This window comes from Pyrus communis, chromosome 14 (assembly GCF_041283825.1).
Source record: "Pyrus communis isolate YQ-2024b chromosome 14, ASM4128382v1, whole genome shotgun sequence".
NCBI lineage: Eukaryota > Viridiplantae > Streptophyta > Magnoliopsida > Rosales > Rosaceae > Pyrus > Pyrus communis.
In genome coordinates, this window is record NC_142578.1 from 6553437 (window position 1) to 6675332 (window position 121896).

The window sequence follows — 121896 nt, forward strand, 5'->3', positions numbered from 1 at the left end:
GCACTTCAAATGATGGCCTATGCCTCCCCAGCTGATTCGATGGATAATACATATGGTATGTCTAAGTCTACATGTCTTGATACTCTTGCTGAATTCTGTGACACAATTGTTCAACTTTACAAAGAGGAGTACCTTTGTGAGCCAAATCAAGAAGATTTGGTTCGGCTCATTCGCAAAGCTGAAGACCATGGCTTTCGAGGCATGATAGGGTCATTCATGCATTGCCATTGGAAGAACTGTCTCACTGGATGGCAAAGAGACTTTAGTGGAAGGTCGAGAAAGTTAACTATTGTGCTAAAGGCAGTTGCCTCGTATGACACATAAATCTGACATGCTTTATTTGGAGTCCCTGGTTCCCAAAATGACATTACAGTTCTTGGGTGTTCACCCTTCTTCAATAACCTGACGGAAGGTAAATCACCTCAACTTGACTACTACATCAACGGCCGTCAGTACAATATGGGGTATTACTTAGCATATGACATCTACCCAAAGTGGGCGATACTTGTCTAAGCAATTCCAAACCCTGTGAATGATGTCGAAAAATGGTTTACCTTACACCAAGAGGCATACCGGAAAGATGTTGAGAGAGCTTTAGGTATTCTACAAGCACGATGGAAAAATCATCAAGGAACAGGCAAAAAGGTGGAGTCGAGAAAATTTGGACTCCATCATGATGTCTTGCATCATATTACACACATGATTGTGGAGCATGAGTGATATAGGTATATTGATGGAGTGTCTGATGACAACCAAGAGGATCCAAATAGGTTAAAAATGGCTCGTGCAAAAATATATGATGGGCCTAATTTGTCTTTGAATCCAATAGCTGGTAATATCTCTTTAAATGAGTACATGAGGCTATAGGATGATACATTCCCGTGCCACAAACAAGTACCGACAACAGAATCTTTTTGCAAATCTTTTGGCCAAAAGAAGCATGGAGTAGGCGTTTAAGTTTTATGTTGTTAAATGTTTTTTAAAATGTTGTTTAAATTTCATGTTGTTAAATATTTTTTTTTATGTTGTTTAATGTTGCTTAATGTGATTTAATGTTATTTAATATTGTTTAATGTTGTTTAATGTTATTTAATGTTGTTTAAAGACTTAGGACATTATAGGGAAAAAAAAAATTTTATTTATTTTTTAAATTTGTAAAAAAAAAATATTTAAATATAACGGCTAGCAGACGTCAACTAGTAGTCGTTGCATTCAAAATCCAACCTGCCCTGGGGCTGGCTGGGTTGGGCCATTCGGTTGGCCTTTTTATTTTTTTTTTGGCCTGGTGGGGCCCACAAGCTCTTTCCCCTAGCCCTCAATTGGTGACAGTTTTCGTGTTATTTTGGGCTATTTTCGGCCCTCTGACCAAATCGATTGGAGATGGCCTTAGCCTATTTGGTATTACCTCCAATCCATCCATTATCTAGGCCAAGATGGGTTCTAAATTTGAAATGAGGATCTTCTTCGGATTCTCTTTGTGAGGATTCTAAAGATTCTCAAATCATGTCTGTTCATCGTACATCGTAAGGTCAGTTTACATGTTCATGTTTAATTTTAAATAAAAATATTTAAAATAATTTCTAACTACACATTATACGATAAACATATATAATTTAATGATTTTTAGAATCCTTAAAAAAAAAATCTAGAGATGATCGTGGTTCCTAAGTTTGGATGGTAAGTTGTACTGGTCCCACTGCATTTCAAAGAAAAGCAGAAGCGTGGTAGACCTGTCCCATTCAAGATTTTTTCCGATCTTTGTTTGTACGTCAAGTCTATTCTTTAGAAGTGGGACATATGATTCTACACACAAAATATCAACACTAATTTTATATAAAAATTGCTATAATTGCAGTATTTCTATATTTAGGTACAACTTGTAATGACTAGTCATAATAATTTAATTTAAATTTGTGTGAAAACCTACTGTCAAACTCAACATCACCAATATGCAGACATAAAACTTTTAAAATATGATAGTACTAAGTATACACCTATTTTTACTTTTTACATACTTTTAAAAATTTTGTCTATTCATATTCTTCAATTTATTCAATTCGACGGTCAAAAATTAAAAAAAATACATAAAATGTAAAAATAAGTGTGAATAGCAACCTCACTTAAATATCATTAAATCGTAATACTAATTCTCTTTTTTCAAAAGGAATTGTTATTAGCACTCTAAAATTATTATTCTACACTTCAAACTTTCTATATTTAAAAAGAAAAATAAACTTATGAAGAGTATATAATGAAATTTGTAAAGTACTAATAACACTTTCCTTTCCAAAAACAACAAAAGAACAAAAACAAATCGAGACCCAAGCAAGTAAAAGGATAAGGTATGGAATTTAAAGGATAGACCAAATCTGGAACCTGCATTTAAGTTTCACCTTCTTACGAAAAACTTACGTACACAACATATCTTGTGTTGCCACGTGTGAATTCCAGCAAAAACAAGATGTACACACGCTAGAAAGAGGATGAGTTAATTTTCCATCTACCCTCTTTGATTCAACTAGATTTAACTCAAAAAGAACACTTCTACAATCCTTGCATTTTAAATGAAGAGGGAGAAGGACTTATATACAACAAGTTTACTGTCGATATAATGTTATGTTTCAATCCACTAATGTCATATTATGTGTAAGTTTTTTTTCATATGACATAATATTATTGGATCGAGACGTTATGATGAATCTGTTTCATGCAAATTGTTATTATAATGAAACACATGTACTTAGTCACTTAACAATATTACAAAAAGAAAATTTCAAGAGCACGTGTCAAATTGTAATCTATCTTTAAAAATAAAAAAAATAAAAAACTAATGAAAAGAATTTGAAAACTGTAAGTTTTAATGATGAGGAAAAAATAAGAGGTAAAGTAAATAGTACCAAAATTGATTCTTTAGTGTAAAAATATAATTTTTTGTTTAAATAAACAGTACTGGAAGTTTTTCTTAAAATTTTCTTAAAAAAAAACCCCCAAACATGAAAGCCATGTATTTTTTTTATTCCCTCAAGAAATTGGTAAGCAAAGAAGCAATTAAAGAAGCTCACAAAAGACTAAAAATCAAAAGAGAGAGAGAGAGTAGGCCCTGCAGCAACTTTCCCAATGAAAGCCAGGCATCAATGATCAAGGGATCCCCTCCCTAGAGATCTTAAGAATCAACGAACACAGATCATTAATAAAAAATCGTGCGATCATAACTTTTTTCTTTTTTATATTTTTTACGCAAAACGATGATATTTTATTTTTAAAAATATAAAAAACATTTAATTAGGACCACATAATTTTTTATCAACGGTTCGTGTTCGTTGATTCCTAAGATCCCCAAGAAGGGATCCAGCGAGGATCCAAATCCAATGATCAATGCTCCATCAAAGTCCTAGATACCTCACTCATGAAAGTAGCAAAACACAACAATTTCAAATTTTGCAACCAGTCAACTGCAAGTACATCTAAAAGCAAAAATACAGCAGGGACTCTCAACTATGTCGTCAGAAAAAGAGCTGTGCGTACACACCACAAGTTTGATAAATAACACAAGCTATTTTAATTCCATTTTCCTCCTTCATACAAGCTATTGGATAAGAATTTTCAGATACAACACAATTTATATAAATCACAGACCTGTCTCGTGTCCAAAGAATCGTTTGTAAAACCCTCACATACGACACTGCTAATTCCGAAAAACAATCTGTGAACCGATGCTACGGACTGAATCTTCACATCTCATCCTAATGTTTTCCTTTTTGGCTATGGAAAAATCAAAATCATGTAAATGCAGGGCCGCAAGAAACTTACAACTCTTTCAAAACTCTACATTGAGTAGGCTGGGTGTTGATCTCCTTCCTGAACAATTTTGAGCTGCCACTCTTTTCTACGTACATTAGCTTAAGTTATGACGCTTGGACCCAAGAAATTGGGTTGACAGATTTGTCTAGTTGCTTCGGTGCAAGGGAGGCTGAGGAACCTCAACTTTAAATGGTTCACACAGTGCAAAGCATACCATGCTGAGGACTACGCTCCAGAGGGTACATGGTTGCACTTTTCACATATTTCTGATGGTCTATTGCGGCCTTTCTTAGACTTAGAAATGATGTAAGCTTTAGTTTGACTTGCTTCTTTACAATTGAACACATACGCAGTGGATCTACATACCCTGCTCCAACTCTCCTATAGTCATAAACAAAAGCATAATTAACACTTTTAAGTGGAACAATATAATCAAATACTTGCAATAGAAAACCGTTGCAATACAATGCAGAACTAAAAATCAGAAATGTACAGGAAAGATAGAGCACCAGGTGACGAATACAAGTTCCCTATATAAACAACCGGATATTGAGGAGAACTTGCATTTTTTTAAGTTCCATCAATGTAATAGAACCTCTTCTCTTACCCTATTTATTAACTTATTTCATGAGTTTTATTGATAGTCAGTAGCAATGAGCCAGCTGACTACAAGCAATAGGACTTATATCCGCTGACTGGGATGGGATTGTTGGGTTGCATCAGAAGTTCCTAACTGTAATAGCGATACATGAGATTCATAAAGATATATGACTCAATCTTGGTTGAACCTTGAACTCAAGGTCGCAATAATAGTTGCACATTTTAAAGAATCAATTTGACTTTTTTCATTAAAAAGTAAATAAAATTTTTAAGTTACCTCAACAATTTCTCTGATGCAATTCTAGCAGCAGTAACTAAATTTCGTTCTGGTACCCATTGGACAACACGGTTTGGATCAGCTCGAAGAGGCGAATGAATTTTGATAAGCTTAACAAGAGAAAAATAAAACGTATTAATAACATAAGAAAAATTACCCACTACACATAAACCGTTTCTCTCAGAAAATAAGCACAAGAGGTAAGTACTTTTCTCAAATAGACAAACAAGAGACGCTACAGTTCTGTACACTTAAAACTTATTTGAATAGGCTAAAACTGTTACCGTCTGGGATCCATAAAAGGAGGTTTCTTCCCCCATAGCACTTTCAAGAAACTTCTACTAATATTGCTTGCTTATGCAGATTACGGAATGACAAAAGGAGAAAATAAAACACTTACACCCAAACACTCCATCATCTGGTAGTATGCCCTACCATGTAGAGGAGTATGGCCTTGTCGAGCTTCTGAGAAATATCTAGTCCTGAAAAAGTATGTTCAAGATCCTTTATCAGGTAAACATTTTAAAATTGTGAAGTAGGGCATGTTGGCAGCAGGAGCAGAAGGGAATTCCTTTTACCATTCTTTATATCCTGGATCTACAGTGAAACCATACATATCGACTGAGTCACATATAGAGAGCCCAAATTCAAGAGCCTTGAGCCCAGTTCCTTTTGCGGCAGAACCAAAGGATGCACCTAGCAGGAGATATACATGATTTTTTATTGGAATTTCCTGCAGATGGTAATCAAAATTTGTACAAACAAAACATCAGTACTCATTGCAGGTAAAGAAAACATATGCAGCAACAAGTACTTGGTTTGAGTGTTAAGACATCATGTTATTGAATAGCAATATACAAACCCGAATCATCTGGTTCATAGCGTCGTGAATTGTTGTTTTGATGATCAATACTTCCTTTCTTGACTCTGCAAGAATTTTATACTTAGTGTTCCAGTAAATATGCCATATTTATTTATAACGATGTGGACCCTTTATCATACCATCTAACTCCACGACTTTATCAAGAGCTTTAGCAGATCCCCTATTAAGAAGCCGAAATGTGCATTTCTTCCCCACATAATCAGTGTAGTTCTGCAGAAGAACAAGGTAAGAAGTTTTCTCAAAGTCAAGTAAACATCACTATCCATACTCCTAAACTAGAGTTTGCTTGACCTGAATTGGTGCACCATTTTCTCTAATAACTGCATCATAACCATCAATCTCCTTCCCAAACCTTGTTTTCAAAAGATCTCCTGAGTTTCCAATCACAGCACATCGGCGAAACATCCGTGGAACATATGGTGGTGTTTCAGGGAGTACCAGTGAAAGTTTTTCCACGCATAATGTTTTATTCTTACAGCGGTTGCTGCAATATAGAAATACAGTTAATCAACTACATGCTCATCCAATAACTATTCATTCTGAAACTAGTATCATGAACAGTACTAACAGGCGATCTCCTTTATTAATCCTACGCCACGCATAATCCTCCCATCCATTTGGTAAAGAATCAATGAACTCCCTGGTCAGTATTGTGGTACTATTCCGCACCTGAGCAATCAAATCACTGAATAACAAATCAACTGTAAAGCATAAAACATAATCAAAACTAACATTGAAAAGGTAGATATAAAAAGGAAGAAATTGATTTCCACATGCAAAGTTGCATGTTTCAATTGATGACATAGCAATGAAAGATCTCAGTTCTTAAGTCTTTTGCAAATCTCTACAAATGATAGAACACTAACCTGTTCCCATGTAGCCACAGCCTCACAAAGATTAAACTCATATGATAATCCTTCAAGCTCACCGGTTTTGGTATCCTTCTGTTTACACATAAAATTCAGACAATAGATAAGCCCACGGGAGCAACTCAAATTAGTCTACAACCAAATCATCTCCCAAAGAGATGCCGAGACATTCCAACTTCTAAAGAGTATTGCTTGAAGAGACCATGAATCAATAGAAAACGGAGTTTACCACCGTTTCTTTTCATTTTAAAGATTATGGTATCTTATCCCTATTCCCAACTCAAATGGCAAATACACGCAATTGTCGATAAAATCTCATTCGCAAATGCAGAACATTTCAACCGGGAAAAAGAACTCACCCATTTAGGAATGGTGTCAGCAGGAAACTGCATTGTGACTTGACAGTAATCTTTGCCGAGCGCGGCTTTCAAACCTAATCCATTTGCAGCCTGCATCACAATCATATTAATATGACATCCCAACCTTACAACATTTCTGACAACACAAACAAAACCCATTTTGTAGTACCTCAATTCAACATAAATTACCATGTTCTACCAAGCACAAGCATGCAAATTTTACAGTATATACACTAAAAAATCCAAAAAAAAAAGAAAAAAAAAAGAAAAATGAATGTCAACTGATATCAGTACATATATAATAGAAGGTCCAGAAGGCTCACCACACACTTCTGGAAACCGGTGCGCAAAGAATGCAGCGCCTCCTCATCTTCTTCCGTAAGTCGATGCGTCTCATCTGCACCACAGAATTGAAACCACACACATAAACATACACAAATTCAACACTTGTAGAGAGAGAAACAGGAGAGAGAAGGAGAAAGATAAGCATACAGAGATCGGAGACGCCGATGATGTAGATGAGAATGGCGACCAATCCGAACAGAACAGAAACCACGAACGCCAACTGCAAAAGCCTCATCGGCTTCACAAGATTCAAACTTTCTGGCGACGCGCAGCTCTGAGTTTCTGATAATTTGAAGATTTGCTTTCGAAACGCTACCTCTGACTCTGAGCGAGCGAGCTCTGGATCTCGAGAAGAACTCGCTTTGCTTTCTTGCTCCTTGTGCTTACAGAGCTCCGACTAACAGGAAACAAGAACAAAGAAGACCCGCGTATTTGCAGTTGTACGTAGCCCAGTTCATTGAGGCCCAGATTTCCAGGACCGACTTTTAACTTAATTGATGTATGGGCCTAAAAGCCCATGACACCTCAAACTAAGCTAAATTGTAAGGAGATTTGAGCCTACGAGAATATTTTGATGATTTGATTCTTCCGTCAGATATTTTCCAATTCGAAACCCTCCAGCTATGATGCATGGGCTGCTCGAGTTTTAGATTAATTTTTTAGCTTCAGTGTTGAAGGGGGAGGATAATAGGTTAGAATTATGCTAGTTCAAAGTTCGAATGCTTTCTGTGGAATGTGTTTGGGCTTGAAATACTGGGTTTGGGACGAAGAGAGATAATTTAGTTGAAAGATTGTGATTCTCGGCCCAATGGCGATTTCTATGGCCCTAGCTTAGAAATATATAATATGATCGAGTCATAGCTGAGATAGGGCATTTAAAGTATTAGATCTAGGCATGGCTCGGTCGAGTCTTGATTGAATCCAAATTGGTAAGAATCAAAACATATTCTGGTAAGATTCGAAGAATCAAAACATGCGAATGATCAGATAAAAAGTGAATCGAATGCATAAGAGGACTAAGTTCAGAGTCCTAGTTCAAGTAAAAAAGGTCGAGGTCTGATAGAGATGAGGTTTCGGCAGGATAGGGTTATGATGAGAAAATGTCAACAATATCTTGATGTGTGATAGTCCTATTGGGATTCTACTTCGGTAGACTTGGTCATCAAGAAATTCATCCCTATAAATCCAAGGTGCTTTATAACAAAAAAATGACCTTTAACTCAACAAACAATTCTCTCTGGATATGTTCCTCAAAAAATCCAATTTGTACGGATTCTTCCCCTAACTAAAGAAGAGATCTTGGTGGAATTGCCGCGTATGAAATTGAGCACTCAAACGCTGTACACGAGACACTTCTCACATGTTCTGAGAAAAACACCAATTATCCTAATTCTACTGTACATTACTTCAAGTTTATTGGTTATCTATCCAAGTCTCAGCCAACGAGGAGACTTGATTCACTTCATTAGGTTCCTAGCCGAGTGAAGTGTTCTATGATTGATTATTCTCAAGTGCACTTCAAAGTTCGGCATTCAAATGGCCGAACAACATTCAAAGACACTCATCTATTTTGAGTGCATGTGTACATACAGCTTGATATCGATTCAGAACATCTATATTTTCACAAACATAGTTGAGGCAGTTGAACCTGGTGCAGGAGATCCTGAACTTTGCAATGATTTAAGCAACCTTGTCTTCAGGTTCTAAAGCCTAAGGCTATGGCACGTTCCTTCCTCGGCTGTGATTGCTTGAGTACAGAAGTCAACAGTGCATTCAACACCACCATCACATCTATTCTACTCGTCGACCGAGCTCGGTCATGAGTTGGCATGCCTGCATTCACCATAATGATGTAGTTAGCTTATTCATTGCTCGATCTGCACACCACACAGCCTCATTAGTTTTTAAAAGTAATATAAGGAAAAACAAATAAGGCTTCGAGCTTTTACTGTACCAAAGTAAAATATACAAAAGAAATCCATCAGGATTTTGTGTACCACAATGAACATCAACATTTTTTTGATACAACAATATATTCATATTAAAATGAGAGAGGAATAAATTAGTATTGAACTCATTATTCCTATAGCTCGTACCTAAGACCTCTCACATACAAATAAATAGGAATATCATTAGACTGTATTATTAAGTAGCACCACGATCACATCTATCAATACCAACTAATGTGGTTTGTTTGTAAGTGAATGAGGTTCATACCAAGCTAAACATAAACAAGTAAAAATTTGGAATATGAGTTGTTGAATTTGAGATGGTACCAACATCACATAATCAAAAGTCCAAAATATTTTATCCGTCTTCAGTCTTCTAGCTAAAAGAAAACCAAAATTTGTTATGTTGAAACAAAACAAAGGGGGGCCTAGTGCCTACATTCTTATGGGAAAATGTAGCTTTGTGTTCAAGGATCTCGTTATGTCATTAATTGCATATTAACCATCAATAATATTTGGTAGGCCGTTTTTAAAACGAAGAAAGAAAAAAATATCATAGAACAATTTTGTTGTTGCATTTACAAGAATGCATGGAAAAAAAATATAGCAAACCAATTGGAATAATCGAAATCCTAATTCCTTGTCCACTTTTCGGGCAAATGCCCAAATTGCCCATGCCCTTTAGATGCAAAGAGAGATATGGACACCACCCTATTAAATCAGTGTCACCTTCTTTCCTCTTCATCCATAGACAAAAGGGACAATGCCATTCAATGGCCAAGGGGTCCTTCGCATGCAGCTTTGCTTTCACGTAGGGCTATATATGTGGGGGCCACGGTCGAGCTCTCGGCCCCACTGGCCTGAACCCTGGGGTCCCCCATGCACCGCCCCAACCATTGTGCTTAGTTTGGTCTTTAACGTCCTTATCTTTGAAAGGCAGAGAGTGGTTGCAGGAAGATTGTTGAGTGAATGCGCCTTTAGGGTTTTAGTCGAGCTAGCTAGTCTTTATTTGTAAGCTTTGGTTTGTTTGTGACAAGCAAACCAGATAACATCGGCAACAATGTTTCTTGTCTTGCTTGCGATCTTTCCCGGAAGTAGTGGTCAATTTGTGTTTGCATTTCTACACACACCATGTTCTAAGTTTTGCCGCATTAATCGTAGGATAATACTTAAGCATATTCTATGCGGAGGTGCACATATCTCCTGTTTGTAAATAACGTATCTTGATCGAATCAAATTAACGATTGGCCATGGAATCGTTTAATACCTAATCTTTATTGAAGATCACTCCTACAAAAAACCATTTGAATTGGAGATCGTTTAATCATCCAAATATATCAAATAAATGGACAGTTTATCATGAATATGTTACTTAATACCTACACCGTCAATTTATTCTATACATTTGGCTGACTAAATGATCTCTGATTAAAATGATTTTTTGTATGGATGATCTTCAAATGAAGATTAAGAAATTGAATGCTTCTGATTATGAAATTTAAAATACTCGTAATGGGGGAATAAATTCATCTCAAGAAAGGAATGCAAGCATTATCCTTAATAGTATTAAAACTGACAAATTTCATAACTAAATATGTTAAAATGAGAAACTTGTTAAAAAAAAATTTCTTTTAAATGAGCAACTTGTGATGTTCATTGCCTCCTAATTATCACGCCTTGATCATCTCCATTAATTGGCAACTTGATTTTTGCCTGCATAATCTAATTATTATTGATGTCCATTATTAATCTGGCTTGATGAGAAATTATATATGTTTAGTATATACATATATAGATAGTTATGTATGCATGTCATTGATTGTATCATTTGTCGAACCAAAATAGATATACACACACACACACACGCGATCCATCGATTCAAAGTGGCATAAATTGCTAGAAGCAGCTTTCTAGTTTGTAAATAATTTAATCATGATTATTGATGTCGATAATTGCCCAGAGAAAGAAGAAAATTATTGAAATCAAATTAAGTGACTTCTACTTCAAGTGACTAGCTAGCTGAGATCATAAGTCAAACTTATTGATGTGTATACATCTATCTGGGCTGGCATGATGGTCTACACCTGACTAATATAGATCACTCTAGAATTTAGAGGTCGTGAAAGTGAGAGTCCAAGTAATCATATATCTATGATTGCACTGCTAGCCAATATGAACACGCGAATTATGTTAATTATTAATTAAGCTCTTGATTGGTACACGAATTATATATCCCTCTTGTTTGGCCTTGTCAATCCTATTTGCGTGTGTGTGTTTGCATGGGATGTGTTATGTATATGTGCATCCACATCACATATCAAATGGTGACGATGGTGATCCGCGGTGATGGTGTTTTATTAGTTTTCTGGGGTATAGAGGGTGTGCATTTGTTGGTCTAGCATCCAACTCCACGGCCTCATACAACCAATTACATTTTTTTTATAAAGCTTGATTAGCAAACAATTTTTTATACAAATATTATAACTAACATTAGATGTCGTCATCTATTTTTATTAAATATGAGTTTCAAATTGAATTTCATATCCCAAAAGATTGATATTTAGTGGAAAGCGAGTAAAGGTTTGTAACCCTAATTTGTATTGAACTCCTATGAATGTGTTATATTTTGGAGTTACCAACTCTGTTTTGGCGTACCGTTTAGTCTGGGGACATAGCAAAAGACATTAAGGCCATCTCCAACCGAGGGCTGGCCAGAAGACTCATTTTAGCCCTTTGGCCCTCCAGGATATTAATATTTTAATGAACAGTACATGACCATATTTGCCTCCATCTCCAACCGAGGGCAAAAGGACCAAACATAATTTATTATTTAAAAACTACAACTTAAATTCAAACCCAATGGCTAAGTGACGTCAGTTAGCCGTTGGATTTGAATTTTTTTCTTTCTATAAATAGGGTGAATATTGGGCTATAATTCACACAACTTTGAATTCAATCTATTTCAATTCAATCTCATTCAATTCAAGTTTGCAATGAATTCCAACTTTGGATCCTCTTCGGATTCCAACTGAGGGCCTTCATCCAATTCCAAATTGGAAGAAAAATGGGCGCAAATGAGACAAGAAGGTGAGGAGTCTGATGAAGAAGTTCAAGTAAAGCACAACAAACAAAACAAAGCAGTAGTCATGGCTGCGGTCATGGTGTGTCAGCCAACTAAGGAACAACTTCAATGAGGTGGCTCTGTTGCTGGTCGCTCTTACAAACCACGAGACAGAGCGATGATGCATGTCAATCTGATGAATAACTACTTCAACCCCAAGTTAGTGTACACAGAAAAGGATTTCAGAAGTCGCTTCCAGATGAGGCGTCATGGTTTCGAGCGTTTACTTCGTGATGTCCAACAGGTCAATCCATACTTTTGACAAAAGCAGGACAGAGCAGGCCGCCCTGGTTTCTCACCTCATTAGAAGGTTACTGTTGCACTTCGAATGATGGCCTATGGCTCCCCATCTGATTCGATGGATGAAACCCATGGTATGTCTGAGTTTACATGCCTTGATACTCTTGAACAATTATGTGACACAATTGTTCAGGTTTACAAAGACGAGTACCTTCGCGAGCTAAATCAAAAAGGTCTGAATCGGCTCATTCGCAAAGCTGAAGACCGTGGGTTTCCGGGCATGATATGGTCATTAGACTGCATACATTGGGATTGGAAGAATTGTCCCACTGGATGGCAAGAAGGCTTTAGCGGAAGGTCGAGAAAGCCAACTGTTGTGTTAGAAACAGTTGCCTCATATGACACATGGATTTGGCATGCTTTCTTTGGAGTCCCTGGATCCCAAAATGACATTATAGTTCTTGGGCGTGCACCTTTCTTTAATCGCTTGGCGGAAGGTAAAGCACCTTAACTTGACTACTAAATCAACGACCATCAATACAATATGGGGCATTACTTGGCAGATGACATCTACCCAAAGTGGACGACACTTGTCCAAGCAATTCCAAACCCTAGGAATGAGGCGGAAAAGTTGTTTACCTTACACCAAGAGGCATACCATAAAGATGTTGAGAGAGCTTTCGGTATTCTACAAGCACGGTGGAAGATCATCAGTGAACTGGCAAGAGGGTGGAGTCGAGAAAATTTGAACTCCATCATGATGTCTTGCATCATATTACACAATATGATAGTGGAGGATAAGCGAGATGGGTATATTGATGTAGAGTCCGATGATGACCAAGAAGATCCAAATAGGTCAAGAAAGGCTCGTGCAAAAATATATGATGGGCTTAATTTACCTTTCAATCCAAGAACTGGTAGTTTCTCTATAAATGAATACATGAGGCTATAGAATGATATGTTCTCGTACCACAAACAACTACCTACAACAGGATCTTGTTGCACATCTTTGGGCCAAAAGAAACATGGAGTAGGCGTTTAAGTTTTATATTGTTAAATATTTTTAAAAATGTTGTTTAAGTTTCATGCTGTTAAATGTTTTTTTTATGTTGTATAATTTTTATGTTGGTTAATGTTATTTAATGTTGTTTCATATTGTTTAATATTGTTTCATGTTACTTAATTTAATTTAATGTTGTATAATGACTTAGGAAGTTATAGGAAAAAAATAGAATTAAAAAAAATGAAACAAATTTTATAAAATAGAAGTTATAGGAAAAAAATAGAATTAAAAAAAATATGAAACAAATTTTGTGAAATAGAAGTTATAGGAAAAAAACTAGAATTAAAAAAAAAGTTATAGGAAAAAAATTTTAAAAAAAATTATGAAACAAATTTTGTGAAATAGAAGTTATAGGAAAAATGGAATTTAGAAAAAAAATAGAAACAAAATTTGTAAACTAGAAGTTATAGGGAAAAAATAGAATTAAAAAAAATGTATGAAACAAATTTTGTAAAATAGAAGTTATAGGAAAAAATTTATAAATAAAAATAAATAAATAAAACTGTAAAAAAAATAAAAAATAACGGCTAGTTGACATCAGCTAGCCATTATATTCAAAATTTTCCATGCTATTTGTGTCGGTTATAACCGACACTATTTCTTTTATTTCTGTCGGTTATAACCGACATTTAAAAAAATAAATCCAGCCAGCCCGCTGCCTGGCTGCATATGGCCAGCCCTTTAGCCCTTTCAGATCTCATGGACCCCACGAGCTCTTTGGCCTAGCCCTTGGTTGGAGATAGTTTTCAGACTATTTTCGGCCCTCTGACGCTCTGAATCCTTCGATTGGAGATGACCTAACCTGTCATCAATGTTGGTGGGATATCTCCTATATTAAAATATTTTTTTTTTACTATTTGACTTTATTTGTTTGATAAATATTTACCACATATTTAAAAGATACACTACGCAATGTCTTTAGTTACATAAAAGTTTATTCCCACATATATACGGAGCTAAGTTTGCCAAGTGCCTTTTTTCATGGGACATAACAGATTTAGAAAGTGTCGACCTATAGCAAGTCAGCTGTGGACCTAATTATATATCTTCATTTTATCTTCTTCTAAAGTAAGCTGGTATAATAAATGACAATTATCTTTTAAGTTTAGACACCTGACTTGTCATGGAAAAGTTGATATAAATTGCTTTTATACGTGTGGCTTTGCTAGCTGGAGAGCTTGGAGATGCTCTCATTGTTCCAATAGAAGGAGATAATGATGATTAATTGCCTAGACTACCCATTTACTCAAATTAGTGAAATTCTCCTGAACTTAGTGGAATATTATGGAATATGGAAGACAGAACTTAGATAAGATTAATTAACATTCTTAAACTTGTTTCGGTTTTCATTATAACCGACAGTTAGATAAGATTCCAGCTGCTAATTAGCAACTATACAAGACACACAAATTGATACAAACAATGTTTAAAAGGAAATGGTAATTATTCTCCTAATTAATTTTTTTTAACATTTCCAAAATACAAAAAAAAAATTAAAATAAGTTTGTACTATAATTTATATAAAAAGGTTTCAATTTTTAATCTTAGATCTACTCATTCGTAAATTTTTAATCTTTAAAATTACCCATTCTTATAGATGTTATGTATAAAATGTACTAATTTTTTAAATGTAAAATGTACCCATTTTTTATTATGTAAAATTCATTCACATTTTCAAATTCATTTTTTAAACTTTTATGGTTACATTCATTTTTGTTGATTTGAGAATGAATTCATGTCAAGTTAATTCGAATAAATTTATTACTGTTATTAAGCCTAACATCTATCTCCTTTTTTGTTTTGTTTTTTTTTTTTTTTTTTGAAAAATATACCCATATTGGGGGTTTGAAGAATCTAATAAAAATTTGATGGTACAATAATTTTTGGTTCATTTTGATGAATTTACCCATGTTTATGTATTTATATATGTATACAACATGTTTTGTGTGTGTATATATGTACATACTTTTTATGGAAAAACATGATTTTCTATTGATTATGAATTTTCTTCTACAGGTTGGAGGTATAATTTATCTTTTAATATTTTCAATTTCACAAATTATGGGTTTTATTTAAAATCTCATTAATACAAACAACTACAAATTTCAATTTTTAAGATAAAAAAAATATAATAATCGACATGGAATTAATATATAGTAATGTTAGAGACTTCGATAAAAAATTAAAACCAATAATGTTTGAGTCATAGAATATTGGTAGCTAGAAACTGCATTCAAAGTCTTCCTTGTTTTATTACGGCCGAAGGGGGGAAACACGCATATATACTTCTTTTGTAGAGATGATTCAGATGAATGAAATATGAAAGGGTTCCATTGATATCTTAGTTCTTAAGGATACTAAGACTCGGATCAATTATCCAGAGTTTGATTTGAGATTTATCATGTGGTGTGGTAGTGTTAATCTTTTCCGAGCTTACTTTTGGAACAGCCATCTTGTTTCAGTTGAGCCAAATGGCAAATGTGCAATGGTTTGCATACCAAACAAAATTAAATTTTGTAGGCCAGCATTCTCCTTTGATTGGTCATGATTTGATATAAGGGTAACCTGCTGAAATAATCAATATATAGCCATGATATATTATTTTTGAGTATGACCTTCTCAATATGTGTATCTATGGATGAAAAAAATGTTATGGATTTACATTTTTATACCATGTGTGTAGATATCACGTCTTTATCTCGTTGTATGTTAACATTTGTTGTATATATCGGTTATCACATCAAATAATAAAGAAAATATCTATGTATATATAGCATGCTTTTCGATTCATGAACACCTGTGAAAGATAAAAAAAAAAAGAAAAAAAAGAAAAAAAAAGAGGAATGAAATTAAAAGCAATAATCAAAGTTGGAGTCATCCATCGGTTGTTTCTTAGGCTCACCGCGCTCCACAACTTCAAGAGATGGGACTGGAAGCCTGGACAACTATTGAACAACATAATTGCCAAACATGGTTTACTTTATTCTCTTTGGAACCTGTCGAATACATAAAACAATACGTGTTTTTTCTGATACCAATGATATTGGGAGAACACCGAACTTGAAACATCAATTGCATGAGGTGAATGTTCTTAACTAGCTAACCGCGTTTGAAGCATATGTGCTTTAGAAGTATATGCAATTCTTAGGGTGAAACCATGCAAGTAGAGTGGATGTGTCCGACTGATTGTCAATGACAACAACATGTGGGTCAACGTAAAAAGTTTGTCGAACACAAAAACCACATGCATTGTCTTCCTCCATGAACCAGCTTAAGCATGTCGACCAATCCCAAGGAAAAGAGAATTTCCAAAACTAATATATGTGTCATTAGTTATGTTTATGGATATGTTCTATTTACAGGGCCATATTTAGTAAATAATTAATTTTAGTTATTTTTGTTTTTTACTGTAACCATTTTTTTTTTTTTAACAAACAATGGGGAGGGGGGTGTTAGTCTCACAATGGGCTAGTAATAATGTGGTTCAAATTCGCCTTTGGCGACAATCGAACCCAAGACATTTCACTTACAAGTGAAGAAGAATATCATTAGACCGTAAAACTAAATACCTTAATTAACCATATCAATTACAAAATAGTATAGGACACTACTACAAAAATAGTTTGCGCGGTGAAATAAGTTTGTTGCGCAAAGTAAAATTTCGTCGCGCATGGTTCGTCTCGCAAAGCTCGTGACGATAGGGTTTGCGCGACGAAAATTAATCTTCGTCGCGCAAAGATAATGTTGCGCAAAGCTTTGCGCGACGAAATATTTTAAATTTAAAAAATTTTAAATTAAAATAAATTAATTTAATATTTTTCATGACGAAATATTTTGTCGCGCAAGGTTTTTGACTTTTTGTTTTATTATTTCTCTTATATTAATTTAATTATATTAATTGTTTATGCAACGAATTATTTGGTAGTGCAAGATTTTTCGAATTTTTACTTTTTAAATTTAATTTAATTGTATGATTTTATTTTTTTTAATTACTTTGATTTAAATTGACATATGAAAAATAGTGATCAAATTATCCAATATATATAATATATTCAAAATGTACACATAAATTAACAAAGTACAATAATAAAATCCTAATACAAGTCTATTGTGGTGGTAGTGGCGGGGGATATGTTTCGATAGCGTCATAATCCTCAACTTTAGCCGTCAAAGTCTAGACGATTCCCTACAAAAAAAATTATATATGGTTAGATAACAAAATAATAACATAAAATTGGCATAATCTCCCCTAAAATTGGTATACCCCAAATTCGACCCCAAACTCCACTTCTCATCCTATACTCAACCCCAAACCCCGCACCAAACTCAAAACTAACTCCAGAAACATATTCTAATGAAAAAAAAATTAAAATTTGGGGAGAATATACCTTTTGTGTAGTATCCCACATCGCCCGTGAGGGCGTGGTCTTTGGGCCTTATATATCCATGCCCAGAGCTTTAACTTCAAGGAGGCCTTTTGGGGCTACGGCCTGCAAAAACAAAACCGTGCGGTAGCTGGGTGGCTGTGACATAGTCCAGGCCTAGAATGCCAAAGCGGACAATATCTGAGAGGTTGGAGTCTGGGATGTGACAATTTGGTATCAGAGCCAGACTCACGGCCGTGGTGTACCGACGAGGACGTCGGGCTCCCTAAGGGGGATGGATTGTAGTATCCCACATCGCCCGTGAGGGCGTGGTCTTTGGGCCTTATATATCCATACCCAGAGCTTTAACTTCAGAGAGGCCTTTTGTGGGCTACGGTCCACAAGAACAAAACCGTGCGGTAGCTGGGTGGCTGCGACATAGTCCAGGCCCAGAATGCCAAAGCGGACAATATCCGAGAGGTTGGAGTCTGGGATGTGACAATTTGGTATCAGAGCCAGACTCACGGCCGTGGTGTACCGACGAGGACGTCGGGCTTCCTAAGGGGGGTGGATTGTAGTATCCCACATCGCCCGTGAGGGCGTGGTCTTTGGGCCTTATATATCCATGCCCAGAGCTTTAACTTCAGGGAGGCCTTTTGGGGCTACGGCCTGCAAAAACAAAACCGTGCGGTAGCTGGGTGGCTGTGACATAGTCCAGGCCTAGAATGCCAAAGCGGACAATATCCGAGAGGTTGGAGTCTGGGATGTGACATTTTGGCAAGATTGAGAGTGAGTGAGAATGAGAGGGAGGAGTGAGTGTGAGAGAATTAGAGGAGATAGTGAGAGAGAGATGAGAGAGTGAGTGAGAGTGTGAGATAGTGAAGAGAGAGAAGAGAGATTAAGTGAGAGGAGTGAGTGTGAGAGAGAGGGCCGGATTTGAGGAGAGGCAAAGAGAGAGGAGAGGTAAGAGTAGAGAAAGACATTGAGAAAATTGTGAAGGAGTTATTTTGGTTTTAAAAATGGTATCACTTTGCGCGACGAAGGATATGAGTTTGTGTGACGAAATATTGGTCGCGCAAAGTCTTAAAAAAATTTTAAAAAAAATTCCCACGTACCATTTTTTTGCCTGCCCAAAATTTTAGAGTTTTGCGTGACGAAGTGTTGGTCGCACAAAGTTTTGCGCGACGAAGTATTGGTCGAGCAAAGTTTTGAGCGACGAAAAATTGGTCACGCAAAGTTTTGCGCGACCACTAAAAAAAATTTCCGCGGCCCATTTTTGGTGCCCGCCCAAATTTTTAGAGTTTTGCATGACGAAGTGTTGGTCACGCAAAGTTTTGTTGACCACTTGAATAAAATTTAAAAAAAAATTCTCGTGTCCCATTTTTGGTGGCCGCCCAAATTTTTAGAGTTTGGTCACGCAAAGTTTTGCGTGACGAAAAATTGGTCACGCAAAGTCTTAAAAAAAATTCCCACGTCCCATTTTTGACTCCCGTCCAAATTTAAGGATTTTGTGCAACGAATTATTGGTTCATCACGCAAAATTTATAAAAATAATTTTTATAAATAATAAAATTTACTGAAAATGTGACTTCCATTACTTGTGAATATAAGTTCATAACTATTAGGTCTTTACTCCCTTCAAATTCAATTTTTTTTTTTAAACCCACAATAATATATTTTTCTAACAAAAACCCAATTCGCACTACAATAATAAATTTAAAGCTACTTAATAAATATATATATACAATTCAATTTTTTAAGTGTTATACGTACAAAATAAATAAATTTAAAGCTACTTAATACACACACACACATACCATTCAACGATCCAATCGTCAAACTTGTTTGTATATATTTTGAGACCGCATACACCAAAAATCGCAAAAAACAAACATTTAAAGATCAAGTAACAGGACAAAACTTTTCGACGGGTATAAACAAAAAAATCACGATTTAAGGGTTATTTTAACTCTGATTTTGATGATTTTTTACAGCTACACTCCTTGACCCTATATGAATACAATGACTGAATTCGATCTTCAATTTAAAATATTTACACTAGTGGATACCACAAAATCTTATGTTATACTTAATGAAAATATAAATAAACTCTTTAAATGTTAGTGAATCTATTGTTTTGATGGGATATGCATTCTACGAAACTAGTTTCAACGATCCAACCGTCAAACTTGTTTGTATATATTTTGAGATCATATACACCAAAAATACCAAAAAACAAACATTCAGAGATCAAGTAATGGGACAAAACTTTTCGACGGTTATAAACGAAAAATCACGATTTAACGGTTATTTTAACTCCGATTTTGATGATTTTTTTTACAGCTACACTCCTTGACACTATATGAATACAATGACTAAATTCGATCTTCAATTTAAAATATTTACACTAGTGGAAACCACAAAATCTTATGTTATACTTAATGAAAATATAAATAAACTCTAAGTGTTAGTGAATTTATTGTTTTGATGGGATACGCATTCTACGAAACTAGTTTCAACGATCCAACTATCAAACTTGTTTGTATATACTTCGAGATCATATACACCAAAAATCACAAAAAACAAACATTCAGAGATCAAGCAACGAGACAAAACTTTTTTACGGTTATAAACGAAAAATCACGATTTAACGGTTATTTTAACTCCAATTTTGATGATTTTTTTACAGCTACACTCCTTGACGCTATATGAATACAATGAACTAATTCGATCGTCAATTTAAAATATATCTTTCTAACAAAAATTTGATCCGAACTATGATAATATATTTTTCTAACAAAAGCTCGATTTGAACTACAATAATAAATTTAAAGCTACTTAATAAATATATATACCATTCAATTTCTTAAGTGTTATGCGTACAAAATAAAAAAAGAAAATAAATTGGTTTAGGCGACGAAATATTTGAATTACGTCGCACAAAGATTTTAAAAAAATAATTTTTTTATTTTTTTAAAGACTTTGCGCGACGATATATTTTTCGTCGAGCAAGATTTTGGGCAACGAAGCTTAGAATTTCGTCGCGCAAAGTCACTTTGTGTGACGATGTGTTTTTTGTCGTGCAAGATTTTGCGTGACGAAGTTTAGAGTTTCATCGCGCAAAGTCACTTTGCACAACGATGTGTGTTTCGTCACGCAAAATTTGATCACACAAGGGTTTTTTTTACTAGTGGGAGGCCAATATTCAAATATTCTCTGCATTAATATTTTACTTACTCCTCTTTTTTTATTTTAAATTTAAGCGAAATTCTATAATGCATCAATATATGAGATGTTTTATTTTAATGGATGACTGAGTTTGCGTGGGTATAAAATTGGTGCATCACATACAACAGTGTATCATATGACTCTAAATTAAGTAAATCTTTTTTAATGTGCTTGAGATCCCCTGAAACTTTTATGTTTATTTATTTTCCTCCAAATCATAACTGTCGTTCCTTTGGTGAAACATTGTTACAATAGTCTGCCATCTTTACCGGGTTTGTTTATTTCTTAGATTCAGTTAATTACTACCAGAACAATTACTTCTTGGCTGGTCTATCTAGTAAAAGCATTTAATTGCAGCCCAGCATATGACTGTCATGTGACTTTATCAATTCAAAGAAATCAATGAATGTGGTCCTCTGCAAAATTTTATGAACGGTCACTCGAATTCTTACAATCACTTCCATACAGTGTGCGGATTTATGAATTTTTCTTTACATGAAAAACATTTGGTTAAAAAACTCAATTGGTTAAGATGTTCACTTCGTGCATTCGACATCTTAAGTTTGATTTTCTTAATTTCACCGTATTGGTCATATAAAAAAAACTTACAATGACAAGTTCAAGCTACCTCGCATGCCTCAACATGGAAATTAGTTAGCCTTTTTTTTTTTCTTTTGGGTAAGTGAGATGTAGGTCACTTATACGCACTGTTTAGCTGCTGCTCTAATTAAGCTCAACGGATGGTTCTGCCTAGAACCGTCGGGTGGATAATTTGGGGGAATTAACCTCAGGTCATCAGAGAAACCGATCAGTCGCACAATAACGCCAAAACAATACCAAAAAGATTCCACAAACAACAACTGCATAACCAGTCATGTCAACTGCAAGCCTACAGCAACAGAATCAAACAACCCTACTTTTAGGGTTTTACTTTCTCAATTCACGCACCACAAAAAAACACGGTTAAAAAAATAACTGAAATAACTAGAATAACTGAAACCATAGGAATTGGTCAAATACATTTAATGGTCAATATAATATTCTTCTTTTACATATTAAAATTCCAATTTTTCACCACCACCATATGGCTACGGGGCCTTGGAATTTGTGCATTGGATAATATAAGGCAAGGGATCTAGAAAAAGATTTGGTCTTTCATTGGTCGGTTGCTATCTGTTGTCCTTTTGTGTTCTTCTGCATCCACTGGTATTGCTTGCTGACCTTTATTCATGTTCAAAGCTCCCACTCCAATGGAACTGTAAAAATGAGAACCTTAAGTTTTTGATTCATTTTCCACGTCTGGTTTTCTTTTTCTCGGTTTTTTGCTGCTTTCTTGTAGTCTCTTCACAAACTGGAAAGACCAATTAAAAAAAGAAGAGAGCTTTGTAAGTTATATAAGTCAACAAGGTGGACAATAACAAAATTATGGTTTTTTTAATATGTTTCGGTGGATTCTATACGAAATGATTTTTGGCAATTGGTCATTCATCAAGAATTCATTGACAAAGATCTAATGCACTGAATAATTCATTGATCAAGATCTTATACATCGGAGTATAGTAAAAGTTTCGTACAATGATTAAAGGCTATAATAAACACAAGTACGTGGTATTACATTGATTTAACTAGTAATAATCTTATCAATTTGTGTATAATTATGTACTTCTTGTTTTTAAGTACGAGAAAGGAAATGAGGGCCAACCATATGCTGGTATGCTTGTGGGGCAGCTTTTTTGCATTATAATTAATTGAAAGAACACAAGTTGCTGTTGCTGAAACCACATGGATTATGAAAGTTTTGTCTTTGATCTTCCACATCCCACAACAAGCTCTCACTGTCCTGAAAACGATATATGTTTTGTCATGAACCTCAAGGTTAGAAAAAAATAGTATTAATTAATAATTCATTAATTAACATTTGTTTAAGTGATTTTCAAAAGAAAAATTGAAATTGGGTCAACAAATTAAGTCAGAAATATATACCTGAGAGAAGGTATTTGGCCTTTGAAGTAGATGTGAAGCGGAATTGTCCAGAAAGTGATAGTTGTTATTCGTGGTGATGGCGGCAGTGGCAGCGGCAGTGGTGGCAGTGATGTTGGTGGATGTATCAGCAAAAGGTGTGGACTGTATTGGGTCGCATTGTTGCGCAGATGGATATGGTGATTCCATGCTACACAATCTCTGCATGGCAAAAAATAAAAACCGAATTGTAATTACATTAGTAATTTTTGGTTCATGAATTAGGTTTTTTGAGAATGAAACTCTCGCGTCTCTATTCCGATTAGATACGAACGGAAGATTTTCATTCCTGTGTTTGAAAACGCTGTGAAGTGGGATTGAACATAACTGATACTTTTTAACTATGTACCTCTGGCTTAACCACTAAAGCACCCATGTCCATTCCAAAGTCAAAGAACATTGGATTCGAAGAAGCAAGTTTCAGTGAGAGGAACTGATCGAAAAAGAAAAAAAAATTAGTTAAATCACATATTCAATTAAGATAATAAATTAACATGTATGTGCGCGGATATCACAGTAAAAACTGTACCTCCACTTGATTTTGTAGGGACTGAACGTAATTGATAATTTCATCCAGCATGACCGCCCTTCCAGTTACCTAATTTATTTATAATAAAAAGATCAATCACATGAATCTAGTCAGAAAAATTACATAATATATACAAATAAGGTAATGACAAATAAGCAAGAGAGAGAGAAGCTGGTTCCACCTTGTCACAGCCAGGGACAAGTTTTTGCAGCATCTTCATCCTCTCACTAATTTTCTCTCTTCTTACCTAAAAAACCAGAGAAAAAAAGAATACACAATTATGAGATATAATAAAATGGTGGGCACGACAACAATTTTGGGAAATAAACTGTTGGGTATGTTTAATGAAATTTCATATTTTGTGTACCCTTTCTGCAAGGCTGTGACTATCTGTAGCCTCACCCCTCCTTGCTCTAACATGAATGTAGCCAGTTGGAGGTTCTTCTCTTACTTTCACCTGGTCTTTTTTATCTGATTTAATCTTCTTTTCCTCAGCTTTCTTGGTACCGCCACCAATCTTCTTTTGCTTCTTTCCCTTATGCTCTTGAGTACCCTAGTGGAGTACATCACCATTAAACCCCCCAAATTTCCATCAATTAATATCTGAAATTCTGTAGAACTCACATGGAAAAAGGAAAATTTACACATACAAGACCAGTTTTATAGCAGGTACCTTGTTTTGTTGTACGCGGTAGATATAAGACCATCTTAGAGACCATGTATTCACTATATATATATATATATATTATATAAATACCTTGGATTGAGCAGATTTGAAGGATGACCCAATTCTGGATTTTCTCTTCTTGTCCATAGGAGTTACTTTCTGAGTGACCTGCTCACCAATTTCAAGCCTATCCACATCCACAACAGTTGAGGACTCTGTGCTCTTGTTTTTGGTCACAGAAGGCTCATTCTCATTGTCACTAAAAGCAACCTTATGAGTGGAGCTGTGATCCATATTGCAGCTGCTTTCAACAGCTCTTGAATTATTATCAGCTTGAATTTCCCGGGTTAACGGCTCAGATGGGGAAAAGAAGTTACTGTAAATGATGATGTCATTGGTAGCCGGAGCGTTGGGCAAGAAAATTGAGTCAAGGCTGCCATTGTATGAAAAGGCTGCCATTGTATAACAATATATATATATATATCTGGAGAGAGAGAGAGCTTTTGAAAAATTGGAAAAATGGTTGAGAGAGTTGTATTAAAGAAAGTGATAGAAGAGGGAGGGGGAGAGAGAGAGAGAGAGAGAGAGAGAGAAGGAGCAAGTCAAGAAAAGTGGGTTGTCTGCGAGAAACCGAGTGGGAAGTGGCTTATATAAAGGTAAGGAGGGGCCGGGAAGTGGAGAGAAGGGAGACATCCAAAAGATGTATAAAATCTTTTGGTAACTCATTCCCATGCAAATTTTTTTCTGTACATTTGACCAGTCTTATCTCATCAATCCCTTTCTATCTTTTTTTTCTCTCTCTACATAAATATACATATAGGTATGGTTGTGTATAAAAGAAAAAAACAAAAACAAACAGAGAAAAATAAATAGCTTATACTATCAACTATGGGGGTATATATATTACTTAATTTTGACTATATAAAACTAAATATGCTTTTTTCTTTTGATACAAGTAATATTGTGAAATAGAAGAATCACATGCAACTTTTAATCATTTCAGCTATAAGTCCTTCACAGTAAAATATGTTTTATAGTGACCATGTAAATTGTATCAAAATTCAAATACTTTCCGAAAATGTATTTAATTAAAAGCATTTTTTACTCTAAAAGGTGTATAAAAAAGTAATACATGCTTCTTACAAAAATAAAAGCTTAAATGTGCTTTTATAATCTATAAACACTTTTAACGTTTAACGTCAAACGTACTAGAAGCACTTCAATATGGTAAAATTGGTCAAGAGTTATACATAACAACATGGCTAAGCTTCTGCAAAACTAATGAGGTGACCATTTTAATTAGCAAAGGACTAAAACATCGTTAATCTACTTTTTTCAATGTTCACTAGCTGGGGCATCTTTTGTACTTGTGAGGATGTGAGACTCTCTATAAGTTCTTACTAAGTTTTTCCTTTCATTGATTTGAGACTCTTTTACCGTCATATTATTTCGGTATTAACTATTTGGTTAAAAATGAAGTAAAATGTCCACGTACATGAACAGAAACAATTGCACTACGCAGACTGAGACTAAACGCAACCGATCGACGGGTACCATCAATGAGAAAATATCACTATCAATACTCAGTAGAAAGTAAGAGAAGTAAATAAGAAAGAGAGGAAACATTGAGCATTTACCCCTAATTTTCTTCTGATTTTTCTGACATTATTTGAGATAAAGAGCTAGCTATGATGTTTTTTTTATCAGTTTGGTGAAGTACGTACTGCCTATGTCTTGAATTTAATTATGATCCAACGTTTTCTCTTGTTGCACCAAAAATATATAGAGGTTGATTGTCTGTCCTTTTATTTTCATACTTTTTTTTATGTTTTTTTTGTTTGTGTGGTCATGATTAAATTACATCAATATTTTATATTAATTTTTTATAGAAATAATAAAACAATTTATAGAAATAATAAAACAAAAAGTAATAGGAATATAAAATGTTGACGTGGCTTAACCGTGATCACACATCACAGAAGGGCATGAGAAAAGTATGAAAATGAGAAGACAGACAATCCACCTCCAAAATATATACCTCCAGCCTCTTAGCCTCTTGTAATTTTACATAACTTCTTTTTTGAGATATGGGGTTCCAATCCTATGGCATTTGAAGTGAATCAATCACTTACAAAAAACAAGGATTTGTGTACAATAGAATTCGCATTGTGTTGGAATACTATTTAAACCATGCAATATTGGTCTATACCTTAATAGAGAAATTAAGGTGATCTATCAATCTAATGGTTCGAACGCATTTGTATTTGCATAAGAGTTTTGCGAAAGATCATTAATAAGTTGAATTAAGATAAATTTTGTCTAAGTGTAATTTTTTTTTTTCATATCAATAAAATTACCTTGTACCATCGAGGTTTTATAAAAATAAATAAAAGTGAATCATGATCATATATGGCTGAACTCATGTCACGGGGTGAGAAATGGTAAGGGACTTTCCATGGACTTTCTAACATATCACAGTTTAACGTCAATTCTCATCCCAACATTATAAAATATTGTGTGGAAAACATGAGATGACAAAAAATACATGGAGAGTCCTACTTTTAACAGAGTTTCTAGAACTTTTTTGTATCATTGACATGTCAATCATCCGGAATTAAACATTTGGATGTGTTAAAAATTAAAGATATGGATGCGTATTACAAATTAGGGATTAATTTAGACGAGTTTCCTTAATAGGAACAAATTAGGTCCACCGACTACGCTATGGGTACCCTATTCTTAGGGCATGTCCTGAAGGTCCCCCATTGTTTAGGCCGTAGACGATACAGCATTAGGTTCCCCCAGTGCTGGGCCATCAACACAAATAATAGAGACTTTCGCTACAGAGTCAGCCGTGCAAGTTACCCTATTTTTGCGTTGCCCGTCGATCAACATTTTCGCATTGTCGCTAGACCGGCATTTTTGCATTGCACATGTATCAACTGTTGAATGTTGATATATTTAAGATCAAGTTGTCCTTGATTGCAAGTTTAAGGGAACTTTAACGTAAAACTTCTAGTATTGTTCACTTTAATGAAAAATCACAGTTTTACATTAAAAAATCAATCATGGTACCAATCATTTTACCCTTTATTTTGTCTTTATAGTCAAAACTCAAAGTTTTCAAATAATTTTCATTAGTTTTCATTTTTTTAAACCTAGACCACGTTATTTAAAACATATAATATATATATATTTTTTTTTTAAAAAAACGGCGTCGTTTTTCTGATTAAATTTATATATATAATAAAACGGGGGACCACTTATCCCCCATCATACCAAGATCTCACCGCGAACAAAAAGAAGGCTGCGTGTGCGTCCCCTTTTGGAAGTAGGCGGCGGCAGGCAACCGCCTCCGCTGCCAGCCAATTGACCACCGCGCATCGTCGCCCTCCACGGCTCCAAGTCGTCGTCAGTCACCACCAGCCACTGTCAATTTTTAAGGTAAATCCCTAGTTTTTCAAATTTTAGTTATTTAAATTCCTAATTTTATTTAATTGATAACTCAATATGAAATTTTGTTAATGATTGATATGAATTTTGTTAAAGATTGAAAAAAAAAATTGATATGAATTTTTGTTGATGACATGATATGAATTAGTTGAAATTTGAACCTTTTACCCTTTTAAATTTTGTTAATTTCTCAACAATTCATGACGCCTTTAAGTTATATATTGTCAAAAGGACAAAAAAAGGGTTTCAGATTGCCTTCTGGCTCTGGCGATGACAAGCGAAGTGCATGAACCAGAGTCCACGCGTAGGTACGTGTACATCTCACGTAAGTCTTAGGGTTCTTTGCTTCTTTTGCCTTGCTCTTTTATTTCAACTTTGGAAGTACCATCTTAAGGGGAAACTCTGTACTGTATGCATGCATGTGTTTGCGTTCATTTCTCTCACTGCATGAAAAGTGAAAAAAGCATCACCGTTTCGACAAAAAAGAAAAGAGAAATGAGCTAAAAAATGAGACTTTTCATACTCTTTGTCAATTCAGAATTCTACATCAATTTTTATTCTAACATTATAGAAAAATAAAAAATAAAAACGGCAGCAGCATCATCATGATTGAATTGGATTCGTGAATTGTAAGGTATCTTTCAGCCAGGAGCTCTCTGTGCCGTGCGTCTGCATGCACCACCATGAAAGCATCATTCATTCAGACGTTTCTAATAATGCCCTATTTTTCTCTCCATTTTTGTACCTATGAAAGTGGTCACTTGTCCTCACCAACGAATGAAATGCACAATTAACATTTCACCAAAAGGTGAATTGCTCTTTACTACCCTAAACTATTATGTTAGTGTCAATCTACCTGTTTAACTATTTTTTAACACGTAGTGCTATCCACATACTAATTTTTACTTCTCATACACTATTTTCAATTTTTAATCGTCAGAATAAATAAATTGAAGAAGATCAATAATCAAAATTAACAAGGAAGTGTGGAAGGTAAAAATAGATGTATTAATAGCACTATCCTTTTTTAACCAATTCACTTTCTAAACTATTTAAAATTGGCCAATCTCAACCCCAACGTTAAGTTTTTTTATTTTTCATCCAATTTGTTATTATTGGCGGATGACGTGAACAATTTGTTGGAGAATCAAAGATAACCGAATGGGTTGTGTATTCCAATGCGTTAGACGACCTGAGAGAATGAGAAGGGTGAGGTGGTGGCGCCGTACGAGGGAGGTTTGGTGGTGGCGTCGATTCTAATTTTTAGGTTTTTCAAATTGAAAAGAAAAATTGTACATGGATAAAGTAGGAATTATAGAGAATTTTTGTTGTTAGGTGGGGAAAGATAATGCGGATTTTGATTAGGTATAAGAGAGATAGTTTAAGCTTAATATATCGGTAGATTAATCTAATAATTCTTATTAACAAGGACTTCAACCGTCTTCAAAATGAAGACCTAGGTGAGTATCACTAATTTAACAATATAAAATCATGTGTTAGACCACTTAATACTCACGTTTAAGATTATTCTTTTTCTCGTAAATGACGAATTTGATAATACTTTATTTCCAGTCAAAGATATTATATAATACTTTACTATTTTCATAACTTCATTTTCTTTAATTTGCTCTAGTATTATATGTAAGAAGATCTAACTTCACTTAAATTGGTAATTTGCCTGGATTCTCTGACAAACTTTGAACTCTCACCCTCATCATTTATTCGAACCCTAGACTTCCATCCCATCAATTCCTCCATGCAAGAAAAATATATCCTCAAAATTTGGTCGGTCTGAAACTGATTAGATCTTGGCTGTCCACCTCTTTAAATGGCTAGTTTGGCCGGTCCTTGCTTAGGTAAACGACTGAGATCTTCTATTAAATGCAACATGTTGACTAGCTAGACCTAACCAGAAGCCAATAATAAAGAGACAACTGGAAACCATAATATTTTGAGCACATTTTCCTTGCTTTATTTATTTTTTCCCTTCTTCTTCTTCTTCCTCCTCCTAAAAGAACCTGCAGATGTCCCTTCGTCCAGCCCTTTGGATAATTTTTTGCAACTCTGACTGGTTGGTGCTGCGTTGGTTGTGGTGGGTGCATGTATATTGATGGGTGTAAATAGCATCTTGATTGGCTGTAACTGAGTCTATTACGCGTGAAGTGCGGTAGTCCTTCTGGTATATTGTCACCGTTCTCATACTCTAGTCCTGCAAATAAAGACAAAGTCGGTGCATGTAGCTTGGCACCCAATAAACTTTAAGAAGTCCAAACTCATGAGCTAATAAGATCGGCAGAAAACGATTACATTTGCATTCTTTTTACTAAAATATTAAAAAGAAACTCAGGACCCATTACTACAATATTAGCTTTAGATGGCGGATGATGGTGACGGATATTAGAAAAATCATGTCGGTTATATCCGACATAAAGTCCTGGCGGATATTTAGTGGCGGATTCTGGTTTAATGGTGGCGATTATAACCGACAGAAATTTACTATTTTATTATTTTACTTTCAGTTATTATTTTAGTATTTTGGCGGTTATAAACGACAGAAATGAAAATTTTATTATTTTAAAATGTTATATTGATTAAAAATAAATAAATAAACACATATTTTAAATATTTTTTTTCACTCATGACCCTAAAGTCTAATGAACCCAATTCCCACCAGCCATAAATTTTCTGAGAGAATAATAACAACAGACTACAATCTGAAGCTCTATGTCTGGCACTTACATGCAAGCAACAAGATACAAAGAAATTCCCTCACAGGCAAGCAACAAGATACAAAGAAATTCAAACAATTTTTTTCAATGCGTCACAAAGCACATTGTCTAGCACATAAACACACATGAACATCTGGGGTACTCTATCATGTCTGATTTTATTATTTTAAAATGTTATATTGATTAAAAATAAATAAATAAACAAATGATTTTAATATATTTTTTTTCACTCATGGCTCGGTTGGATATAACCGACACGAACAAAACAAAATTTTGGACGGCCGCTAGAATAATCTCTAAATGTTTTTTTTTTTTTTTGCGATTTTTTACTAATGCTATCTTGGAGTATATACAAACATATTTGATGGTTGGATCGTTGAAACTAGTTTCATAGAATGCATATCCTATCAAATTGATAGATTTAACAAACACTTAAGAGTTAATGTTATACTTCCATTAAGTATACAATAAGATTTATCCATTAGTGTAAATATTTTAAATTGAAGATCAAATTCATTCATTGCATTCTTATAGGATCGAGGAGTGTAGCTGCAAAAAATCATCAAAATCGGAGCTAAAATAACCGTTAAATTGTGATTTTTTGTTTATAAAATCTTTTGTTCCGTTACCTAATACCTGAATGTTTGTTTTTTGCGATTTTTTACGTATGCGATCTTGGAGTGTGTACAAACAAGTTTGACAGTTGGATCGTTGAAAAAAGTTTCGTAGAATGCGTATCGCATCAAAACGGTAGATTAAACCAACACTTACAGTTAATGTTATACTTCCCTATCAAGTTTAAAATAAGATTTTGCGGTATCCACTAGTCTAAATATTTTAAATTGAAGATCGAATTCATTCAGTGCATTCCTATAGGTTCGAGGAGTGTAGCTGTGAAAAATCATCAAAATCAGAGCTAAAATAACCATTAAATTGTGATTTTTCATTTATAACCGTTGAAAACTTTTGTTCCGTTACGTAATCTCTGAATGTTTGTTTTTTACGATTTTTTAAGTATGCAATCTCGGAGTGTGTACAAATAAGTTTGACAGTTGGATCGTTGAAAAAAGTTTCATAAAATGCATATTGCGTCAAAACGGTAGATTAAACAAACACTTAAAGTTAATATTACACTTCTATTAAGTATAAAATAAGATTTTGTGATATCTACTAGTGTAAATATTTTAAATTAAAGATCAAATTTATTCATTACATTCTTATAAGGTTGAGGAGTGTAGCTGTAAAAAATCATCAAAATCGGATCTAAAATAACCGTTAAATTGTGATTTTTCGTTTATAATCGTCGAAAACTTTTGTTCCGTTACATAGTCTCCGAATGTTTGATTTTTACGATTTTTTAAGTATGCAATCTCGGAGTGTGTAGAAATAAGTTTGACGGTTGGATCGTTGAAAAAAGTTTCGTAGAATGCATATTACTTCAAAACGGTAGATTAAACAAACACTTGAAGTTAATATTATACTTTTATTAATTATAAAATAAGATTTTGTGATATCTAATAGTGTAAATATTTTAAATTAAAGATAAAATTTATTCATTACATTCTTATAAGGTCGAGGAGTGTAGCTGTAAAAAAATCATCAAAATCGGAGCTAAAATAACCGTTAAATTGTGATTTTTCGTTTATAACCGTCGAAAACTTTTGTTCCGTTATGTAATCTGTGAATATTTGTTTTTTATGATTTTTAACATATGCAATCTCAGAGTGTGTACAACTAAGTTTGACGGTTGGATCGTTGAAAAAAGTTTCATATAATGCATATTGTGTCAAAATGGCAGATTAAACAAACACTTAAAGTTAATATTATACTTCTATTAAGTATTGGTTAGACAATATTTAGTTTGTGTGATGAAATTTTCATTGTACAATTATCTTTTTGTTTCTTTATTGCATATTTTACATGCGTTATTATCTATTAAATCAAACAATTATTTATTTAATTTTTAAAAATGTATTCTATTTAAATACATATTATTTATTTATTTATTAAACCAAACAATTATTATTTTATTTTTTAAAATCGTAACAAAATTTTGGGGGGGAATTTAAAATTTTAGTAGAAAAAAGAAATGGAAGTTGAGCCATCCAAAAGAAGACTGAGAGCCCCAAACCGTCTCTCCGATTGTACCAACACCATTTCCTCCATCACCGCCCTAGCCACTGCCGCCTCTTCGCAGTCCTCGTCCTCCTACACTGTCAAGCTCAAACGCTAGAATTCCAAGCTCGCCTCCGTCACCAATAACCTCCTCTGCACTTTAGACCCTACGCCCTCGATAGTTTCGCCTCTGATACCCTCTACTTATCCTCGCCCTCATCCCGTATCGTCCTCCGCTTCTGGTAATTTCTTTGCTCTGTTTTCGATTTCTCCATTTCTCGCCTTGGGTTCGGGTGTGATTTCTGCTTTGTTTTGGTTTTAATTTCAATTTGGGAATCTAGGGGTTCTGGATTTTTCTAAAAGAAAATGAGGTCGCTTGGAATTTGTCTGTTTCGATCCTTAATCGTACCTTAAATTTATTGATATTAGTTGAAATGTGTTGCTCTGTGTTTGCATTTGAGTGTGCATTTTGAATGCTTTGTTTGAATACTTGAACTGAACTTGATGTTATGCTTCAATAGTGGGAACTTTAACGAAGTACTGTTCAATTTCATCAGATGGTTAGTTCATGGTGGTCGCGGAACTTGCAGATTTTGTGCATATATATATAGCACAAAGGCAGATTACAAAGTGCGGCGAGAGATTGATTTCTTTGGGGAGATATTCGGTGTATCAATGAGTCTCGATGACAAGTCTTTGTATATAGGAATTTGGGACTAAACCATTTGGAGAGAAAAACCTACAAGATGAGGAAGTAATCTTAACTCTTGGTTTCGCCTGTTTTAAGGTTGATTTTTGTTTCTGTTTTCCTTTGTTTTTGTCCATTATATGAAAGGTTTTGTTTCCTAGTGGAAGATGTGGGTTTTCTCTTTTGTTTTTCTTGGATGGATTGTTGTGTTTTGTGTTTGGGAAGAAGGTTGATGGAGTTGGGTTTTGGATCTTTTGAATTCGAGCTTCAAATTCCATCGTGCATGGGGGTTCAAGTAGGTCTTTCTGGTTGTATATTAGCTGTAGATTCTGATTTTGAGTAGAAGGGGAGAAGAATGCTCAACGAGAAGAAGGGAGAATGCTCTCTTGTCCTTTTTATTTTTTATTTTTTTATTATCAATATATTTGCTGTCGGATTTATTCGACAGAGAATGCTTTACTTATTCACTATTAATATTTCCTGTCGGTTATAGCTGACACAATTTTTGTCGGTTGTATGTATTTTCTGTCGGTTTTATCTGACAGAAAATGCTCTTATTTATTCATTATTAATATATTTTCTGTCGGTTCTATCCAACACAAATTATGTCGGTTTTAGAGTATTTTTTGTTGGAAAATTCATTTCCTAACGCTAGCAAATTTGTCTCTTATTATATCCGCCACTGCATCCATTTTCTGTCGGATTTTGCACAATATTCGACAGTAATATATGTTTCTTGTCGGTTTTTGGACCGCCATCAATAGATAATTTTGTAGTAGTGACCTAACTCATCCCAACAAAATCTCCTGCCATGCTTAACTACGTGCGTCGCCACCAAATGAGCTATACGAATGAATTGCCAAAGGATAAAGCAAAACTTCACCAACTGGAACAAGCTCGCCATCGTCCTAATATCTTGGAGATAAACATCGAGTGCCACATCAAATGTGGCCTCCTTGTTAATCATTTGGATCAACCCCTTTGAGTCTGATTCCACCACCAACCTAATCCCAGGCTTCATAACATCACTAGCAATAATCATCTCCATCCCTTGCCTAATCGCCTCAGCCTCTACCATAATCGCAGTAGCAAAACGCTCCCTACCCATCCCTCTTGCAAGTTTTAGTATCTTGACAAAATCCCAGAGCACCCAACCCACACCACCCACCTTCGTAGCTTTCCGCCATGCAGCATCATAGTTGAGCTTTAGAATGCCAAATAGGGGTTTCGTCCATGTGAATCCATCACCCCCAACCCCATCTGTCTCACTACTACCCACATTTGGGTCCCTACTCTTTTGTTTCTCCCCCACCTCCACTACCATAGCCTCCTTGAACTCGATGACTTGTTGGTGTCATAAATCAATTGCAACATGGGGTAGGATTCTATTTCCATTTAATATAGCTTCATTCCTACGTTTCCAAATTCGCCATAAATCAAACGCACCATGCTGCAGTACCAATTCCGCATCCACCTCCTTATCCATTCGCTCTACCAACTTCTGCCAACCCTTTAGAAAATCATTCGCCCTCATAGATGCTATATCAATTTGCAAAGATGTCCCAGACCAGAAAGCGCGACTAAATTTACATCAAAAGAACAGGTGAGCCTCAGTTTCATCAAGTGCACCACATAGTTCACACTTATTCATAACCTGAATCCGTCGTCGCTCCAAATTATGCCTCACTACCAACGCCTTTTGACATGCCTTCCAAATAAAGAATATATTTTTATTCGGCACCAAAAGAGACCACTTTTTCTTCCACATCCCCATCGTCGAACCAAACGAACTCGACATTCCCCTATTTACGGCCAAACTTACCATTCTTCATCATCTCCATTACTACATAGTTTCCCGAGCGCACCGAATAGATCCCATTCTTCGTATAATGCCAGATTCGTTTATCATCACATCCACACCAACTAATGGGAATTGTTTGAATCAGCTCCACATCTTCTGGTGCAAACATAACAGCTAGCTCATCCTTTTTCCACCCTTGCCCTTCCGTAGCAATTAGTTCACTAGTCACCCTGATAGATTCAACGTTACCAACCCGCCATCGAAGCCCACGGACCAAAACTTGCCTCCCTAACAATATACCTTTTCATCCCCACGATGATTTGTTCTGTTTGTTGGCCTTTAGAAAAGTAGAGTTGGGGAAACATTTGTCTCGAAGTAAAATCCCAAGAACCGAGTTAGGATTATGTAGAACCCTCCAACTAATCTTGGCAAGCATAGCCAAATTAAAACCTTAAATCTTGAAAAGCCAACCCTCCAACCTTCTTACTCATCAGCAATTTGTCCTATGCCACCCAATGACACCATTTGGCTTTAGATTTCCCCTTTTCCACCAAAATTGTGAAATAACTCGCTCCATTTCCTTTCAAGTGCCCACCGGCAATTTAAAAAACACAATAGCATGGTTCAGCATCGCCATAACAACTAATTTAATCAACACTTCCTTTCTTTCAGGGGAAATAAATTGCTCGGCACAACCGTTAATTCGGCTTTCAATACCACGACGTATTAATTCAAACACCGCCTTCTTTGAGTGCCCAAAATCTGCTTGAATCCCCAAGTATTTGCCGAAACCATCTCTAGCTTGAATATTCATTTTCGTAACGATTCGCTTCTTTTGTTTCTTCAGACAACCCTTCCCAAAGAATATTGAACTTTTCTCCAAGTTAATAATTTGCTCAGAGACCTTACAATAATCCTTTAATATTTTAACCACTTAACCATCATCCGTCTCATTAGCTTTACAGAAAATCACCAACATCCGCTAAAAACATGTGAGTTATAAGTGTTGCATTTGTCGCCAACTGCCCCCCATTAATTAACCCATTCATCTCATGCTTCTAAATGTATGACGAGAGAGCTTCCACACAACAAAGAAATAAGAATGGTGACATTGGATTTCCCTACCGTAAGCCCTTCTCAGGTTGGAAATAACTTGATGGTACACCATTCACCATAACACTATAGGTAGTGGCGGATGCATTGAGGGGCTAGGGGGTCCCTCCCCTCGAACTTTGGTGAATGTCCATAGATACCTTGGGTACTGCCTTTTTGAAGATTAGAGTTGGCTTCATATATCCTCCAACTGACTTCAGGCCTACCAAGACTTGGTGAATGTCCATGGATACCTTGGGTGCTGCCCTTTGCATACATTAACAGGTGTGCAATATACATTTCCAAATGACTTCAGGCCTACCAAAACTCGATGAAATAGTGATATGCATGCTATTTCTGGTAAAAAAAATATAATATTATTTCTTGGATCTGCCACTGATTGGAGGACACCGTAGATATGCATTCCTGAATCCAATCACAAAATTTAGGATAAAATCCTAAATGACCCATAACCTTAGTAAAAATGCCCCACTCCATTCGATCATAAGCCTTCACCATATCTAGTTTAATTGGCATACTACCATCCACCCCTTGCTTTAGAGTATGCAAGATTTCATATACTACCAAAAATATTATCATGAATTTGACGCCCCGGTACAAATGCTGACTAATTTAAACTAATAACCCGGTCCATCACTTTTTTTAATCTCATCATCAAGACCTTAGCAATGATCTTGTATACAACATTACCTAGAGAAATATGTCTCAGCTCAGTCATCTGCCATGGATTCTTCACATTCGGAATTAATACCATATGTGTATGATTAACCTTCTGAAGCAACAACCCCAAATGATGGAAAACTTTCACCATCCAGATAATATCCCCACCCACCACATCCCAATGGTCCTGAAAAAACCCAGCCATAAACCCATCTGGTCCTAGTGATTTTGTTGTCGGAATTTGAAACACTACTTCCCGAATTTCATCATCCGTGAACGAACAGATGAGCTCCTCATTATCTCGAGCATTCACCTTTGGCCCCGCATAACCGCCACTACCCCTCCCTGTCGTAAGCATCCTGACTGAAATAAAGCAGTAAAATAATGAAATGTTATTTCCTGCATACTTGACAGAGTCTTCTGCCATACACCGGTATTATATTCCAACCCATTTAATTGATTATTTCTCATTCAATGTACCGTTTAAGCATGAAAGAATTTAGTATTTTTTTCAGCTTCTCGGAGCCATGTATTTCTTGATTTCACCTTTCAGTAATGTTCTTCCTCTTAATAGCCATCAAAAGCTCATTTTCCTTAACCTTTATTTGTTCTTGCCGAACGTAGGTCCACAATCACCTAAACGTATTTATTTTCGTTTTTTATTTTGTGCAAAATGACTTTGAGCAACGAAACTTTAAACTTCATTGCGCAAAGTTTTTACAAAAAAAATAAAAAAAAAAAAAAATTATTTTTAAATCTTCTCATGACGTAATCCAAATATTTCGTCCCCTAAACCAATTTATTTTCGTTTTTTATTTTGTACGTATAACACTTAAGAAATTGAACAGTATATATATATTTATTAAGTAGCTTTAAATTTATTATTTTAGTTCGGATCAGGTTTTTGTTAGAAAAATATATTATTGTAGTTCTCATCGGGTTTTTGTTAGAAAAATATATTTTAAATTGACGATCGAATTAGTTCCTTGTATTCATATAGGGTCAAGGAGTGTAGTTGTAAAATATCATCAAAATCGGAGTTGAAATAACTGTTAAATCATGATTTTTCTTTTATAACCGTCGAAAAGTTTTGTCCCATTACTTGATCTTTGAATGTTTGTTATTTTCCGATTTTTGGCGCATATGATCTCGAAGTATATACAAACAAGTTTGACAGTTGGATCGTTGAAACTAGTTTTGTAGAATGCGTATCCCATCAAAACAATAGATTCATTAACACTTAGAGTTTATTTATACTTTCATTAAGTATAACATAAGATTATGTGGTATCCACTAATGTAAATATTTTAAATTGAAGATCGAATTCAGTCATTGTATTCATATAGGGTCAAGGAGTGTAGCTGTAAAAAAAAAATCAAAATCGGAGTTAAAATAACCATTAAATCGTGATTTTTCGTTTATAACCATCGAAAAGTTTTGTCTCGTTACTTGATTTCTAAATGTTTGTTTTTTGTGATTTTTGGTGTATACGATCTCAAAGTATATACAAACAAGTTTGATGGTTGGATCGTTAAATGGTGTGTATATATATTAAGTAGCTTTAAATTTATTTATTTTGTACGTATAACACTTAAGAAATTGAATGGTATATATATTCATTAAGTAGCTTTAAATTTATTATTGTAGTTTGGATCGGGTTTTTGTTAAAAAAATATATTATTGTGGGATTTATGCAAAAAAAAAAAAAAAAAAAAAAAAAAAAAAGAATTTGAAGGGAGTAAAGTCACATTTCAAGTAAGTAAAAAAAAAAAAATATAACTTGTGCAATGCCACAATGGGGTCGTTGCGCAAAAACCAATAGCATGACGCTATAATGTATACATGTGACATCCCGCATCGCCCAGAGGAGTGATTCTTATGTGTATATTCTCATCCCTACCTAGCACGAGGCATTTTGGGAGCTCACTGGCTTCGGGTTCTATGGAAACTCCGAAGTTAAGCGAGTAGCGCGTGAGAGCAATCCCATTATGGGTGACCCACTGGGAAGTTGCTCATGAGTTCCCAAAAACAAAAACCGTGAGGGCGTAGTTGGGGCCCAAAGCGGACAATATCGTGCTACGGTGGTGGAGTGGGCCCAAGAAGTGATTCATCCTGGGTCGGGATGTGACAAATTGGTATCAGAGCCTAACCCTGGCCGTGGTGTGCCGACGAGGACGTCGGGCCCCTAAGGGGGTGGATTGTGACATCCCACATCACCCAGGGGAGTGATCCTTATATGTATATTTTCATCTTTACCTAGCACGAGGCCTTTTGGGAGCTTACTCGCTTCGGGTTCCGTTGGAACTCCGAAATTAAGCGAGTAGCGCGCGAGAGCATTCCCAGGATGGGTGACCCATCGGGAAGTTCTCGTGTGAGTTCCCAGAAACGAAACCGTGAGGGTGTGCTGGGGGCCCAAAGTGGACAATATCGTGCTACGGTGGAGTCGGGCCCGGGAAGTGGTCCTGCCCTGGCCGGGATGTGACAATACATGTGTTGCGCAATCCATTTTATTTTTATTTTTATTTAATTTTATATTATAAATTTTAAAATATAGTTGTTTTCATAAGTTTTTATTCGACGAATATCAATGTTTCGTCTCCTAATCCTTATTTACTTATTTTTATGTTTCATATTGTTAAACTAAATTATTTCTTTATTTTTTATTATTTTCTTTACTCGACAAATACACATTTGGTCACCTAAACCTTATTTATTTTAATTTATTTATATTTTAAATTGTAAATGACACATCCCGACCGGAGTCAAGGCACGTTGGCCATCACTTGAAGGTGACGTAACCAAAGTGCGAATGATGCAGGAAAAAAATGTGGATAAATTAAAATCAAAATTAGAACTTAATTAAACTAGTTAAGTGACTGCGCAGTAGTGGTTACAACCCATAAACTACAAATATTCAGAGCATAGATAACATAAGGGTAAAGCAGTCGAATGAGAGAAGTACTTATTACACAACTGGAGATAAGTTCTTACGTTAAAATGTAGATATGTCAAAATCACCGGGTAATCATCGAGTGCCACAGAGTAGGTTAGCTAACTAGGACCTGTAGGGGCGAAAAATAGAAGGGTGAGTGGGCACAAAAATAAAGATTATAAAATCCATTTGTTTTCTGAACATACTAACCCCTCCCTATAAAACAAGTATAGTTTCCCAAAAATCATACTACGTATAAGTATGAAATCAAATGCATGCTAACAGTAAAATATCTTAACGACAATATAAATATAATCATGTGCTCAACAATCTATACTAGCACGCAGTCGAAGTCACCTAATGTGACATGTATGACTGCACTTATTGCTCATAAATCCATGCTATGAAATTTGGGCGGGCACCAAAAATGGGATGCGAGAAATTTGCGCGACCAATATTTCGTCGCGCAAACTTGTATTCTTCGTCGCGCAAAGTGATACGGTTTTTAAAACCAAAATAATTCCACCATTTTCTCAATGTCTTTCTTACTCTTACCTCTCCCCAAATCCGACCCTTTCTCTCACATTCACTCCTCTTACTTAATCTCTTATCTCTCTCTCACTCACACTCACTCTTTCATCTCTCTCTCACTATCTCCTCTAAATCTCTCATACTCACTCCTCCCTCTCATTCTCACTTACTCTCAATCTTGCCAAAAGGTATACTCCCCAAATTTTAATTTTTTTTTTTCATTAATATGTGTTTTTGGAGTTAGTTTTGAGTTTGGTGTGGGGTGTGGGGTGTGGGGTTTGGGGTCGAGTATAGGGTGAGGAGTGGAGTTTGGGGTTGGCTTTGGGGTAATTATGTCGCTATCAAAACATATCCCCCGCCACTACCACCATAATAGACTTATATTAGGATTTTATTATTGTACTTTTTTAATTTATGTGTACATTTTGAATATATTATATATAGGATAATTTTATCAATATTTTTCATATGTAATTTTATTTTGAATATGTCAATTTAAATTAAAGTAATTAAAAAATAAAATCATACAATTAAACTAAATTAAAAAAATAAAAATTTGAAAAATCTTGCCCAACCAACTATTTCGTTGCGTAAACAATGAATATAATTAAATTAATATAAGAGAAATAATAAAACAAAAAGTCAAAAACCTTGCGCGACAAAATATTTCGTCGCTCAAAATATTAAATTAAATTTTTTTAATTAAAAAAATTAAAAAAGAAAAATCTTTGCGCGACGAATATTAATTTTCGTCGTGCAAACCTTATCTTCACGAGCTTTGCGCGATGAACCATGAGCGACCAAAGTTTCGTCGTGCAAGGTTTTGCGCGACGAAATTGTACTTTGCGCAAAATATTTTTTGTAGTAGTGATATGCGGTTGTTAATTAATAACCCAAATGCAAGCTCTTTGGAGTAACGCGTATGATAGATTAGCCTAATAATTAGCAATTATGTGTCTAATACATCTTCTCTGCTCTTATATATATAGCTAATCAACTTATAATATAGTGTCGGCATGCATCTTCTCTGGCTCTTATATATGTTGGTTCACGACTCTATCTGCCGACTGTATCGGACAAATCAAGGACCTGTAGTCATCTTCTTTGAAATCTCGTCCACTAAATATTACCAAACGTGTTGAGATAGTACGCAGTTAATTGGATGCCAAGCTAGCTATTTCATGTGCAATTTTGTCAAGCTGATTTATTAGTACACTGAAACTTAATTAGGAGGGTCTGGTCACTTGTCCACATTAACACTTATTGTCCAAGTCATAAGTAAAATAATTTGTATTTTTAACGACCGACATTACAAATCGTATCTCTAATAGAAGTTGATCTACTTATATGACAATCAAATGTCGCAATCTCCATGCACGCCCGTATCTAAATAGATCCTAATCATATAAAAGTCATTCAAGGGTCAAGTCCAAATTAATTTTCTTTGGACACAGCAGATTGAATTTTCACATAAACTTGTGCGTCATATCTTGGATCAGTTCGATTTTATGATGCGGGATGTAAAAGCAAAATTTATTTCCAAGAAACAACAACGTCGATCGATCCAAGTTGTTCAAACTGAAGTGTTCTTCTGCTTGCATGCATAAATTCGACATTGCATGAGAGAAGTTTACTGTGTACGCATAAACAGATGGACTCTGGCCTGTTGACAAACTTCTCCCATAAATAATTAAAGAAAAAAATGATCTGAAAATGTTGAATTAAAAAGATGTTCGTATATAAACGTTTTGCAGTGAAAGCAATGCATGCATGTAGCCAAATAGAGTAAGCACGTTTGCGGTTGTTGCTTGCCCTTCTATCTTTTGTGTAACATCACAATGTTTACACCTATCTTTTCCCTCCACCTACTTTGGCTTTTAGATTTTCTTCTTCTTTCTTATCGTGTTCCAACTTTCAATCATGTTTTCTACCTTTTTTTCTTTTCTTCTACAGACTACAATTTGATTGATCAATTAACTACTGGTACCTATTCAACGATGGCTACGGCTAGTTTTATCATCCATTATTTTATTATTATTGACGATTTTAACGACCTAGGATAAATTTCTAGGAGCATAACTCACACTTAGCAACATGTAGCATTATGTTCTAGTATAATTTATCTTTACTTGTAAGTAGAAGGTCGACGTATATATATATATATATATATATATATATATATATATATATATATATATATATATATATATATATATATATATATATATACTGGGATGTGTAATTTTTATGACCGAGTCCATGTACAAAGTACTCTAATCGGAAATCCCCATCAACATCGGCGTTTAAATGGCTCATGGGCTCCTAAGATGAGGGCTCAATGCAACCCCCCTTCTCTAAATTTGGGTCCACGTTTGAGTTTATAGTTGCCACAAAATTGAATTGGTTAATTTAGGTTGGACATGTATACCAACCCAGTCCAACTAAACTAAGCTTTAGAAAAATGAAAAACAAGAATTAAAATTGGGACAAGTTAGTACTAGCATCGTGGTCTGATGATTAGATATACTTTTTAGATATTTGTTAAAACTCAGCCAAACTAAAATGTTATATTGTAATTTGTTGGGTTGCGGTTTTGCGGAAACACTGATCCAATCCAGACCGTGCCCAGCCTTACAAATTAAAAAAATGAAGAAACTAGCTTAACACAATTTTGTTTTTAATACGTACGTTATTATCTACAATATTAGGTGAAAGAGTATATTAAGTCTTACAATGAGTGATAATTTGGTTCGTATTTTCTTTTAATGAGAATTAATTCTAAAATCTCTCACTTACAAATCAATAAGAATACTACTAAACTGTAATAGTAAGTAGCGCAACATGAGCCCTCCTTGCTACAACACGAATATGGGCCAAACCCGTTACAACTTACGTACCCAAGACAGTCCACATGTAGCCCAAGCTAATCCAACTGTGGCTAAAACATTTCCAGTGAGGGTCTCTGACTTCTGTCCCTGTTTTCTAAAACCCTTTAAGCTCCGCAATCCAAATCCCTAGAACCCCACTCGGTGAATGAATCAACTCGGATAATGGTGGTTTCGAGCTTTGGAATCGCTTGCCGGCCCCATTTCTGCCTACGTACTCCTCCGTTTCACTGCATCAACAAGGTGATTTCACACCTGCATCTGTCAAATATATATATATATATATACACATGTATAGATATGTGAGTTGCTTTATGAGCCTTTCGTTTCAATCAATTTCGGGTGCAATTGAACTTAGTCGCCGCCATGGAAGCTCTTGATGAACCGGAGGGCCTGTTTAAGGACAACAAAAGCAGTAATTCTGCCAATGGAAGGAGCGAGTTTCGATTCTTCGATTAATTTTCATGCCTGTGATTTGGGTTTCGTGGTTTGGAGCCTATAAATGGTTCTTTTTTTTTAATTTATTTATTCTAACTTTTGCTTTGAATTTTTTGGGGGTGTAGAAAATGTAAAGATGCCGGTGTGGAAGAAACTGAATTCCAAAGAACTTGGGATTACTACTTCAATGATCGACAAGCCAACCCGAAAAGTTCTTAATGGGCTAAAGCGAAAGGGTGCGTGTTAATATAACGTTTTGATGGTGATCTAGTTTGAATTTGGTTTGTAACTTTGTATTATTAATGTGGTTCTTATTCTATTGTAGGATATGAGGTATACCTTTTAGGAGGTTGTGTAAGGGATCTTATATTAAACCGTACGCCAAAGGAATTGGACATAATAACTTCAGCTGAACTGAAGGAGGTTTTGCTCTGAATTTTTTACTTTAATGTTATCTAGTTGTCGATATCGTAAGTTGTTTCCAGCTTGTAGCCTTGTAGTATCTGCAAATGATATTTTCAGGTGACAAGAACATTTTCTTGGTGTGAAATAGTTGGCAAGCGGTTTCCTATATGTCATGTGCACATTGGTGATAGAGTTATTGAGGTTTGTTTTTGTTGTAATTCTAAGCTATTTTTCAACTAATAATGAACTATTAATCTAATGCATTGGGAGTGCTATAATTTCGTACTCAAATACCACGAAGTTCCTTGTACATTAGCACACGGGCACAACACACTCATCTATGCACGTTGTTCTAATGTCATGTTAATTTTGCACTCATATCAGGTCTCAAGTTTTAGCATCTCCGCACGAAAGTCTGGCAGAAACTTAAGTAGTGATTTCGGGAAACCAAATCACTGTGACGACAAGGATTATATGCATTGGAGGAATTGTTCGCAGCGTGACTTTACAATTAATGGGTTGCTTATAAAATCCTTTTTACTTGAAAGTTGGTACGTAAAACTCTTCCTTCATTTTATTTCTTATAGTCTTCCCTTTATCTTTTGCAGGTTGATGTTTGATCCTTATGCAAGGAGAGTGTACGACTACATGGAAGGCATTGAAGATATTAGAATAGCTAAAGTGTGCTTGTATTCTTAGTAGTTGTGGTTTCTTAAATTGTTTTAGCCTAGATGGCAAATACATTGTCCTCACATCATCTTCTTTGGGCCTAGGTCCAAACCGTGATACCTGCAAGTACTTCTTTTCGAGAGGATTGTGGTGAGTTTGTATTTGCAGTTTGATTTGTTTTGTTTATGTATACATGGGTATTGCTAAATGCAGTCACTTGGCAAACACTTTATCAAGTTTGTGGAGATGCTAAAATCAGATTCTGCATTTTCTGCAGCTCGCATTCTACGTGCAAAAAGAATTGCTGCCGTTTAGGATTTTGTATTTCCAAGGAAACAGCTCATGCTGTTAAGAGTTTATCTTATTCAATTCTTAGGCTTGATAAGGTATTCCAAGAGCTCTTTGACTTTCATTTCACTTATTATTGTAGAGTTTTGAGTTACTTTCTCATTACTTCATGCTTTAGGGAAGGGTTCTCGTGGAAATGAACTACATGCTAGCGTATGGTTCTGCTGAAGCTTCGTTAAGGTTATTATGGAAATTTGGACTCCTAGAACTTCTTCTTCCTATCCAGGTACGGGTCTCATAATAAACTTTCTACTTGTCCACTCACAGTACAATTAGTTCTAATACGGTATCATCTTGCAGGCAGCATATTTTGTTCGCCATGGTTTTTGTAGACGCGACAAAAGAACTAACATGCTTTTGGTAATTATTGTTGCTTAATCATTCAGTTACTTGTTACATGCTTATTCATTAGTGATTATAGTTCGAAGAGGCATTGCCTTGAAGGGCATGATTTCATTAATTCTTTGGCTTTCCGCATGTAGTCCCTTTTTTCTAACTTGGATAAACTTCTTTCGCCTGACAAGCCATGCCACAGTAGCTTATGGTAAGATGTTCTCAAAAACAGAATGCTCATTTTGTTTGCATATGTCATTAATAGCAGGAAATTGGAAAGATAAAACAGTGAAATCGTTTAATCGTGTATACTTGCACGGTATGAGCTCTGCTTGAAATTAGATCTATGGAGCCTTATTCTTGCCGTTTCATCCTAGTTCTTCGTAATTTGTTTGCTTCTTTTTCTTTTGGGTCTGAGTGGTCTAAGCATATTAAATTGCATATTCTCTTGTATATTAGACATTTTAGGATATTCTTTCAAGCTCATTACAATTTGGACCAAATGAGACTCAACACAGGTTTACACTTCCAGGGTTGCGATCCTAGCATTCCACAGTGCACTATCCGAACAACCTCGGGATCCATTGGTGGTTGCTGCACTTAGCCTTGCAATTCACAATGGTGGAGATATGTTAGAAGCAGTAAGCATAGACAAGAGAGTCACTAAAGTACATGATGTTGGCTTTCACGAATTATTAGAAAGTCAGAATTTGAACCCTCGAGCATTGAGAGATGAAGTTAAGAATCTCGCAGCATCTCTTATGCGTGCCCTCCATAATGACTGATGAGCAAATAGTCTCTCAGGCAATGGCAGGGTACCCACAAGCACCATATTTGGATCTGTTGAGGGCTTCCTTTTATTTTTCTTATCCTGATGAAGTTGCATGCTGATATAGTAACTCTTCTTCTCATTTACTGAGAAACTGCAAAGGGCACGCCTTATTTGATTTAATCTCAAATCGCAGGTACTTATCCCGTGGGGGTTATCTTTGAGAGTGCTGGATTTTTAGCTGCATAACGTTTGGCGCAGAGAGGGGATTCATCCCGAAGCAGGGCAGCAAGATTGATTACGAGTCAGTAGCTCATGGAGCCCAGCCGGAAGTTCGGCATATTTTCGCAAGAGTTGTGTTTGATACCATATATCCTCTTAGCCTAAATCGTGATAATTCGCAAACATGAACACATGTGAGAACAAATTTTCGATATCTTGTAATAGGAAAATGTGGGAATCGTTTATTTCCTTTTGTTCCCTTCTCATATGAGCTCTTGGCAGTTCATTCTCTGACCGTAGACGATTAAACAGTTATTGAATACCGGGATGTTGCCTCAATTCAAGGTAATTTTTTATTTCTATGTTACATGTTCATCCATGGGGAAATTGACCCCAGAAATCTCCCTTTGTATCAAATCGAGCAGTATAATGTGAATTATACAGACAAAATTACTGTATAGAATACGGTCGTGTAGAAAACAGTAATGCAGGATCAATGACACCCTAAATTGAATCAACTCATCACTTTGAAATACTTCCCAGAGCTGAGACACGGGGTTGTCAGCTATCCGGTATGGATTCAAGCCTTGGCAACCTCGGCAGCAACGGGACCACCAGTAGTCGGCCTGAAAAATGCAATTGACCACACATTGTCACATTTCTTTAGCCAAAAAACGAAGCATTTTTGGAAGAACGAAACGAAAGATGACGAATAGAGCAGAAACTTACAGCCCTACAAGAACTTTGAAAGCATCATAGAGAACCCATTGACCTCCGGTTAGGGTTCCGACCATGACGATACGCAGAGGAAGCCCTCGGGTGAAAAGACCTAATAGTCCCAGATTCTTCACGGCCTACAAGACATCAATCACAATAAAATTAAAAACTAACTATTACGTACGTGTTAGTAAACGCAGAGGAAGCCAAGAATACACGAACACTCACATCGCCAACGGTTGCTCCCTTTGCATTGTTGAGGAAGGAGACCAAGTTGTCAGCTGGGTGTGAGACAACAGCACAGAACACACCAGCAATATACCCACTAGCAAAGCTCACACCCAGCTGCAAGGGTATGCTGCATTGCTCTTTGGGTGTTGAGATTACATGCTTGTACATGAGCTCGATAGTAGTCTCGAAAGATGCGAATTTCATCATAGTATCTGTAGAGATCATGACCATTTTTATATACGTATTAGTAAACGCAGGAGAAGTTATGAATCAGAATAAAAATAGACGGAAGGCCTTCAACTCACAAGGAACCTGACGTCCCCAAAGCGGAACCATCCCTTTATACAACCTACAACATAATGAAAACTCATTAGCAACACCATGTCAAAACTTTTCACACACAATATTCCTCCATCAAGTGTTTCGATTTCAGTTCATACCCAAGAGCGCCTTCGGATTTGATGATCTTTGGGAAGCCATCAGCCAAGCCTCTGGCAAAACCGGGCTGAGTTTGGACACGAACTTTGACGGCTTCCATAGGACAGAGGGCGACATCGGCAATGACTTCAGCTGATGCAGAACCTGCAAGATAGATCAATGTTTTGTACTTGGCTGCGTACTCGGGGCCAGCAATGTCTGAGTAGTACTTCTTGAAGAACTCGTAGAATCCGAACTTGCCGGCTCCCTGGGCACTGTAACCAACAAAAGTTGGTGCCCAACCTTTGAAGAAACCTCTTATGCCCTGCTCCTTGAGCATAACTCTGAATCCGGATGTGATGCTATTGTACTTAATTGGGTCAATCTGAAGAAGGATTTAGGGTTTAGAGGCATGATAACTTCAGTAAGCTTAGAATCAACACGAGTAACGCCGCAATGTCCGTTTGCAGATTGCCATTCAAACTCTCTATAAAAAGAAGTTTGAGTGGGACTTGCCGACGCTTGTAGTTTTTGTCTTAAAATTTATGTTGCAGTTAGTTTCATTGTAGCACGATAAAGAAGAAATATCAGAGATGTTGGTTAAGTGTGAGCTGCTTGCACATGTGTTGAGACAGTCTGAATAGCATTTCTCTTTGCAAAGATATGAAATGGGGCACTTTGATGTGTAAATGTAGAGTTGGTCAGACTAAGTGATGTTACAATTAACGTTAACTACTTAATTGTGGGGGACGATAGCTAATGTTAATAGAAAATATTACATTTCATTGAAGTTAGAAAGGTATTTCAAAATTAAGTTTAATATTTTTAGAGCATTACATCATCTTTAAAGGAAATGTCAAATTAAAACAATCAAATTACAATTGATAGCTGACGTGGCAATCTAAAGTCTTATGTTGAATTTTGTTCTTGAAACGAATTGTCAGAAGCTATTTTCTTATTAATACAAGGGGTTTAAATGGTTGTATTTATTAAAAAAAACTGTTAAAATAAAATTTTTATGATTGAAATGCAAGTGGAATAAGGGGTTCACAATTAAAATTAATTAAAAATATATTTGAAATTGATTTCAAATTTGACTCCTAATCACAAAACTTCAGATCTAGTAGCAAATAAAACTTTGATCGGAAGGATTTTAATGTCACATATGCACAGTGACATTTCCACCTAGAATTTGAAATATCATTTGGAAATGCTCTTAACTGTTATATAATATTTTATTTTGTTTACTTTTTACATGCATTTTAAACCTTGTTTATTCATGAATCATAATTAATGACTATCAAGTTACATGAACAACAAAATTTTGCTTACTATTTACTCCCAAACTTGTTAAACAACAAACAAATTGTTAACGAAACTCATGAATTCCAAAACCAAATGAAAATTGAGTTGGTGTTGAATAACGCATAGAATCGATAAATGAACACTACAAAATTGGATGCTTGCTCATATTTTCAAAAACCAAAAGGAAAAAAAAGAAGCGGAAGCTGATCACCTGCATATTACACTTGATGACATCGATAGGCGTGACGGCCGTGTGAGTGAATCCGGTGCTCAACATCCCTGCTACTCCGCACGCCGCGTAGAACGCCGGGGAGTACATCTCCAACTTCTCTTTAGGCGCCGGAACCACAACCCTTTTCGACAACAAAGCCACCGCCGACGATGATGAAACCGAGGGCGGCGATGCATCAGTACTTGTCCGCATTGAAGAAGAAGAAGAAGAAGAGTACAAGAAGCTTGGGACGAGAGAGTGGCGATGAGCGTTGCTGAGAGAATGTGCCATTTTTGAGCTGTCTGAGAAATGAGAGAGGAAATTGGAGAGACAGGTTTAAAACGTTGGTGGAAATACGTCGAAAAACGTGTGCGTGTGGCGCAATTTATAACACCTTGTGGCCGGACTTGTGATTTACGGGAGAACCAAGTTGACGTAATCAAATTTGAAGGCCTTGTCTGAGACTCAAATTATTGGTTATAGACCTTCAAGAAGGCAGCGCTCACGGTAAGCAAGGACGTAACAAGTTTCGTTTCTTCCACATGATCAAAAGAATAGTCAGACCTAGAAAGATGAAAGAATCTTCTTCCTTTTGACCCAAAAAAAAAGGGAAGAATAAGAGTATTTTTATTCATCAATCCTTAGTAATAATGATGTTCATTATCTTATTTATTTTTATTAGATAATTTTAAATTTTGAGATATGTGTAATAGATAGACACATATTTTAAAATTTAAACTCATCTAATAATGATAAAGACGGTGGTGAGCATTACAATCAGTTAAGAATGAAGAGCAAAAATGTACTCTTTTCATACAACATTTGTATCACATCCATAATAGTAGTAAGGCCCACCAACACATGCATGTTTCATCTCTATTAGGGATTAGGATTATCTGTCCTCATCTTTTCATCACCTTCCATCCCTTCCTCTCACATTCTTTTATTTTGTCTTTCTTTTGCTATAAAAAATTAATATAAGATGTTGAAGTGGCTTAATCGTGACCGTTCAAATAGGAGGGGAATGAATGGGAGGGAAAAAAAGAGGGGAAATAATCATACTCCCTCTATTAGAGAGATAATACAAATGTAATATAAAAAATATGCTAAAATAACATTTTTTTTAATAAGTAATGATTATCCTACAATTTGGCGATAACAATTTTTTATGGCACAAGTAGATTGCAATCCTAATTCGCTTTGTATTATATTATATTATAATATATTAATTTCAATGCATCATATAAGGTATGAGCATTTTCATCATTTTAACAATGTTTTTTTAATAATTAATTTTGTGTGTGTGTCACATCCCGGCCCGGAGCGGATCACTTCCCGGGCCCGCTCCACCACCGTAGCATGATATTGTCCGCTTTGGGCTTACCATTCCCTCACGGTTTTGTTTTTGGGAACTCACGAGCAACTTCCCAGTGGGTCACCCATCATGGGATTGCTCTAGCCTCTTTCTCGCTTAACTTCGGAGTTCCTACGGAACCCGAATCCAGTGAACTCCCAAAAGGCCTCGTGCTAGGTAGGGATGAGAATATACATTTAAAGATCACTCCCCTGGGCGATGTGGGATGTCACAGTGTGTGTGTGTGTGTGTGTCTTTTTTTTTTTAATTAGCACCTCACAATAGGCTAGTAATAATGTGATTCAGTTTCTCTATTTTTAAACGGGTTCAAAATATCTTAAGAGGCGTGCAATGCCTAATATAAAAAAGGTATTTCGCACGCGGATAATAATGTGATTAAATTAGTTGTCAAATGATTGTTTTTATTTTTTATTTTTTTAAAAACAATATTATCTACACTAAGGGGAAGGGGGTGGGTTTAGCCTCACAATGGCCTAGCAATAATGTGCTTTAATCAGTTGTTTATTAAATATTATTTTCTCTATTTTTAAATACGTTCAAAACATCATAAGAGTTGTGTTTGATACCATATATCCTCTTAGCCTAAATCGTGACAATTCGCAAACATGAACACATGTGAGAACAAATGTGGGAATCATTTATTTCCTTTTGTTCTCTTCTCATATGAGCTCTTGGCAGTTCATTCATCTGACCGTAGACGATTAAACAGTTATTGAATACCAGGATGTTGCCTCAATTCAAGGTAATTTTTTATTTCTATGTTACATGTTCATCCATGGGGAAATTGACCCCCAGAAATCTCCCTTTTTATCAAATCGAGCAGTATAACATGAATTATACATACAAAATTACTGTACAGAATACGATCGTGTAGAAAACAGTAATGCAGGATCAATGACACCCTAAATTGAATCAACTCATCACTTTGAAAAACTTCCCAGAGCTAAGAAACGGGGTTGTCAGCTATCCGGTATGGATTCAAGCCTTGGCAACCTCGGCGGCGACGGGACCACCAGTAGTCGGCCTGAAAAATTCAATTGACCACACATTGTGACATTTCATTAGCCAAAAAACAGAGCATTTTTGGAAGAACGAAACGAAAGTTGACGAATAGAGCAAAAACTTACAGCCCTAAAAGAACTTTGAAAGCATCATAGAGAACCCATTGACCTCCGGTTAGGGTTCCGACCATGACGATACGCAGAGGAAGCCCTCGGGTGAAAAGACCTAATAGTCCCAGATTCTTCACGGCCTGCAAGACATCAATCACAATGAAATTAAAAACTAACTATTACGTACGTGTTAGTAAACGCAGAGGAAGCCAAGAATACACGAACAAACACATCGCCAACGGTTGCTCCCTTTGTATTGTTAAGGAAGGAGACCAAGTTGTCAGCTGGGTGTGAGACAACAGCACAGAACACACCAGCAATATACCCACTAGCAAAGCTCGCACCCAGCTGCAAAGGTATGCTGCATTGCTCTTTGGGTGTTGAGATTACATGCTTGTACATGAGCTCGATAGTAGTCTCGAAAGATGCAAATTTCATCATAGTATCTGTAGAGATCATGAACATTTTTATATACGTATTAGTAAACGCAGGAGAAGTCATGAATCAGAATAAAAATAGACGGAAAGGCTTCAACTCACAAGGAACTTGACGTCCCCAAAGCGGAACCATCCCTTTATACAACCTACAACATAATGAAAACTCATTAGCAACACCATATCAAAACTTTTCACACACAATATTCCTCCATCAAGTATTTCGATTTCAGTTCATACCCAAGAGCGCCTTCATATTTGATGATCTTTGTAAAGCCATCAGCCAAGCCTCTGGCAAAACCGGGCTGAGTTTGGACACGAACTTTGACGGCTTCCATAGGACAGAGGGCAACAGCGGCAATGACTTCAGCTGATGCAGAACCTGCAAGGTAGATCAATGTTTTGTACTTGGCTGCGTACTCAGGGCCAGCAATGTCTGAGTAGTACTTCTTGAAGAACTCGTAGAATCCGTACTTGCCGGCTCCCTGGGCACTGTAACCAACAAAAGTTGGTGCCCAACCTTTGAAGAAACCTCTTATGCCCTGCTCCTTGAGCATAACTCTGAATCCGGATGTGATGCTATTGTACTTGATTGGGTCAATCTGAAGAAGGGTTTAGGGTTTAGAAGCATGATAACTTCAGTAAGCTTAGAATCAACACGAGTAACGCCGCAATGTCCGTTTGCAGATTGCCATTCAAACTCTCTATAAAAAGAAGTTTGAGTGGGACTTGCCGACGCTTGTAGTTTTTGTCTTAAAATTTATGTTGCAGTTAGTTTCATTGTAGCACGATAAAGAAGAAATATCAGAGATGTTGGTTAAGTGTGAGCTGCTTGCACATGTGTTGAGAGGGTCTGAATAGCATTTCTCTTTGCAAAGATATGAAATGGGGCACTTTGATGTGTAAATGTAGAGTTGATCAGACTAGGTGATGTTACAATTAACGTTAACTACTTAATTGTGGGGGACGATAGCTAATGTTAATAGAAAATATTACATTTCATCGAAGTTAGAAAGGTATTTCAAAATTAAGTTTAATATTTTTAGAGCATTACATCATCTTTAAAGGAAATGTCAAATTAAAACAGTCAAATTACAATTGATGGCTGATGTGGCAATCTAAAGTTTTATGTTGAATTTTGTTCTCGAAACGAATTGTCATAAGCTATTTTCTTATTAATACAAGGGGTTTAAATGGTTGTATTTATTAAAAAAAACTGTTAAAATAAAATTTTTATGATTGAAATGCAAGTGGAATAAGGGGTCCACAATTAAAATTAATTAAAAATATATTTGAAATTGATTTCAAATTTGACTCCTAATCACAAAACTTCAAATCTAGTCAGCAAATAAAACTGATCGGAAGGATTTTAATGTCACATATGCACAATGACATTTCCACTTAGAATTTGACATATCATTTGGAAATGCTCTTAACTGTTATATAATATTTTATTTTGTTTATTTTTAGAAGCATTTTAAACCTTGTTTATTCGTGAATCATAATTAATGACCATCAAGTTACATGAACAACAAAATTTTGCTTACTATTTACTCCCAAACTTGTTAAACAACAAACAAATTGTTAACGAAACTCATGAATTCCAAAACCAAATGCAAATTGAGTTGGTGTTGAATACCACATAGAATCGATAAATGAACACTACAAAATTGGATGCTTGCTCATATTTTCAAAAACCAAAAGAAAAAAAAGAAAGAAGCGAAGAAGCTGATCACCTGCATATTACACTTGATGACATCGATAGGCGTGACGGCCGTGTGATTGAATCCGGTGCTCAACATCCCTGCTACTCCGCACGCCGCGTAGTACGCCGGCGAGTACATCTCCAACTTCTCTTTAGGCGCCGGAACCACAACCCTTTTCGACAACAAAGCCACCGCCAACGATGATGAAACCGAGGGCGGCGATGCATCAGTACTTGTCCGCATTGAAGAAGAAGAAGAAGAAGAGTACAAGAAGCTTGGGACGAGAGAGTGGCGATGAGCGTTGCTGAGAGAATCTGCCATTTTTGAGCTGTCTGAGAAATGAGAGAGGAAATTGGAGAGACAGGTTTAAAACATTGGTGGAAATACACGTCGAAAAACGTGTGCGTGGGGCGCAATTTACAACACCTTGTGGCCGGACTTGTGATTTACGGGAGAACCAAGTTGACCTAATCAAATTTGAAGGCCTTGTCTGAGACTCAAATTATTGGTTATAGACCTTCAAGAAGGCAGCGTTCACGGTAAGCAAGGACGTAACAAGTTTCGTTTCTTCCACATGATCAAAAGTTAGTCAGACCTAGAAAGATGAAAGAATCTTCTTCCTTTTGACCCAAAAAAATGGGAAGAATAAGAGTATTTTTATTCATCAACCCCTAGTAATAACGATGTTCATTATCTTATTTATTTTTATTAGATAATTTTAAATTTTGAGATATGTGTAATAGATAGACACATATTTTAAAATTTAAACTCATCTAATAATGATAAAGACGGTGGTGAACATTACAATCAGTTAAGGATGAAGAGCAAAAATGTACTCTTTTCATACAACATTTGTATCACATCCATAATAGTAGTAAGGCCCACCAACACATGCATGTTTCATCTCTATTAGGGATTAGGATTATCTCTCCTCATCTTTTCATCCTCTTCCATCCCCTTCTCTCACATTCTTTTATTTTGTCTTTCTTTTGCTATAAAAAATTAATATAAGATGTTGAAGTGACTTAATCGTAACCGTTCAAATAGGAGGGGAATGAATGGGAGGGAAAAAAAGAGGGGATATAATCCTACTCCCTCTATTAGAGAAATAATACAAATGTAATATGAAAAATATGCTAAAATAACATTTTTTTTAATAAGTAATGATTATCCTACAATTTGGCGATAGCAATTTTTTATGGCACAAGTAGATTGCAATCCTAATTCGCTTTGTATTATATTATATTATAATATATTAATTTCAATGCATCATATAAGGTATGAGCATTTTCATCATTTTAACAATGTTTTTTTAATAATTAATTTTGTGTGTGTGTGTCACATCCTGGCCTGAGATGGATCACTTCCCGGGCCCGCTCTATCACCGTAGCATGATATTTTCCTCTTTGGTCGGCATCTTTTGTCAAAATTTCAGTCGGCATTTTTTGTCCAAATTAAAAGCTTTATAAGATTTGAGAAATGTGAGGTGTATAGAAAATATGGGTTGTACGTAAAAATGTAAGGTGTATATTGAGAACGTGGGGTGTGAGGGTATTATGGGAAAGTACATAGGGTATATTAAGATCATTTTTAATTGAAAAAACAAATGTGAGGTGTATTTAGTATGTGAGGTTTATTCAACAATTTGTGGGATATTAATATAATAAGCCTTAAACTAAAAGGATTTTTGCTATAAAAATAAAAATAAAATAAGTAAAATAAAAAAGAACTAAATGGATTAACTAGTGTTGGATGCCTAGTCGTTAATTTGGGAATTGGATCCTCTCCGAGGCAAATCCTTGGAATCCTCCTAATCCAATAATACGAGCCGTTGGATTTTGATTCAATAACTACAAACAGGGGAGCCTCTCTAAAAGTTATAATAATTGTAGCTGTTAGATCAAAATCCAACAACCCGTGTTAATGGGTTAGGAGGATCCCGAGGCCGGAAGAGTATCCAATTCCGTTAATTTGTCCCATGTGGCAACTAGTATCTGGCTTTTGGGAACCCACCATGATGTCCGGGTATCTGCCACGTAAGTAGTAGATAGGGCTCTGTTCCAATAGGATAATTTAGCTCACTTTCACCATATCTCTGTTTCAAGTAACCAAGTTTTTGTGTTTCGCTTTTGTGAGCTCCAATGGCCTCTGCTTCAGCAACTTCTCTCTGCAGGTTCCAAACCTTTCAAAACCAACCAATCAAGACTAGCCAGGTACCAGGGTTTCGCTTAGTTTCACCTTTCTTGCTATTAATTTTGAGGGAGACTTTCATAGAACGTCTTCACTATCACTATAGTGTCCCAAACCACTAATACAAGTCTACGTTGACTACTCGAGACGCCACAGTGACGATGAACTTGTCCCATTTAAGTCTTCAATAATTTTGGTCTCATTTGGTCTCCTAGTACTACTAACACCAAAGTTTGTGTACTCAAGTCAACGTTTAGCTTGTTGTTCACTTAGATTCTCTTCAAAATTTTGGGTTTGTTTTAGAGAAAATCTTGCATCTAAGTTGTCGCACTACCTCTCAGATAAAATGTGCTGAATTATTTCTTGAATTATTTGCCTAATGGATGGTTTTTGAGACCAATAAAATGTGCTGAAAAGTGAAAATACATGAGGCAATATCTGCTTGTGAACTAATAAAGTACGTAACAAGGACAAGTTCAAGTTTAAAGTTGGTTTCTAATGGATGGGCCAAGAGTGGCTTCTCATCTTTCAGGACCTCTCGTCTCCAAATTTGTTGCACTGTAAGTTTTTTCGAACTTGACAAGTTATTGTGTCTCTCGAAAAATTGATAATTATCTTCAGTTGTATATTAATTTGTGTCTATTTCTCTCATTTAAAATCGGTTGCAAGGTAAGATTACTTGCGAATTTGAGAATAACAAGTTATATTAAAACCACATAAACGGACATGCCAAGCCGGAGACAGTGCAAAAGGTTGTGGAGATTGTGAGGAAGCAGCTGACTTTGCCTCCGGAGTCTGAAGTCTCCCCCGACTCCAAGTTTGCATTACTTGGTGCCGACTCTCTCGACACTGTATGTCCAATTTCCTTATCCAAATTTATCAAATTCATGTTCGGTTCTATGTGCATATTAACATAGCAAAGTTCTCAAATAGCGCTATCAAGTTTCGAGAATATCGCCAGTATATTGATACTTTATTCGAAGAACTAATTTGGATGATTTGTTACAGGTGGAGATAGTGATGAATTTGGAGGAAGAGTTTGATATTAGCGTTGAAGAGGAGAGTTCTGAGAACATAAGCACGGTCCAAGAGGCAGCTGATTTGATAGAGAAGCTCATTGAAAAGAAATCAGCTGCTTAATTAATTAGAACTAATTGAGTTAAGTTTATTGGTTATGTGCTCATTGGTTTAATTTGCGACTTTTTCTTGTTTGATTTGGTGAGGTTGGTTTCCAAGTTCTGGAATTGAATTGACTTTGATTTGATGTTTGTGAACAAATAGAGCGTATCATAATTCCGGCAGTGTCAAAGTTAGAAACGGAAATTTTATTAAGGAAAACGATCGTATATACTAATTTACAATGAGTTTGAACTTGGAATGCAGTGGTTGAAGAGAAAGTAACTAACCGTTGGACTAATCCACCCCTTGTAGTTGAGACGGATTTAAATTATCTCTTAATACGTCCACGTGGCATTATAAACAAATAACATTATGTTTATTTCTCTAAATGACACTGCGTTATTAGTTTGAAATGATAAGATGATGTATGGGAGTAGGTAAATCTCTCTCGTCAAAGTTGCTTGTGCTTTACCATGATTTATGAATGACGAGTGTTATTGTTTAATTTCTCAATGTTATTTTCATCCATTTTTTTATAACCTTTTACATTTAGACTCCGAAATCAAAATTTTGGATCCGTCGCTATGTCTAAATGTACGAAAACAACTCAGAACCATTAATTGAAAAATATTACAATATGGGGGCGTTTGTTTGCCCTCACTAAGTTAGACTGGACTGGACTGGACTAGCTATTAGTCCAATACCGTGTTTGTTCCATGCTGGGACTAACATTAATGAGACTAAAGGGGACTAGCATGGACAAAACCCTTCACTAAGAGGTCTTAGCGAGACCCCCAATAACCATGGGACTAGCTAAGACTATCCTTTCTTTCTCGTCCTCGTCATGCTCAACGACCACTCCCGACAGACTCCTCGTCATCTCCGGTCACCTAGATCAATCATTAACTTTCCAACTCTCTTTCAGATCCATTTCACAACCAACTTTCATATAAAATATACAAAATTGAAGCTGGGAGTGACAAGATTACGATTCTACCTGAATCAAGGCCAAAATGTGGTCGAATGTGGCCGGAAAATGGCCTGGAAGTCTCGGCCTGTTTGGGCTTCTTCAAATCCATGACAGATTCGAGCATGCAAAGTTAAGATCTCGGTCCAGGGATGGTGATGAATTTTTTGGCGGTGCTAACTTCATCCAATTTAACGAAGGTTGGCTGGAAAACACATCGGGAAACCTACAACTCGTCGGAAAAATTGGAGCCGTGAGGTTCCGTTCGAACAACGCATAGCTAGAAAGGAAGGGAGGACAGAGAAATAGAGACTGGAATCGATAAGGAGTTTGACCAGGAATGAGAAAGAGACATGAATTGAGAGGTCTAAGAGGAAAAAAAAAGGGTGAGGGTGGGACGAAGAACTGAGAGAAGAGGAAGAGAGTGGGACGGAAATGGTAGGAAAAGATGGAGAAAAAGATAAGATCATAATCAAATATTAATAATTTATATATTAAATAATATAATATTAGAATTTGTTATTATCCAGCTGTTTAGTCCAATACTGCACCAAACGTTTCACTAAGTTAGTCCAGTTTAGTCTAGTCTAAGTTAGTCCAGCTTAGTCCTTGAAGCTAATCTAGTCCGAGATAGTCTGACGCAACAATCGCCCCCTATTAGTTTTACTTTGATCTATGAATTGCATCCAAAACAATACATGACTGCCTGGTAAACTTGACTAATTAAGCTCGATTAAAAATATATCTTAATGAATTAAAAACAATTGTGAATTGTTAATTGACTTTAGTTTTATCAATCAACCACAGAAATCCAACACAAGGCATAATTGTGACTTGACTTCTCTCTTCCAAGTAGGTGGGTGTGGTTGGATAAATAAATCTTAATTATTTAGTCTTAACAACTCATTGTCCAAAGCTTTCTCCGCACGGAAACGTCAACGTTTCATGAACCTCGTCTCGTCCCAACGTTAGTCCTTGCCCCGGAGCAGAAAGTCTACGTGTCCGAAATCGCCGACGAATGAGTCATTATCCGAAATATCTGGCATCGGCCGCCACCAAAGTTTCGGGCCCACGCCTCCTCATTTGACACGTCACCGCCGGCTCCCGCGAAACGTGCTTCGACGTCAATTAAACGCACAAACGCCACCGTTTTGCTCTTAAGCACAGAGCAATGCGCATTTCAACCCCACACAACCTGTCGCTGACCCCCGAACTCAAAAGGGAAACACACCTTCCCCTATTTCTCTCGTCTCCCTCAGTCCACCCCCCGATTTTCCTTCGATTTTCTCGAGAAAATCTAACTTCGAGAAAATTTTCTCGAGAAAATATCAGCTTTCATTTCACAGCAATACACACACATACACATAAATAGATGGATCGGAGGAGACCTGCGAGTCCGGGGTACTCGCGCCAGTGGAGCGGAGGATCGAGCAGCGCAGGCTCTTCTCCGGCGATGTCCCCGGCGCACCCTCACTCCCGGCTTAATCCGTCGGCCACCGGAATCTCCACCATCAAGCGAAATCAAAACTTCGCCGCTAAAGCCGCGGCTCAGCGGCTAGCTCAGGTCATGGCTTCTCAGTCCACCGGCGACGACGAAGACGACGACGACGATCTCGGTTTCCAATTCGCTCAGCCGCGTCATGGACCGTCTTCTTTGTCCGGAAATGGTTTTACTAACGGCGCAAAGCCTCTTCCGGCGATTCCGGTTACTCGGCCTAATAGATCTCCGTCTCCTGCGGTAATTCAGAATCTACGCTGATAATTACGTGATCTGAATTAAGTGGAATTGAAGTTTTTATTTATTTATTTAGTTTAATTTCGTTAATGCTGTTTTAAGATCTGAATTGTGCTTAGTTCGTTGTGTTTAGATTGAGTAGGAGCTTAATTTTATAGAGATTTTAGTTAAATTCGAATCGAATTGAACTTAAATTATTTTTCCTGCTAGAGTTTTTTTATTGCCTTGTTCTTAATTAGTGTTAAGTTAATTATTTTGACTTAACTTTCTATTAGTAAGCTTGTAAGAGGATTTGCATGTGGTGATCTTATGGCTGATTGAATTCTGGTATTTTAATTAGTTAGGTAGGAACTTTGTAGAGCATACAACATCGGTTCGTTCCACATCAGCAGGGAGACCCTCTATATCAGTTCGTTCAGCGGCAGTAGTGCCACCGCTGAGCAAACCCTCGCTTAGAACTCCGGTAACCATACCTCCAATTGATCCTCCTACTAGGAATAGAGATAAAAGGCAAGTTCCGAAGATATCTATTTCTCACTTGCATTGTTGTAGCTAGTTGATGTTATCAAAGTTTAGGAAGTATGTGTAGCTAATATATTTAATTTGTTACCGGGACAGGTTTATGCCAGATATTGGACAGTTAAACCCCAAAGCCCCAGGAGATGAGCGTGAGGCTTCTGCACTTCGTGATGAAGTATGTCATTTTCGTCTCCTCAAATTCTGTCTTCATAACAGACGCTGATAACCTTTACCTGTATTTAAGGATACGTTTATCACTACAATTGAATTTAAGATTGGTATTTGCAGAACCTTAAGTGTCGGTTTTTAAGAAATACTCTTGAAACTAACATGTACTGTAATTGCAGCTTGATATGCTACAAGAAGATAATGAGATTATACTCGAGAAGGTGTGCTCTTATACATTCTAATACACCCAAGCTTATGCAAATACTCTACATCATAATACAGACATACATTCATAACCACGCATGCACAGAACATGACTCGTTATATTCTATTTGTGAAATTTATGCCTAAATATGCATTACAGCTTCGCCTTGCTGAAGAAAAACATGCGCAAGCAGAGGCCAGAGCAAAGGAACTTGAGAAACAGGTCAATCCTTTTATTCATATTTGATTTAACTGTATAGCTTGTAAATCAGAAATGTTGCCCTTTAAAAATCAGATGTTTCCTTTTATCATGGCTTATATGTTCCTCTACACTGTTTGGATGAGAAAATTTAAGATTATTAAGGAATTCTAAAATGATAGAATTTTATTTTCTAGAACTTGTGAATTTTCTTGTTGGGTTAATTTAAAAGAACAATGCAATTTGATACGGAATTTAATGTGTGTATAAAAAATGTGCTAGTAGTGGTGGCGGCGGGGGTGATGATGTGGGTAGCGGTGATGGCGGTGGTTGGTGGCGGCAGCAGTGACGGGGGCCACAACGGTATGTGGTGGTGGCAGGAGCCACAATGGTGGTGATGATGGTGGGTGGGCGGTGGTGGCGGTGTCAACTCATGGTTGAGCATTTTTTTTTTTATTTTTTAATTTTAGACTCTGAATCATAGAAATTTGGAAATGACACCTATTTACATGGAATTTAAACTTGGGAATTGGAGGTCCCTAATTCCATTTTTTTTTTCCACACGGAAATTTAAAATTTCAATGTTTATGAATCAACCATTTAGTGGGATAAGGCTTTGTTGTTGTTGTATGAATCAAAACAAGGTAATTGGTGCGTGTCAATTTATAAATTCTGTCTATTGTCCAAATTGAAAGTTTATTTCCCTCATCCAAACATAGTGTTATAGTTTTGACAATATTAGCTTAAGTTTGCTACAAAGAAGGTGGCGGTGCTGATTCAGCTTTTTTTATGTTCAATACAGGTTGCTAATCTGGGTGAAGGTGTAAGCATGGAAGCCAAATTGTTGAGCAGGTAATGTTGAGTTGTTTTGCATCTGTTCTGCTATTATTTGATATCCTGGTTGTGATTATTTAAATGATTCATCTGCAGGAAGGAAGCAGCTTTGCGTTCAAGAGAGGTAAGTGGGGAGGTTAAATTATTGATTGAAACTTGTTCCGTTAAAAATGACGTAGTGGCTATCTTTAGACTAAATATTATTGATTGTTCAGGCTGCTCTTCTCGCTGCCAAGCAAAACAAGGATGGGAAAGAGGAGGAAATTGCAACTCTTCGTTCAGAAATTGAGGTATATTCTTTAGATCTTAATCATGTGTTTCTGATTTATGTGATAGCTTCATGAGTTTATTCTCTTGTTAAAATCAGAATTTAAAAGACGGGGCCGCAGCAGCAGTTGAACAGCTTCGAGAAGCAGAATCTGAAGCAAGGACTCTTCGTACAAAGACGCAAAGAATGATTTTAACTCAAGAAGAGATGGTTTGTCTACTGAAACTTGAGTGAGATTTATTTTTATCTGTTCATACTCTTAAGTTTTATTTCTGTATCCATCTTTTAGGAGGAAGTTGTTTTGAAGAGATGTTGGCTTGCTCGTTACTGGGGTTTAGCTGTGCAACATGGTATTCTATTTCCTACCATCTTCTCCTTCCTGAATGAGGATATAAATTGCATGCCTAAATCTGATATCTCAGCTTGCTGAGGAATTTTGCACTTTATTTGGAGATTTGGTTAGTTTCAAAATTGTCCATTCCATCATGGTCATAACATCAAGAAAGTGTATGGTGAAGTGTGTTTATACATGTGTATATGTGAATATGGATTTGAATGAATCAATTTGTGGATTTATAATTAGTTAGATTTTGCTTTATTTGCTGTTTTCTTTTGTGCTTAGGCATATGTGCAGATATAGCAGTGTCAAAGCGTGAGCACTGGTCGTCGTTAGCTCCTCTTCCCTTTGAAGTTGTCATTTCTGCTGGACAAAAGGCAAAGGAGGAATCTTGGGGAAAAAGTTAGTTTATTCATTCCTTATATCAAAGAAGACGATTTTGTTCTGTCTAATTTGGTTTTTCATTTGATGCACTCAATTAAAATTTTGTACTGTATGATGTGTACCAGGTGGTGATGATCCAGATAGAAGTAAGCTGGCACGGGATTTAACCGACCTTACCGGCGAAGGAAATATTGAGAGTATGCTTTCAGTGGAAATGGGTATGAGGGAACTATCTTCTCTAAAGGTCTATTCCTAATCTTTGACATATAAATCTTTGTATTCTTCTTTAAAACAATATATACTTTATATATTATCTGGCTTTCAACTTCTAATTTCTGCACTGCATTTCTTTTAGGTTGAGGATGCTGTTGCGATTGCATTGGCCAAACATATACGTCCTAATTCCGTTCGGCAGTCCATTTTAGGTATTTTTCTTAATTGTCTCATGTTATTCTAGAGTTCTTTTTCCTCCCTCTTTCTGGGACAAAAGTGAACTTTATTATTGCATGATCTTATCCTTCCGTTCTTTTCACGCTTGGTTGTCTATTTTCAATGTGAAAATATGTGTCGAACTATATGTTTTCTTTCATACGATAGCTCGAAGATGTTGTGGAGAAAATGGACTTAATTAGTTAACTCTTTTTCTCAGTCATATGCCCTGTACTTCTTTCTTTTCATATTCTTGATTTTAAACTATAACCATTTCTTGGCAATATAATTAATTTGTAGTGATTCTGATTATGGTTTTTTGGTAAACTATTCTGATAGTTACATCCATATGCTTAATAGTTCAAATGCTGTTTGGCGCAACAATTTTATTCTTGCTTTCACACTCTTTCATATTGGCTATTGTAGAGTTGTCCAAGGGTTTTTAAGGAACGGAGCAGAAAGAATCTCATAAAAAATGCTTACCTTACTTTTCATTTGAATTTCAGATTCCAAATCGCCTGGCGACCCTAAGTTCATGGAGGCATTTGGTAAGAGAGAGATTTTGATCTGTTGCACAATGTGTCTTCATATCTATTATTTATGCTGAAATTAAGGAATCTCAACGCACACAAATCTTAATCATACAAGAAAATATTTGTATTACTACTTCTCAAAGCCTCCATCTTTCGTGATGACTTTTCCTTGTAACTTATGATTAGTATAAGTTTGGCCGTTTTGTTTTAGGTGGGGTTAGGCGAAGGCATGTGATTGACTAGAAAAGGTGACCTCAACCCTATGTCGAAATTTTTTAATCGAACCTTTTTGTTTCCTGAGTTTAATTTTGGTACAAGGAATATTGGGGAAAGTTTACTAGTAACAGAAAAAAATTGCATGTGAGAATGGTTTATCATATTATGAGACCTTTTATATTCTTCACCCTCCCCGTGCCCAAAAGCGATCACACGTTTTTGACCTAAAAAAGTGAACACACGGTGTGTTTTGGGGAATATCCAAGACCAAGCAAGTGATTCAAAATTTACCTGCTTAAAGTTAAAGTCATCTGATAGAATCACAGTTATATAGTATTTTATGTAGTATTACACACCCAGTTTATAGATAGATTTAAACTGATGGCAATTACCTTTATCACTATCCCCGTCTTTCTTTTCTTGCAGATCTTAGTGATGAGGAGATTGAAGATATTTCTTTCAAAGTGGTCAGTTGGTTTACCCCCTTGAATATCCCATATATGCTCTCGTTCTGCTATCATGCTGACATTTGTTTGAGTACTCCATTGACATCGCAGGCTTGGCTGACTTACTTTTGGAGAAGAGCTAAAGTACATGGTGTGGAAGACGATATTGCAGACGACCGGCTTCAGCTATGGATAAACCGCAGTGCACAGACACCAACTTGCCATGATGCCGTGGATGGTAAGCTTTCTTCATTACCAAATATCAATCAACAGTGGCACTCATCAGGCCAGCTGGCCTTGCCTGTATTTAATTGAAGGCATTCTTAGTAATGATGGGCTATCAATGAATTCGTTATTTGAGTTGCTAAAATAATGCCATGACCTTGACCGGAATTAAACGGAGAAATAGAAATACGTAGATTGGGAACCTTGTTTGTGTTGCGAATTCTGTAGTTTCTATCTAATGTTGTTGCTGTAAATGAACGTATAAGTGCTTAACTTGTGGCAGTGGAGCGGGGTTTATATGAGCTGAGGAAGCTGGGGATAGAACAGCAACTTTGGGAAGCATCTCGTAAGGAAATCGATCAGCCCATCTCGGCTTACAAGTCAGCTGCATCAGATTTTGATCCCTCTTCGTGATAGCATATTTTGATCCCTCTTCGTATCAGACAGCAGATTTTGGTCCCTCTTCGTGATAGACGCCGCCTTCAGATTGTTTGTTATGCCAATTCTTTTTTCTTTTTATACTTTTCACATAAAGTTCTTGTCCACGCTGCTAGCATTTCTCTCTCTCGCGCATAAGCACTAGAGTTCCCTGTATAATTAAATAGAGTTGGGATTGTGGTACGCATATCACTCAATTTTTTCTATGTAATCAAGTTCACATTTTTTTTTCTTTTTTCTTGCGAGGGTTTGTGAATCGAGAGTCATTTTTCCTCCTCTGCTCTTGTTTATATGGATAGAAAATCGCAATTGTTTTTGTCGTAACTATATTCTCAGTTTCAGAGGATCTACTGGTGCCAGCCATCTTTGTATGGATTGTTAGCGTCAGTCGCTCAAGATTCAATTTTGTTTATTGGCATATGAATTGCGCACATGCTGGTTGACGATAGCATTCTCCCCGTCATATATAGCATGAAAGATTATCTTTATAATTATGTGGCCCAACATTACGTCGATAATGGCCATCTTGTGTAGATTGTATCGTGATGGGGAGGAGTCAGGAGTGAGCTCATAATCTGTAACTTAGGTTCAGCATATAAATTCAAGTTTTCGTCACAACTGCAGTTTGAACTGTTGTGTGTATGGGCCGATCCATATGGGGACCATGGAGTCCCACGACCCACCGGAGCCTACGAAACACAAGTGAAGGTCTGTCTAGTGTCCTCTGAATGTTTGGTACGAGGCACTGTCGAGAAGACCGGGCAAGGGGTCTCGGCAGGGGCACTTAGCAACACTCAGCAGTTGACATGCGCAAATCATGGCTCGTAGACAATAATAGGCTCATCAAGTGCTCGACAAAATGCCCTTAAAAAAATTACGGCTCTACGCTGGGACCCCTCAAAGTTATAACCTAGATGCTTGGAGCACTAGTGTTGTGTTTGGGTCAGTAACGTACTAGTTGAAACGATGTTAAAATTTTGTGTTAGCACGGAGTGCTATGAAACACTGAATTCCTCTAAGTAGATAACAAAATCTTCCTAAAAAAGGCAATTGCCAAACAGAAAACAACATAAGCATCTCCTGTCAAAGCTATCATGCTTTACAGCGCCCCTAAATTGGGAAGAGGATTCTCTCTCCTTCCCTCCTTTCATACTTAAACAGTTACGGTTAAGTTATATCAACATCTTATATTGATTTTTTCATAAAGAAAATAAGATAAAAAATAATGTATGAAAGGAGGGAAAGGAAAGGGATGGAAATAAGAGAGGAGGGAATCCTACTCTCCTAAATTGAGAAACATGATATATATATATATATATATATATATATATATATATAACAAAAAGAAGCAACTCATAAGCTAGCATTTCTTAAAGTTCAAGTCAACCTGCTTTATGGACACAAGTTGTGATTTGTGGCACTTACTACATGCCCTTAAAACAAGGAACTCAATAATATTTTCCTTTTTTTGACAAATTTTTTATTTTATTTTATTTTATTATGAAGCTATTTAAATATAGAAAAGTTGATGAGCTTTTCTCCACTACGAATATAAAAATTATAAATTTCATCAAAAGGGGTTAACATAGGATGAGGATCCTCTCTCCTGATCCTCTATAAATTCTAAAGATTTTTACATCTTAAGCATTTGTCGTACATTGTGTGATCAGTTTTTGTCATGTACTATTTATATTTAATTTTAAATAAAAAATTAAATAATTTATAATCGTACGATATACAATAAATGACTAAAATGTAAAAATCTCTAAAATCCCAACCATTTGAATACGATGAAATCCAAATCCGTTAGCATATGTAAAAGAACAGTGGAAGAAAAAAGATGAAAACTTTGCTTGCATGCCAGGAGTTTATAAAAATATATAAACTCTACTCTGACACATTTTCCAACGGTGATGCTCCTAACCACTTCCCATTCATACTTTTTTTTTTTTTTTTTTTTAAATCCTTTTTTTACCTTATAATTCTAGACAAGCTTCAAAACTATGGTATCATGGAACAATTAGAACATATCAAAGAATTTCAACATTTTTATGAAAGGATACAATCGAATTACCTTTTCACAATTTATTTTTAATTTTTATTCACAGAAAAGCAAAGATTCAAATCTAAAGCTTTTTTTGATATCAGAAACAATCAATGACGAAGGCAGCTAAGACCTACTAAGAGCAACTACCCCAACTAAAGTTCTATGGAGGCAAAAAAAATAAGGATGTTTACAAAATTAAAATTTATCATATTTATGTACTTTAGTTAGAATTTTTAAATAATATGTATAATAAGCTATCATTGTGAAAAAAAATGTCTACAAGTTGGCTTAATGAAATTTGATAAGAAAAGAAAAGCAATGGAATTATACAAAAAAATCCTACTATCGTGAACTTTTTTCCTCAAATTTGGAGGTTAAGAAGGCCGCCCCTGCTAAAAAAAGTTTCTAGCTCCGTCCCTGGAAACGACCATTAACCTAAGAGCAAATTGATAATGTTGAGCGTTTGTTAGATGCCAAAATTATGACCTTAAAAATCAGAGACAAGGGGTTGAAGCAATGATGAAGAAGACCATCCATATTCATGAAATGTATGTATCTTGGGACCATGTTTCTGCCATAACCAAAGCATGGGATTTATGAATGTGATTTGTCTATTCATACCATATGGCCCAGTGATGGAATCTACTTGGATATCAAATGCAATGACTTCATGATGAAGATTTTATCTTATGCTTAAACATCATAAGTGAATATCTAGGTTAAAGATGAACATTGAGAACAACCATCCATTATTTCGTCGATTCTGGTTACTTCATTTAGTCTTCACTTTATCGGAAGAGATCTTAAAAGAATATTATAGATGATCGATGTTAAATTAGAAAGAAAAATGCAATTGTTTGTAAATTTGAGTTTGTATTGTGCCCTTTTTGTTCTTGATAAACCAAGGAGATGTCACCTTGAAGTGTTGATCCTCTTCTTCACGGTCGAGGGTAAACACTTGCATCATGTGACTCCACTAGAGAGGTAATCTCGTATGATGTTTCATTTAGAATAACATGAGAAGCTAACTAAAATGATCAATTTACAATCTCAAATGTTAAACGAATCAAAGCCAAATACTGACAGTATTGCTAAGTTAAAATTATATTGGGTTAAATGGGCAGTGGCACGTGTCAAGTAGAGGAGGTTAAATGGGTGTACTTACAAAATTGCTACTTTAAAACTATATTGGGTTTACCTCGTACTTAATGTTTGAAATGTCACATAAACTTATATATATATTTTAGTTTGTCATATGCGTTATATTAACTTTTTGAAATCGTTAATTTGTCATCTCATTCTAACACCGTTAAATTTTCCATCCAAAGTACTTGCACATGACCTATGTTTAAAGTTGTTGTGGACATTTGACCTCATTTTTATTTCATTGTTTGCCAAGAGCAATAACTTTGTAAAAACAATGTAAGTTTGATGATTACCATTATTTTAGAGGACAACTATACTTCAGTAACATGTGATATATTATATATTTTGAGCACTATATTGTTAGAGAGAAACTCGACCATAATTATATCATGTCATTCTACTAAATTTCCTTTTTGTTTTGGAATAACAAATATTATTCCATTGCATAGTCATTTTCATTTTGTAGTTTGTAAAAACTCTAGATTTTGTTTCGTTGAAGGCAACTTTTTAGAAGGCAATGGAGAGTTAAAATGTCTTAAATAATCTCAAACACAAATCGTGTACAAGGCACACGATTTATTTTAGATGAAAAACCTGACGGAGTTTGGTGTCAACAAAGGCACCCCTTTAACTACTACCACCTTTTAGATTTAAAAATGCAGAAGGTGAAGTTTTTATAATCTCGTATGACCATTTTTCTCAGTGGTCATTGGGTGAGATGCAAAATCATTTGTTAGAAACGCCACGCACTGCAATGTGTTGTTGTTTTTTTCTTTTAACAATTGAGTTTTAGAGAAGGAAAGGAAGCAGATCGGGTCCCATTAGAATTTAGAAGCAAAATTACTTGTTGTTTGTGAAGCTCTGACGGGGAACATGTGGTGTCTCTGTGGACCTGCATCCTTGTGAGTGTTCAATTCATATAAAATACGAAAAGAAAATGACAACATTACCAAAAGTTGAATACATCATTGTTATAACAAAACACTTTTTAACAAACTCTTTTGCAGATAAATACATAAAGGTAATGTTTGAGAGCTCTTGATGATAAGTATCCGCTCAAACTATAGCATTTGTGAACTAACTATCACGTAACTCAGCGATATTTCTCTTCTCAATTTCATTTTTAAGTTTTAAATTTAAATTCGGTAATAATTTGGTTTAATTTCAAATTTGACCGCTTCCAATTCAGAAGTTGTATCTATGAAACAAAGTATTGGAAAAATTCTGGGTGCGAGTTTTCGTCGCAAAAGTTCTCAGTTAAATTAGTAGCAAAATCCTTCAATATAGTTCGATGTGAGATATGCTTCAATAAGAGAGTCAATGTCCTATATCAACTTTCAAATATTCTCTAAATTAGAAAACTAGATATGGGATTGTACTTGTAGATCAAGAAAAGTTATCAAATCAAGCCAATTTTTTGGGAAAACCAAAAAGAAACTACAAAGCTATCAAAGAAATATATTCATATCAGAAAATTACAGGAAAAACATGAGCTTAGGAAAAAAAATACACACACACACACACACATTTACATATATAATGCTATTTTCCACACATTTTTCTGAGATGGAAAGTAATCTCCTGTAAAGCCACTTTCCATGGATCATGCTCAATACTGTTTAGTTGAAATGGAAGAAGAACATTGCAGAAATAACAAAACTGAAATTTCTGAGAATTAATTCAGAGCTCTTGTAAAGCAAAGGCCATTGATTCCATCATGCTCTCTACGATTTTCAAAAGACCAAATAAGTACAGACCAGACTCACTCTCTACAGTCAAGTCATTCTGTCTCTTACACATCTCTTTCATCACCGTTTTCAGGCCTGCAATCAAAAAGCTAGGAATGTAATCATAATATAAAACAAGGTAATGGCATTACACATGTAGGTCACGCCAGTTGGCACGTTCGTCCTCTTACATTTGAGTTTCAGTGACGGTCTTTTAAATTAGAGTAGTTTAGAATAACAGAGATTGCTGTAATGATATCTCAAGTCAATAACGCATTACTGCATGAGAAAATTAAAATGCATGACAATAGGTGATTGATTTGAAATACGGTTATAATAGCATTATAGTAGGCTAAGCACACATTATCGCGACTGAAAATCAAAACGGGTAACTTGAAAATACAACTGCAAAGTCTACAATGGCATTGGTTTAGGTAAGTTTCTCTCCATCTATATAGTGCCCCCACTCTCACCCTCATGCTCTCCACTAACATTTAAACACCTCTCCCTCTCTCTCTCTCTCTCTCTCTCTCTCTCTCTCTCTCTCTCTCTACTTCTGAAACAATGTGTCCTTCTGGGACATGGAAGGCCATGTCAATGGCTGCAGCAATTTTTCTTCAGCTCTGCTATTCCATGGAGGCTGTTGAGTCCTCTTCTCATCACCACCCTGATCACAAGATTATCAGCCTTCCTGGACAACCCCCAGTCGGATTCCAACATTTTTCTGGTTACATTACCGTGGACGATCACAACCACAAATCTCTTTTTTACTACTTTGCTGAAGCCGAAATCACTCCAGCTTCAAAGCCTTTGGTCCTCTGGTTGAATGGAGGTCAGTAACTAATTACTCCCCTTTACTTCCTTCAATGTGAATTAAATTTACAATGCGGTTGCTTCATGTTTTTTTCTTGACACAATTATATTCTAAATTACTCTAATCTATGTGCGGGATTCAAACTTGAGTGAAAAGAGTCGGCACACTTGCCTGACTAACTGGCCTAACTCACACATGTAATGCGGTTCCTTCATTGTTGGGTTAAACTTTGTTTTCATGTAGGACCCGGTTGTTCTTCTCTTGGGGTAGGAGCATTCTCTGAGAATGGACCTTTTAGACCAGATGGTGAGGTTCTGGTTAGAAATGAGTACAGCTGGAATAGAGGTAATGATCAGTTTTAGTTTCCGCTCTCCGCGCTCAATTCTCCCTTCCCCAATATCGCTTGTATATTAAAAAGAACGATGCTAGGTGCGGCTAAGCTGCATGACTTGGAAATTAACACATTCATAATTTTGGCATTGATATAATGCAGAGGCAAATATGTTGTATTTAGAGACACCAGTTGGAGTGGGATTCTCTTATGCTAAATCAAGCTCCTCCTATATAGCAGTGGATGACGAGGCAACAGGTATACTGTCCATGTTCTATCGCTTCCAATAATCTCTGTTCATCCTTTTGTTTCTTTCTTTCTGCTTTTCTCCTTTTGAAAATTTGGTTTTCCAAGTGGACTGCATTAAAGTTGGTTAGGCTTTTCAAGAAGTGACATTTCAAACTGTTATTCTTGGCTGAAATTTCGCTGCAGCTTTTGCTTTCAGCTCCCTAGGTTTGTTTTTAGTAGTGAGTCTACCGGGTAGTTCGACTTTTTAAACTATCTTCATCATTCGATTTTTTAGAGTCATTCTTCACAATTCATTTTCTGGACTACTCACTAGTCCCGAACTATTGAAGAAAATTTGCAACTCCCCCGTGAAGAAGAGATTTTGCCGTGCAACCAAGATATATCATATCACACGATACGAGATATATAGAAAAGAGATATTTCCTTTTGCCCCCAGGAGCTCAAAACTCTTGAGCTGCAAATCTTTAGTATTAACAAGCTCTTTTCATTTTTTTTCCTTTTTATATTTCTTTGTCCTAATTCATAATTTAGAACTTATGATATTTTGTGTTTCTGCATTTGACTTCTCAAGCGAGGGACAATCTTGTATTCTTGCAACGCTGGTTCAACAAGTTCCCCCAGTACAAGCACAGGGATTTGTTTCTAACAGGAGAAAGTTATGCAGGTACTGCAAATAACCATTGCCGAGAGTCGTTTTCGATTTCCTGTTTCATCCACTTTCTTATTGTTATTTTCTTCTTTTTCTGATTATTATTAATTCCAGGTCACTACATCCCTCAACTTGCAAAGCTTATGATTGAAATCAACAGAAAGGAAAAGTCGTTCAATCTAAAAGGAATTGCTGTGAGCAGAAGCACTTTTACGGGAAGTTTGAAACTAACATTCGTCGTTCAGAAAGTTGAATCAGCTAATATATGGATATTTTCTCTTACTGCAGCTGGGAAATCCTGTTCTAGAATTTGCCACGGACTTTAATTCGAGAGCGGAGTTCTTCTGGTCTCACGGCCTAATATCCGATTTAACATACAACATGTTCACTTCTGTCTGTAACTATTCGCGCTATGTGAGCGAGTACTACAGAGACTCGATGTCGCCTGTTTGCTCAAGGGTTATGAGCCAAGTGAGCAAAGAAACAAGTAAATTTGTGGACAAATACGATGTAACCCTCGATGTCTGCATTTCATCTGTGCTCTCACAATCCAAGGTTATAAGCCCCAATGTAAGCCTAATTCTCTTCCTTTTAACTTTTTGTTACACCCATTTTCTCCACCCGCACATTCCTTTTTTATAGCTTTTGGAATGAATAAATCATAGGATATTAAGGAACATCAATAAACAGGAGCGCACGGAGATCAGTTCCATATTTTTCTGAAATTTTTTCTCATTTACATCTACGTGTTCGTATTATGTGGCTGCAGCAAATGACTGAGAGGATAGATGTGTGTGTTGAAGACAAAACTGTGAATTATTTGAACCGGAAAGATGTGCAGAAGGCTCTCCATGCGCGGCTTGTTGGCGTTCGGAGATGGGATGTTTGCAGCAAGTAAATTCTTTTTACTTGAGATTAAAGAAAAAGCTGACGTGGGAATTCTAAACAAATACAATTTCTGCAGCTACTAACAGAAATTTCATACTTTTGCTGCCTATAGCATTTTGGACTACCAAGTGCTCAACCTGGAAATACCTACAATCTCACTAGTCGGATCGCTTGTGAAGCAAGGAATCCCAGTCTTGGTGTACAGGTAACTATATTTCAGTCTCACATGATATATGGATACTTCTAGCTGCTACGAAACTAATTCATAAAAAAATTCAATTCAGTGGAGATCAGGATTCTGTAATTCCATTAACGGGAAGCCGAAGTTTGGTATATAGATTGGCAACGGAGTTAGGATTGAACACCACTGTCCCTTATCGAGTTTGGTTCGAGGGAAAGCAGGTATTATGTCGCAATGCTTATGATCACCCTTTTTTGTGCCATTCTAAGAATTTATTTGTTACAAAAAATGAGCAACGGAAATCGGGTTTTATACTTTTATACGATTTCTTCTTGTTCCGTCCAGGTTGGTGGGTGGACTCAAGTTTACGGAAACATTCTCTCATTTGCCACCATCAGAGGTGCCTCCCATGAAGCTCCATTCTCACAGCCTGGGAGATCACTGAGGCTGTTTAAGTCATTTCTGGAAGGCAGGCCTCTGCCTGAAGTTTTCTGATACAATTGTTAGGTCCTTGGTGTTTGAGTTTGAATACATTTTTCAACTGCACAAGGAAAGGAGGGAGATTTTGTGTGTGTATGTGTGTTTGTGGATTTTGTAAATGTGATGACTGTTTGGGTTGGAAATTTTTTTTAAAACGAGATGAAGAAGATTACAAGAGTGAAAATCACAACGTAAGTTTTGTTAAGACAGTTATACTAACCGAGAGTGATATCACAACGTAAGTTTTGTTAAGACAGTTATACTAACCGAGAGTGATGTAGAGTCCGATAAGATTAAAATACAATATATCACATATTTAACTTGTGAAAGATGCCATACGCAAAATTTTCTCGTAAGGCAAAGCTCTAATCACACTCAAAGCAACTTTCAACATATTTATAATGCATGTAGGTTGGGCAAGAATGTGGTCAGTATACTAATTAAGATGGGTTAATTACGACAATGGTCTTTGCACTTGTCCTCGTCTTTCATTTTTGGCATTTGATTTAATTTTCAAATTTTGTGATTCTCCAATTACGTCACTTGTTTGACTACTTGACTACCCTTCAATTGATCATTTTACTTCTCAAATAGATGGATAAGTAAATAATAATGTAACGAAAAAATTAAAATAAGTAGACAACGCATTTAAAAGATCATAAAATTTTAAAAACGGAATTGAATGCCCTTATAAAACTTAATGACCAAAGTGAAACATATATGTTCGGCAACCAACGTTGTAATTAACCCTTTCGAACTTAAGTAGGGTTTATCCGAAAAGTTCAATTTGCTTTAGTTCCACCAAAATATTCATCATTTGTACAAACTTGTTTTAGGGCCTTTATTATTTCCTCTTCTTTAGGAGAAGTGTACTTTTTTTTATTGGATTAGGATATTGACTCGAGATATCATGGTGATGTATACGAGGGTGGGGGTGTATTCAATTAGAAATTTTCTATGAATTTTTATGGATTTTAATTTATTTGTAGAGATTTCATGTAAAATTTTGATTCAATTCCCTCAAAATCTTATGGAGAGATGTGAGATTTGTGGATGCTTAAAATACACTACGAAATATCTCAAATTCTCTCTAATTCCTCAACTTTTCAAATTCTTTAATATCAAATTCTAATTAAATATACGTGAAATGTTATAAACTATCTTAAAATCATGATTGAATACACATTGAATTTCAGAGAATCACTTAAAATTCTGATTAAATACACCTATATTCATTAAAAGAATTAAAATCCCCCAAAATTCTAATTGAGTCTCTCCCCTTGGTTAGTCCCAACCCAAGACCCCATCCCCCAAATTTTACCGAAAGTTTTTTTTTTATATACAACGAAATTTAACATCAACAAGTAAAAAGATTGGGTTAAGACACAAAATATGCCCGCCATAGCAAGGTGGTATCAAACTTGTTATCCAATATAATATCAAAAATCTCGCTAACTTGAAGAATAATGTTAGGAATGTCAAATTTTTTAAACTAAAAACTAAATGATGTGGTTGTAAATGATTAAATTATTAATTAATGTCAGTTAATGCGCCTATCTTTTATTGGTCACACATAATTTAGTTGTACAAATTTGATTTAAAAATTTAATTTCTCTAACATTATCCTAACTTGAATGCAAGTTTTGCTAAGAAAAATTTAACACATTTCCCTTTTAACTAAGTTTCTTTTCCAAAACAAGAAAAGAACCCTTGGAGATCTATTCTAGACAAAGTACACAAACTTAAAATTAATTATTATTTTTATTGATTAAATTAAATTAAATTCAACAATCATTGAAAAAAGAAAAGAAAAGAAAATGAAAAACAGAGAATCGGTGGGTCTCATGCAGTCTGATTAAACAAATCAAAACCCAAAAGCAGAAGAGTGTGATCCTCATCATACCTTCAAGCAACCACCACTGCCAATTCCCCTTCCCGAAGCCCCATCTTACTTTCAGTTTTGCAGGCCAAACCGCCACCAAAACCACCGCCATCTTCCATTTCCTCTCTCTCTCCACCGTATAACACCGTATAGTTTTCAGAACAGCGAAAAAAAAATTGAAAAGGCGCCAACGTCCAACCATCTCGCACTCTCTCTCTTAAAAAAACACTCCTCTTTCTTTTTTGAATTATACTTATCCTCCTTTGCACTCTCTCTCTCTCTCTCTCTCCCCAACTGGCTTCAAGGACAGACAGAGAGAGTGGTACCCTCCTCCCATTCTTTTCATTTTCTAAAGAAAAACCCCAAATATCCCAAAAATAAACCTTATGGCAAAAGAGCAAATCCAGGAGCCTGCAATCACCAACCCTCTGCAGCTCCGGGTATTTCCCTCCCTTCCCTTTATATTTCCTTCCTCTTTCTTAAACCCAGATCGTTAAATCTCGGATTTTGTCTAATTTGAATGCCATTGTGTTTTTCTGATGTTTTGGGATCTGGGTTTTCTGTGCATTGCTTAAATTTTGCATCTTTTTTTTTTTATTTTTTTTTGGGATTTCAATCAAGAAATGAAACATTTTGGGGTTTCTGATTTCGTATTGTTGTTGTTTATATGCTGGAATTACAGGACAAGGAGGAATACAAGGAATTGGACCCTGGATCTGACGAGCTTGAGGCCCCTTTGCCTCTCACCGTCACTTCCCGGGTTAGTAACTTATATACGATACTGCATTTTTATTTCTTTCTTTGAGTGCTGGTGTTGTAGTATTAATTTTGCATTTAAAGACATGTAGTGACTGAATTTTAGAGAAAGAGAGGTGAAAATTAATCATGGTTGTTTGGGGGTGTATTTGGAATGCAGGTCTTGTATATGTTGGGTGACGTTGCCGCAGGGCCGGCATATAGAATCACGCAATGGCTGGAACTGGTTCGTAAACGGAGTGCTAAGTATCACTCGTCTGGCTTCCCCCACCGCCTTCCAAGGTTTGACAGTATGCCTTCGAGGTTTGTTTCAAGTTTTTTGTTATCTTATTCTTACGTTGAAATGTGGTTACAATGTTCGGTAGTAGTCATCACGGTTGCCAATCAGTGTAGGAGACTTTGTTGATGATTGGAAAGGTTCTCTTCCCTGGGAGCAAACCACGGAAGTCAATCTCTGGGAAAGACTTGGTAAAGCTGCTACATTGGATATTGGGTCGAGTTATTTTTCCTGGGATAGGCTCTCGTCGCTTCATCACACTGAGCATAGTAGCAATGACAATTCTGAGGATGAAATGAATAAAGCTCTTGAGGTGTGCAATCTAAATTAACTACATTATATGGATTTTTGTTTTATGTTTACTGTATTGAATTACAGAATAAATATGTGCGTAATTATTTGTATTCTTATTTGCTGCCCCCTCATCTCTTCAGTTGTGTGCATATAGGTAACTGTAAATTCAGGGGGTGTTGTCTTCTTTGGCCTGTTCAACCAGCCAGGGAATGATGATGCTTCTACTAAGGAAGCGGCGGCTGTTATAAAGATTTCATCATCAAGGATGGCCACGCAATCTGAACGCCTTGGATATGAAATTGCAAAGTGGCTTGGAGTTCGAACTCCTCAGGTAGTACATTGTCACTCAACTCACTCCTGGTGATAATATTATACCTACAATAATACATATATGTTTTGTCTGTTGGATTTTTCAGGCCAGAGTCATTCATAATTGTAGCTTGGAGTGGCTCCAGATTATGGAAGCTGCAGAGAACGCAAGAGATGCAGCAAGTGCAGAAGGAGATGAATGTGGGGAAATGACGTGTTCAGAACTTTTGGAAGCTCTTGAACTTAGCCGATGCCTTTTGCTCATGAGGTCTAACTATCATCTTAGTGTCTCTATTTCTAATGTAGACAAAAAGTTAATTCTGTATGAAATGTTATGCTTCGATCACCATCTAGCATGCACAGAACTAGTTAGTCGCAGCAAAAATGTTGATCGCTTGGTCTTTTGCATGCTGTTAAATTGTTCCCATATGTTTTCTAGAACCTGTTCTTTGCCCCTCTTCTTGTATACTTTTAACAGAAACTAAATGAGGAAGCATCACGTTCCATGAGGTGCTCTGCTAGAAAATGCTTCATAGTAGATAACTGGAGCTTTCATATGTGTACTGAAGACCAAAGCTTTAATTTTTGCAGCTATGTTCACGGATCTCCTTTACTTGAAAGCCCAACTGTATTTGAGTCAAGGGAAACTGCAGAAAAAACAGCGGCTGCTCTTGGTAGGATCTTGATGTTGGATCTTGTCATCAGAAATGAGGATCGGCTTCCTTGCCATAAGCTCAGATGGCGTGGAAATTCTGCAAATCTATTGTTGGCTGACAAAATGGCTTTGGGAAATATGGATAGTTTGGGGGAATCCTTTGATTCTGCAATCAAGCGATACAAACCAAGAGTAATCAGAGGTCTTCATAAGGATAGAAGGCCAACTTCAGTAGATGGCAAATTAGGTACTCATAATGCCGTATTGATACCACAGACTTCTGAACTTTCAGATATTGTAGAGTCGCCAAGATCTATAAAGAGTGCACTATCAGATGATGCAGTGCATTCTGATTTTCCAGTTGTGGCTATTGACTCTGGGGTTCCTCGTCGACCTCCTGCTGGAAAGCGCTCAAATGACCAGGAAATTTATCCCAGGTTGGTTGAGTTACTACTCAACAGTTCTGAGTACTCCTCTAATGTGTTGCATGAAATAACATTAGGGAAGTTAGGACGTTCTACCATACAAGAAACTCATGCATCTGATATGCCGGCGTTTGAGATGGCTTCGGTTGTTCAAGAATTTCGTAGTGGATTCCGAGCTGCTCTTAGGGATCTGCAGGGATTCCATATATTCTTACTCACACTTCATCAAAGACTGGAGAACTTGTTACGAATATTCTTCAATATTATAGATAGAATATCCTCAGGGGAGTCTGACAAAGAGGATTTGGCAGTTCCTGAGTCTTCCTCTCACGCTGCTGGAAGTGTTCATTGTGCTTCTCCACCAAGTAAGGAAAGACTTATCAATGACAACAATCCTGATTTTAGTGATTCCGAATTACAGAGAACCGCTCCAAGGTCTTCATATTCCGGAAATAAAGAAGGCTATGACTGCAGCTCGCCTATGTCAAGGGATAGTTTGCATGGGAGGTTCTCTAAAGGAAGTGCGGAGCCCCTCCGTAGTCTGCGATTGACAGCAAAGCTTCGGGATTTCCATAAATACGCCAAGGTTGGACGTACTTCAAGCAAACTGAATTTTTTCTTATATGATACCGTAGATGAGGAAACAGAAAGTCCTTTCATTATGCATAATTTCTCCTAAACTTCAATATATTACCATGCTCAGGTTGATGCTGAATCAAACAAAGAACTGGAACAGTGGAATGAAATGCTAAAGTGTGATGCTGTCAAACTATGTCAAGAGAACAATTTTAATTCTGGGTTTTTCGAGGGTAGTGACAACAATGGTGTTGTCGATGCTTATGAATTGAAGGTATATTTGTCCCTTCTTTCCTTTTCTGTGATTTTTCTTCCTTTCCTTTCTCCTTCTTGTAAACATTTATCTATAACTAACAGGTTAGACTTGAGCACATTCTTGAGAGGATTGCATTGATATCTGGGGCTGCAAATACAGAGAGGCCATCTCGAGTTACAAGTTGCATGTTCATCGGTGGGGCCCTGGCTGCACGATCTGTATTCACGCTGCAACGCTTGGAAATTACTCATGTATTGTGTTTGTGCTCCAATGAAATTGGACAAGCAGATTCTCAGTTTCCTGATCTATTCGAGTACAAGAATTTTGCTGTAAGGGTTCTTTCTCATCTGTGTCTACACATCCAAATAAGCCCATGTGAACATTATCTAATGACATCTTCTCTCCCATAATCCACGTTCTCCATTTATACTAAATGTTTCTCTTTTGAATGTTTTAAACATTTACCCTAACTCTGCAAGTATTTCATTGTGTTTGGAAATTGTTTGGCACCTGCATTGTTCTGATTAGACTGCAAACCCCCTTTGAACAGATATGCGACAATGACGATACAAACATCAGCACCATCTTTGATGAAGCTATTGGTTTTATTGATCGTGTTGAACAAAAAAGAGGGAAGGTTCTCGTCCATTGCTTCGAGGGGAAAAGTAGAAGTGCCACCCTGGTGCTTGCATACCTAATGCTGAGAAAGTAAGTAAAATCTATTATACTCCTCATACACGTGGCATCAACCGATCTTTGATGTCCGTATTGCTTTACTTGGTGTAAATTGTGATTCCAACAGTATTACTTCGAGAAATATTTAGCTAAGTAATCTTCCTATGGTGCAGGAATTGCACTCTATTAGAGGCGTGGAATTCTCTAAAACAAGTTCATCGTCGGGCACAACCGAATGATGGTTTTGCAAAGATCCTAGTGGATCTGGATAAGAAACTTCACGGGAGAGTTTCCATGGAGTGGCAACAGCGGAAGCCTACAATGAAAGTTTGCCCAATCTGCGGGGTAAATGCAGGTCTGAGTAGCAGCTCGCTTAAGCTTCATTTGCAGAAATCACACAAGAAGCTATCGTCAGGTAGTGTCGATAGTGCAATGACAATGGAGATTCAAAAGGCCTTGACAGCGCTAAAAATTAGCCGAGGCGGAAGCGTCAGCCCTAAACAGAGGTCTCATTCAGATGTGGAAGATTAGGGATTTCCAAGCCTCCTTTTTATTTGTATGAGGTGCTTTGGGAGACGATGGACTTGCTGCATAAATGTGGCTGGCCATTCTTGTAGATATAAATATAGGGATTGTTGAGTTTGCCTTGTACATCAAGGAGAATGGTGGTGTGGTTTTATGTGTACATCTTGGTTTCAAGTTCAAGTGTATCATCAGTAGATTATCAGACAATTTAGGGGTGTATGTTGGCAGTGCCATATCCTGACAGTGATATTATAATGTACTCTAATTTACGGGTTAAGGGATTCGAACGTAGGTTTAAAGGGACAAGCACACTGACCTAACCCACATCTGTGAGCGTGCACTGTTTTACACGTGTACATAGATGATTAACAGCAGCAACTTATCTTTGAACTCAAAATGGATTTCATTTACGTGTTAATGATTCATGTAACAGGAGCGCTCAAACACTAAATAGTTAGTAACTCGAATAATCAAAGTTGTACCATCATTCTGGTAAAAATTCATTCAAATCAGAAATCATTGTCTTGGTAAATATTTCATTTTTTATCTGCAATGTTGTGTTCATCGTCTAGTAAACTCTGTCAGAGAGAATCTTCCAATAATAACCCAAAAAATGTCAATTCAAACTAAAGTGAGCCTAATCAAGTGGTGGTAATATGTTACTAACTGGTTAACGCTTGATGAATCTTCATGGTAAACATAGAAGCACAAAACTTACCTGAGAGCTAAAAAATTTCACAGTTAAGCCACATGAATGCGTTAAAAATCTTTTATTATAAATACCAACACTAAATTCAGCACACGAGTGTAAAAAGAAGAGTCTAACCCTAATATATTTGGGAAACTGAACTATGCAGATGCTATTTTTCTGTGATGCTGCTACAGCTTGAGCATTCAAGTGAAGAACCATTAAACAAACAGCTTTCAGTTACCGCTACCGACTGGTCCTTTCCTACGACCGTAAATCAGACTACGTTCAATGGCAAAGTGCAAATGGAAAAAATACAAACATATGCCAAAAGATCAACGAAATGAGGCTACGTGAACTTTTCAAACAGGAATCGGCTCTGGCAAGGACTCGGGAGAACCGCTGCTGCCGTTGAGCACGGTCACGTTTCCATCAGAATCGACATCCACAATGACCGAGTCGCCTTCTTTGATCTCCCTTGCAAGCATCTTCTCAGCCATGCTGTCCTCCAAGAGTCTCATGATAGCTCTTCTTAGAGGCCTGGCTCCGTAGCTCGGGTTGTATCCTTCGTCAACCACTCTATCTCTGAACCTCTCTGTCACTTGAAGCTCTATCTCTTTCTTCTTCAACCTCTCGAAAACCTCCTTGAGCATTATATCCGCTATCTCCTTCACCTCCAGCTTGGTGAGTTGTCGGAAAACAATCATTTCGTCCAACCTATTCAAGAACTCTGGTCTGAAGTACTGTTTTAGTTCCTCCGTCACCAAGCTCTTAATTCTATTGTAACTGCTATCCTTCTCATCATAATCAAGGTCAAATCCAATGCGTCGGCCTCCTTTCTCGATCACACTGCTTCCAACATTAGATGTCATTATCAGAAGTGTATTCTTGAAATCCACGGTTCTGCCCTTGCTGTCGGTTAATCTTCCATCCTCGAGTATTTGGAGCATCATGTTGAAGACATCGGGATGAGCCTTCTCAATTTCATCAAAAAGCACTACAGTGTAAGGACGTCGTCGAACAGCTTCAGTCAGCTGACCTCCCTCAGTGTAACCAACATAACCCGGGGGAGAACCAATGAGCTTGGAAACAGTGTGCCTTTCCATGAACTCACTCATATCAAGCCGAATCATGGCTTCTTCAGAACCAAAGTAGTAAGCAGCCAAAGCTTTAGCGAGCTCAGATTTCCCAACACCAGTGGGACCAGAAAAGATGAAACTGGCAATAGGACGATTAGGATTCTTCAGTCCAACACGGGCTCGGCGAATAGCACGACTAATAGCCTTGACTGCTTCATCCTGACCAATAACTCGCTTATGGAGGGTCTCTTCCATCTTGAGGAGGCGGTCTGATTCATCGGTTGATACTTTCTCAACTGGAATTCCAGTCCACGAGGACACGATATGTTGAATATCCACTTCAGTCACGAGAGGACCTACATCTCCTGCCTCACTCTCTGCCTTGCTCATCTCCTTGCCTTTATCAACAACAGCTGTGATCTGTGCCTTTAGGTCCATTTCTTTGTCACGTAACTCCCCCGCCTGTCCAAAATGCATATTGTCAGCTTAACTTATGCAAGTTTTTTTAAGCCACGGGCGTAACAGATGAAGATATTTGACAATTTTAATCTACCATCAGAAACTCATTAACTCTGATATCAATTTTACAACAGAAAGAACTTCAAATTTTAGAATTATTTCTAGTTGCTACTTCTATTGATTCAGTACGTTTTAGTAACCCTAGATCACAGTGGCCTTATCAGATTCACATACATGCCCTCGAGAAATTGAATGTGTATATTGATGCAAAGTACATTCGGAAACAGAGTTCTGTACCTTTTCAAAGTCTTGACTTCTAACTGCCTCGTTCTTCTCTTTAGTGATCGCCCTCAGCTCTTTCTCAATCTCTCTGGCTTCTTCAGGTAGCTGCAAAAAATATTTAGTATGTCCCCATAAATACAAGCAATCCCTGAGAATCCAATGATGGTGGCTGTCTGAACTTAGAAATGAGGTCATACCTGTGCATGACGAAGGCGAACTCGAGAACCAGCTTCATCAACCAAGTCAATTGCCTTATCAGGCAGAAAACGATCACTGAAGCATACAGAATTATCGATCAGAACAAAACTATACAAGTATACATGCATAGGGAAAGAGATAGGTAGCTAACACCATCACAAAGTGGAGACCAACTTAGTTCCACGGATGGGTTATGCCGAGGGAATGCAAGCAATAATAAAGGACATCTGTACTGATCAAACACTATCAACATTTTAACTATTTTGAACAAGCATCAACAGCATCCACCATTAGCACATTGCACATAGAAGTAGGGATGTCTACCTGATGTACTGGTATGATAGCTGTGCAGCAGATACCAAGGCTTCATCAGTGTAGCGGAGCTTGTGGTGAATCTCATAACGCTCCCTAAGCCCTCTCAAAATCTGAATGGTTTCATCCACAGTTGGTTCAGGAACTTTGACTGGTTGGAATCGCCTTTCCAAAGCTGGATCTTTCTCAATGTGCTTTCTGTACTCATCGAGAGTTGTGGCTCCAATGCACTGGACCAATAATCAATAGAGATGAAACTTACTATTTGGATTCAAATATAAAAAGCAGTAAGCTAATATAATGTAGGAAATATATCATTCCTAAATCATCAGGAATTCAACAAGCACAAAACAAATGTAAAGCTCAACTCCCAGACAATAAAAATCTATAATTGCATCCTACATTTTAACAAATATGTTTGTTTAATATACTCAATATTGGTTCAGGTCAAAAAATGAAAAAACTATTTATATACTTTCTATCCGTGCATCACTTTTTATTATCACAATTATTACCTGCAGTTCACCTCTTGCAAGAGCCGGTTTTAATATATTTGCAGCATCAATTGCCCCTTCTGCTGCTCCTGCTCCAATTAAAGTGTGCACCTCATCAATAAACAAAATAATCTCATCACTTTGTTTGATTTCCTCCATTAGCTTCTTCAATCTTTCCTCAAACTCTCCACGGTACTTTGTACCGGCAACAAGAAGACCCATATCCAGAGTTATAACCTACAAGAGTTTCAAGGAGGGGAAAAGGTCAAATGTATTATTACATTGCTTTTCAAGATATAACTAGAAATACTGAAATAGAAGGAACGGTTCCAAATAAGTTTTAACTTATTGATACCAACTGCTGTAAACACAATAATGTTGCATATGACATTGCTGAGAATTATAAATAAACTCTCACCCACCTTCTTTCCCTCTATTGTTTCAGGAACATCACCAGTTGAAATCCGTTGAGCAAGACCTTCTGCAATTGCAGTCTTCCCAACACCAGGTTCTCCAATAAGGCAGGGATTATTCTTAGTCCTCCTACCCAAAATTTGGACGACACGTTCAATTTGCTGTTGTCTTCCAACAACAGGATCCAACTTACCCTGTGAATTGAAGAAAAAGTATCTCAAAAACAAAAAATCTAAAGCAGAACAATTCTACAACATGACATAAAGGAAAAGGAATAAATGAGTTCGTTTTTACCTCCTCTGCTAGCTTAGTCAAATTGGTCCCATATTCTTCTAGAGTCGGCATTTTATTACCACTGGTCCCTCCTCCAACACCAGCACCCACAGCTTCTGTGCTCTCACCGACCATACGAATAACCTGCCCACACCAAGAAAGTTTTTATGGTTACTTTCAGTTCTGATGATGAACTCTTCAAAAAGAAAAACTAACACGAGGATGCTACGCTTGCCTGTGTGCGAATGTTACTAGGGTCAGCACCTAAATTCTCAAGAACACGAGCTGCTACACCCTCACCCTCCCGAAGCAAACCCAGAAGCAAATGTTCGGATCCAATATAGTTATGACCTGAAATTCATCATTTATGAACAGTTTAGTTCACAAAAAATTGAACGTATAGCAGAGAAGCAAAAGAAGAAATAAGAGCTATCAATTTGCATAGAGATCATATTTCAGTCTTCAATTTCATATATGATCCTACACAAATTTAAGGCTGTTCAATTGAAATATTGATTTACTCCACAAGGATTAAGTTTGAAGCCAAACAGTATACAATTTTGCTCCACCTACTTTAAGTGAAGCTTTACACATCTAAAAATTACTAGGAAAACCCAGTACATAAAAGCAGGATGCCCATCAAGGAGAAAAAGGATGCTTCTTATTAGTTTCTATCAATGTTTTCGAGGCATTTAGTGAACAGGAGGAAGAGAAAAAACAGAGGGTACCAAGTTGGCGAGCTTCCTCCAGTGACAGCTCCAAAACTCGCTTTGCACGAGGAGTGAATGGAATTTCAACAGCAACAAATCCACTACCCCTTCCAATTATCTTCTCCACTTCAACTCGTGCATCTTTAAGATTAATTCCCATGGACTTGAGAACCTTGGCAGCAATCCCAGTCCCTTCACCAATAAGACCCAAAAGTATCTGCTCCGTGCCAACAAAATTGTGACCTAGTCGCCTTGCTTCCTCTTGTGCAAGCATAATTACTTTAATTGCTTTTTCTGTGAAGCGCTCAAACATGGCTTTAGGCACACATCTGCTAGCTCGTTCACACCGTTTAGTGTTTGCGAATTTCACAGAAGAAAATAAGTCTCGCCTGGGCTTTATGCTAATATCTAAAGCATTAACACTCCGGAGTCCTGTGTAACAGCTCATTCTCAATGCAGGTGCTCGTAAAGTACACAACATGACTGTCCTTCTGGCATTCCCAGATCCTTTAGAGTAGCCAAGCCTTTTCCCCGTCACCAAACTAGGAATATAAGTCGACTGAACCAGATTCGTAGCCATGATTCCAACCTATTCCACATTCAGCAAAGACCAAACAAAAATTTAGTTCACAGTTCAAGACATTAATGGAGACACAAACTCAAAAAATAGACTTCACCAATACTAGAACTTATGTTACGTGCATCAAACTACCGAGATTTACGCAGCAACATTTAACTAGTAAGATTGATAGTCAAGATATCGGAATGTCCTATCACCCAACAAAACAGAACATATGCATCAACTTACCAAATGGCAACTATAATTATAAAACTGCGAAATCCTTTTCTCACTCCATTTTTGCCATCAACGATACATAAAGTTTCAATCTTTCATCCATTTTAGTCTCCGAGCCCAGCATACGAGTGACTAACCAAGCTCAAACATCAAAACTAAACGACAATTACAAACATATAACCTTAAAAAAGTTCACAAACATAGTAACCACAAAAAACAACGGATACCCAGATTCAAACAAGACCATAAAACCTCAAAAACACAAAAACATCACATACCCATATTACAGCAACAACATAACAACATTAACAAATCCGAAAAACATCAGATGCAGATTTCATTCACAACAGATAAGAACAATCTATTGAAAGGGGAAAACCCCAGAAAACCCAGAATCCAGATAAACCTAAGAAGAAGTTGAAGAAAAAAACCCAAACTTTTCGCACACAGAAGCAGTGAATCCAAAAGGGTAATCAGATTGAAAAGAAAAGCTCACCTAAAACCCCGTTATCCGGATAAACTTTCGAATTGAAATACAAAAAAATTGAATTTCTCGAGAGACAGATAGAGAGAGGGTCTTTCTTCGGAGACGAAGAGAGAGACCCTATTTTTAGTATGATATGGTCGGCCGAAAGAGCAAGAGACGGAAGGTGTGGCCTTTAGAGAAGCTCTTTCTCTCTCTAAAACTCTATAACTCTCTCGTTTCTCTCTCTTGCTTTCCTTCTGGCTCTATAAATCGATGTTATCCATCTTTTCTTCAACATGAAGGTGCACCTACGACCGCGAGTGATCGACGGCAGCGAGTTACGACACGTCGTATAACAGTGTGAGATTGTGGCTTCGAGTGGGCCCACCAGCCTAATCTGTAAGTCAATGAGAAACTGTGAATGTTACTGCAGTCCCTCTCTTGGCCCGAGATATTTCGTTGGATGACGGTTTTGCCCTTGATACGCTTCGAGTTCATTCGCCAGAAATATTCCGGGTTTGTATCTGAATTTCAATACGTCGCTGTTTTGGTGGTGACACAGCCGTACACGAGACCAATTGCTCAAGCTTCTTTCAAATTCTTCTCATTTTTCCTTCCTAGTGTTTTTTTTTAGGACTCCAATCATGTTTATCACGTTAATTAATATTATTATAATTTCTTTGCCATGTAGGCCGTGTTTGGTATTGTTTTGTTTTACCAATAAGCTGCTTTAAAAAAAGAACTTTAATGAAAAGAGACTGGGTTAAGTTTATTTTAATAAAAACTCATGCTATAACTTTATTTAATAAAAAAGATAAATTTTAATGAAAAACTCTTTTTTTTTTTTAAATGACAAAAGAACTTAAAGTTTAATTAAAAAGACATAATTTTAATACAAAAAAATTGACGCATGGACCTACGCTTCCTCACATAAGTTGTTTATAAAACTTATTACACTGTTTATGAAACTTAACGGTATTACACTGTTTATGAAACTTAACAGTAACAGTAGATGAAGATTAATTATATATGTAGTTATATAATAATATATGTGTAAAAACAAAAGAAAATTCATAATCCTACTTTTGTGTATATAATCTACAAGGGACGAATTTGAATAAATTCGTGCATAAGCAGTAGTCTAATACAGATACAAAGAAAATATTAGAAAATATAAAATTGTTAGAAAGAAAGAGGAGAGGCGTTGTTGTCAAGGAGAGTAGTTGATGGTGGAGAAGGAGACGAAAAATAATGAGGCGATGATGAAGTATTGCACGCGCTTTACCTAGGTTTTTTTTTTTTTTTTTACTTCATTATTTTGTCTTTATCATTAAATAAAGTTATAGGATGGCTTTGATTAAAACTCAAAATTTTGAAGCCGTTTTCATTAATTTTTCTTTTAAAAAACGAAGTTTAGCCTTTAATAAATGTTTTTAATTCTTGTAAATTGTAATACCTTATCAATTTTTTAAAATGACATTTTCTCCCTCGGAGAACAAAGTGACCACCATCATCTACCAGTAACACTACAACCATTAACCTTCTATCATCACTGACACTACAAGCGTCACCACCACCGCCATCGTAGTTTCCATGACCACCACCACCACCACAACAACCACAATCGCAACACAATTGCCACCTCTAGCACCACAACTACCATTAGCACCATTGTTGTTGTTACCGTCGTCATAATTGTCACCACATCCAATACCACAATCGTCACCAATGCCGCTACAATTACCATCGTCATTGCCACCGCTTCTACCACCATTATAACCTCTACACCCCAACCACCACACACATAATTGTCACTACCGCCACCATCACAATTGTCACCACAACCACAATCGTCACAGCACCACCTTTACCACCATTGTAACCTCTTCACCCAACCCCATTATTAGCACCACCACCATACCCTTACCATTGTTGCTACCATCAGCCACTCACAGCCACCATCACTGCTAGTACCACAACCATTTTCATTGTCACCACTACAATTGCAACCACCAACATTACGCAATTGTCGCATCCCTAACCACCACACCTCATTATTGGCAGCACTAGACACATCCACCATTGCCACTGCCGCCACCACTCTCTTGGACGATGTGGGATGTTACATGTTGGGTTGTTGTCCAATTTTTCAGCCCTTTCCATAAAAGGTTTGTTGGATATATGTCAATAATCTGTGATAAAATTATATATGCTAATAAATAATAAATGCGAATAGGAAATTAACAGAGTATGTACAATGAAATAATATTGAACAGAAATATTGAAGATCGAGGTTTGTGTACTGCAATGTTCTTGAAACAGAAATTTCGTCCCTACTCAGTGCTTGTAGTTCTAGGGACATCTGCTTCACCAGGATTCAACGATCAAGTCAGAATTCTAGCATCGGAAAACTAGACTTCTGGCGAATTTCTATGTGGGTCTCTCAGTAAGGATGTTTTGGATTATAGAAGAAGAATTGTATTTTCTATGTTCTAAATGTCATGTAGATGGATGTGTATATAATATGATTATGCATGTTCTCAACAGGTATGAGGAAGTGATGCATCTGTTGGGAGACATCTTCTCAGATGTGTGTTTTCTTTCTGCGTTCTTTCACACTTCAGACTTCATCTAAAAAGATGAGTCTGTTGGTAAAAAAGAATTAATTAATTAAATTTGAAATTAATTAAAAATAATTAATTAATATAATTATTAGAGCTCGAGCCCAAGAGCCCCAAGGTCCAAGACCTATCTTTTGATAATTAATTATATATTAATTGCCTTCATCTAAAAAGATGAGTCTGTTGGTAAAAAAGAATTAATTAATTAAATTTGAAATTAATTAAAAATAATTTAATTAATATAATTATTAGAGCTCGAGCCCAAGAGCCCCAAGGTCCAAGGCCTATCTTTTGATAATTAATTATATATTAATTGCCTTCATCTAAAAAGATGAGTCTGTTGGTAAAAAATAATTAATTAATTAAATTTGAAATTAATTAAAAATAATTAATTAATATAATTATTAGAGCTCGAGCCCAAGAGCCCCAAGGTCCAAGGCCTATCTTTTGATAATTAATTATATATTAATTGCCAATTAATTAGTACACCCCAAAGCCCAACCCCAAGGGTGAGCCCAATTTTAATCTTCAAGACCTATCACTCCAATTACTTTTTATAAGGGGCAAAGCTTTATAAAGCGATGAAACCTTTTGGGAATGACTAATGTGGGACAAAGAAATTTCTACTCAAAATTTCCAACAAGGTTTAGTCCCAATATTTAAGTTTACTAGACGATTAGAACAAGTGATGGATTGCCATATTGGTTAGTGCATTTCTCTTTAACTAGACGTGTTCTGGCTTTAAATATCCCCCATTAACGTAGTTTAAAGAAGAAATTTCTTGTATTAAAAATTAAAATTAAAACATTACTCCAATTGAGTTGACATAATCTAGTTAATCACCAAAGTAGAAGGTCTGAGATTTTCATTCCTGAGATTCTCATTTCCCTTTGCAATTCAATTATAAAATATAGTGTAGATAATGGAGAGGAAAATTACAAATTAAAATGGGGAATTTGGTGGCCTTTTCTTTGACAAATTCCTATGATTAGGATGCGTTTGGTTGTTTGTACGTGTAAAAATATCAGGAAATATTTATGTTGATTGGGGTCGGCAGCCTTTAGTTTTGGCCTTGGCCTTGTTGTCAATCCAGCGATCATAATTGTGATTTTTTCTAGTTTGTTTTACCTTTTGTTTCGTAAACTTTTACTCTACTTCTTTGTGGACAAAACACTCGTTTTTTACTTTTGTGGGTGAGTTTGTTGCACCGGACTATTTTAAACTGAATTAGCTTCAAAAACTAAGTTGTAGTGGCTTAGAATATATTAAGCTAAACTAACTTAGTGAACCCTTTGATGCAGTGCTGAACTAAAAAGCAAGATAGTGAAAAAAAATGAAAAAAAGAACCCATGATATATAACAAAATACTCATGTTATCTGCTTCAAGTAACAAACATGGACTACTCTTATCTATAATCCAGTCTAGTCTAGTGAAGTTTAATGAAGGCAAACAAACGCACCCTTGTAGGCTTATGGTAAAGGTGCTAGATTTTTTTGGGCCAATTGCCATAGAGACTTAGCCCACTTGGTCATTCTATGTCAAATTCAAGATGATCCAAAAGTAGGCTGGCCAAGATATGTTTGTGGGTTTTCAGGCCTTTTATGTTTGGCCCAAATCAACAATCCTTTTTCTAGTACGAGCTCTTGTTTTTTGGGCAGAGTTTTGTAGTTTGGAGTCATTGGACTGAAGAGTCTAAGATGAGGAATTCAAGATCACATATGAAGGGACGAGAATCATGGAATTAGGAAGTAAACTGAACTCTTGACCTGTTAACTTACTCTAGATCTTATTTCTCACTCATCTTCACCATTTTGGGTAACCCTAAGACAATTTACAAGTAAGATACAACTAATATAGTATTTCTTTCGGATTTCAACAAGCTAGCACTTCCGATTGAAACGAATCGTTCTTGCTGTAAATATAACGTTGTAACATCTCACAACATGACACGTCAGATTGTCTTACAATTAATACTGTTACTACCTTTGTAGTCAATTTAGTGATACTCTTTACCATATCGAACTTTGTCTTTAGAGGCGGAGCCATGAAAGGACCAGGATGGTCCCATGCTTATGGCTCCAATCCGACGTTTTTACTTTGATTTCTTTCATCGGGTTTGATTTGATGTTGGTGGCTCCTATGGAGTTCAGGCAATTCGTTGCTTGTGAGCTTTGATGAAGACTCTAGTCTAGGGATCAGTGGAAGGACAGGGGAAAAAAAGTTAGAGAGGCTTAAGGTTTAAAAAAGAGGATGATGAGAATGAAATCATACCAAACATAAACGATGGTGGTCAATTGCTCACCACATGGCAAAGTAATTTTTTTCATAAGATTAAGAGAGCATTATCCATACCAATTCTTGCATCACCAATAAATTTCATCATTATGTCGATCTCCTTAGGCCATCTCCAATTGAAGAAGGGCTATAAGGCTCCTTTTAGCTCTATAACCCTCCAAGAATTTAATATTTTAATAAACAGTGTCAGACCATATTTCTTACCATCTCCAACCGATGAGCCAAAGGGTCATAGGCCAAACATAGCCCTATGACAAAAAAACCATTTCCAACCGAGGGGGCCAAAGGGCCATAGGCCAAACATAATTTATTATTTTAATTGAATTAATATGGTTACTTAAATTAAACTATCTCAATAATTTTTTGAGATGGAATGTCAATAATTTTTCGAGATGAAATCTCAATAATTTTACGTCTCGGATTTCGAGTGTCACATGTCGATATGTGATTAACTTTGCAGATTTCTTGCCGATAAGGAATCTCAATAATTTTATGTCACGGATTTCTTGCCGAGAGTTTGAGGTTGGACTAAATGAGATTTTTTTTTTTTTTTTTTGTTATTTTCTCTCAAATATGAGGTGGAGAGTTTGTAACATTAGGAGTTAATGATTTAGTGATTACTCACCACTCTAAATGTGAAGGTGGAAGTCTACATAAGGGTGAGTTGGCAAGTTTTTATTCATTAGGAATCTAAGAGTTAAATGTTTGGTGATGATTCATCCCTCCAAATTTTGAAGAGGTGGGATTCATATCCCTTAGACTTTGAACGTGGCTTTTGAGTGTTTGTTCACCTTGCATGATATTGATTAACTTCACATTTGTTGTTTTGCTATTGAACCACATATCATGGTTGATAATTGGTGAGGATTCATTCCCCAAATTGTTTGGACGTGGCCGTTGGGTGCAAGGAACATCTTGCATATTATTCATTAGTTCATAATTAGCTTCACATTTGTTGTTTTGCTATTGGACCGCATTTCATTGCTAAGGATTAAGACAACATTTGTTGCCTTGTGATTGGAACACATTTCATGGTGATGATTAGGTTAACAATTGGTGTGTTTCTATTGGAACACATTTTATGTATAATGATTGGCGCTACGCTTGCTTTCTTTCTATTGGCACACTTGTGGAGATTCTTTGGAGATGAAGATGTCTTGCAATCTCTATAAAGGAAGGAGCACTCACCAAACGGAAGACATGGAGAGAAGAAAGAAGAAAGAGAAAAAAACAAAGAAGAGAACAACTCCAACAAAAAGCCATCCCCCTTTTAATATTATCTCTTTATCTTTCTTGAAGGCTTTAAGCCATTTTTCATTGTATTTTTAAGTCCCTCATATATAGTAAAATACAATGAAAGCAAACCCCAGTGGATGTAGTCGATTTGGCAAACCACTTAAATCTTGTGTGTTTATGTGTTTACATTTTGAGATCATTGACATGAGAAGCATTTCCACCAAACCATCAAAAATATCCATTTACTTCCCTTGAGAATGTTGTACAAAAAGTGTGAAACAAATCTCAGAAAAATACATGAAACCTTACCCAACAAAAATCTCCACCAAACTCACTGTCATTTTCATCTATTAAAAGAAATATATCCAAAAACTAGAAATTCATCCAGCCTATTTAACAGATCAAAACACCATCATCCATAGATTATATCATAATACTTTCTTCATGAGAGTTGTTCGTCTGTCTCTTTGCCATGATATATCCAAAGTTCAGGAAAATCCAACGGTGCGATCTTCCAATAAGTTTAAAATACCAACTCAGTCTCTAATCCCGCAGAAAACCGGACAGCCATGTTATGAGTACCAAAACCCCATTTTTCGTAGCTCCAATCAAAACACTTCCTTCACAAAAGTTGTTCCTTATCATCTCCTCTATAACATATCCAAAAACCAGATCAATCTAATCTATGTGCTAACTTATATCCCAGTTCGAACAGCTGATAGTTTCAGCTATATTAAAGAAGAAGAAGTAGAAGTGGTGGGCTAAAATAAAAATAAAAGATGATGTTTGAAAAGGGAAATGCTAGAAACATGATTCCATGCCTTGTGGCCTTTGAGACATATATTTCACTCTAACAATTATTTTCTCTAACATGGATGTCTCTTCTTTTCTAATAAAAACAGGTTGCCCGACCAAGATGGACGAGATGTTGGAAAAACATATATGGAGTGGTCAACGAGCAACATTTTATATGATGGATTATAAATTATTACTTTGTTATTAATACTATGATTACATTCTTCTTGTTACTAATCAATTTGATTTATGTTGAAGCTTGTAAGTTTGTAAGCTAAAGTGTGAGTATTGATATCTATATGAACATGACATATACATATGCATTGCAAAGCAAGAAAAAGAGTTGTGTTGTGCTCACTTGTGTAAACTGTTTGAGTTGTGAGGATATTCAAGGGCTGAAGTTTGCCTTGAATAATAATGAAATCTTGTATATGTCAGGCGTAGGGTACATGGCTTGAATATACATTTGGGCATCGGGGCAAGTGTATGTTTAATAAAGTAGAAATTGAGAGTTTAATTACAAAATTTGGGTTAAGGGATGAACGGGAGTTGACTCATATTCTAACATACTCGGAGTCAAGTGATATAAGCATGATATGGGACGTGCAGGCTTGGGTGCCTTAGGTATGTGTTGACGGGATTAGAAGGGAGTGAGTACATTCATCCATCTCATCTACATATATTTCATGCATTTGAAAGAATTGTTACAGTTTAATTATTGTAGATTTTGTTGTGAATTAATTTGTGCACTATAGTTATTCCATTGCGTATTTTAAAATTTTGTATGTAAGATTTTGTTGTTATAATTTTATTTTATTGTCCACCATATCTTGGTTGTAGAATTTATTTATGTAGCTAAGATATGGCTCACACCCTAACTCGTGAATAGTCTATATTCACGGGTTGGGGCGTGACAAAATTGGAAGATAAATGGGCGCAAATGAGACGGAGAAGATGAGGAGTCTGATGAAGAAGATGAAGCATAGCGCAATACATCATATATGGCAGCCATGGCTGGGGTCATGTCGTGTGAGGCAACTGAAGAACAACCTCAATGGGGTGGCTTTGTTGCTAGTCGCAATTACAAGCCACAAAATAAAGAGATGGCAAATGAGAATCTAATGAACAATTACTTCAACCCTAACTTGGTGTACAACGAAGAAGATTTCAGACGTCGCTTCTGGATGAGACGTCATGTCTTCGAGCGTTTACTTCATGATGTCTAACATGTCAATCCATACTTTTGACAGAAACTGGACAGAGCAGGCTACCCTAGTTTCTCATCTCATCAGAAGGTTATTATTGCACTCTAAATGCTGGCCTATGTCTTCCCAGCTGATGCGATGGATGATACATATGGTATGTCAGAGTCTACATACCTTGATAATCTTGTTGAATTTTGTCACATAGTTGTTCAGCTTTACAAAAAGGAGTACCTCCATCAACCAAATCAAGAAGATCTGGATCGGCTCCACTATTGTGTTAGAGGCGGTTGCGTCATTTGACACATGGATCTGACATGCTTTCTTTGGAGTCCTAGGATCCCAAAATGACATTACAGTTCTTGGGCGTTCACCTCTCTTCAATAACCTGATGAAGGGTAAATCACCTCAACTTGACTACTCCATCAATGGGTGTCGGTACAATATGGGGTATTACTTGGCAGATGACATCTACCCAAAGTGGGCAACACTTGTCCAAGCAATTGCAAACCCTGTGGATGACGCCCAAATGTGGTTTACCTTACACCAAGAGGCATACCAAAAAGATGTTGAGAGAGCTTTCGATATTCTACAAGCACGGTGAAAGATCATTAAGGAACCAGCAAGATGGTGGATTCAAGAAAAATTGAACTCCATCATGATGTCGTGCATCATATTACACAACATGATTGTAGAGGATGAGCGAGATGGCTATATTGATGGAGAGTCTGATGACGACCAAGATGTGAGTACATGAGGTGTTATAAAATAATATGTTCGTGTGCCACAAACAAGTACCTACAATAGGATCTTGTTGCACATCTTCGGGCCAAAAGAAGTACGGAGTAGGCATTTAAGTTTTATGTTGTTAAATGTTTTTTTTTTATATAATGTTGTTTAAGTTTCATGTTGTTAAATTTTTTTTTTTTTAATGATGTTTAAGTTTCATATTGTTTAATATTGTTTAAGTTTGATGTTATTTAATGATCTTCCATATTGTTTAATGTTGTTTAATGGTTTAGGTAGTTATAGGAAAAAAGAATATAATTTTTTATTTTTTAAATTGTCCCAAAAAAAATATTCAAATCCAACGGTTACATGACGTCAGCTAGCCGTTGCAGTTTAAACCTTAGGGCGCCCTGGAGCTGGCTAGCTAGCTGGATTGGGCCAGCCGATTGGCCTAATTTGGTATTTTTGGCCTAGTGGGGCCCATGAGCCATTTGGCCTAATTCTCGATTAAAGATGATTTTCGTGTCATTTCGAACTATTTTTAGGCCTATAACCCTCTGACTAGATCGGTTGGAGATGGCCTTAGTGTGATATTGGCCACTTCGAGAGAAGGCTAGGCTGGGCGGCTCAGCCCAAACTACTCCGTATCGACGTAGCTCCTTATGTTCAAATTGAAAAAGCATAGGGCCGGCATGGGATGTACGTGTAAATAATTTTCTAAGTTGGGATGTGATAATAAAAAGAACGTTTCCAATGCAAGTAATGAGGTAGTGTGGGGTAACCCTAAATAGTAAGGGCAGACTTTGGATGCCAATGGGACAATGTCCATTGGCTCACGAGGATAGTCCTTGAATATTAAAGGCAGCTTAGCTTTTTCCCTCTTGCATTTGCAATATTATTATTCTTGTCGACCCCTCTCTCTTTCCACTTTTGCATCTGTTTATGTTTACATTGATTACACTTTCACTGGGGTCCATAATTTTAATTTTCACTAGTCCTTTATGTTATTTTTATAAATTTGGGGGGCCCATAAGTAAATAAGGTTTTGTTTTCTATATATTTATTTGATATGCCATTTCTTTCATAAGCATTTGAATTCAAGTTTCAAAAAAATTACTTAGTTTTGGAGGGTTTTTTTTTTTTTTTTTTTTTAACCATTATTATGAGGAGGGGGAGAATTGGAAATCTATTACGATAATTTAAAAGAAGGGAGAGTTTTGAATACAAGACATATGCTCGAGATTTGTAACTCAAAGGTCAAATAAGGCCTTAGGTTACAACGATAGTGTGTTGTTTATATTTTACCTTGATTACACTTTCATTGTAGTCCAATATCATAGTGAATAGGATGTTAGGTTTTCCCTCATGCATCATGGATTTGGAACTCTTCATTTTCTAAATTATTATAATAATTTTGAACCTTCTTCACTCTTCTTAATAATAATAATAATTAAAAAAAAAAAAAAAAAAAAAAAAAAAGCTCGACACAAATTTGATTAGATTAGGTATTTCTTAACTTGAGATTTTCTTTCGAAAAAGATGAAGGTCTCATTTAGTTGGGGCTGAAAACGTTCAAACCAATCCATCGATTCAAGTTGCACCTCTAGATGAGTTGAATTAGCTTGCTTGACATAAAGGATCAAGTTAGAGCAGTTTAGAATAAAATATTATCTTGATAGAAGTCAATATATATACCATCTCATATTAATTATTTAAAATTCATCAACAACATGCACATTTATAGGATAATGTAATGGATATGGCAATGCCACACCATCTTCTCCTCTTCTCCTCAAGTACTTTTTCAAGGAATTGGATCTCATATGGATCTACTTTATGGGAATCTTAGGGATTTCTACATCTTAGTCATTCATGATATATCGTGCGGTTAGAAATCATTTGACTTTTTTTTATTTAAAATTAAACATAAAGTGGATTCGAAGGGGATCCAATCAATATTCTTCAAAAACTCGTGGCCCTATTCCAAAGAGAAATTAAATTCATAAAATTTGAACAATATGATTGGAGTGTGTAAGGCTGCGTGATTAGAGTAACTTTCACATTTAATATGATTAGTGTCATTTTCAGTGAAACTAAAATACAAATTAAAGATGTTATATTTTGTGAAGACCTTACAAATGACGTTATCCCAAAAACTTGTATGAAAGTTTGTCTCACTCTAGATGGGGATGGGGACTTTGATTAGTACATTAGAAATAAAGGTGGGAGGGAGGGTGAATGAACTTGCACTCTCACAAAACATCAACTAGACCAAAGGGCAAGGGCAGAGAGAGAGAGAGAGAGAGGAGGAAGTAACCGTTGAGCAACCACAAGATCTTGAAAATCCAAAGGAAAGGTGAGTGGGAAAGAAAGGTTTGATTGGGTGGTAGGTGCGGTGAATAGAAAGAAGCTCACGAGATCCTTGGCTTTCTTTCTATTACCTCTGAAAATTATTCTCTCTCTTTCTCTCTGTGTGGCTGCTACTGCTGCAATTCAATTTCAATCCCATCTCTCTCTCTCTCTCTCTCTCTCCTCTTTACTTACTACTACTACTCTTCCTATTCAATTAGTGATGTGTCAACCACATGCTTGAGATTTGTAATTCAAAGGTCAAATAAGGCCGCCCTTTGGGAGTTCTTAGTAGTAATTGGATACTACAAGTCTATGACAAGAGTCATGCGGTAAAGGATCGGCATGAGACGAGCTGTAAACTTAAACAACAATCGGGTAGTATAATGATGAGGATGAAACGAGCTCGTTGAGATGTAGTTCAAACTTTACATAGGATAAAAACAACAATCAAGTAGTAAATGGATAAGTGGACAAGCATTTGATAAGATGTAAGTCAAACAAGAAGCTAGTGTAAATAGAATGAGTATGAGACGAGTTATAAACTAAAAAACAATTCAAAACATTTAAAACGGGTAAACGAGAGATAAAACAATGAGCGTTTGATAAGTTGTAAACTTAAATAACAACAGAGTGTTAAAAGATGACCGTACGGTTGTAAACTTAAATTAGTTGCAATTTTTGAAAAGGGTAAAAACAAGGGGGAGCGATAAAGGATGGCGGTGAGAAAGGTTATAAACTTAAATAACAATCAAGTGGTAAAGGATGAGCATAAGACGAGTTGTAAATTTAATTGTAGTTCAAACTTCGAAAAGGATAAAAACAGGGATCTAATTGTGAAAACATAAGCATGGGACAGGGTAGAAATTAACATTGGGATTTACCCCAAGAACATTATGTGTTATAGAATATTACCAAGAACATGTAAAACATGCAGCAAACAAAATAGTTGGTGAAACAGCAGCATCACCTTTATAAGCGTTTGTAATTATACTAAGCCACCTTACTTTTGTCTAATGGTTACCTACCTTGTTCAAGAACAGGAAAAACAGCGAAAAAAAAGTGGTTCTGCAGCGAGATTAGAAGTAAACTAGGGTTGCAGATATTCCAATTAAAATTTCCCTAATCTGCAATTTCAATATATTCATATTATGTGTTTAGATTTAACAACTATAAAGCACATTTTCTGTGACATGTGATGTTTGATATATGTTGGGGCACGTAGCTGCATGTTCTTGCTCATGATCAATGCAAGACATAAACCTAGAAATATATATATTGCAGCAAAACATATGCAGCTTACTTATCATGTTGTGAATAGGGACAGGTATCGATTTAGACCACTGACGGAAGATTATAATCACACACCTCAAATTATTTTCTCTACATCTTTTTAATTTTTTTAATATTTTTCTATCAAGTGTTATTGATGTGTAGAAAATATTAAAAAATTAAAATAATGGGAAAGAAGTAATTTGAAGTGTGTGAATATAATCTCTCTAAATACAATTCCAGCCTATCCTTCCAATTGTTGACATGCATTGGCTTTTATTGACGCAAATTTTGAAGCAAAGGGATAGAACTATCACTATTTTCCTACACACACGCAGAGAGAGACACAGAGACTGGCTTGGCTTTCAGCTGTATTTATGCCTGAGAACAAAATACTTTTGAAACTCTAAGTAGTTTCTTGAATAGTTTGAATCCAAAATAACTTTGGCATCTATGTTGATCGAATGCGGCGTGTCTTATGAACACATGGGTTGTTTGGTGTCTATATGAGATTGGATTGGATAACATGCTAAATTAATTTAAGGTATGTTCAAGAAAGAAATTTTGTCAAAGTTAATCTCTTTCGATCCTCACGAAATGATAAGATATCAAAACTGCCAAGTCATTCATCTCTACTTTTATTCTTACTTCAACGTGCCTTAAACCTTGGTTCTTAAATCCAATCTAATCACATCCAAGGTCCTAAACGAGCCCTTTTGGACAAGGCATGCACCTAGACACCTAATAAAAAGAACCGCCTAGGCCCTCACACATGCCCTGCCTAGTCCCCTACACGCCTCTCGACTAGCGTCTAGCGCCTTTTAATTAGAACCTAAGAGAAGGACTTAAATGAAACATGTGTAGTATTACTCAGGTATTCAATGCCATGTAAGTTGCTTTTAGTGACAATGGGGTAGGGTAAGTATGCTGCACTAGAGTTAGACTATTTGGTAGAATTTTCTCTAATTTAGAGGATCGGAGCACACCCTATCGTCACCTATTATTAATAAGGATACCAGAGAAGTATTTGTGTTAAATATATCTTACCTTCATCACATAACTTACAACATAGTATACCATATGTAATATGTGACCTAGCGTAAGACACATGAGAGACGTGTGTAACGCATAAGAGTTAGGTGCATAAGAGTACAAAGAGATAAGAATTTCAACAAGAACAATTAAACAAAAAACGTATGATTTGAAGGGAAAGTGCATTTATAGTCTACTCAAGTTAAGGAAAGTACGTTAATAGCCATAACCATAAGTACAAAGTACTAATGACCTAGCTTAACACACATGTGAGGAGTGTGTGACGTATAAGAGTTAGGTGCATAAGAGTATAACGATTACTTAAGAGATAAGAAATTTAATTGGAACACTAGAAAAACTTAGAAGGATGGTGCAAATATGGTCAAAACAAGATATGATTAAGAAACGTATATTACCAGCCACAAACGTCAATACAATATATTAATAACCCAGCTTAACACACATATGACACCTATGTAACGCATAAGAGTGAGATGCAAAAGATGTGCAAACAACAAGCAAATATTCAACCTTATTTTTGAATAAAATAAAAATAAATAAAATTTGCATTGAAGAACTAAAAACAAATTTTAGAGGGAGAAAGAAGGCCATCCCTAACACGTGTGAAATATTACCTGTAAATTTGCAATTAACGTTCATATAAAACTCCTCTAATACCAAATGCCATGATTAGAACTCACATAAACCCCTACAAACCTCACACAATCCACCCTCCAAAACCAGTTGAGCTTCTCCTGCACATCCCGGAATTGCAGAGAAAACCCAGTTCCCCAAAAAGCCGAACCGGAAACGAGGAAGGAAACGCCATGAAAGCTTATCCCCAAAGTTTTTAGTTTTTTTTTTCTCTCAGAGTAATCATCACATAAATCCAAATGGTGATAAGATTAGATTAGATTCGATTAGAGTGTAACGTTCTCCAGAGCTTATCGTGTCAAGAAATCGCCATAAAGCTATGCCCCTTTCCTTTTGCAACCTCCATTTCTTCCTCCCTTAAAAGCTCTCTCACTTTTTGGTTTTTCTTTCAGTCTCGATCGACCCCTTTCGGTTTCTGCTTACTCTGTCTCTTTCCCGAGAGAAACCCAGAAAGGAAAACCCATTTCAGAATGCTGCCGAGGCTAAACGGTGGTGTTTGGATGGACGACAGGGAGGACAGAGACTCTGTTTCCTGGACTAGAACCTCCGCCGCCGCCGCCGCCGGCAGCACCGAGAACAAGGACGAGATGGGTTCTTCTCTGTCGACCTTCAAGTCGATGCTGGAGGTTGAAGACGACTGGTACATGGCGGCAAATAACAGCATCCAGGGCCATTTAGATGTCAGAGACATCACCTTCTCGCCGAGCTTTGCCGACCCAGAAAGCTTGCTGCTCAACCCGGTGGACTCTTCCTCCTCCTGCTCGCCGTCGTCGTCGGTTTTCAACAATCTCGACCCGAATCAGGTTCATTACTACATGCCTCAAAATCCCAACTTGTCTTCGCTGCTTAATGTTGTTCCTAACAACCCTTTGGATCACGGCTTCGATTTGGGCTGTGACATTGGGTTTCTTGACACTCAAGCTTCGGGTGGCGGTTCGAGTATGATGAACAGGGGAGGTGGGGTTTTATCTGGGTTCAATGATTTGAGCTCGAATAACCAGATGAATGCTCAGAATTTGGGTTCTAATTTACAGTTTTCGACTACCCGCATGCCTCAAGTTCTTGAAAACAGTTCAAAATTTTCGGGTTTTTTAGGTGTGGATGATGGTTCGGCAAATGCTTTGTTTCCCAATAGGCCTAAGTTACTGAGACCACTTGAGTCCTTCCCTTCTGTGGGAGTACAGCCAACTCTTTTCCAGAAAAGAGCAGCGCTCCGGAAAAACATAAGCGATGGTGGAGGGAATTTAGGTGTTTTGGGCTCACAAGGGGGCCTGGTTTTGAACGAAGGGGATGTGCAGAATGAGAAGAAGAGGAAAATGAGCGGCGGAGATGATGTCGATGATCTGAGTTTCGATGGTTCGGGTTTGAACTATGATTCGGATGAGTTTACTGAGAACACTAAGGTTGATGACGGTGCCAAGAATGGTGGGAACAGCTCGAATGCGAATAGCACTGTTACCGGTGGAGGAGGGGGTCATAAGGGGAAGAAGAAAGGGTTGCCTGCCAAGAATCTGATGGCTGAGAGGCGCCGCCGGAAGAAGCTCAATGATAGGCTGTACATGCTGAGATCCGTTGTTCCAAAGATTAGCAAAGTAAGAATTACTTCACATCGTTTGCACAATTTTCTCGTGAATTTGAATATGCAATGATGTTATGTTTTAGATGATTAATCAGGTCCTAAAAATTCATTAGCAAATTGCTTTTAGCCTTTTCATTTGTTGTACAAGTAGCATCATTTAAAGGGCTCCAAATTACTTGATTTCAATTTAAGATGGCAATAATTTCTCTCACGATCCAACTTAAGCAATTTTAGATGAAAGATTAGTTAGTAAGTCGCTATTTGGAGGATCTACTAAAACGCTTTCGAAGCTTTGTTCTCTTGTGTTTCATGAATATTGTATGATTTGAATGACATTCCGGCGTGTGATATCAGATGGACAGGGCCTCAATCCTTGGGGATGCAATTGAGTACTTGAAGGAACTTCTGCAGAGGATCAACAACCTCCACAATGAACTGGAGTCAATCCCTCCCGGATCTGCATTGACGCCTACCGGAAATACTTTCCACCCTTTGACACCCACCCCGGCTACTCTGCCAAATCGTATCAAGGAAGAACTTTGCCCCAGCTCATTACCTAGCCCAAATGGCCAAGCTGCAAGGGTAACATCCTCTATGCTTGGAAATTTCTTTTTGCACTTCCTCGATTGAATAAGTATAAATTAGATTTTACTCTTAACATCGAAACTTTTCTAGTGATTTTACTTTTTGCTAAAAACGCGAAAGGAAATGAGTAACTCTGTTCACTTTAGATCAGTTCAGATCAACTCTGTTCTGATGTTGATGATTATATGCAGGTTGAAGTTAGGCTGCGAGAAGGACGAGCAGTTAACATCCACATGTTCTGCGGCCGAAGGCCAGGTCTCTTGCTCTCGACCATGAGAACTTTGGATAACCTTGGGTTAGACATCCAACAAGCTGTCATCAGCTGTTTCAATGGTTTTGCTATGGATGTCTTCCGTGCCGAGGTATCATTCGTTACACTCATCAGTTCTTTATACGTACAGCATCCTACTACTATTATAGTCGCCTAACAGTGGTAAGGAGGGTAATGCTCTCTCACCAGACAGTCTAACATGTTATGTTATCAGAAATCTTGAAACATAGTCAATAGTTAATATCGACTGTTTAACAACATAACACGCTACACAGTTGGATGATAAAACATTTCAGCTAACTTCTCGATATCTTTCAGCAATGCAAGGAAGGCCAAGACGTCGACCCGGATCAGATAAAGGCGGTACTTCTGGATTCGATCGGGTTCCATGGCATGATGTAGATTGCAGCAAAACAACAACTTGAAATTGATTTAACCAAAGACAGGAAGGAGACATGCAATTTGTATATGTTTTGCCAGAGCTCAATTGTTTCGTTCAATCAAGTGTTTAATTAGCAGCTTTTGAAGGAACTTAAACTTAGTAGCTGTCGGTTTTGCTTTGTACCATCAGAAAATTCAGCTCAGTCAGACCTGGATTTACTGATTGTTTCTTAAATTTTCAGCTATTTCAGTTTTTAAATAATTTTGTGACCGAATTACCCCATAAATGTTATGCCCTTTACGATAATTACGCTATTATCCGAGTCCGGATCCTCGATTCTCTTTGTGAGGATCACGGATATCCGTGAATTGTGTTCATTTATCATACATTATGCAATCAAAAATCATTTTAAATATTTTTATTTAAAAATAAACATAAACAGTGCTTGACGAAAACTGATCGTATGATGTACGATGAACGAACACGATTCACGGATCCTCAGAATCCTCACCAAAAGAATCCCGAGAGGATCCTGTTGGCTATTATCCTACTATTGTGGTGAATGGTTTTCTACAAGCTTTTTTAGGATTGATTTTTTAAAGAAAACACTGTTACTAATTAGCGCTTTTATTAGATGAATGTCAAATATTTTGTTAAAAATTAAAGTGTTTGTCGATAAAAAAGACATTTTACATCTTTCATGTTTTGTGTGATTTAAAATGATGGGCCACAAGCCTTCAGGTTTCACATCGGCAGAAATTTTGAAATACTAGCATTTCTGCATGCTTTCTAACTATTTGATCATATGATTTTTCTATTAAGTTGATAGCGTGAAAGATATTTGACTTATTTTTAGGCCATGTAAGCCACACTTGCACCAATTGGACTAATCTACGTGATCGGTTATGGTTTTGATACATTGATTGATTAAGGAAAAGTAAAAGTATCACGATAATTGGTTTTGGTCCATGATGTAAGCGTGACTTCCACGTCAATCCAGAAATAGAACCCGCACTTTTCAGATCACTAATTTGATGAAAAATTACACAGTTAAACTGTCAGACGACATAAATTGATAAGATTCCAAAATCTCATAGCCATTCTGAAAACTGATCCTAACTCAAAAGAGCATAAAACGTGCTCAACTCAAAAGCACTCAGCGCCCGTCTGTTTCCAGTACCCGTAACCACTAAGTAATAATAACCTTACCCGTACCCGCATCATGTATGATCCATAATATAATTGGGCTTCAAAACGAAATTGGGCTTAAAGGAAAATTAAATAAATGGGCTTCTTCCAATCCAGAGCTGGTTTTGTGGTGACGTAATGTGACGATAAGTCTACGAGATCATGAAAGTAGAATGAGACCCATAAAATGGTCCCAACCCAACAAATAATAGGAAGAGGTTTGTGAGGTGGGAGATGTTTGCTTTTTCCTTGGTCATGTATCGTTCTGAATATTCCAAGTACGGTATGTACGATTAGTATTTCCGGTTGTATCCGTATCCGTACCCGTATGTCTTTGCCTCTTATCCTTTTCTTACCTTGTTTTAATACAAGTTTCGTACACGAGACTAGTTCATTTTTGCTTGCAACCAACTAGGATCGCAAGTTGGAATAGTGTTTCCGATTCTCAAAGTAAAATTTTTGTATCTGAACCTGAAAATTCCGAATCCGATGATTTTTTAAGAAATTTAGACGGAAATCAGAATGCATTTAGAGATTCAGAGAATTCTAAATTTCCTATTCAATTTTTTCATAGTGTTACGAACTTATTCCGATAAAGAAAACTTATTTTCCGATATACCTAAAATTTTGAATTTGATAATTGTGATCCGATCCAATTCAATTCCGAATTTTGGAACGGAAATTGGAAACATTTTATCCGATTCTATCCTTCCGAAAAACACCTTTGATGCCGAGACAATTTGCTTTTTAGCATCACAGTCGAACTTTAACAAAATGGGAGAATTGGGCAAATTATGGCAAATGTTGTGGGTGACACGTGACAACAATGTGTTGCGTGGTCGAATTTGAGGTGTGAAAATTGGATGTCTGCTTTATTCAATCATTTACAGACTAACACCCCAGTACACGTATGAAGGGGCATAACCATTTGCATTTGTTTACGGACATTTAATATACTTAGTACTTGAGTCTCTTGAGTCTTGAGTCCATCGAATGAGTTTTGGGTGATATCACCTGCCATTAATCAAGGCAGGTCATATGCCAGAGTAAAAACTAGAGCCACTTTGTATTACTGCTTTGTGTTTTTATGCATATTTCTTTTAATTTTCCTTTTGTTGACTTGGTGCCACTGACATTAAAAAGAAAATGTGTTGTATGCAACTTTATATAATCAGTTTTAGAAGATGCAATTGAATGCATGATGATTTGGTGTTCAAATAATTTAGTATTCGGAACCGTAAACCAGCAAGAATCGAATCGGAATCGGTGTAGACCGAACCGTAAGGTTCTAGTAATAAATTTAAACGGAACCGCACTTAATCGAACAGTTGATATTTTCCCATTTCGGTTCCGGTTTAGGGGTGGAACCGCACCGTGCCCATCCCTATGCTTTCTAACTATTTGATCATATGATTTTTCTGTTAAGCCGATGGCGTGAAAGATATTTGACCTATTTTTAGGCCATGTAAGCCACATTTGCACCGGTTGGACTAATCTACGTCATCAGTTATAGTTTTGATACACGGATTGATTAAGGAAAAGTAAAAGTACCATAATAACTAGTTTTGGTTCATGGTGCAAGTATGGCTTCCACGTCAATCCAGAAACAAAACCCACGCTTTTCAGGTCACTAATTTGATGAAAAATTACACAACAAAACCGTTAGACGACATAAATTGATACAATTCCAAATTTCATACCCATTCTAAAGGAAAAGGATCCTGGGGATTTGGAGGATCCTGTAATTGTGTTCGCTTATCATACATCATGCGGTCGGTTTTCATTAGGTACTATTTATATTTAATTTTAAATTTTAAATGATTTCTAACCGTATGATGTACGATGAACGAACACAATTATGGGATCTTCTGGATCCCCAGCAATGTTTTCGGTACCCGGAACCACTAAGAAATAATAACCGTACCCGTACCCGTACCCACATCCTGTATGATCCATAATATAATTGGGCTTCAAAACGAACATAAGTAATTGGGCTTAAAGAAAATTAAATAAATGGGCTTCTTCCAGTCCAGAGCTGGCTTTGTGGTGACGTAATGTGACGATGAGTCTACGAGATCATGAAAGTAGAATGAGACCCATAAAATGGTCCCAACCCAACAAATAATAGGACGAGGTTTGTGAGGTGGGAGATGTTTGCTTTTTACTTGGTCATGTATCGTTCTGAATATTCCAAGTACAGTATGTAGGATTACTATTTCGTCGTATCCATGTCTGTACCCGTATGTCTTTGCCTCTTATCATTTTCTTACCTTATTTTAATACAGGTTTCGTACACGAGACTAGTTCATTTTTGCTTACAACGAACTAGGATCGCAAGTTGGAATGGTGTTTCCAATTCTCAAAGTAAAATTTTTGTATATGAGCCTGAAAATTCCGAATCCGATGATTTTTCGAGAAATTTAATTGGAAATCATAATGCATTTAGAGATTCAGAGAATTTTGAATTTCCTATTCAATTTTTTCATAGTGTTACTAACTTATTCCGATAATGAAAACTTATTTTTTGATATGCCTAAAATTTCGAATTTGATAATTGTGATCCGATCCAATTCAATTCCGAATTTTGGAACGGAAATTGGAAACATTTTATCCGATTCTATCCTTCCGAAAAACACCTCTGATGCCGAGACTGTTTTTTAGCATCACAGTCAAACTTTAACAAAATGGGAGAATCGGGGAAATTATGGCAAATGTTGTGGGTGACAAGTGAACAATTTGTTGTGCGATCAAATTTGAGGTGTAAAAATTGGCCAAAAGATAAAAGTTGGGTGGCTAGAAAGAAAGAAACTCTCTCTCTATCAAGGAGCACTATCAAAAGGGTCAAATAAACACTTTCATTAATTACAGAAAATTGACACATTCAATAAAAGCTTGCTTGGTTTTGAATAGCATTGTCATTTGTCGTAAAGAGGTTGCTTTACAGCACGAAATTCCTTCACATTAAATGTCTACAAATAAGCGTCTCAAAACTCCGTACCATAGTCGAAAATGTCGTTATCGCTAACATTATCAAGGACTAAAGAATTGAATTAGGCTACATGTGGAGTCAAAGCTGTAAACTAGGAGCAGAAAAACCCTCTCATACCGCTCGGAAATTCAAAAGGGTAGCGGTTTTCACTCCAATTTTCTCCTTCGACACTCCTCTACTTGTTCTATCCCTCGATTCTCCCTCGAATTATTCAAGCGAAGGCAAAGGCAAAGAAAAAGAAAAGTCCGGGGGAAGCAAGAGTGCATAACTCAATTGTGCTGCTTGTAAAAATAGCCAAATCTTAACAAAGACGAGTAATTCCACAGGATTTCGACTTTTAACAATGCCATCCAGACATGCTCGATTTACGACCTCAAAAAAAATAATAAAAAATAAAACCAATAAAACTTAAGGCAATGGGTTCCTTAACCAAAAGCATCATAAACATTAGAGAATCTGTGCACTAACTTACATTACAAGGTCGGGAAAATGAGGTTGAACTAGCCTATGTACAATGTGGAATTGTTTGACAAGAAGCTAGGCCCACGTCACCTTGCTCGAACCAAAAGGGTATACATATTTATCTATCTCTATATTATAACCAGATCACTTCCAAATTAACTAACTCCAGAACTTGTCCAAAACTAGATCAATCAGAATCGCCACCTCTGGGGGGACTTGTCAGCTGAATTTCAAAGTCCAATAGAGAAACGGTCCAACTTGAATGGCTTAGAACCCTCACAAAAGCCACCATGACCGTCATCTCGCCCACAAAACTCTACACATTTTCAGTAATGACAGGTGATGGAAATGGCCGAAAAGGGGCATAAAATGGCAACAAAAACAAAATATAATTCAAGGATAATTATATACCTAGTCATAATACCTACAAATCTCGAGAACCAGGCTTGACACTTCTATGCATATGGACGTGGTTGAGACTTCCCCACTCTTGCATCCACAACCTCCGCACCCAATGACAGATTATCCTCCCCATGTGCATTCAAAGTCCCGGGGTTCATCTTTTGGACTTCCTCTCTGGTGTAGATGAAAATCTTCCGAACTATGCTACAAAATTCCCTGAACCAATCATATAACATCGCTACTTTGTAAAACCTCTTAGTCACAAAAGATTCATATAACATAACCAACCATACTCATCTTAAAAGGCAACAAATGAGTAATCTAGCAGATTGATGAAAGCTAAATACTTACTGCCAGGGATCATCTCCAACAAGCATCATATCACCTTCATCATCAGTATACACGATCATCCAATTCTTTTTTGGGGACATCAGCTCACCACCAAACTCAAACAACATGTCCAATTCAGCTATCAGCTCCTCGTAGTTGTTGAACTTGGTAAGATCAACAGACCTACCTAGTGCAATACCCTGCTTGTGAACCTGGAACCAACAGCAATTTATTAAGTTCAGTTTTCAATAGGCCTTCGTATTGTCAACAGAGTTCCAAATAAAGCCTAAGACAATAGTTGGGAAAAAGATAAATACCTTGGTACAACTCCTAGTTGAACCACCCTGTGATTTACCCTGAGCATCTCTGGTATGTTGCTGAGAAGTTTGCAAAGCTGGCTCGCTAACAGCCATGGGATTATCTATTGATTTTGAGCCCCTTGATTTTTCAGACTTCAGGTCAGACTCAAAAGTATGAGCTTGGTTATTACGAGGTGACTCATTCATCGCATTTCTGTGTGACAATGCAGGATCTGGTGTTATCAGGGGAATACCAAAGAGCTTGTAGTTTCCATCTTTAGGCTTCACAGCTTCATGTTTGTCTAGTAACATCTGTGGTCTCGGCACGATTTCCCTTGCATTCGCCAGATTCTCAAAAGGTGATGCAGGTGGAGGCATCATCCAATTTCCATGTGGGTGCTCAACTCTCTGCCCATTCATAACAGAAGATTCACCAAACCCACCATATCTAGAATTCCCTTGTGCTTGGTATGACATATTTCCAAGACGTCCTTTCTGATTAGAGTCCAAGCTAAGTGACAGAGATGATGGTAACACGGACCATGAATGCAAGTTATATTTCCCTTCCTTATCCAGTGAATGCTTTCTCATTGAATTAGAAGATACTACACCTTGATCAACAAAAGGCGGACAGATACCATTTGAGGAATCAACATTATTCCCAAAGCCTGACAGCAAATCTGTGTAAGTTGGTTCATGCCTCCCCGAGGACATCCAGTTCTCTGAACCATATCTTCTAGAAGCACATACCCCATCAATCTTCTCTTCATCCATCGACGGTGGCCATGCAACAGATTTCTCAGCAGTATCAGACTCGCTTTCCGCAAAACTGGCTCTCAAGGTCGGCAATTCTTGACCTTGCAAGACCCTTGAAAACCCACCAGGCATCACAGGGTCTACATTTACTTTTGACAAACCAACTAAAGTAACAAAAGAGGAAAATATTATTTCTTTTTCAAAGGGCAAGAAAAGTAAAAATGTTCTGCATAAAAGAATTTATGGTATCTAAAAATATTACAATGTCAATATGGGTATACCTTCCCTGGTAAGGACTGAGGAATCTGGGGATGATGGCACCATATTTGTACGAGATCTTTTCGGCCTGGAGATTGGAAGTGGATTCAGCGCAGGAGGAGCAAGAGCAGGCTCTATTTTCCAAGGCGAAACTCTCTCAGGACGGGGAATAGTAGAAGTCTCATCCCATCTCACCTTTAAGAAACATAAGAATGTTCGTTTTAGCTTACCCAAATAAAACTACAGAAGTACGGCCCTAAGGAATTTTGCCTACCTTAAGGCATCTCCATTTGGAATCTCGCCACCTTATGGTGTCAGCATCTTCCATTCCAATTATGGTGCCAGTAAACCTATGACAAGATAAACTCATTACACATTTTCAGGTAATTAATATAAACAGAGAGGAAGAATTCAGCATCAACCAAACATACCTCTGCTCTGGAGCTTCTTCACCTTCAAATCTCATCTTAAACCTCATCCCTATAGAATAGTTGTTTTTAACAGACTCCATGTATTGATCAAATGGAACAATGAACTCAGCAGGGCTTGTCCTGTAAACGAACATTTGAAACTACTTTAAAAAAAAATTCGAACAAATCATAAAGATCAAATACTATAAACAAAATAAAACGCATTTATTACAGTACATTTGAAATAGTAATTTGAATCCCCTAAACTAATTGCTGAGAAATACAAATAGACAAAATAAACAACACCTTGGCTTGTAGTAGACAGTGAACATGGTTCCTGTTATGATGGCATGCCATGCGGTTGCGAGGACACCAAGATGCATACTGTGACTGGATATCACAGAAGATGGAACACTGCCTTGCTGTCTCATAGCACGTCTAACACCAACACGGAGCTCCCCATTCTCACCCCTAGGAAGTTACATGGTGGTCCCATATCAGAACAAAAATAAATAACAGCAAGTTCATGGAATCTCAATTTGTGAGAAATCCACTAACCTTAAAAATATAAACGCATCTCCTGCAACAAGCCTCTTTGAGCTAACGAAAACACTCCAACCACTTTGCAGCAAATGCCTCCGTGGTTGACCTGTCATTCCCAACAGTATGTTTATTATGTAACAATTATACTGCCAAAAGTGTCTTGTAAATTTTTCTTTCACATCAGAAACAACAGTCCTAAGAGTGTGGTCGGGTAACACCAAAAATACACAGGAATGCAAGGAAGATAAGTATCAAACAAATAGAAGTTACCTCGGAAGATATGGCGAAAGCGCCATTCATTTCCATGCAAGTCTTTGGCACCCAACTCCTGTGTTGGAGGTTGGCGAGACATGTCCTGCCAAAGCAAAAGCCAGAAACAGCAACAACGAATCAAATGAATAAATGAAGAAAAAAGGAATACAACAAACTAAAAGCTGAAAAAAAACCAACCAGTGGTGGAAGGCATTCATCTGCATGCCGCCTTAACACTGAAAATCCACCATGGGTGCTTGTATCGGAAGCAGTTAAGGTCTTGCAAAATGAATGTACTTGAAACCGCGGTGGTGGAGGAGGGGGAGGCTCCTTCTCTACTGCATTCTCATCTTGCTAAAATTTAAAAGAACATCAGAATCTCAACCCACAATCAGTTTTACCAGCCCACAATAAATTCAGAATCCTCAAGCCGACAACTTACATTTGATTCGGGAAGTAAAGTGACTTGTGCAAATACTTCATCAGTGTCTGGTTCAGCCTATGGTTCAGTAAAAAGAAACATATAATTCACTCACAAAGCTAAATAACTTAAGTACCAAAGACGCAGCTGAACAATTAAATCCAGAGTTCTTAGTTTTCTTCATAAGATCAGCCACCACACTACCTTCAATGATACATTGATAACCCGGCAGAGAATCTTCGATGGAAGATTATACACTGGCATCTGCTGATCAGCCACCTGATTAGTCGACGCCTCCACCTATTTTTTCAAACCCAGAAAGCCCAATTGACAATTAGTGACAACAGACGAAAACCCAGAAACACAACCGCATATGCATCAGTTAAAAAAACCTAACAAATAAACAAATAAAACACTCAAAAATCCATGAAAAAAGTACATCTTTTCACCCCAAAACGAAAAATGGTAGAAAATGAAAGCATTTGAAACTATTGACTTATGCCAAAACATGGTTGGTGAAATACAGAAATTGAAAGCCGACCTGCTCGATGTGTCCTTGAGGGAAGTAAAAGACACGTTCCCGTTCACGCGGCACAGTCACGAGCGGCCCTGCGCAGGCGTGCCAAAGCTCCGTGTAAAGCGCCGTCTCAGCATCTACACATAACCCATAAAAAACAATCAGAAACCGCTGCACATGGAATACTGAATAGACCACAATCTGTCGGCGGAAATGAAACCATATTCGCCGGAATTACCTCTACCAGCGCCGGAAACAGTAGAATGACCGTTATGCCCCTCACCAGCGTTCCTCGCGTCGTTGTGGTCGCTGAAGCCGGACGAGAAGGTCTCCCCCCTCTGATTGCCGCAATTGTCCCTTATCGAAACCTCCGATGACGTCATTTCTTCAAAGAGCTCAGCACAGATCTCTCATCTGAAACTCTCCGCCACTGCAATTTCTCAACTCTCACACCCACCCTAAGATCTAAACGCCTAAAACCCAAAGTCCTCAATCCACCACAAACATCCACGTCTCTCTCTCTCTCTCTCTCTCTCTCTCTCTCTCTCTCTATAACTCTCAGACCTCAATCAAAACCCTAACCCAAAAGCTCAAACCAGATACAAAGGGCTCAAATTTCCACCACTCCAACCCTGTCTCTCTCGTCGTCCGTCCACAGCTCGACGAAAACCTCTTCGTTTCAGCCGTCGACGCAGAGCTCCGTCAATTCTCAACCAATACTCTCGATTCGACCGTCAATGTCCGTCTCTCTCTCCACTATATCTCTCTCTGCAACTCACTCCCGCTCTCTCTCTCTCTTTGTGCATGCAGGAAGCAGCTCCAAGCTTTCTCTCTCCTCTTCTCTCTCTTCCTACCTTCTCTCTCCTCTGTGAGTCGCTTAGTGTCTGACAAATGAAAAGGCCCAACCCTGAGTGGTCAAAACAGCGTGCAATGATTTTCAACCGCAGTCAAATTCTAACCAAGTACGGGTGATGACCCGTAGTCTCCGGTGACCTTGCCCTTACCAACCGGCTACACCCGGTCGACACAAGCCCCATACCAGCGACCGCTCGCCTACGTGTTTGATTGATAAAAGGCGGCCGGGAGACAGTACGAAACGATGCTCGCGTTTCTCCGCTCCCATGTGTCGTCTCCTGATTCAGTCGCTCGAGTGCTCGTGGAAGTAACGGCGTCGGGTATGGCTTCCAGGTGTCGGGGAATTATTGGGGATTGGAGCGCGGAGCAAGTAACGGCGTTAGGGAGTGGGAAAAGTAGTTGTGTTTTTATTGGGAAGTGGCGTTGTCGTGCTATCAACGGGCAGGCTTGGATGGATGTAGGAGGGTAGGAGAAGGGGTCCTGTCATAAACCATGGTTACTTTTTCTTTTTCCTTTCATTTTTGCTTTTTTTATATTCCTAATTTTATTTTTTTTTACTAGTTTACCAAAAATAGTTTTTTTTTTTTTTTACTACGGTAAAAATGTAGAAATTGACATGCATAGCAAAATGTAGAATATTTTTTTTTTTTCTCAAAAAAAAATGTGAGAAATTAACGTATATTTAGAAATTCACAATCTATTATGAATGATTTACCTAATAATATATATTTTAGTACGTAACTTAAGGAATTAATGAGAAATTTCGAGGTTTTCTCTTTTCATTACATAAATATATGGTTTTTCCTGCTATCAAACAGAGAATCAATACAATTGAAAAATAATCAAATCAAAAACATGAATTCGAAAAGAGGAAGACTGTTTTACTTCTGTGATGAATGTGAAAAGAAATCAGACGTAGAGGGTTGGATTCTTGATGGCGTTTGGTATTTATACCACTCACCCTCAAATCCATTAAAATCCTAACAAATCTTTGGTATTCTCACTACACCTAGATGTGGGTGAACTTATTTTAAAACGTAATTGATTACCTATTAATTTAGATGTATTCTTTAAATCCTCTTAAATCTTAATTTGACTACACTATGATTTCAAACTTTTTTAAAATCCTCTCTCAAAATCCTAATTGACTACACCCTAATTTTTTTTTTTTTTTTTTGAACAAACATTATAATCTATACTAAGTGGAGGGAATTGGCTTATCCTTACAATGGACTAGCAATAATGTGGTTCATATTTGCCTTTAGCGAAAATCGAACCCTGATCCTAAATTCCATTAAAATCCCATCAAATCCTAATTTGACCATACCCCCTTAATCACCCAAATAAAATGATTATACAAGCGACGTCGAATTGAGAAAATAAATGTTCATTTTCTGTTACATTTGAGGGTTTCAAACTCTTGATCTAGTTTACTTGTGATATCCCACATCGTCCAAGGGAGTGATCCTTATATGTATATTCTCATCTCTACCTAGCACGAGGCCTTTTGGGAGTTCACTGGCTTCGAGTTTCGTAGGAACTCCGAAGTTAAGCGAGAAGGGGGCTAGAGCAATCCCATGATGGGTGACCCACTGGGAAGTTGCTCGTGAGTTTCCAAAAACAAAACCGTGAGGGAATGGTAAGCCCAAAGCAGACAATATCGTGCTACGGTGGTGGAACGGCCCGGGAAGTGGTCCCCCCAAGCGGGGATGTGACACTACTCCTACTCATCAACATACCCACCCTGACAACCATACAAAGAGCATATCCAATGGAAGTCCTTATTTAGGGACTCCCACCATCACTTTTGAGTATTCATTTAAGACTTACAGGGAATCTTTGAGTCCCTAAAGGAATATTATCTCAAATGGGAGAGTCCTTACAATAGAATCATAAATTTAAAGTTTTTATAATTTTACGTGATAATTTGATTGGGTGAATTTTTTTTTTTTATGTTAACCCTTTTTTAATTAATTAAAAACATTAAAATCTTCAATCAACATCGAGACCCTATTACCACTTGAGGTGCACATTTTTTTGTTCGTTAACCTTATCTTAATTAATTAAAAGCATTAAATTTAAAAATATTAAAAGCTTCAATCAAGATTGCAAGCCTCGTTTCCCCCTAAAAGTTGTCCCTATACAGTTCCTATATGTGAGGACATACATTATGTATGTGGTAAGTCCCTATACTTTAGAAACTCACCTTCCGATATGTTAGAGATTCATTTTATCATTATATTAGTTTTATACCCATTTTATACGGTGATTTCCTATTTAGGATCTAAACTGGAGATGCTCTAACTCCAACAACTTAAAAATAATGTTCAGAATACTTGACTTATAAACCTCGTGCGAGAAGATAAACATTTGGGTGCATGGGATAAGATTAAATTAAGAGAAATTAAACGGGTTCAAAATTCTAATGTGCGTTTCATGTAATCATTTCCGTAGTTAAGAAGGCTAAACGCCAACCTTGGATTAGGATGACACTAAATTTGGGTTAGGACACATGCTTATTATGGAATCCCTACTCTATGGAGTCAAAGTACCCAAATCTTGTCCTTGTATTGCCATCTTTATTCTTGGATTGGATTGGATTGGATGAAAGTAACTTTTGATAATGTTAGGTATTGATTGTGACATTTTACAACTTAATTTTGTATTATTTATATTTCAGTAATTTATAATTAGGAATTGATATTGGCACTCCAAAATTCTCATTCTACACTCTAAACTTTCTATATTAAAAAAGAAAGATACATTTATGAGGAGTGTATAAGAAGATTTTTGGAGTGCCAATAACACTTCTCTTATAATTTTGGGTTTTTTTAATTATTATGTATTGATAGTTGAAGCGCAAGAACAAGAGAAAATTAGACTGTTCATGAATTTTGGCTCAACTGGAGTTTTAGTCTCTAGACTAAAATTATACGAGTATTGGTCCTTAAAGTTGTTAAAATTTGGAGCAATCGTTCTTTTGAGTAACAAGGTTAGAACATCCATCCAAAATAAAATTTAAAAGGGCAAATAAGGGACGAATGTTCTAATGAAATTATCCAAAATAACATCGTTCACATATAATAAGATCATGAACCAATAAAGGCCTAATTCAAAGAAAATTCATAAACCAACCCCACCATTTTTCTAAAAACACAAATGTGATGCATCTTAAGATTTTCAATTTTATAAAATAATCCAAAAACAGAGATGATTGCAATTAGATTTGGGTTGAATAATACAATTTTGCTTGATTTAGAGGTAAAACCTAATTGTTGTCACACCATGTGCTAAGATAGGCCATCTAGAACATGAGCCTTTCTATATATATCATTCATTTCGCTTGGTGCAATAAATTCCGGCGACCTATGTTGTTTTCAACCGAAGGTTTAGGGTTACACTTTTCCATTAATTAATTTATTTTAGTGATACAATTTTGTACATGTGTCAAAACTATAGAGAACTTGGTTTATTTATAAATTTGTTTTCTAAACAAACACATAAATAAAATTAAGAAATGCCCTACTTTTCCACTACTATTGTTCAAAGTGAATGGAATATCATTATGTATTGGATACAAATGAATAAGTTGGTTGCTTAAGTGGAATGATAGTAATATTTACCTTTACTTGTAATTGGAAGGATGTAGGTTGGAATCTCGTGGCTAGCGAGTTTGATGTTTATTCGTTTCATCATCCATTGGTTTAAAAAAAAAGTAGTATTATATTTCCAACAAAAGTTTAGGTTTCGCTTTTAAAAAAAGAAGCTAATGTGAATCCTTATCATCCCCAACGAAGATGTCAAATTTTAAACAGAAATTTTAAATTTGACATCTGCTGTGACAGTTTAACATCTTTTAAAGTTTTGCTCTCCACCCGATATCTCAAATTTTAAACATAAAATAAAAAATCATCTTTATTTCAATTGTATTGGTAATGAAAGGAAATGAGCTAAAATGTATAAAAATATTTTAACATTACATTGGTAATGAAAGAAAATGAAAAGGCAATGTTTTAAACTAATAAAAAATTAATAAAAAACATTTAATAATTAATTAAAAAATATTTGAAGTTTCTTTTATGTCAATCTATGCCATGCCATATATGATTGGTATTTCGGTTGCGAATCCACGTCATGCTACATAAGAATTGACATTTCGGTTTAAAAACACTAGTTTTGTCTTCATGTGGACTTTTGACATCTCCTTTAAAGATGTTCTTACAAACAAGGCATAAAATGGATTTCCTAAGACAAAATGAGGAGTGAAATTAAAAAGTAATTGGACCAATATGAAAATCTATTTTTAAACGTCTTATATATGTATTACATGGGTCATTGCATTAAGTAACATTAATCTAAATAAAAATCATGTATGATCCACATCAATAATTAAATCTAATTATTCATAAAAGAAACAAATTTTCAACCAATTTACCAAAACAATTAGATATTTAATTTGAATAAGTTATGAAGAATTTACCTTGAAATTTGAAAGATTAAATTAAACAGTGGTCAGAATGATCGCTGGAATGGGGTGGTAGGAGTTTGGATGTTAGGGTTAGAGTTTGGTGGGGTTAAGATTTGAGAATTGGAATTGGAATTGAGTTTGGGTGTGCTGCAGCTTGTGGGTCTGCTTTTTTGTTTTAATAAAGTGACTTGGACCAAAAAACATCGTTTTGGCCAAGTAATATTTGAAAAAAATAAAATAATAATAATAATAATAATAATGACAACTCCTCTTTAAGGCGTTTTATCAAGAATTTGAAGTGCATGTGTGAAGGGCAACTCCAACCTTCAAATAAACTGTATTTAAGTTATCCATAAATGTTCATCGAAGTTCGTAGAGTTAGCTAACCCCATTGACCCTTAATGGTTCCCCTCTGGATTTACAATATATACACCATTGTACACCATATGACCCTAATTACAAGGTTAAATATAGCTACGCTAAATATAGATTGATGGAAACATATATAACATTGTAGTTAGGGTCATGATGGTGTAGCTATATACACCATTTTACACCATCATGACCCTAATGACCCATTTAAGAGTAATACCCAAACACCCTTTTTCCATTAATTAAAAAGCAAATTCTCACGGACTCGCATACATAGATATGTGGCAAGAGATTAATCTATATCATTGAACCAAACACATGTGGCAAGAGATTAATCTATATCATTGAACCAGACATGCATGTGGTTCAATATTTTAGAAAAAGTACGAACCAAGATATTATCTACTAAAGGAGTAGGGGAGTGCGCTAAGCTTTACAATGAGCTAGTAATAATATGGTTCAAATTCGCCTTGGGTGAGAATCGAACCTAAGACCTCTCACTTACAATTGAAAAGGAATACCACTGACTTCTCACTTACAATTGAAGAGGAATACCACTAGACTGTAGTACTAAACCCTATTACAAAGCAGTATTAAAGCAGAATAATGACTATACCATCATGAGCAACCTCTTACATGTCAGCTTTTGCCAGAAGTCCTCGTCGTTATTAGAGCTCTGCCCCTAAATATTGGAGGGAGAAAAAAAACAAAAGTGAGTGAGCCTATAAAATAAAATTTTGAAAACCTTTTAAAAAATGTACGACTCCTCGCTATAAAACAAGTATATAGTTTTCAAAGTAGTATAATACTAATATGTAGTAAGATACTCTGCAGCACAAGTACGTCAAATGATATAGGGTACAACTACGATAAGTATCTCATCATTAAATCTTAATCATTGTCACATAAGAAATCAACATTCATCAACAAATGATGGCACACAAGTAACGTAGTATTGTCCTCACCGTCACTTTATGGCTTTATCACCTTTTAGGTGTCAACCGGTACAACTCGATTCGAGTGTCTAGTAGACATTTGAGTATGAATCAGTCAGTTAGACATTCAAATAAACTTTAAAATGCTAATAAATTGAAACAAAATCATGCAATAACAATAGTGAGGACAATAGTGTAAAAATTAATGACACAAAGCACTGAACTTTTTACAAAATTTAAAACGTTTTCTTCCTTCGGGTTGGTACTTTCTGCAGCCTATAACAAAATTATATGGTCTGCCTTCGGACGAGTCTCTGATTATACAACTTTAGGTAACTTCTGCATCGTTTCATCTAAATTATTTATTCTATATTTCGGAAAATTTATAGAGAAAAGATGAGTGGAGCAAAAGCAATTGATGTATTTTCTTGGAACGAAAGGAATAATCTAATATTCAGGAACATAAAACCCCATCCTGCAGAAGTTTCAATGCAAGCGGCGTTGGTGGGGAAAGAGTCTGTCCAAGCTAATCAAAAGTCGAAAAGATCAGACTTGAATAAAAGAAGCACAATCATTAAATGGATTCCGCCTAAACCAAATTTTTTGAAAATCAATTTTGATGAGTCTGTAATTAAATGTATATTAGTTGTGCTTAGTGCGTGATTTAAAAAGGCCTATCGTATGCGCGTTACAGCATGCGAAGAGGTTAGCAATTAATAAACGAAAACTTTTTACTCTTTATTTTACTCACGAACAGTTTCAGTCTCAACTTTTACAAAACTACAAAGCAAAGGTATTACCCAACAAAAAAAAAAAAAAAAAAAAAACCACAAAGCAAAGGTTCCTTCTTGACATCTTCCTTTCCTTTCCACCCCTTTGTTTTCTGGATCGAAAATTTTGAGCTACTTTAGGCATCTCTCGTCCATACTAGTTGTTAGGTGTGGACTTGTAGTTATGGTTTTGAAATACAGACCTGCTCCACTAAAGTTTTCATTTTGAGAATTTAAGAACATCAACTACAAAATTACATTAGTTTAGATCGAAATTTTAAAATATTCGACAACTTAATAAAGTAAGGCCAATTTAAAGTTCATGAACCATTAGAAAACTCATTTTCTTGTTTTATTTTATTAAGTTGTCCAATTTTTAAGCCTTTTGGATAGAAACTAATAATCTTGTGGTTAATATGCATTTGATTCTCACAAATCCTCAAAATAAGAACCTTAGGAGAGCATGACTTTTTTGAAGAATGATTAATTAGGCATTATAAGCCTGACTGCGTAATGGTAAATAACATATTTATACTTTCCATTATAGTTTGTTTGGGAAATGGATTCTCTCCGGATCCCTTCCTCCTAATCCACCAAATCAGGGAATCTGTGCCATTGAAATTTGATCAAACGGCTGAAATTATTATAACTTTTAAAGTAAGCTTCTGTTTGTAGCCATTAGATAAATTTTCAATGGTATGGATTCTCTGATTTGGTGGACTAAGAGAAGGGGATCCGGAGAGGATCCCTTTCCATTTGTTTGTACCATACTTGACAAATCCCTAAACTACCAAGCACTGGTCAACTTTATACCTTCAAGGACCCATTGAGGGGTTCATGTTGAGACACCCTTGCCGAAGCACAAGGTTTTCCTCCACTTAAGAGACCAATCACAGCACGACACGTGTCAACGTCAAAATAAAGCTCTTAGAGTCCCACATCGACCGCAGACTAAAGCCGGAGACTCTCCTCAACTATAAAAGAAGACCTCCTCCTGCAATTAAGGATGAATGTCATTATTGTACTTAAACTCTTCATTGAAACCCACTAATGATGATTATGCTTGAATCTATGTATTTGTATAAACTCTTCACTAGTAATGAGAACTCCCCTACCCTGTGAACGTAGCCAAACTTAGGATGAACCACATACATCTTGTGTTTGCCTCCCTATCTCTATCTCTTTACATATTATCATCACTAGATGATCGAAGCAACCAAGCAAATGTCAAAAAGTCAACACTTCAACACAGTTTAATAAACACAATAATACTATAAGTGAGATTGTCCTTATAACTAAAATGAAAATTTTATTGACGAAAAAAAGTGAGGTAATAATTTGAGATTAAATAAGTTTTGAATTTAGTTTCCACCGATGTCGTGCTAGTGTACCCTACTTTACTGGAAATTAAGTACAAGTTTTTTTTTTTTTTTTTTTTGAAATAATATCTTTACAAATTAATAAAACATTCATTGTTGACCAAAACCTATTAAGTTACCAGTTTAATACTCTAATTAAAACAGAACATGAATAAGAAATATGGGGCTGAAATGTAATTTTACACAACTAAAATTTACTTTTTTCACATACATGTAATCCTAACATATCTCTAATTAAAAAAAAATATCTCACACAATTTATGTGTGCCCACATGCTAGTTGTTGTTTAAAATCGCCGTACAAATAGCATGTGATATACAAGAGATAAATGGGAACCCAAACGTGCATTTGTTGGAGCCAAATTTGCGCAAACTGTGCCGTGACAAGTGTGACGAGTCACCTCCCAAATTATAAAGCAATGACAAAAGTGAATAAAACGTGCGTATTTTGAGTCACGCTATAAAACCAACCCTGCCCCCCTCGCCTAACTTGGAGTGAGGTTATTTACGGGCCAACATACTAAAAGTGAAGTGGTGCTCTACTTCCCAATTTATGGTACCATTTTCCATGTAGTGTCACCTCCATTAGGAGAAGTTCAACTTGTATTCAATCGTCTACAAAATTATGGACATGTTAGCTGTTCGACTCAAAGTTTCGGAAGTAAATTTTCTTCCCTCCAAATCTACTCCCCTCCTCGTTTTTCCTCTTACTTTCTTTTTATCTTTTTGTCTTTATAAAAAAATCAATACAAGATGTTTACTTAATTTAATCCTAAGATTTCAAATAGGAGAGAACTGGAGGGAAAGGAAGATGGGAGACGAGATATAATGGATCTAAGTTTCAGAATTGG

At 36.5% G+C, this 121896-nt stretch overlaps 10 protein-coding genes and 2 pseudogenes across 20 annotated transcripts; 6 read left to right on the plus strand and 6 right to left on the minus strand.

Annotated features, from left to right (window-relative positions):
- Positions 1–3535: 3535 nt before the first annotated feature.
- Positions 3536–7562, minus strand: LOC137713263 (sialyltransferase-like protein 2). The gene is made up of 12 exons (XM_068452552.2): positions 7282–7562; positions 7113–7186; positions 6790–6879; positions 6428–6505; positions 6130–6230; positions 5853–6045; positions 5681–5771; positions 5541–5605; positions 5257–5411; positions 5079–5160; positions 4679–4788; positions 3536–4182 (listed from the first exon to the last, which is right to left on the minus strand). Exons 1-12 carry the CDS (start codon positions 7367–7369, stop codon positions 3996–3998), a joined length of 1314 nt encoding a protein of 437 aa, XP_068308653.2. The 5' UTR covers positions 7370–7562; the 3' UTR covers positions 3536–3995.
- A 14500-nt stretch (positions 7563–22062) lies between these two features.
- Positions 22063–24938, minus strand: LOC137713781 (transcription factor BC1-like). Of its 3 annotated transcripts, none has more exons than XM_068453132.2 (8): positions 24405–24938; positions 24015–24200; positions 23829–23894; positions 23648–23716; positions 23468–23551; positions 23083–23280; positions 22802–22939; positions 22063–22450 (listed from the first exon to the last, which is right to left on the minus strand). In XM_068453132.2, the coding sequence occupies exons 1-7, from the start codon at positions 24771–24773 to the stop codon at positions 22844–22846; spliced, it is 1068 nt and encodes a 355-aa protein (XP_068309233.2). In that variant the 5' UTR covers positions 24774–24938; the 3' UTR covers positions 22063–22450; positions 22802–22843. The 3 variants fall into 3 exon arrangements, with proteins under 3 accessions (XP_068309233.2, XP_088539879.1, XP_088539878.1); XM_088683753.1 differs by having other exon boundaries at positions 22248–22355; XM_088683752.1 differs by lacking the exon at positions 22063–22450 and having other exon boundaries at positions 22599–22939.
- Positions 24939–43304: 18366 nt separating this feature from the next.
- Positions 43305–46654, plus strand: LOC137712311 (uncharacterized; annotated as a pseudogene). The gene is made up of 14 exons (XR_015955778.1): positions 43305–43463; positions 43563–43657; positions 43785–43895; positions 43985–44082; positions 44182–44265; positions 44449–44582; positions 44673–44745; positions 44838–44883; positions 45011–45119; positions 45200–45307; positions 45382–45441; positions 45564–45625; positions 45947–46263; positions 46380–46654. The product of XR_015955778.1 is annotated as an uncharacterized LOC137712311 (transcript).
- Positions 46655–46735: 81 nt separating this feature from the next.
- LOC137713439 (mitochondrial phosphate carrier protein 2, mitochondrial-like) lies at positions 46736–49758 on the minus strand. Of its 2 annotated transcripts, XM_088684406.1 has the most exons (7): positions 49681–49758; positions 49287–49588; positions 47794–48155; positions 47659–47702; positions 47351–47565; positions 47135–47259; positions 46736–47031 (listed from the first exon to the last, which is right to left on the minus strand). In XM_088684406.1, exons 2-7 carry the CDS (start codon positions 49575–49577, stop codon positions 46986–46988), a joined length of 1083 nt encoding a protein of 360 aa, XP_088540532.1. In that variant the 5' UTR covers positions 49578–49588; positions 49681–49758; the 3' UTR covers positions 46736–46985. The 2 variants fall into 2 exon arrangements, with proteins under 2 accessions (XP_088540532.1, XP_068308834.2); XM_068452733.2 differs by lacking the exon at positions 49681–49758 and having other exon boundaries at positions 49287–49660.
- Positions 49759–51370: 1612 nt separating this feature from the next.
- On the minus strand, positions 51371–54459 carry LOC148691148 (mitochondrial phosphate carrier protein 2, mitochondrial-like). Of its 2 annotated transcripts, none has more exons than XM_088683808.1 (6): positions 53944–54459; positions 52448–52809; positions 52313–52356; positions 51999–52219; positions 51789–51913; positions 51371–51685 (listed from the first exon to the last, which is right to left on the minus strand). In XM_088683808.1, exons 1-6 carry the CDS (start codon positions 54232–54234, stop codon positions 51640–51642), a joined length of 1089 nt encoding a protein of 362 aa, XP_088539934.1. In that variant the 5' UTR covers positions 54235–54459; the 3' UTR covers positions 51371–51639. The 2 variants fall into 2 exon arrangements, with proteins under 2 accessions (XP_088539934.1, XP_088539935.1); XM_088683809.1 differs by having other exon boundaries at positions 52005–52219; positions 53944–54457.
- Positions 54460–56605: 2146 nt separating this feature from the next.
- On the plus strand, positions 56606–57420 carry LOC137711953 (acyl carrier protein 1, chloroplastic pseudogene; annotated as a pseudogene). The gene is made up of 3 exons (XR_015955887.1): positions 56606–56663; positions 56821–56954; positions 57112–57420. The product of XR_015955887.1 is annotated as an acyl carrier protein 1, chloroplastic pseudogene (transcript).
- A 1928-nt stretch (positions 57421–59348) lies between these two features.
- LOC137712691 (coiled-coil domain-containing protein SCD2-like) lies at positions 59349–65355 on the plus strand. Its single transcript, XM_088684254.1, has 17 exons — positions 59349–59927; positions 60265–60434; positions 60543–60618; positions 60791–60832; positions 60976–61038; positions 61817–61866; positions 61945–61972; positions 62064–62138; positions 62216–62326; positions 62406–62466; positions 62739–62855; positions 62963–63081; positions 63193–63262; positions 63773–63814; positions 64442–64482; positions 64573–64699; positions 64970–65355. The coding sequence occupies exons 1-17, from the start codon at positions 59562–59564 to the stop codon at positions 65098–65100; spliced, it is 1689 nt and encodes a 562-aa protein (XP_088540380.1). The 5' UTR covers positions 59349–59561; the 3' UTR covers positions 65101–65355.
- Positions 65356–70418: 5063 nt separating this feature from the next.
- LOC137712692 (serine carboxypeptidase-like 45) lies at positions 70419–73841 on the plus strand. Its single transcript, XM_068451824.2, has 10 exons — positions 70419–70876; positions 71102–71203; positions 71352–71447; positions 72010–72102; positions 72202–72281; positions 72376–72657; positions 72857–72981; positions 73088–73180; positions 73260–73377; positions 73502–73841. Exons 1-10 carry the CDS (start codon positions 70609–70611, stop codon positions 73649–73651), a joined length of 1407 nt encoding a protein of 468 aa, XP_068307925.2. The 5' UTR covers positions 70419–70608; the 3' UTR covers positions 73652–73841.
- A 1603-nt stretch (positions 73842–75444) lies between these two features.
- On the plus strand, positions 75445–80543 carry LOC137712845 (dual specificity protein phosphatase PHS1). Of its 3 annotated transcripts, none has more exons than XM_068452018.2 (11): positions 75445–75958; positions 76201–76278; positions 76435–76577; positions 76663–76864; positions 77000–77176; positions 77262–77422; positions 77746–78820; positions 78938–79084; positions 79168–79395; positions 79617–79774; positions 79915–80543. In XM_068452018.2, the coding sequence occupies exons 1-11, from the start codon at positions 75905–75907 to the stop codon at positions 80270–80272; spliced, it is 2781 nt and encodes a 926-aa protein (XP_068308119.2). In that variant the 5' UTR covers positions 75445–75904; the 3' UTR covers positions 80273–80543. The 3 variants fall into 3 exon arrangements, with proteins under 3 accessions (XP_068308119.2, XP_068308120.2, XP_088539968.1); XM_068452019.2 differs by having other exon boundaries at positions 75474–75958; positions 76435–76556; XM_088683842.1 differs by having other exon boundaries at positions 75510–75958; positions 76668–76864.
- A 478-nt stretch (positions 80544–81021) lies between these two features.
- LOC137712846 (ATP-dependent Clp protease ATP-binding subunit ClpA homolog CD4B, chloroplastic) lies at positions 81022–87032 on the minus strand. Its single transcript, XM_068452020.2, has 10 exons — positions 86468–87032; positions 85194–85764; positions 84701–84816; positions 84487–84609; positions 84201–84386; positions 83800–84015; positions 83297–83514; positions 82972–83047; positions 82790–82879; positions 81022–82495 (listed from the first exon to the last, which is right to left on the minus strand). Exons 2-10 carry the CDS (start codon positions 85753–85755, stop codon positions 81317–81319), a joined length of 2766 nt encoding a protein of 921 aa, XP_068308121.2. The 5' UTR covers positions 85756–85764; positions 86468–87032; the 3' UTR covers positions 81022–81316.
- Positions 87033–100648: 13616 nt separating this feature from the next.
- Positions 100649–103746, plus strand: LOC137713532 (transcription factor ICE1). The gene is made up of 4 exons (XM_068452842.2): positions 100649–102215; positions 102557–102784; positions 102979–103149; positions 103377–103746. The coding sequence occupies exons 1-4, from the start codon at positions 101094–101096 to the stop codon at positions 103458–103460; spliced, it is 1605 nt and encodes a 534-aa protein (XP_068308943.2). The 5' UTR covers positions 100649–101093; the 3' UTR covers positions 103461–103746.
- A 4279-nt stretch (positions 103747–108025) lies between these two features.
- LOC137712498 (auxin response factor 2) lies at positions 108026–113199 on the minus strand. Of its 3 annotated transcripts, none has more exons than XM_068451572.2 (15): positions 112506–113199; positions 112292–112404; positions 111955–112050; positions 111772–111828; positions 111528–111683; positions 111348–111432; positions 111093–111183; positions 110841–111005; positions 110556–110675; positions 110399–110474; positions 110148–110319; positions 109129–110030; positions 108833–109023; positions 108504–108697; positions 108026–108395 (listed from the first exon to the last, which is right to left on the minus strand). In XM_068451572.2, the coding sequence occupies exons 1-14, from the start codon at positions 112648–112650 to the stop codon at positions 108535–108537; spliced, it is 2532 nt and encodes an 843-aa protein (XP_068307673.2). In that variant the 5' UTR covers positions 112651–113199; the 3' UTR covers positions 108026–108395; positions 108504–108534. The 3 variants fall into 3 exon arrangements, with proteins under 3 accessions (XP_068307673.2, XP_068307672.2, XP_088540711.1); XM_068451571.2 differs by having other exon boundaries at positions 108491–108697; XM_088684585.1 differs by having other exon boundaries at positions 108508–108697; positions 112506–113194.
- Positions 113200–121896: the final 8697 nt, after the last annotated feature.

Excerpts from the sequence above, each read along its gene's own strand:
- LOC137712691 (XM_088684254.1), top strand. The coding sequence starts at position 59,562 with ATGGATCGGAGGAGACCTGCGAGTCCGGGGTACTCGCGCCAGTGGAGC. Across the intron at positions 60,435-60,542 it reads ACTAGGAATAGAGATAAAAG|GTTTATGCCAGATATTGGAC; the intron begins GCAAGTTCCGAA and ends TTACCGGGACAG. Across the intron at positions 63,263-63,772 it reads CGTTCGGCAGTCCATTTTAG|ATTCCAAATCGCCTGGCGAC; the intron begins GTATTTTTCTTA and ends TTTGAATTTCAG.
- LOC137713439 (XM_088684406.1), bottom strand. The coding sequence starts at position 49,577 with ATGGCACATTCTCTCAGCAACGCTCATCGCCACTCTCTCGTCCCAAGC. Across the intron at positions 47,703-47,793 it reads AAATCCGAAGGCGCTCTTGG|GTTGTATAAAGGGATGGTTC; the intron begins GTATGAACTGAA and ends ATTATGTTGTAG. Across the intron at positions 47,566-47,658 it reads TTGGGGACGTCAGGTTCCTT|ATACTATGATGAAATTCGCA; the intron begins GTGAGTTGAAGG and ends TGATCTCTACAG.
- LOC137713263 (XM_068452552.2), bottom strand. The coding sequence starts at position 7,369 with ATGAGGCTTTTGCAGTTGGCGTTCGTGGTTTCTGTTCTGTTCGGATTG. Across the intron at positions 6,231-6,427 it reads CTGTGGCTACATGGGAACAG|GTGCGGAATAGTACCACAAT; the intron begins GTTAGTGTTCTA and ends TTGATTGCTCAG. Across the intron at positions 5,412-5,540 it reads CTATGAACCAGATGATTCGG|GAAATTCCAATAAAAAATCA; the intron begins GTTTGTATATTG and ends TACCATCTGCAG.
- LOC137712846 (XM_068452020.2), bottom strand. The coding sequence starts at position 85,755 with ATGGCTACGAATCTGGTTCAGTCGACTTATATTCCTAGTTTGGTGACG. Across the intron at positions 84,817-85,193 it reads GGAGGAAGCTCGCCAACTTG|GTCATAACTATATTGGATCC; the intron begins GTACCCTCTGTT and ends GATGAATTTCAG. Across the intron at positions 84,016-84,200 it reads AAACAATAGAGGGAAAGAAG|GTTATAACTCTGGATATGGG; the intron begins GTGGGTGAGAGT and ends AAACTCTTGTAG.
- LOC137713532 (XM_068452842.2), top strand. The coding sequence starts at position 101,094 with ATGCTGCCGAGGCTAAACGGTGGTGTTTGGATGGACGACAGGGAGGAC. Across the intron at positions 102,216-102,556 it reads TTGTTCCAAAGATTAGCAAA|ATGGACAGGGCCTCAATCCT; the intron begins GTAAGAATTACT and ends GTGTGATATCAG. Across the intron at positions 103,150-103,376 it reads TGGATGTCTTCCGTGCCGAG|CAATGCAAGGAAGGCCAAGA; the intron begins GTATCATTCGTT and ends GATATCTTTCAG.
- LOC148691148 (XM_088683808.1), bottom strand. The coding sequence starts at position 54,234 with ATGGCAGATTCTCTCAGCAACGCTCATCGCCACTCTCTCGTCCCAAGC. Across the intron at positions 52,810-53,943 it reads TCATCAAGTGTAATATGCAG|ATTGACCCAATCAAGTACAA; the intron begins GTGATCAGCTTC and ends ACCCTTCTTCAG. Across the intron at positions 51,686-51,788 it reads TTCAAAGTTCTTTTAGGGCT|GCCGACTACTGGTGGTCCCG; the intron begins GTAAGTTTTTGC and ends TGAATTTTTCAG.
- LOC137712692 (XM_068451824.2), top strand. The coding sequence starts at position 70,609 with ATGTGTCCTTCTGGGACATGGAAGGCCATGTCAATGGCTGCAGCAATT. Across the intron at positions 70,877-71,101 it reads GGTCCTCTGGTTGAATGGAG|GACCCGGTTGTTCTTCTCTT; the intron begins GTCAGTAACTAA and ends GTTTTCATGTAG. Across the intron at positions 71,448-72,009 it reads AGTGGATGACGAGGCAACAG|CGAGGGACAATCTTGTATTC; the intron begins GTATACTGTCCA and ends TGACTTCTCAAG.
- LOC137712845 (XM_068452018.2), top strand. The coding sequence starts at position 75,905 with ATGGCAAAAGAGCAAATCCAGGAGCCTGCAATCACCAACCCTCTGCAG. Across the intron at positions 76,279-76,434 it reads CTCTCACCGTCACTTCCCGG|GTCTTGTATATGTTGGGTGA; the intron begins GTTAGTAACTTA and ends TTTGGAATGCAG. Across the intron at positions 76,578-76,662 it reads TTTGACAGTATGCCTTCGAG|TGTAGGAGACTTTGTTGATG; the intron begins GTTTGTTTCAAG and ends GTTGCCAATCAG.
- LOC137712498 (XM_068451572.2), bottom strand. The coding sequence starts at position 112,650 with ATGACGTCATCGGAGGTTTCGATAAGGGACAATTGCGGCAATCAGAGG. Across the intron at positions 112,405-112,505 it reads TGTTTCCGGCGCTGGTAGAG|ATGCTGAGACGGCGCTTTAC; the intron begins GTAATTCCGGCG and ends GGTTATGTGTAG. Across the intron at positions 110,031-110,147 it reads CTCAGTCCTTACCAGGGAAG|TTGGTTTGTCAAAAGTAAAT; the intron begins GTATACCCATAT and ends TTGTTACTTTAG.
- LOC137713781 (XM_068453132.2), bottom strand. The coding sequence starts at position 24,773 with ATGGCAGCCTTTTCATACAATGGCAGCCTTGACTCAATTTTCTTGCCC. Across the intron at positions 24,201-24,404 it reads TCAAATCTGCTCAATCCAAG|GGTACTCAAGAGCATAAGGG; the intron begins GTATTTATATAA and ends GTACTCCACTAG. Across the intron at positions 22,940-23,082 it reads GGCCAAATACCTTCTCTCAG|GACAGTGAGAGCTTGTTGTG; the intron begins GTATATATTTCT and ends TATCGTTTTCAG.